A 133,066-nucleotide genomic window follows, 5' to 3' on the forward strand; every position below is an offset into this window, starting at 1 on the left:
TCTTCTCCTCTAATTTGAAGGTATTGGAAATCTGTAAGAACCTCAGGTTTTAATCTAGAAGTTCACAGATATGTAGAAATTGTTTCTGGGTATGCGGAAATGCCCATCAGTCTGAGAGGCAGAAACAACCTAAACCTGAGCAGACCATGTAAATTATTTTGCCCTCATATGCACACATAAACTGGGCTGGCTGCTGATGGCTAACTGTTCTTCCAAAATGTAAACACCAGAGAATCCAGTCTCTTTCTTGTTTGTATTCAAGCTGGTAGTTGAAGTATTCACCCAGAAAATAGGGGGTCAGAGCTTCCTGGCCCAGGGTTGCAGGGAGGTCTGCTTCCCAGCTGGATTCTCAGCCTGGCATTGCCTCCTGTGTGTCAGTACCCATGAGTTGGGCATGATGCTTTCTTTCGGCCTTGCTGGATGGTCTGGCTCGTGATGAAGCTCCATCCTACTGGAGTGCCTCCAGGGCAGCAGGGCCCTGAGCCTCACTCACCTTTCCTGCCCAATTCACGCCCATGTGTCAGGAGAGGGTCAGAACATGCAGCTTACAAAGTTTCTAGGGGCAGTCATCCTCTGCTTCTGGTTTGTGGAGGAGCACAGTGTACCCACTGATCTGGAGGGAAAGCAGGACCATGACTGCTGCTCAGAGACTTAATCCTGGCCTGTGCTGACTATGAAGGCCTCCTTAGGTTAAACAAGCCCTGGTTGAAAACCAGACACTTTGCTACCAGCTCCCTGCTGGTTGCATTCTGCAAGGAAGCAGGGACTGGGCTGTTTCTGCCCAAAGCTTTATTTGGGAGACTTGGGCTAGTGAAAAACTTGCAAGGCATCCTTGTGTTTTGTTGTGGCTGAGGACTGGGAACCAAATCGCCTTTCCTCAGCAGGTTTTGGGCAGCAGAGAGACTTACTGTATGTCCTGATGCTCTAAGTCCAAGAGGAACGTGGGGCAAGCAGGCTGACTTCAGCCTTGGCCATGGAGGTTAAAGCCGATGGATGTTTTACCTGTCATTTGTGTCTGAAGCCACCGTTGCTCGATGACCTCGGCGCAGGCAGTGTGAGGTGACGATGACGAAAGAACTCTCCGAGGAGGCGTAGGTGCGGCTCAGATGTGCCGGTTTCGGTGGTATCCAGGTTCTGCAGAGCCCTGGGGCTCCCTGGGGAGTTGGATGGCTGATGCCGGAAGACTCCTAGGGGATGAGGGGCGGCCGTTCCCGCCGTCAGCGCTAGGTGGCGATAACCCCCCGGCGAAGGCCGGTCGCGGAGCGACGAAGCCAGCGGGGGTGCGGAATCCGGGATGAAGGATGCGCCGCCAAGCCGTGGGGATGCGGCGGCCGGGGCAGCCCGCATCTCCTACGAGAAAAAAACCCAAAACCAAACAACCCAACTGACTGCCTCACTTCTACTCGATCAGATCAAACTTGAGTAAGTGAGGGGTTTAAATATTGCTTTTCCTTCACTCACCTCGGGCTAGAAGGCATCTGGTCTGGCACAGGCGACTGTAGCGAATACAATTAAAATTGATTGAGTGCAAATGTTTTAATTGTATGATGTTTTGTCATTGATAATCTCAATAAGATAATTAAATTAGGGATAATGGGAACATGTTTGGGGACATTTAGGACCCATTCAGACATAATGGGTTCAAAATGTCTCAGCAGAACCAAATCACAGGGGCTCATTGACAATGCTTCCCCTGTGTCCAGGGTGCCTAGAAGCCATACTGTGCCTACTGCTGGGTTTATGACACAGGAAAGGGGCTCCCCAATTCGTGTGGCATTACATGTGTGTGGGGATATCCACATGTGTCTGTACTTCCAGGGCAGCAGCCTCTCTTCCAGTTCCCTCAAAAATTCACTGAGGTTCAGCTGTGTTCCTCCCCATACCATTTCACTTACAGCCCCTCATCGCTGTTGGCCCCACCAAGTCATGACACTTTCTGTCCACACTGCCCCTTCCCTGGCTGTCCACAGCAGAGGGGAAGAGCTAGGTAGGGGCTGTTCTGGCAACCCATTTCTATCCCCTCATCTGAACATGACCTTTGGTGTGAAAAGATTGACACTTCTTTCACGTGCTCTCTCAGCTTTTATTTTCAGCTCCCATTTTTCAGGGAAGTTTTTTTGTTTTGGTTTGGGTTTGATTTGGTTTTCTTTTCTTAATTTTTAAATTGGCTGATGAATCTGTGTATTTAGTCATCTTCAGTGGACTTTTTTTCCCAGTACACACAAGGATCAAACCATTGTATCTTAATAATTTTATGGACAAGGTATTCCCATAGTTCCATGTGAGAAATCAACCATGAGTTCAGCTCTCTTCAATTATGACTGAAGGTAGGCAAAGAAAATGAGGGCATTAGGATATTGAGTCCCCTTTCTACGGATTTTCTATGATCTTATCAGAAATAATATTCTGGATCCTAGTAGCAAAATTTTGCATAATGTTTTTCTCCTGCAGCAGTTAATTTTGCAGCCCTCAGTTTCTTTTAAAAGCCCCTTTCTAGCCCCACAACGGCTGTAGTCCTGGACTTTCTGTTAGCCCAAACCCAAATCCTAGGGTGATTCACAAGCCAGGACACTAATCCACCGAGACAAATGACACTGCCAGTATGAGCTCTTAATTATTTTTTGAGATACTTTTTCAGGCACTTCAGCACTGTTGCTGGTAGTTTGTTCACTAGGAACCCTAGTCCTTTACTTTAATTGTCCATAGGCCAGTTCACCCCACTTCATGCCCTCCATCCCAAGCCTTCCCCATGTCTCAGATGAAGATCCTAACCTCAGCCCTTCCTTTCTTTGGTGCATTTCTTACATTCCATCCCTTCCCAGGCTGCAGCTGCAGGTTTTATCATTCTAGCATCCACCCATTCCCATGTCAGTTTATTTTGTAATCAATGAAAATATCTTCAAATATACTGGGACTTTTTTGTCCTAGGAAAGAGTAATGGAAGTTCAATGATTATCCAGTTTGGAGACATCTGTTTAAGCAGTCCCTTGCTAAGTAATGTTTTGGTGAAGGCCCTGCCTTTTCTCAAGCAGATCATTAGTTCAGATGCACTGCATTTTATGTAACAGTTAAGTTAAAATTTCATTAGAGTGGGGAGGAAGTGAATTAGCTAGCTAGTAAATATGGGGAGAATAATCCAAGCTTTCCCACATGTCCAGTGGAGCTTTTGGTGTGGCCTGAAGCATTCAGGGAGATGTGTGTGACCCAGTGTCAGTCAGCAGCTGGTGGCCCCTAGCATTGGCAATTCAGCAGTCTAGTTTCATCTCCTTTGGGTCAGCCATACATCTCAGTGACCTGTGAGGAGAAAACTAGATAGAAGTGCACCACATTAGCAGCTGAGGACAGAAAATCAATATAAAGTCCTAGTACACTGGCAGTCAAGTAACTGTCTAGAAATACAATATTTTCTCTTGGTGCTCCCTGGAAATGTTGATGTTTCAATAAACTCTGAGAGCAAACTATGAAAAAAATGGGGGAGAGAAGTTCTGGCCTAAAGCTTCAACAGACAAAAGTGGTGCTGTGATTTGAATGTATCTACTGTGATTTGAATTTATCTCATTATATAGTCTGATCTAAACATGATTTACATATCCAATCAAAAAATAGCATGACTTTCTGTCTAAATTAAGACTATACTCACTGGAGGTGAACACATAAAACCTGAGTTGCCTTCAGGAAACTCCTCAAACTTGTATGTTTTCCTTAGAGAACAATATGACTAATTGAATGGGGTCTAGTGTTCAAGAATTACATGTGCCCATAGATCATCAAAATCCATGACTTGCACTGGAATTTTTTTTCTTTTTCTCTTGTACCCTGTGCAGAAACCTTTAAGTCTTGGAACAAAAAATGGGACTTATTGATAGATCTATACCAAAGTATATTAGGACACAGAGCTGATCTCTACCCATGACACCGAACAAAATTTCAGGAAATTTCTTTGATCAGAAAGGCAGACCAGTCAAAATAGATCAAGAATTGGTGCTTGTATGCACAGGCAGTAGTGTTACTTCATTTTACTTTTAGGAATTGCTGTAACTTAGTCACAGAAGTGGCATTTGGGGCTCCCATGCAAACCCATTTGACACCAATAAGTTACTAATTCTCCCATTTTGCCTGAGTATTTGACTCAAGGCACCAGGGAAACACAAAGAAAACCCTAAAGGGAATGTTGTGCCGTAAACGTCCTATCAAAGTCACATGAATCAAACCTTAAACTAAACATGAAATTCCCATCCTGGCTAGCAGGCACTACCTGACTGTGAAATAATTGAGGGCTGGATTGCTGCTGCTCACCCAGCTGCTCAGTGGGACAAGCTGGTAGAGTAGTGCATCTCCCCATCCCAAAGCCTGCCTGAGCTGTAGCAGTAAAATTATAAAGAGCTGTGTCCAGACAGACCCCCATACATTGTGAAAGCTGTACTCATTTATCCCAGCTGAGTTTCTGTCCTTTTAAGTACACTTAGCAATCAGCATTTGTCCCTGTGGTACTTGCCTTTGTGGATGCCCACTAAACACAGTGACTGGTGTGGTAAAGAAAGTACCTGGTAGGCAAACATTGTATGTCTACTTTTCGTGCTACTTTGTGTTAACACTCTTGGAAGAGGGGAATCCAGTTGAGAGAACTCATGGAGAAACCTCCTCTCATGCCTTTAGGACTTCTCTTCCTCTCTTTCCCCCACAGAGGGCCAGTGAGGATCTGTGGCAGTCCTGCCCAGCTTGCAACAAATTTGAGGTGTATGGAGCCAGAAGTGAGCTCAGGCTGCAACATAGAGGAGTCTCCTCAGGGCCATGCAGTGGAATTGCCAGCAATGAAAGTTAGATTTGTAAGTTGGACTGAAGAGCTCATCCGGCATTTTGGAAAACCTGAGGCTCTGAGCCAGAGCGAGCCATTATGTGGGCCAGTCATGGAGAAGCAGAAAACGTTGTCTTCCAGTTTCTTCCCCCAGTGCTGACAACCTTCCCTAGGTATCTTGTGAGCCATTTTCCCCTCCTGCTGTTACACAAAGCATGAATGTGGAGAGCATGACCTGGGCTTGTGGAGCTCAGGGCAGAAGGAAGAATTGTGGTTTTGGGTGGAAGATGGGAAGCCCTGCAGATCTCTTCCCCACAGATTCCCTCATCTACTTCTACTCTTACTGGAAGAGCCTGGGAGAAAATTTAATATGAGGTAAACACATATTTTTGCCCTATCTGTGGGCTCCACTATGTTTTCTTGAAGATGAGCTGTTAATAGGCATGTGAGTTTATCCAAGAGCTTTTATCTGGTGCAGATAATCCCTTAGATTACTTCTTTCCTCTCCTTCTCCTCCTAGAAAGTATCTTTGAGACAAGTCCCTTTCCCTGCACTTATCCCAAATGTACACTTATGTTATTATGAAGACAATGTGCCTTGTGATTAACTTCTGCTTTTATGTTTTTCCTTTTCATTTTCTAATTTAGCTGATTAACCTCATACTTGTTTTATCTTCCCATTACCTGAAGGAGTTATGTATTCCTCTTGCAGAAAGTCAGTCAAGCATCAAGCCTGTCTACTGTGAGTTTCTCCCTGCATAAATATTTTATAATGAGCTGAAAATAGCACAACATCCAATAAAAAATTAGAAATTTAGGTTAGATTTATGTTTATCCCTTTAGGAAAAAAGTAACAGTCAAGGGAAGTTGAATGTTTAACCAAGTTTAGGATACTGAGTGAAACAGCTGTTGGTATTTAATACTGCTTTATTGACCTCTTTCACTCATTTATGCCTTTGGAAGCCAAATGACCTTCTTTTTCAGTGGAAATTTCTGGGCATGAAGTAATATTGTGGTGACTAAAATAGCTGCTGCTCACTTTTATCAGAGAACAGGAACAAAAAGGACTTAAATGTATGTGTAAAAAGCTCAGTGATGAACCCATTTACGAAACTTTATACAAGTGCTCTTCTTTTAGCCATGGCTTTTTAGAAGATGTGATTTTGAACTATATTTCAACAAAATATCTCATTTTCTGGGTACCATTCCCCTTTTAGAGATCCTTGCTTGTTTTCTAACATCTGTACCTTCCTTGCTTGCAGTGTTCTTCCTCCACAACTCACTCCCTTTTTTGTTAGACCCAGGGATTCTCTTCCCACTTCCCTCTTCCCTCTCTTCCCTCTTCAGGAGGACTGATTTTAACCAAGAAGGGTAGTAGCAGGAATGTAAGAGTGCCATCCTGACAGGGGAGGTCCTCTGCTGTCCGCCTACTGAGACTCTCAGTGACTGGGGCTGAGTGGGTGGCAAAGCAAAGAGATGAGGTTAAAACTGTATTTTTACTTGTATGTAGAAAAGAATAAATATGAGTCAAAGCAAAACTTTTCCATAGTCCTGAAGGATGTGTCATCAGAGATGGATGGGGTGGATTGCTTAGCAAGAACTCTTTGCAAAGAGTTCAGCGGATGCCTGGGCAACTGTTTTAGAGTAGACACAGCTCCTAGATAGTTAAAATTAACAGAAACATATCTCACTCTGTATGTATACACAAAAAGAGCAGCCCTTGTCTGGGAGAGCTTACAGTCCATGCCTAATTGATTGCCATGTGTTTTTCATTTAAACTCATTGTTAAAATGGAAGAAAGAGCAGTGACATCTTTAAAAAAATGTTTCAAAATATCTTGCATTGGTTTTGGACTCAGATATAATTGACTGGGGAGAGTGGTAGGCCCAAGCTGTCCTGTGCTAGCAGGGCTCCAGACAAGCCATATACATGATAGTCCTTTCTTACCCTCCTACAATATCCAGCTCCCACTGAAGTCAACAGCCACCTCATGAGGGGTCATTGCTTGGTATCTCCATATGTGATATCTGAACCAGATGGAAGCTGTAAAGTACAAGGCACAACCATTGTTCTTTTTGACACAGAAATGAGACTATCTAGGCCAATGGAAATCCTTTCTACCCACAAAAGTCCTAGTTTCCTATATTATGACCTATATCAATAATATTAAAACTCAAAGCTATACTGTTACACTGATGACTTTGTTCCATTGACTGTACAGCTCAGTCAGTACCTATAAAATTGCAGGATGCATTTAAAGTAATTCAATTAGATTTAATTGAATTAAAACTACTATTAAATTCTGCCAAAGGTAAGTCTGTATAATTTTTTTCTAATAACTCAAAAAGCTCAAGTCTGGATGAGTTTAAAATAATAATCCTGCAAGAGAATATGATTGAATAAGTAAGAACATACAAACATTTAGAAGTCCAAATAGATATGAAACTGAACTTTATATATCACATAAATCAGTCATTACAGAAATGGAAATCAATTAGGTGGGGTTTGCTCAACCTCATTTTTGCTCTGCTTTTAAGTATTTAAAGAAAGATTGATTTCGTGCCGTTTTAATTGGCTTAATCCAGCTAAGTGTGGAGGTTCCTGTGTTAACATTAAAAAAACAGTTTCTTATCCTCTGGCCATGGGCAAAGTCTTAGAGCTCTTTCCCAAAGTTGTAGCAATCGCTGACACTGAAGACCTTGTATTTCCTAGTATAGCATTTTAAGCAGCTGCTCTGCTACAGTTTTTTTAAGACTTCCAGATACCCTGAGCCAATCATTCAGTTTTCAGCCAACTCTTCCATTCCTTCCTTTCTGTCTCTCTGGTTGCAGACATGCAGTGGGCCAGTCAAACAATAGGAAAATGAATTAAGGGGATTTCAGCCCCGAGATCTTTTTCCATGGAGGCAAAAAGGCAATAAGGAGCCATTCCCTGTGGTGCTGGTGAGACTTCAAATTTTTAGCAACTGGTTGCTTTTGTCGCAAGCAGGGAACTGAACACACACTATTAAATACCAAAAAAGTGCCAGTCATTTCTGTTTTCCATTGTACAGCAGGAAGGATAAGTTGCTTTACATCTTCTGTAGCCAGTTATAGCTGTTAGGTACAGCTTGTATGTCTCTGATATAGCATGGGCATGCCCAGGTAACTGAGGGGCAGAGTGCTGATGGAAACAAGCTGGGAGTCAAATGATGGGGTGGGACTGCAGCCTCAGATGTAGCACTAGTTTTGTCTAGTAGCCTGTTTTGTCTTGTAGCCTGTCTCCTGGGTAGGTGTGCAAGATGTTTACCAGTAAAAGTTGTCTTCCAGCAATTACTCGTAACTGCAACATGAGGAGGTAGTCACTGGGAAACGAAGTAGGTTGTAGCTTTGCTTGGATGCTCATGGAAATAATTTGTTAAAAACTATGAAAGAAGAGAGCCTGAGAGACCTGATTCAAGAAACTTCTATTATACAGAATATATTTGCGTAGCCTTCGTCATTCTGCTGGCAACACAGTGTTTGTCTGGTCCTGCCCCTTTGTTGGCTGCACAGGGTCATGCATTGCTTCATCAGATCTTTTTCTTGTCAAACAAGAATAGTTTCCCCTGTAGATGGCTCTGTTTTCCCACACAATTTCGTGAGTGCTCCTGCTTTAGAAATACCACACAAGTGAGATTGAGCTATGTCTATATTTTCCTGTTCCAGTGGGTGTTGTGTTCAGAAAGCAGTCATTGGGATTGGACGCTCTTTAACATGCCGGGTCTGAAGACATCTACATTGTGAATAGTCAGTCACTTTCCAAAAAAATATTTCTTGGTGCTTGATTTAGGACTTATATTTAAGAGCAAAGGTTCAATGTGTGTGCCTAATAATTCCTGCTTGAGCTACTCTGGGCTGCAGCAGCTGGTGTCAAGTACTGTTCAGAAGGATGAGGGTCTGTCGAAATTTCTGTGCTGCATCTCCTAACCTGCCGTGGATTTTGCCACTACCTGTGGCATCTCCAGTGATATTAGGGTGCCTGGGGTTAGGCAACTGGAGTAAATCCAGAGTTTTCAGCTTTTTGTGTGTGGGGAAAAGAATATCTTTCTGTTTAAGAAAAAAAGAGAGGGAAAGTTTTCACTAATTTTCTTTCTAGCACCTGCAGACCAGAAGCTATTGGTGGAGGATGAACAGACGTTGTGACTGCTCACCTTTAGCAAAGCTTAAATATTTAGTGAAATGCTGGACAGAGGGATTGTAATGTTTAAATCTTGGTGTTCAAGAATAGAGCCTGAGCCCTAAACCAAATGTAATGATAGCAGTGAGACCTTTCTAGGGTGCAGAATGAATGCTGTCTAAATGCAGACAAGGGGTTATAATACCTGGTGTTAATTCCTCCTTAATGCCACTGTTGAACTACCTCAGAGAACACCTTTGTTTTGTACTGCTGTGTGCTGGTGGTAGAAATTATCCTACAGTGAAACTAGCAACCCACCTGAGCTCACCCAGCCTGCCTGCCTGCTAAAAATGAAACTGTGAACCAAAAAAAACTTTGGAAGAGATGAGAAAGCTCTGACAACTCTCAGGCTCCTGAACTGTCCATGGCATTTTGTCACTGATGATATACTGAGACATCCATTCAATCCTTGCACAAATTTCTATCCGTTTAGCAAATGCGATAACTCAGAGATACTGAAACTGGAGATTATCTCTTCTAGTTTCCATCAACAGCAGGAACTTGAGGTGGGAGTGCAGGGTGAGTTGCTCGTGCCGAGTGCTGGGACTTCCCGTCACAAGCTGCTGGCTGGGACTCACCTCTATGAAGAGGAAATGAAATCACCAACCTGCAGTCACTGGGAAGAAACTTGGCAGAAGGTGCTATAGGAAGGTCTAGTAAGGTCACCTGAAGTGCACTCTGGGCATCAACGTTGCAGAGGTGTGTGTGGGATGGATTTGACTACACTCTCAAAATAATTGTGAATGTAAAACCAGACCTGAGCTGGGGTACACCCTGAAGTATTGCCCCAAATACATAAACCATTTGAGGTTGAGCTCAGTCTCTCCTGTTTGCAAATACTGCTACCAACAAAGACCCTTCCTAGAGGCATTGTTTTCCTGATAAATCTGCACAAGTATAGAAAAGATAGATCATAGAAGGAACCTAGTTGTGTAAACAGTGCAAGACTTATTAAAGATTAAATTATTGTAAATTATACATTACTTTTAAATTATTACCTAGAGAGATCTAAATACCCAAGAACTTTTCAGAAAGGGCAAACAAAATGATTACAGGTTGGAAAGTATCTTATAGTAGGAGAGATTCCAGCTATTTAGTTTAGTAAAGAGACTAATGAGAAGCGACATGACAAAGGTATATAAAATAATGCGTGGCATAAAGAAGGTCAGCAGGTGCTCCTATTTATCCTGTCTTGTGAAAGAGACACAGGAGGATACCTAATTCAATTAAAAGGCAATAAATTTTAAAACGGTAAAGAAAATGCCCTTTTATGTCACATATAGTTAATCTGTGGAACTCACTGCCACAGTAAGTAAAGACTTTTAGTTGAATTCAAAAATCTATTAAGTAGCTAAAAAAAGACAGAATTGTCAAAAACATCCAAGTTCTATTTTCAGAAGTAATTTGGGATCATATGTACGAAGAAATGTAAGCACCATGCTGAGCTACTTGCTGGGTAATACATAGACCATCCTTATTGCAGGGGACAGACTGCCAAGTTTCGATCTTGCCTTTTTCAATTGAAGAATTAGGACTTTTTATTAAACCGAACATCCGAAGAAAGAAAATGTTCCCTTTTGGGGTACCAGCAAAGCTCTGGGGTGAGGTATGCTGTGGTGGGGCACAAATATTGCCTCAGTCAGAGGAGGGATTTGAGTTTAGGTCTGTAATATTTATACTATGTCTTTGGATTGCCACTCTGCTGATTGTAATCCCCCCGCTGCCATGGGAATTCTTTATTTCTTGGACAGCTTCATACTGCTGGTATGTATATAGGTGTGATCTGGGCATCTCACTCCTCTCATCCTCAAGGCCTCAGGGAGGGGGTCGTCAAGTACTTAATTTTTGAAGCCCAGATGAGCATAGGGATGTGGCAGACATCAAGCCAATATTGTAATGCTCCAGGATGTGTACATGAAACTGGGAAACCTGAAAATCAACCACAGGTACCCAGGGAAGGCAGGTAGGGACTGAACAGGGAGAGCAGTGTTTGGTTCTGTGTTTGTATTACATTTTTGCTATTTATAATTATGTTTTCAGTGTATCCTGGTTCTTCACTGGAAAGAATCATATATGCCTTCTCAAAATAAGATTTGAGCACTTACGTAGGCTTTTTAGAAAATGCTGTCTTAAATGATGCTTTCATTAGAATACCCATGTTATTCTAATGTAATAACGAGACAACTGAGGAATAGCAGGAAAAATGAGAATATGGGAGACAGCTTCCTCAGGACGGTTCTTGTTTTCTATGTCTGCTTTATGCAATGGAGATTGACTACCTTGGAGCCAAGTGGTTTCAGATCTAAATGGAAAATGTGTTTCCTGATTCATTCTCCTCTGACTCACTCAACAGTAGATGCACAACATAGGAAAGGAGATGTTCACACAAATTAAGTGTTGCAGGGAGGATTGGGAGTGTTGAGATAAATTTCTGGCTTTTGCAACTCTACAGAATTTCTAATATCTCCTTTCTTTTAATTTCTGCATGTTTAAAAAATGGATAGTCCTTTTGCTGTCTGACTTTGTCATGTTCATTCAGTGTACAAATGTCAGGAAACAACTTTCTATGTGAATGTAGTTCTGTAGTTAATACTGGAAATAGAAATAAGTGTAATTAAAAAGCATCTTGGGACTTCTATAGGAGCTGAAAGGATTTAGGTACTCAGAATTCAAAATTCTACTTAAAATGCTATTGGCATGTGAGTGATTAGCTAGAGATTTTTAGTGACTTTATCGTATATTATATTTAGTAATTCTGGACTCAGGATAGGGAAGGTCCTCATGGATCATGAGGTCCAGACTCCTGATATTTCAGGCAGTCACATCATATATTCCTCTTCATTTATCAGGCTGAGTTTTAAAACTAGTTAGGATTTTTGCTTCCCACCCCATTGTAGGAGTTGAGTCTCTTCCAGAATTTGGCTTTCTGGGTGCCTGAAAACTCTCTTGAAGCATGATGCAGAGGACAAATAATAGTGACAATTAATGACAGAGAAGATTACTTATGAATACTCATGTTGTAGTCCGTGAAAAGAGGAAATACAAGGAAATAGAGTTTAGGTTCACATGAGGTGATCCATTTCCAGCAGAGGAGGTAAAAGCAATATCCTGGGCAAAGCATCAGTGCAACTTCATAGGAAATACTGCACATGGCCCTAGACACTCGTGAGCACAGGAGGACAGGACAGATAGTGTACCCAGAAAAATAAAAACCTTCGGAGAGGGGACTGCAAGAGCAAAATTTACTGGGTCTAGCAAAAAGACATCTGTGAAGAGGCTATAATTACTGTCTGTGTACATGAGAGGAATGAAGACCAATGAGGAAAAATTGTTGTTTAGCCTAAAATAAAACGTTGGCGTGAGAACAGCCGACCATAAAAGAGTTTGGCTGGAAATTGGATATTGAAAGTTGGGGTGTTCTGGCATGGCTTTCCAATGGCAGCAGGGACAGCAGCAAACCTGTCTGCTCTCTAGATTGCTCTTGGTCACTCTCTGAAAGACTAAATTTGCAACATTCAACTATGACAGCATCAGTGATTCAGAAAATCTCTACTGACATAATTTCTAAAGTAAATGTATGTAAATTCCACTGCAACTTTACAAAGCTGGGTTTTATATACTAACCCAACAGATTCAACTTCCTCTCTTCTAGCATGTACTGTTCTGCTGTTACTACAGAGAGATTACTCTCCCTTCTTCGTCTCTGTCCTGCCAACCTAAAATACAAGAAACACTATTTATAAGACAGATTCACTGAATCCAAAACATCTGTGATGTGAACCTGGCTAGTTTGAACAGATATTTCTTGAGAATATGAATAATCAGGATAATTTTTTCCCTGTCTTTTGAGCTAATTTTTTTTCTAGTTTTGTTTGTATCCACCATCATTTCAACTCTGTTCATTTGAGTATGTTGAGATTAAATTCAGTTAAGAAAATAATTAGTGTATATAAGTTGATACATTCTGTGCTAGAGCTGGCTTCAATACAAAGGACATACCAGCCTAATTCTAGTTTATTTTCAGTACTTTGGTTCATAATGGAAATGACTGACATCTGGCAGTGCTGATGGGTACTCTAACAGTATATATTTCACCAATTATATTTTTAAGATAAGACTCTTTCTTATTAAGATAGCCTTCCCATATTATATGGAAAACTGCCCTTTGATCCAAGATATCTCTGTTTTTTTGGAGGCAAAGAAATGTGTATAGGATTTGAATGCAGCCAAAGGAAAAAAAAACCCCAAACCTGCTTCAATAAAGTTCTCTTCCTCTCATAGACTGGTGGCTTCTGTGATCCACAACATGCAGGTGACATGACCCAGGCTGTCACTACCCAATGGTACAGTGGGTCAGCTTAGGGAGAGGCGTGGAAAGACTGCCAAAAAGATTTCCACACCTCAGTGGGGTACAATGCTGAGTTCTGTGCCCTCATCACTAAAGCTTGGAAAGCATGCATGCAACAGGACAACAAATCTGAGGGACTTAAGTCCTGAGACAGATCCTTATTCCTGAGATGAAAGAGCTAAAACTTTTAACTTCTCCTTCACACAGACTTGAGTTCTGCAAGGATATGTCATAGAAACAGGTGTTTTCCTCTGCCAAAGGAGGAAAAGAACTACTTGAAGGGCAAGGAAGAAACAAAGTAAAGAGCACTAAACAATTCAGAACTTCTTTCCAAGAAGACCTCACCATAAACAGCATGCTGTCTCCATCTCTGTGGAGATCATATAGAGGGAACCAGACCCTTTCTTTTGCTTCTGACATCACTACAATGACATAAATGTAAGTGGTATAAATGGCCTTCTTTACATGGTCTGAATGTACTTACCAATTTTAGCATCAAAGTACAAAATGAGAAGAATAATATTTTCCTTACTCTTTCAGTACTCAAAATGCTAAATCCTTAAGGGAAAGGAGATTTACCAGGGATTTAGATAAGATCTGAGCATCTTCCCACAAAGTGAGGTAGGCAAATGGAATGGAGGGGTTTGGGCTCTTCAGGAGGGATAGAAGGAGCACATGAGGTAGAGGAGTTGCAGTGTCTGTAAGGGAGAGGTTTGACTGCACAGCCCTTAGTCATAGGGGTGATGTGAATGAGAGCCTCTGGGTGAGGATTAGAGACATGGTAGGCAAAGCAGGTATCATGGTGCCTATTATCTATTGCTCAGGCAAGATACTTGTTGAAGATGGGCACCTGACTAATAGGCATGAAGAAAAAGCAAGGATGTTCAATGCTTTTAATTGTCTCAGTCTCTAATAACACTGATAGACCTTGGGCTGCCTGGTCCCCTGAGCCAGAGGACCACGCGTGTGGAAGCAGTGACTTTCCTTTCATAGACAATGAAGTTGTAAGGGACCAGCGGTATCAGCTGAATGTTTACAAGTCCATGGGGTTTTGATGGGCTTCATCCTAGAGTAATGGAGTTAGTGGATGTTATGGCAGGAACCTTCTCAATCACCTACCAAAGTTCTTGGGAGTCTGGGAAGATTCCTGCTGACAGGAAGCTAGCCAGTGTTACTACAGTCTACACAAAGGGCATGAGGGAAGACCCAGGAAATTGCAGACTGTTAGTTTAACTTCAGTGCCTGAAAAATGATGGAGACAATCATACTGGGTGCTGCTGAAGGACATTTAAAGAAAAATGCAATCATCAGACACAGCTAACATCAGTTCACAAAGGGACAGTCTTGTTTAATTAACTTAATGTCCTTCTATGATTAGGTCACCTGCCTAGTGAATGAAAGGGCAGCAGTGGATGTAGTTTTTCTGGATTTTAATAAGTCTTTTTATACTGTCCCTCACAGTATCCTTCTGGGCAGCTTGTCCAGATGTTGTGCACGATGAACAGGTGGACAGTGCACTGGGTGAAGGACTGACTGGAGGGCAGAGCTCTCAAAGAGCTGAAATGACTGGGGCTATAAATGTCTGGCAACCAGTCACCAGGGTGTTGACTCTCTTGAGGGACAAGAGCCCTTGCAGAGGGATCTGGATAGGTTGGAGCATTGGCAAATCATCAGTGGCATGAACCTGTACAAGAACAATTCTGCATCTGAGGTGAAGTAACTCTGGATGAAGGTGCCTATTGGGAGAGGAGTGGCTGGAGAGCAACCCCACAGAAAGAGGACTGGGGTGCTGGCTGACAGGAGGCTCAGTAGGAGCAGCGTGTGCCCTGGCAGCCAGGAAAGCAAACCTCATCCTGGAGTGCATAAAATGTAACACAACCAGCTGGTCAAAAGAGGGGAATATCCCACTGTATTTAGCACTGGTGCAGCCTCACCTTGAGTATTGTGCGCAGTCCTAAGCCCCATCATTTTAAAAGGATGTGAAGGTCCCTGAATGCATTCAGAGAAGAGCACCAAAGATGTGAGAGGGCTGGAAGACATGCCCTGTGAAGAGTGGCTGAGGACAGGGTTTGTCTAGTTTGGTGAGAAGAAGACTGAGGGACAACCTCAGGGTCAAAGCTGCATCCATCAGGGAAGGTTTGGAGTTGATATGAGGAAACATATCTATTGAGAGGGTGCCAAACCCTGGAGCAGGCATCCTGGATAGAGTGTTAATGCCCCAAACCTGTCGGTGTTTAAGAGGCAGTTGGATGATGCCCTGAACTTGTGGTCAGGCAGTTGGACTAGGTAATTGGTGTATGTCCCATCTAGCTGAACTCTGCTCTCCCTCTCCTCTGCAAAAGGTTAGTGGCAAAAATGAGCTGTGGAAGTTTTACCATTTGGCTGAAGTGCATTTTGTATCCCATATAAACACAAAAAATTGGTGTGTTTAACAGAAGATCTATGCAGCTTGGTTTCAGTGGGGAAAGGGAGTATGACAGTGATAGCAGAAGTGGGCTATCTTTGCCATTTGGAAGAGTTGTTGCTTGCCTGGCTCTGCTTTGGGCATGGATCTGAATGTTCTAGATCTGAAAATGACCAACCTTTCTACCACACCACTGTAACCTCCACTTACTGGTTTTTCAAAGCCGGTGTTGTTTCTGTGGCAGTCCTTTGGCACCAGCCAGCCAAGCCCATGGCTCTGGTTACACTTTGGCTTTCCTCCAGGCTGTGGCTGCAGAAACCACCCCTTGTATCCCCCCAAAACTGAGTATGTGTCCCTGGTCCTCACTACGTGACCTCATGGAAATTATCCCTGGTCTGCAGAGAGGGAATAGCTAATAGGGGTGGTCCCTGGGCTGCAGAGTTGGTTTCTGCCATGGCTTAAGAGAAGAGGAATAGCACAAGGTTATTGGGAGCTGAATGGCAGAAGAGGCATGACGAATGCCCAGCAGCTGTACCTAGTGCATCAGTGTGTACTTCTAGGGAAAGGAGGAGATACTAAGAAGAATGGCATAGAATAGAATAGTATAGTTCAGGCAAAAGGGACCTGTAATGACCATCCAGTCCAACTACTTGACAGCTTCAGGGCTGACCTAAAATTACAGTTTTCAGTACATTGTCCTAAAGCCTCCTAAATTCTGTCAGGGTTGGGGCATTTCTTGTATAGCTTTTGTAGAAAATATATGACTGGCCTGGGTGGAATTACGTCTGCCAAGGTCTGTTGCTGTTCAGTGTCTGGTGAGTCTCGGGGTAGTTCGGTGACTGCCATCAGCATTGCTCAAATGAGACACATGATGGTTGGTGGACGAAGGTTGGAAATGGGTCATTTTGCACAGAGCAGTTGTGGGCTCTCCATAGGTCTCCATGTGGTCATGGTGGTCTGATCATATGGTTTGGTTTTCAGATGTACAGCTTGGGTGAAAAGACAGAGAAGAAGGCAAGGAAAAATCAAACAGAAGAATTTGGGATTTCGTATTTCTCGTGTATTCAGGAGAGAGGATGGATGCTTCTGCATTGTGACAGGATTCCAAAACTGAGTACAAGATTTTATGATCTGGTTTAAACTCAGAAAAGCAAAGCAAGCTAAGTCTCTGTGCATAAACCAGAAAGAATTTAGAAGGTTCAAAATATTCCCAGAAACGAGATTAAAACCAAACGAGGCTAGATGTTGATGCCAAAAAATGGATGTATTTTATTTAATAGTAAAAGAGGCGAAGAGAAGGGAAGAGAAAAGAAAGAAAGAAATGGAAAAAAGAAGTGTGTATGGGGGTGGGGGGACAGGGAGAGGTGACAGGGGTTAGGTGGAAGCAAATCACCCATCCGAGGGTCCCAACAAGGTCTCGTTGCTCCCCTCCATCTGGTCTGCTGGTGGTGAGGGTCTCCTGTCGCCGCCGTGGCCACGGCGCCACTCGCCACCACACCACACACCAGAGAGTGCAGAATCCCGTGGATTAATGTACGCTGTGGGCCAGGTGGGAATGGCCACGTGCCTCCTCTTGCAGGGGCTGGCTTGACACACTGTCCCTTGCAACACTGAGGCTCTGTTGCCTCATCTCTGGTGCAGGGTCTGGGGACCCCTTTGGGGGGCCCCTGTGATGGGCCATGTCACCCCTTCTGCTGTGGATGAGCTTCCCCCCCTGGGTGAGGGTCCCTCAGCTGGGCTCCTCTGCACAGGGGAGGATGGGCAGTCACTGCGCCTCTCACCAGAGGCGTTTCCAGCACGCACCCAAAGCCTCTCCTCCCTCCCCCCTTTGGTGCAGGGGGTCTGTGCCAGCCTGGCAGCTGATTGCCCTGGGGCTGTGGTCTCCACCTTGGAGGTGTTAAGCCGGTGCTCTGTGAATGTCCCCAGCCCTGAGTTGTTATCTTATCTTTGTCAGCGAGCAGTGTAAGGCCTCAGTCAGGGCCCCATTCAGGGTGCCATAGTCTCCTCTGCAGCTTTTGTAATACAGTTTTAAAAGTCCTCTAAGAAAATGTTTAAGTCATAAACTATAATATTTCAGTCTCTGATACAAGGTAAGAACTGTACCCTCAGGGCAATCCATCCCCAAATCACCCTCTGTGTTTATATGCTTGGTAGAAATTTAATCTAAATCCCTTAGATTGTATAGTGACACACTAAGGGCATTCTTAGTACCATCAGAATTTCTCATGGTGTGACTATTCTGAGGAGGCTGTAGGTATGCAAAAGTCATGTAAAGAAAGAAATAGGCACACTTAAAATTCCTAATATTTTAGAGAGGGGATGAAATGCTGTTCTCTCTTCCAGAGCTTTCCCAGAGCCCGTTTTCAGAGAAGGAATGGTGCCTCAAGAGGATGAGAGTAGAAAGAGTTCAGTCCTTCAGCTTGGGATGGAGCAGATTATCCGGAATGGTATGTTAAACTATGTTTACTCATAAGAGTGAGAACTACAGATCTACAGATATGCAGGAAAAAAGTGAGAAGTGGAAGTGCTCAAAAATGGGAATACGTGTCACTTTGCGATATAGTTTAGTGGGTTATGGGTTCAAGGGTTGGACTTGGAGGTCTTTTTCAAAACTAATAGTTCTAATTTTCCTCCATTGAAAATCTGTATGGAAAAACCCGCTTGAAAGAAATCAGACTATATTAATTTGCTTAGCTGTGCCTTTGATGCACATAGGTTTGGAGTTTGTTTGTATATACTTAACGGAGATGCAAAACATCTCCTTCACCATATGCCTTCTCAAGAATAAGGTGAAGGGTGTGATGGAGCTGAGGATACTGAGAACCCACTGGCACAGGAGCAGTGTGTCCCAGCAATAGGACTCCCATGAAGGCACAGCAGACTTACAGCTGCCCACAAAGAAAAAGTGCAGGCCTGCTTCCCTGACAGGGATTAGAGAAATCTTCCCTAATTTTCCAGCCCACACAGAGGTTTTCAGCCCACAAGTGTTCCCACCGACAGCCCTAAAGGCACCACAGACTGACAGAGAGAAATTACAATTCTGTAGTCTTTCGCCTTGTGATTTCTCTTTCCTTTTTCTTGCTGACTTGTTCTGACTGGGAAGATTTTTTCCCCATAGTTTTGAAAGGTGATATTTCTTCTTAAAGGATCATGAGAGCAAAGGGTCAAATCCTTGCCTTGTTTTTGTTTTCTCCTTTGTGTGTTGGATGCATTCACTGGCTCATGTTCCAGAGTTGTGATTGGCATCAAATCTGGCAGTGACAATTGTCTCTACTGATCTCTAGACTTCATTAAATTAGATAGTTAACATTCAGAAAAAGGCTTTGCTAGTTTCTGCCAAAGTGAATTTCCTTGATTTCCTCCTTAGGCTTTTTCCTCCCCTGCCTGGCCCTGTTGTGGTTTTCTGAGCTGACACAACACAGTAATGGCTTTTTGTGAGTTTCTTGCAGGTCACCTTCCAGCTCGGGGCTGGGGCAGAAGATTGAGGTAGGCAGGACTCAGGAGCATGCCCCAGCCCTGAGGGGCTGCACAGCCAGCTGAAGTAGCCCCTTGTCTTGCAAAGGGGTCAGGATGTACTACTAGCCTTTATTTTCAGTTTGACTCCTGCACCTGAAGTAAGAGAGGTTGTTTGCATCCTGCACTCCCTGGAAACCCTGCAGGTAACCACAGAGCATGGGTGGTTACTAATGCCTACCGTTAGTAGGGAGTGAGAGGCAAGGCTCATTTGCTCTGTGCAGACAGAAATTTACTGCTTTTGTGATAAAACGACTTTGTAAGAACCCATGATGGTAATTTTTCTTTAGCATTCCATTAAGTTTTCACTGATTTTAAGACTATCGTAATGCAACACTGAGGTCCTGGTAGGCAGTGGGTTTCCTTTGATGCAGACATGTGCTCTATTCATTCTGCTAACTCTCTAGAGCTGGTGATGATGTGGAGGCTTTCACTCTTGTCACCTCAAAGCAAGTTCATGCAGCTGACCCTCAGAAAAATAGTTTTAACCCTTTATAATTGTGTATGTCTCAGAAATCATGGAGAAGTAAGCACACAACTTCATTAAGAACCCAAGGTGTTATGCTACTCCTACTGAAGCATGTGGAAAGCCCATCAAAAGAAAACCACTCCTGACCTGGCATTCAAAACTCCTCCAGCAGAAAGGTTGCATGCACAGCATAAAGATTAGATATCCGTCCTGGGTCTCAGCCTAGTGTGAAGCAGAATAACAAGTAGTAAAATCACTTTTTGAAATATGTGCAAGGTTCATGGCATGCAATACTCTAACTAAAAAAATTCCGGTTTTGCTGATATGCTTTTTTGGATATTGATAATAAGTGATGAAAGTGCTTGCACACAGGGTAACAGCAGATATGGATCTTCCAGTCAGAAAATCTTCACATCCACCAAGATCTGCATCAATTTTCAAAGCTGTAGTTGTTCATGCTTATAATGGGGAGATTTTAAAGATTATTGATCAGTGTTTGATGCTAATTAGCATTTCTAAAAAGGTGTTTTTTCCTTACTAGCTGTCCTTTCTTGAACAGATCCACATGAAACCTTCCCACTCAGTAAGGTAAGCATCGAGACAGTACTTATCCTTCATCCCCATGGTTCACTGCATGAACTCTGCCATCCTGACCACTGTTTTTTGGCAGGCTTTTGTGGATTGTTTTTACTCACTCTTTGCTCACAAACTATAAGTGCGCAGCAGAGGCATACGCACACATTAACCGGGTAATGTAAGAATGGCCTCCAAATTATAGGTACTCTGTCTGGGTTGCCAAAATGTGGGTTGGTCTTTATATGCAGTTGGGCACCTAGGGTATGGCTGTGGTTTTTACAGAGTTTTGCTAGTAGCCTGTAATATGTTAGACAAAGATTACCTCTAGTGCAGTTGTGCTGGAGGGTCAAAATGTGTGTGAAACAGGAACTGAGAAACTGAATCAAGCTTTGTGATTATTTTAGTCTAATTTCATATGGAAATAAGGTTTCAGGCATCCCACTTATTTGGGTGTATGTGCATGTGTGTCTTCCTGCTCCCTGGGTGCTTCCTGGACCCACTGGCCCGGTCTGATAGTGAAGATGGATTATCTCTTGGTTAATTAATGAATGTAATTAATGGACATGGTGGGAGAGAAAGGAGGAACAGTACTGGTGCCTTCTCTTAGAAGAGAGACTTCAAAGTGAATGCAGTTCTTGCTAGAGGTGGGATAAGCCACCCTGGAGCATGGTGCCTTGGGAAACCACCCATCTGAGCTCCTGCTCATTCCACTGTTCCCATCCTCACATTCAGTGGCTGTGAACACCCATGGTGGTGGCTGGAGACTGGTTCTCATGCAGATTTGTTGATCTTATTACTATTGCCACAGGTTTCATGGGTGCATCTTCAATACTACTGCACATATACAACAAGGACAGATGTTATTTACTAAGTGTTTTGAGATCTGTATGTTTGATGCTTTTATTCTAGGACAGGGAAAAGGCACACTGAAACCAATTTGATTTCAAAAGAGAATGGTCTGGGTGATGCTGGTATCGAATTTAGTGACAGCAAGGCTGTGGTAAACATCTTCCTTCAAAAATATTGAACTCTGTTCTCAGGCTGGAAAGCAATGATGAGTGATGCTGTAGCAACATAATTCATTATATTCAACATAATTCATATATTCATTCTAACTGCTGAATTGTCGGTGCCAATGCAAGGTGAAGTTTCTAATTATAAAGACTTATTCTGGTGACTTTGGACTGTATTTCTTTGAACGTAAAATATGTGTGATATTTTTCTTTCTGTCAAAGAAATTGAAGGTGTCTCTTTACCTAAAAAGAAAAGAAAAAGTCCCCAGGAGAGTATCAGAGGATCAATTTTTCAGCATGGGATTATACAGTTTGGCTGTATAGGCTTAAGGCTTTTAATTTGCTTACACATAGATAGACTTACTTGAGCTCTATACATCACCAGATCAATGCAAATCTATTTAATAGAAACTTGGGTCAATATTAAAAGAATTCCATTAACCAGCAATAAGGACCCTGAAATAATATGATTACTATAGGCTTCCAAGCACACATAAAGAATCAAGGATTTTCTTCATACTAAGCTGAAACAATACTATTGTGGAAATCCCTCCTCTGCTCCCTGCCTCCTGAAAAGTAAGAATGAATAAGGATAGAAGAGGCTGTACAGATTTTTTAATGTCATTAATATTGTCTCTTTAGGTCAGCACCTCCGAGACATGCTAATAGTGAATGCTTCTGCAGCTTGTGGTAGAGAAAGTGTGATGGGCAGAAAAGGTTTGGGCAATTACTCCGGGGGAAGAAGAGCGAAATCAATGGATTCTGAAGGACACAAAGCAAATGTGATATTTCCAGAAGATAAAGTTGATTTTTTTTTTTTTTTAAATCTTTATTTTCGCCATGGTAAGTAAGGAAAAGAATAAATGTTCTCTTCCTATTGTTTTGAACAGCAAGTCCCATATTGCGGTCCTACTGAATTAACTTTTGAAGGATAAGTTTCCTATGACTGCAGGCCACAAATATGAAATCTGCAATGCAGAATATAATTCTGAGGCTCATAGTTTGGTAGTAGGAAATCAAGATTGGCCTGGAAAAAGTTACCACTTCGCCTGAATGGAGGCTACTGTCGGAAACCCCCACTGGTTTATTTTGTGTGACAGATTTCTCTTATAAGCAGCAAAGAGACTTAAAGAGGCCAAAAGGACATCTTCTAGTTAGATTAAGCCTGGGGATTTGCAAGCAAATTGCAAGCAGTGTGCATTAGCAGTCTAAACCAGAGACTTGGACGCCTAATTCTCCTTAACCAATCTTGGGCATCCCCTCTGCTGGGAAGAGCAAAATGAGAACTGGCAAAAAACAGATACTGGGAGGAAATGGATACAGTATCCTGGCCATCTGCATTGAACTGGCCACAAAATGGTGGTGTCTGACTGTCCAAGGTTTCTAGTAGAAACTCAAAATTAGAGGCCATGTAGAAAAAAATATAAAGTTTACAAGGTGCAGAATCAGGTAAAGAATTGTGCTTTAGGTCAGCATTCTGCAAGCATTTGTTGTAGCTTCTTTGTAATGAGTTAAAAAAGGATTTTGGGATGGCATTTGGGGAAGTATTGGAGGTAGATGTGCAGGTCTGAAAAGTGTAAAATCATGAGACTGGTTTGCAGAGATAGTCACCTCGTTCCAAAGGTGCTGAGCCAGCTGGGCAAGAGGGATTTGGAAGGTCTGGGATCCATGCTCAAAAGTTGTATTTGAGATAGGGCATCCATGAGTTAGGGAAGGATCAGGAGTGGAAACAGGGTAATTTGCACCTGGACCTTCTAGAGAAGGTTTTAAACCCTTCCATGCCAAGGCACAGAAGGCCACAGCCTCCACTTTCCCCTGTTTCCCAGGATCTCTGCCTCCCCCTGAGTATTTTACAGCTAGTAAACTTTCTCCTCAACTTCAAGTGCAAAGAGTTTTTCTCTCCCTCTTTTTTTTTTTTTTTAAGGAGAGTGTATAGAAATTAGATGCTGCCACCCAGGACACTATTGTTTTAAAATGCAGTCTATGAAACACAGTGCTGCCTCCCCAGGCTGTGCAAGAATGCCAAGGATAGTTCTAAATACCAAGATATTAACCATTTCCAGCAAAGTCAACACCATTCTCCATCAGGTTGCAGGTGTAGGCAAATGGTTCAGCAGAAGCTGAATCCTTCCTCCTGCTTGGCTTACTTGCTTGAAGGAACTTTATAGGGCAATAGCAGCCAAAAATCTCCTTTTTCCTAATATAAGGTTCTGCTTCCAGTAGGGCAACTCACTGGTAATTTTGTAGTTTTCCCTTTTCCAGCAAGCCCTGTCTAATATAGGCAAGACTTAGATAGATAGACTTCCCCAGGCTAATTTAGGCATTTTGTCTTCTTGCACTTTAATTTTCAGTCTATATTTTGCTACTTGGTCTGCATTTCTTTAAAGAGAAACCTACTACTTTAGCTTTGTCCCCAACCACTGCTTGCTCAGAGCATCTTGGACTTGACATTTAGAGATAAAATAACCTCCTTCATGTTAACCCTTTCATTTTTTAAAAAGTATTTGTGTTTTAAAGCATTTTCATCTGCTTTCTTCTCCTTACCTGCTATTTTGCAAAGTAAACTCCATAGAATGAAAATATTTAGTAAGTAGGTATTTTTCTTTTCTGTTTTTCAAACTAGCTGAACTTTGCTGTTCCAGAGAGACTTGGATGAGCCATATTTTATGTGGATTTAGGGAATAGGCTGTGTGAGGAGCAAAGTTGTGTTCCTAAGTAAAAATACTTTTCAATAGAAGTTTTAAGGATTGTGTATGTAACCTGTGAACAGCAGCTCATTCTTTTGAATTATAATATGGGATATTATGTCCTGAATGACATGACAGTCTTTGGGTTTCATGGCAAGTTATCGTCAGGCTGTGAGAAAGCATATTCTGGAGGTTTTTCACACTCCCCTAGCCCCACTGGTGCTGGGACTCAGGGTCTCCTCATGAGAAGTGCTAATGCAAAATGCATTGGCACTTGCTGGCGAGAGAGTTGGGCCTCTTGGTACGTGGGTTACTTGTCCCTTTTCAGCCCATGGGATACAGGTCAAACCTCTCATTACAGGAGGAAGGAAGGGCAATAATCTTGTGATTTAATGCTGCACAGCAATAGTATTGTTTTAAGCTATTTCTCTGTTGATTCCCCCATTTTCCACTTGTCAGAGTAGATACCTCTGTGGTCTCAAGATGGAAATTGCTGAATAAATAAAAGCTGGAAAGCTGGTCTCTGTGCAGCAGTAAAATCTTAGTATTGGAAATCGATGTCTATCAATAAGGTTAATTATTAAAATTTGAAAAGCATTTGGGCAGCAAGGACTGTCTAATATATTCAGGTCCTGGTGTTAGCTCACACTGAGAACGAAGGCTTTTCTCTTTCCCTTTAACATGTTACAAACAGTTAATTTAGCTGATTTAGCTATTCCTTTCATCCACAACTCCTAAGCTGTGCACCTTCAGCAGTCCTTTCACTGTGAGGGTCTGATATTTGTGTGCTTGTTTTTATAAATAAGGCTGCTTGCATTCAGATTCCTCAACATGGATCTAGAAAGCTCAGTGCATATCTTCATATACCTGTCCTTATTCTCCCCAACCTGTGTTCTCCTACTAAGCCATAACCTCCCAAACTCTGCTCTTGATGGCCTGTACTGCAGTAGTATCCTCAAACACCCTCCAAGACAGGGCAGATGTAAATAATTAATTATAATTTAGAGCCTAAGCTCTAAATGCAAGAGGGTAACATTGTTCCAAAGTGCGTAAGATAACACCTGCTGAATAATGCTGCTTTCACACAGTCTAATTCTTTACTGCTGTTCTCCAAGCATTAGCCTAAACAAGCCAGAGACATAAAGGCATTTTTGAAACTTTGCTGCCCAGCAAAGTCTCTGTCATTTTTCTCTGTTGCAGAAATCAGATTTGGAAACTTTTGCCTTCCAAATCGTAGCACTGCCTGTTTTATCTGAAGTAACCTTTAATGGAGCGCCCATTGATTCCTCAAGGACACTTCCTTATGTCAGCTATGTCTCATTGTTTGGGAATTTGTTCTGATAAACACTGCAAATGTTACTGTGTTAAATTTTATTCCTTTACTTGTAACTGTGTCCCTTTGGACCACCTACACCCTTTCCATGGAGCTCTGGAGGGCTGTGGAAGATGAACACCATTTTGTGAACACATTATTCCAGATGTACTCTGTACCCTCACAGGGTGAGAGCAGTGCAATACAGTTCTTTGGACATTTTCCTCCTGCTTTAAGTTTTCAGGCAGCTCTGGAAAGATAATTACCATTTTGACATCACCTATCTGGGAATGTTGATTACTTAAACACTGTTCTTGTTGACTTTACTCCCTTTAGCTGTTTTTGATCTAGACATGCTTTGCTTTTTGTTTGTGTGCTTGTCGCAGAGACAGGGTGTGTTTCTTTAGAATATGTATTTTCTCATTTATTAAAACCTCATATTGTGGCAAGAGACATATCTGGTAAAAAACCCAAAATATTTAAGAAAACAGGGTTGATAATGCATGGAAGTGATTCTTTATGGTATTAGGTATTCTGGGTTAATGGTTCTGGATTCTTCTTACCTGAGAAAATCAGAATTATCACCCTAAAATAGAATTTATAACCATGCATGAGATTATTTTGTAAAAGGAAATATTGTTTGGATTTCAAAGAAATGTCATGCAAGAATAGCAGAGTGAGAAAAGTAGCACAGCAAGTTGAAAGCCATGGTTTAAGATGCAGCTAGAGGGGTACAACTGCCTGCATGAGGCTTGTGTGGGGACACCTCTGCAGTGGGTTGAGAGGTAAAAGATTCTCTTGTTGCTATTGGAGCCAGCAATTTTTGCCATACTTGTTTTGGTTGGGTTTTTCCCCCCACTGAAAATAGATTACTGTTTCCCTCAAGTACTTTGTTAACACTGGAATAATAATCAGTATGTCTTTTATGTGACAGAGTACCTGTCTTAGCCATACAGACAATAAAGGGGCTAAGATGTGCTTGAGCTGAACATAAACACTGGAAAGGATAATGTTTTTCGTTAAGTGCTTAGTGCTTCTGGCTGAGCAGAGTGGATACCATGAGCCACTTGCAGAGATGTTCAAGGCCAACGCGTCTTTCATAAGCAGCTAAATTAAGCCTATAAATCTTGCATGAATGAAAGATATGCTCATGTTCACAGATGCAACAGGTGAAAGTCTATTAAAAAATAACAATGCATGTTTTAAATAGCCTGAGAAATTCAGTCTCCTCTATTCATTTTTCACTGCATTTATAATTGTTTTCTTCTCTTCGGCTTATCTGATGGGGAAGATCTGCTTGATTGCTGATGTCCCAATGCAGCTTCATCCTTACAGTCATTTGTCCACTATTATCAGCAGATGTAGCAGAGCTCTTGGTCCTCTGTGGGGCTGGTGTCTCCCAGGAACCTCAGGCAGCCCTCTGATACTCTTTTTCGTTTACAAACTGGCTTCGATAATGAGTTACCTGCTTGTGGAAAGCAGTGATTCTCTAGTAGGAAGATACCCCTACCTCTAACAATATTTTTGCATCAATTTAATCACAATGTTCAGTTCTCCCCCACCCATAATATTCTGCTAGATTTTCTGCATAAATTTTGGAATGAACTGAAGAGACGCCATAAGGGCAAAGCCTGCTCATGAGCATACTGATTTAAATCTAGGCCAATTTAATTGAAGCTAATCTTGTTCCAGACATGTCAAGAGCAGAACTGTGTTTTACTGATTTTTGGAGTCTGGAGTAAAAGAGCAATAGACTGCCTTTCTGTGGGCAAACTAATATGTACTGATAAAGTCTGCTAAAAAAAGGTAAACATTTATGGGGGTGGTTGATTTCTTATCACAATACTGGATACTGTAAGTTTATACTGGAAGGGTAAACCATTATGAGAATGGTTGAGAGCAGTAGTTGTTGGCTAATAAAGGGAGTCAAGTGAAAACTTCTGTAGGAAAACAAGAGCACTGACAGCATATAAGAAAGTGGCTGCATTTTTTGGCCACAGACAAAGCAGGGTCCAATGGATACACAGCCAGAATGAGCTGGTAGATCCCCATTTTCTTGAGAGGAACCATGACCACTGCATTTGAGCCAAATGTTCAGTGTTAGATCCTGTTGGAACAGAGCAAATGGGTAGATGTGTTTACCCAGCTGTGCCAGCATCCCCGCATTCTTCTCCTGGGGAATCGTTGTGTGAGGGCAGGTGCTTGGAACTGTTTCTTCAGCTCTGACCCAGAACAGGTGCAACCTCTGTCATGACTCTCCTGCTCTAGGGAGGCTGGTGATGATGTATTTCATGTGAGTCCAAACCTCAGTGCTGAGGTGGACTGGGAAAGAAAAACAAAACTCTTCCACTAAAAAATTCTTTTTCAGTGATAATCAGAGCAAGTTTTTTTCTTCTACCTTTCCCCAGTGCCAGCAATCTCTGTGCATAATCTCAGGTCTTCCTTTCTTAAATTTTTGTCACCCAGCCAATTTTTCACTCTAACTTTTTCACCTTTTGTAAAATTTCTCCCTTTTTGATTGCTGTCTCTTCTGCCTGGCAAGGCCTCCTCATCCTGCCTCTGCAGACGGACACAGACGTCACTGCACCACATACAGGTTGATGTGTCAGCTGGTCCTCTCCAAGGCATGTGTGGTGAGTGCAGTGGGTTCAACACTCTAAATAACTTTGTAGGTAAGAAGTTCAGGCTCCCAAGTTAAAAACTCCTTGAAGGGAGACTTTGGCATTTGCAAAGTGCTCCTGTTCTCTCACTGCACAGGCCAGCAACATCTCCTGCCCTTTTGCTGTTTCCATCAAAGCCATCACATTGTGAGCCTGTGTGCTGGTTGGTGGGTTGTGATTCCCTTGCAGTACCCACAGTTCTGTGCACACTTGGGCTCCTCCTGTGGCCATGATTTCTTCTCTGTTTGATGACACTTACCTGCCTTCACAGAGTTGCTGGATTTCTGTGTGGCTTATACTCACTCAGCTCCTCAAACCAGCTCCTGGGATATCTCACCAGCCCCGTATCAGCAAGATAATATGGTGGGAAAATGGTTTCCTACCTCGCTGCTAATTCCATCACCCTTCTCATTCCCTGTGGAGACAGTTAATATTAAATACTTGCCAGATTTTAAAGTGAGCTATTTTAGGGGGAAGGACCTCAACAGGTTGGAGAGATCGGCAGAGAAGAATAGTCCGAAATTCAACAAAGGCAAATGCATGGTCCTGCACCCGGGGAAAAGTAACCCCATGTACCAGCACAGGCTGGGGCTTAATCTTCTGGAAAGCAGCTCTGTGGAGAAGGGCTTGGTGGTCCCAGTCGACAACAAGATGTCCCTGAGCCAGCAGAGCCCTTGTGGCCAAGAAGAACAGTGGTATCCTAGCGTGCATGAGGAAGAGCATTGCCAGCAGGTCGAGGGAGGTGATCCTGCCCCTCACCCTCCTGGTGAGGCCACATCTGGAGTGCTGTGTCCAGTTCTGGGCTCCTGGGTACAACAGAGATGTGGGGCTCCTGGAGCAGGTCCAAGGGAGGGCAACAAGGATCACTGGGGGACTGGAGCATCTCTCTTATGACGAAAAGCTGAGCAAGTTTGGCTCGTTCAGCCTCGAGAAAAGATGACTGAGAGGTGCTCTCATAAATATCTATCAATATCTGAAGGAAGGGTGTCAAGAAGATGTTTCCAGGCTTTTCTCAGTGATGTCAAACACTAGGACAAGAGGCAATGGACAGAAACAGATGCACAGGAAGTTCCACCTGATGAGGAAGAACTTCTTTACTATGCAGTGACCATGCACTGTCACAGGTTGCCCAGAGAGGCTGTGGAGTCTCCTTCGCTGGAGATATTCAACAACCACCTAGACACAATCCTGTGCTATGTGCTCTAGGATGGCCCTGCTTGAGCAGGGAGGTCGGACCACATGACCCACTGTGGTCCCTTCCAACCTTATCTATTTTGTGATTGTGTGAGCCTTCATTTTCATTTTTATTTTTATTTTTTGCCACCTACTTTTCCAACATTAAGGTTTTCTAAGAAAAGCTCATGACTGTAAGATTAAGTAGCAGATATGCCCTTGTGTCTCCTTTCCACCACAGAAGGAGGCAAGGAGCCACAGGCCAGGCACAAAAAAAGTCTTTCTCCTCCTCTCCACCCTCCCTCCCTCCCTCCCCACACTTCTCTTGATCTGCTGGTGGCTCCTAAAAGGATTAATTAGAAAGATGTGAGCAGGGGTTGGAACGTCAAAAAACAATCGTCACTTTCATATCTGACCCCTATCACCAGCTGCAGAATTAACAAATTGAATGTCGTCAGCAAACAGGAGTTGCAGATGATATGAAGTTCATTACTAGCAGCACAGGGCTTGTTTTCAAAGCCCAGTTTAAACAACTCTTGCTGATTAAATTCCTTGCTGGGGCTCCTGCCAGACACATTTAGAAAATACGGATGTCTAACAACTCTGTCTTTCTCTGCCTGTCTTTTCTTTTTTTTCTGCCTTTTTTTTTCTTTTTTTTCTTTTTTTTTTTTCTTTTCTTAACATGTGCCAATTATTTGTCTCCTATCTGCAGGTACTGGCAAGTATCAGCGCTCTGGTCCCACTGTCTACAGCCTTATCCATTTGGCGCCTGCTCCAGCCCTCTCACATTACCAGCAGTGGGGTCTGTTTTCAGCTGTGAAAAGCTGTGAGCATGACTCCATTCTTCCCCTCCTCCCACTGCAGACTCTCTCCCCCCTTTCCTTCTTTCCCTCTCATCCTTCTGCTCCCAGGGCTCCCTTCAAGATCTGTGAAGCAAAAAAAAATCAAACCTTGGTAACCTGCTAGACAGTGGCACTGGGGATTTATGACCTCCTTTGAATTGTGTGGCTGTGGCTCCCCTGCATGAAGCACCCAGAGCAGCTAAAAGCCCACTGAGGCAGGTCGCATGACGGATCGTCTTCTGGGTGAGCTGGAATGGGATGGGGAGGCACGAGCTGTAAGCAAGCAGATGAGAGAGCCATGCGGATACAATTCAGAACTACTGTCTAAGCTTGTCTCTAGTTCAGGAGCTTGAACATTCCCCATACTGTTCTTCCCCTTCCTAAAACATCTTTTTGCCCTCTTTTATTTGATCATTTCATGTTTGTCTTGCTCATGTGATCATAATTTTTCTCCACCATTTCTCTAGGAAGTGAGGATGGAGGGATGGAGGAAGGGGGGATGGATGTCTGCTCCTTCTCACAGTAACTCCAGCACTTGGCAGGTTGGGTGGCTACCCATCTAGAAGAAGCTAGATCTCAGAGGTAGGTTGTTCCTGCAAGTTTGTGAAAGCAGGCAATCCCAAAGAGCAGAGACATCATCAGGGGTCTTCTCTGGAGAAGATGGCCAGCCCTCACTATAGAGAGGAAATATGAAGGTCCCAGCCCTGGGAAAACCTTGTCTAGGCACACACAGAATGAGGTACCCAGGAACCTGATTATGAGGCATGCATTTGTAACAAAACAGGCGGTGTTTGCTCTACTGATGCTCTCTTTTAAGCTGAATATCACAGCTAAAAATGTTGAGCCAAATTGGTAGAATTTTCAAAGATGCCCAGAAGATGACGTGGAAAATGACTGTCCTTTGGGGGCCACGTAGAACTAGGACCCTGCTGCTAAAGTATCTTCTTTTTGGCAAACCTGCTCAGAAGAAAAATACCATGGATTAACCAAGAAAAGTACTATTTAGCTATCCTTTTGACAGTGAAATTGTGGTATGAAGGATAAGAATACAACATAAACTTCAAATAATTTTGTAACATAATTGGGTCTTTTCAGTATCATTATTTTTCCCATGTGGGAGGTATTTTCTTTTCCCACCATGGCATTTTGGTCCCTGAAGGTATTGCAGAAGTTTATAAACACAGTCACAGAGATCTGCACATACTGCTAGGTGGCATTTTGGGTTAGGGGGTGCTTCATACAAGAAATAGACAAGTATGAAGTTTTTAAATAATTTTTTTGTTCTTTACCGGCCATCTCCCTCATGGTAGTATTGACAGTTACAGGATATAAAACTACATCTTTATCTACCCATTTTTTCTCATTTCCTCTCTCTGACCACCTTTGAGATAATGTTGCTATAGAAAATGACTGATTCAAAGCGGCATGTCTAATTTGCACATTCCTCATTCCTAGGCCTCTTGCATTTCCTACACTACATTCTACTGTTTCTGGTTTTGAAAAAGAAAAAGCAGCGTCCAAAATGAATTAATCGGGTTTGGCTTGTCTTTTCCTTTTTGTCTCCCCTTTTCTAATGTAATTGAATGCACTGAATTGTAAGAAAAATTACACTTCACCGATGTTTTTCACTTCCAATGCTCCTGCTGATATTATTTTTTTGCTTCTTCCTGTAAAAACCAGGGCATTTTGTACATAGCTGTCAGTGACCAGGTCTCATTTTGGCCTTGAAAACCATTACATACCTGCAAAGTATTCATCCAAAGTCCACATTTGAAGTTGACTGCTGTACACAGTTTGAATTCCTCATGTCCGTATGCTTGCACTGATTACTACTCAGCAACTGGGCACGCAAGTGCACAAAGCATCTCTAGCAAGCAGGAAGTTATTTTTGGAGGAGTTTGCCAGAGCATGAGTTTGCTGCACTGCTGAGCAACCAGCACGGAATATCTGTCCTACATGAGGAAAAATCCACTACTAATGCCGTGTTCTTGCCAAATAATTGCAGTATGAGCCTATGGAAAGTCTTGTTCTCAAATCCAGCTAAGCCTACAGGACAGTATACATCTGCAATACTGGCTGTCATTCTCAGCTGATTGGTGGACACTGACCCAATATTTTATGCCAGCATTCATTCAATTCCAGCAAAAGGAGAGGGCTAGCTAGGTGCAGGAAGCCCTGGATTAGAGAAGTCCCTGATGAAGTTCAGCTGGTAGAGTAGGGGTTGCAGAAACTTCCAGCAAGGGTTACCCCTGTATTGCGCAGATAGTCCCCTCAGCTCAGCCAAGCTGAATCTACAAGATCCAATGTCTTTCTAGTACCAAGTGCCTGGTTTTCATTCTTTCATCCATCCCATCGTTGTTTGGACGAAGCCTTTTTGTCGTGCCAACTCTAGTCTGTGGTGGTTTGCTGCACAAATCCTTGTTCTCTTGGGAGAGCCCATTTCAGTTGCTTTGAAAAGAGGCTCGGACAGATTTTCAAGCTACCTCACTCATGTTGGGGAGCAGCCCAAGTCTTTGGCTTGCTCTTGCTTTCCTGAAGCAGCTCACACACTCCTCCTGATACCCAGAACCTCCATGGATTAATTGATCTCCAGTCTATCAGAGGCTCTTTCAGCTATTGGTGAGGAAGAGATATTGCAATCACTCAGTGCCAAAGCAAGTTTTGGGCACCTTGAGGTCTCTGTTAAAGAACTTGCTTTGATGTGGCTTTTCTGGCTGCTGCTGGTTTGTTTGCATCTTGCTATTGAACACCTTGCTTGGTATCTCTATCACACCTTTTGCATCAAATACAATAGTGCTTAGGGTGCTTGTAAGCTATTTTCTTTGGAGAGGGGAAAGATGATGCAATTTAATTTGTGTTGGCCAAGCCCTACTGCCCTGAGGGAAAGAGGGATCAGTTGCTATGAGATTCTTGTTCATGGTGTGAAGCCCCTATGTGATAGTGGCTGGACAATATTCTTTCTTGAGGTATTACCTGAACCTGGCTAATCATATTTTTCTTGCCCTCTTGTCTTCCTTTGCTTTTGTTCCTTTCTGTTTCTCTGACATTTATTGCTTCCAACAAAACCCCAGCAATGTTGCTTCAGCCCTGAACCTCTGCTGTTGTCCGTTGCCACCAGAGCCCATGGAAGACATTTCCAGTCTCCCAGCAATCCAGCACAGTGAAGAACTAACTTCTGTCACTTTTCCAAATGCAGGCTGGGGGTTGCGCCCCACAGTTATGCTCAGATTTGTGCTCCAAGGTGTTATGCTGGAGGATAAGTCAGTACAAGTGATCTGGGTAGTCATGACACCTTGCCCCATTGGTGTTGGCAGTACTTTTCCAGTCCCGCAACAGAGCTCTAGCTGGGACGTCTGGGGCAAGGATTTCACATCTCATTTGGAGCTCATGTTAAAGGACCTCACATTAAAGAATAAGTTAATGAAAATCCTGCTCCTCCCCATTCCTCTAATCTGGTAAAGTCATAAAAAAATCTACTTGCAAGGAAGTGCGTTAAGCAGCCTTTGTGGGCTGTGACACAGAGCACAGTAAACCCCATGGCTGGGGCCCTGCAAGGACAGATCTTTATTGGGAGGGACACCACAGAAGTACCATCTTCTGTGTCCATACACAATACTGTAATAGGGTTAGCTCACAGTAAAAGTGTAATAATGCTATGTAATATAAATATTTGCCATTTTCTCTAAGGACTTCTCCCACAGGCGGTTTTCTTGCATCATTCAGTAATCTAAATTAAAATTACTCTGCCCATTATCCAGTTTTTAACAATTTCTGCCTGTATGCTTGTTCCCAAAGAGGTTTGTTGTGGGATGCCACTTCACCAGAGGACAGGTTAGGAATATATTATGTAACAATAGTGGTGATGCCTTTGTCTGTTGGGTGAGAAAGGGAAAAATGTGTAACCTGCTTGGAGTTCTTCTTCTTCTCTCTTTAAGTCTTCCACTATGCATTTTCTTACCAGACTACCATGTCTCCCACATTCCTCATCACTTGCTCTTGGAGATTACTGAGGAGACAAATATCCCTGTTTCCTTCATTTATCCCACAAACAGCACTTCTACTTGAAAGAGGAATATCGAGGTGGTTTTATTGACCAGTTTGCGTGTGCACCTTCTAAAGGGTCTGTGCTGGGGCTGTGCCTAATTATTGTAGAAACTTTCATAGCAGGTGGTGTTTATAATTGCAGAAAAACAGAGAGCACCACAGTGCCTAGGTCACCACCTGCCACTTCCATCCCTCCTATCTCTCCTCTCTCACCCTGAGCACACGAGCGTATTGCTGGATTATTTGTGCCCCTTTAATGAGTGCCCCTTTAACTCTCCGCAAAGCTTGCTGCAGTCAGCAAGAGATTTCAACGGTTTTCTTTTGGGACCAGTCCTGCTGTGACCTGAGTTTTGACCTAACTCAGCTAACTTAGCTGTAGAGGGTAAGAGTCTGTTTTTCTGAGAAGATTACTGGGGCCATCCTTGCTTTATGTCAAAGGTGGAAATGCTCCTTGTGATGTCCATGTGTTGAAATCCCAAACTCCTGTGGATCCCAGGCTGAGCCTTCTCTTTTGAAGGCTTAACCCAGACCAAAGCCATCCACACTACCATGCACAGAAATCAGTACGTGCTTCCTTCCATGCTCAGTACCACTATCCTTGATACTAGGCCTTGCTGTAGGTAGTTCCCCTTTACAGCTGCTTCCCCACATTTCCTCGTTTTCTCTGATATTTACCAACCAGAGAAGGTCCTTCTGGACCAAAAATACTCTTCTCCCTTTGGTTACCCATACTGACCAGTGCTACAGAGAACACGCTTTGCTGTAGTGTAACTGCAGGACAAGGAAAGGCTGGTTTGTGCCATCAGCCTTGTGTAAGGCACTCAAGCTCAAATGTAACTGATTAAAATGTGACAAGGCTTTTTTTTTTTTTTTAACCTTGTTTTCGCCCGTCTGCTGTCTCAGTCCTGGACAGTCTGTGTGCTCACCTCTGTGACTTGCAGGGATTTCAGTTCTGACCCTTCAATTGCAGTCATATGAACACCAGTCATCTGGGTGATTAAATGGAGTGTGTGATCCTCCGTTATCACGTACTATAAAATCCAGAAGTGGCAGATCACCTGGGCCCATGGCAGGGCCCAGAAACATTGCCTGGCAATGCTGTTGCTCTGTTGCAGGCTCTCAATTATTATACGGTTTGATTTCTCCATCTCAGTCTATTGCCTAACACTGACCTGGTGAGAGGCAGCTGCAAATGGCTATTTGCATCAAAAGCTCCCCGGTCACTCCAGATTAGAGCGACCACATCTTTTCCCAGCTAATGAATTGCTCCCATCTGTGAAATTACAGCTACTCACTTTTGTTTTGTTTAAATCAAAACTGCAGGGCTCATGTGGCAGGCTGTCTGCTGCCTCCAGGTATCCAGCTCTCAAGCCATGATGCCCAGTGAAAGGCGAGAGGGATCACTGCGGCTGTTGTTTTGTCACGGGCTGTTTGTCTGGACTTTGACAAGGAGCATACACAGAGCAGCTCTGGCCTTGCATGAACCATCCGAGCAGAGAGGGGAATGGCTTTAGGAACCTGCTGGAGACCTGGGTCTTGCTGGCCCATGATGAGTCAAGGGAGATGCTTTCTGTGTAATGCTCTCCGTGAGTCTGACCTATTGATTGTCAGGAGTCTCAATAAATTTAGATCACTGGTTTGTGTCTGCACTCCCTAAGCAGGGGTAGGACAATGATTAGCTGCAAAGATCAATAGGGAGGAGTCTTTTAATCGACCATGTAAAATGTATCCTTCATCACTGATGGTGTGTTAATTGGGATTTAATTCTTGAGGGGCATTCTCCTGTCCCTCCCAGTTTTCTCTCTCCTCTTGAAGCCCTTGTTGAGAAATCCAGGGTAGCTTCAAAGTTAGAAAGATGGAGAATCAAGGTTTTATTATTTTTTAATTGTTATTTCCACTGTATTCTGTCCATCTCCATCCTGAAATGTTCATCTGCAACTTTCTGAAAAAGTCCTCTTTCAGTGGCATTCACCAACACGAGTATATTTAGCATTCTGTTGAATGTTGATGTATTTCTCAGCCAAAGACTTGGTGCCTGACTACTTGCTGGCAGCCATCAGAGACACACAGGTCTCTGAGATGCTGCCAGATGCCCAGGGAGACAACAACCCATTGTCCCAGAAGCCTGGGACGTGGAGGGCACATGTATCCTGCAAAGAGCCTTCCAGCCATCCCCACAGTCTATCTGCCGACTCTTGAGGATGCATCTCTCCTTCACACTCTTAATTTTCACCTGCGGCTCAGATTTTGGACAAGGAAGGGGCAACAAACTCTTAGCCTACCCATGTGGCTTGGCCTCAGAGAGGTTTAGGGACAAGGCACCTTGATCAGTATGATAGCCTAAAGGACTAGTGTCTTTCCTTACTTCTTCAAGGAGTGCAGTGCTTTCCTCAAAACACAGAGGTCTGAAAAGAAGAGAGCTAACTTTCTTTTTCATAAGCATGTAAGATGCATGGTTTGCTGGTATTTCTTTTTACATTGTTTTTTTTTTTTTTTTGTGAATAGGTTAATTTCTTTTTAGGTAGATTTTTAGAGCAGTGGCTTATCCCAGCAATTAAACATCTAGTCCAGAGTCTTGTTGATTCTGTGCAATAGGAAAAACAAAACCAAATGTGAGAAGAGAAGAATATGGTATGAACTTTACCGTAGGTCCTACTATGCTGTAATAGCTATTTTACTATTTTGACCACTCCAGGAAAGTCTGTCGCTGTGTCAGCCTGCTCCTCATGAACAAATTCAGGAGTAGTGCCTGTCCTCACAGGTCTCACGCCCATAGCGAAAAGTCTTTCAATTCTTTAGTTTCCTTTGGTACTTTCCAGTTCAGCCTTGATGAAGCAAATCCTGTCACAGGCTGGAAGATGGAATCAGCAGCATCCCAGCTAAAAGCACTGGCATTTTTTCTTATTATAAATTCTTTAATCTCTTTTAACAGATGACCTCTCTAGGGCTATTGTATTACCTTACTGCTAGACTTCTGACAGGTCTTCTATTTAACTAAACCAATAAATATGTATATTTGCAACATATATTTCAGTTATCCAGAATAACTGTACAGGGTATTTGTTACTCAGTAACTAGCTTACAATTAATATTGAAAATTATTGCAAGATGTGATTGTATGGAGATACAAAATTCTTTGATACAACATCCATAAAATTTCTTTTTTTTAGTTAAGTTGAATAATTAGTAAATATTCATACACAGGTCCTGAATTCCTTCATGCTGCAAAATATTTTGGGGAATGGATGAGTAAAGCAAAGCAGCGAAAGGAGTCTGTCACCCCAAACACAGTCATCTTCCACGTCTTCAAGGAGGGCCTGTGGTGGGAACCAAACTCAGCTCTGTGCCCCATCCCCATGGTTAAGCCACCTTTCTTAGCAGCGTGTCCCTCCTTTTTCCTCTCCCCAGGCTTGTGAAACAGTGGGTTGCAGTTTGACAGTGCAGGGGACGGTGAGAGGAAAGACTGCACCAGTGGTCCCACTAGCAGTGCCAAATCTGTGTGAGGGACCAGAAGCTTAGGGTGAAACCTAAGTGTCTGCTGATTTCTGTCACAGAGCAGCTCTGTGTGAAGGCTTCTTGTTGTTGTCATTGTGACCTCTCATTTAAAGGGAGGCCTGGTGGTGAGTTCCTCAGACCTGTCTTTTTGCTGCACAGCTATTGCACGTCAGCCACCAGAGAGAAGTTTCTCTTCAATACCCTTTTCCTAAGGGAAGGGCTTGGGAGAGAGCAGTTGAGTTTTTTCTAGTGCTTTCTTCTGTGATGGGATTAAGCGGGACCTGCTCCTTTAAAAAGTGTCCCCTTCCCCATCATCCTCCCTCTTTCCAATTACAGCACTAATTTCAGTAATGGAGCATTAATGGAGTAATGGACTGCTGAAGCTGGCCTGAAGGAACTGTAGTGCTCAGCACAAATTGAGTAAATAAACCATATATTAGATTTCTAAACAATACTTTTAGTCTAGTCCCCAGGGAAAGAGAGTTGTCAAGACTTACTTAAGTCAACCCAGCAAACCGTATGCAAAAGATCCACCCATTCATACCCTGGAAAATGGCACCAGTGGCCTGAAGCATCAGCGAATCTCTCACATAAATCTCTCCTATCCTGACAAAGAGCTTTGTGTTGTTTCCTTCTCCCAATTTCTCTTCTTTGATTTATTTACCAATAAGCAGCTTTGTGCTTGTTTTCATTTGTGTCCTGCTAGAGAGCTGTCCATGTATGTTGATAGAGAATGACTTGCAATTTTAAGGAGAGTTATCACAGAGCCGTACAAAGTGATGGATGAGAGTAGTGCCCTAAACCATTTTCAGTCTGGGAAAGTCCTGATCATTTTTTTCTTCCAAAAGCAGCAGCCCTCTGTCAACATTTTTATTACTTTATTTTAAAAATAGGCTTTACACTACCTTAGCTAAATAAATAGGAATGAGTAATGAAGTAATGACTATCTGGATTTACCCCACTAGCACAAGGGTGACTAATTGTAATTTAGTTACCCTTGAATGTGTAGGTTGCAGTCGAGGTTTTCCTAGGCAGTGTGCAAGCAAGGTGAGAGCCAAACGCAGAAGGTGGGGACTTTGAAGCAAGACAAAGGCACAGAGTAGCAAAATGACCTTCCCATGTCACTCTCCAGGTCAGTGGGAGAATCAGGGTTAAATACGGGACTCAGATAAACACCATGTCTTCAGAAAAATTTTTGCATCTTGAAGGAATAATCATGAAAAGCCATAATGCCTACAGGGCAGCATCTTGTGGGTGTTCAACATCCCACAAGATGATTATTTACTTTCTGTGAGCTTCAGTGTGATCTAAGAGCAGTCTTTTGAGCTTTTGTGGCAGAAACGAGGAGGGGTTTTTCTGCTTTTATTTCCTCTCAACCCTCAGGCAGTCAAGAGAGAGTGAAGAGTTTAGCTCTAGTTTATAAGTTTATTCAGCTTTTTCTTTGCTAAGAATAGGATAAACAATGGAAGCTTAAGCTTGAATTTAAAGAGAGAAGATTGGTTTAGTCCTGTAATCAGACTGGAGATGGGGTCCGAACTGCAGCATTTTATCAGGGGCAGTTTTATGCAGACATCATTAATCTGTTTCAGATGTCTGACACTTAGAGCTTGGGTATGTTAAAATCACTCCCTCACTTAAACTCCGGATATAGCACGTGAAAGAATCAAAATCCACTGATGTACACCAGACCAAGATGATGTAGTGTCTCTCAGGGTATAACTCGGTGTCACTTGTGTTCTTTATTTTTTTATTGGGGGTAGTTTTGATCTGATAGGTATAAGAAAAAGCATGCACCCTGTGCTGGTAATAATAATCTAGCAAATTTAGGCATAAAATCCTGAATTATGCTTTTACAACTGACCAGGATAGGTAATTTGGGCATGCTCTGAGTATGCAGAGGAGCAGCATTTTTTTTTTCTGTGTGGGAGGATTAACGTGTTGCTGTATGAGTAATTTGTTAGGCACAAAACCAAGTAGGTCTCCAGGAGTGATGAGTTTATCACTGAATGCTCACACCCAGGAATATGGATTGAAGAGCTTGGAAGTTGTCTGTTCAACATTTGAAATGGTATGCAAATCTCACGTTTTAAGAAATAAGCTTAATAATGTTTCCATTGAACTCCTGAGCTTACTGTTTTCACAACATTAATGCTCTTGAATCCAATCAGACTGCTGAGCTCCTCCCTCAGTACCATCCTCTTTCAAGAGGAACAGCTCTAGCTTATCTAGCTTGACAAAATACTGAATCTGCAAACTTCAGATCCTTCTTTTACGAAGCCTGCATGTCTCTCCTTCCTCAGCATGAATTCCTGGAGAATGCTGTTAGTGCACAGCCCTTCATCCCTCCTTGATACATTTATTACTCCTCCCCTGCAATTCCTCCTATCTTTTTTCCTTGGCACTCCAAAGTTTGAGAACTCCATTTCCTTCTCCTAACTCTATCACTTCCACAACTGAGTCCAGCTACTTCTCTGCCACTCTTCATCACATCCCACCTCTTTCCACCCTAACCTGCAAGCCTTACTCTTGTGAGTCCCTGCCATGGATGCCACTTGATCCTGCCTTGGTTTTCTTCATTTCAACTCTTACCTCACATAATACACTGTTTGCAAACACTGTTTGAAGTTTTCTTCCACCAAAATTTCAAGCTGCTTCTTGAAAGCTTTCAGGCCTTAAAGCTGCACTGTACATGCAGAAGTACAACTTACACAACATACTTCTTCTCTGTAATGTTCTCAGGAGGAGCAAGGACCACCTTGATGGGAGTTTTCAGCAAACATGTGCTTAGCCTCAGACATCTGTCATGGAAACCTTGTCCTGAAGTTTTGCAAGACAGATGAAAATAAAATTTTGTGATGAAAAAAAGTCAGGGATCTTAAATAGCAGACTGTTACTTGGTGGTTAGTTCTTTGGCAATCGGAATGCACAGGGCTGCCAGCTTTTTGGCCTTGTGCATGGAAATCAGAGTATATGTATAACAGCCTGATTAAATGAATATGAATGAACTTTTTCAATGAAAGGGATTCCAGAAAAACTATCCTACCTACACCTATAAATCCTGAGCTATTAGATTGCTCCTCCATTTTCAAAACCTTTGTGATGTGGCTACACACACTAGTGAGATGACAAAACGATGACTGGAGATCCCAGCTTTTCTAGTCTATTTCCTATGGTCAGGAAGGGAAAGTAGTGGGGTTGTTAAGAAGAAACAGTTGTAGAGGATTTTTTTTTCACATGGCAATTTGTTAGGTGGACCTGATCTAGAGCTGTCTGACATAACTGGGATCTGAGAAAATACAGCCTTGTATTCCTTCCCTGTCAAGCACTGTTTGCCTTCAGATGGTGATTTGGAAGGTGTCTCTGTTATGTTTTCATTTTGCTTTGTGATATGGGACCTTTAGCAACTGCCAGGAAAAATATAGTTGTATCTTAAGGGTGACTGATGGGGTTTTTTGGTGTTTTCCTTGGTTTGTTTTGTTTTTTTCCAGAGAATTCCTAGGTATTTTGTGAAACTCCCTGGGTGCTATGGGACTTTTCCTTTCCACCACTCCATTGCTAAATATTTTTACAGACTTAATTCCTTTTAACTTATCTGAATTCTATTTCATATAATCCTTGTTTTCCTATTCAAAGCTGTGTTGTCATGTCATCTGCACTGAAATACTCCTGTTGTCAAAGACAAAAACAACTGCAATATCAAATAATTTTTTCTTCCTTCTGCTGAGAGTTTCTCTCCAGTGGAAAATGTAGGAAACATCTAAAAAATTTTTATGCAAGGTGAGTGGGGGTTTTTTTTGTGCTCTAGCATGTCTGGAAGAGAAGACCAGGAGTAAGATACTTAATATGCCTGATCTGGTGCAAATGCTGTCTTGCATTAGGGGAATAATCTTTCAGACACCTCTTGGGAGCTGTTCAGCTTGATCTCTTGGGTGGTTTGCATCATTCCTGTGAGGGAAGTTTGGATGGAAAAAAAAAGATGTTGCTTATAGATATCTGTGTGTATTCATCTTCACCCTTCTTCTACTCCCAAAACTGAAAATTTGGCTAGAAATAGATATTCCCTTGGAAGAAATCAATTGGAACACAAGAAACCTCCCACAAAAATTTCCAGTGAAACTTGAACAGGTTTGTAGTAAATCTAGCTTTACCACTGTGACTAGAAGAGTGCCTGAAGTTGTCTGCCTCTGAGCCTTACTCTGGCCTTAGATTTCTGTTGGGTTTATTTCACTTGTCCTGGCAGTAATTCAGGGTGCACGGGATATTTGTTTTTCCAAATAACATACCCAACATACCCAAGTAGATGGCCCATGTAAAAGGAGGAGGAAGAAAAGAGAGGGTATGGTTTCTAATCTGGGCCAGTATCTTCTCTGCCACCCTGGCCTGAGTGGTGGGCCCTATCAGGGGAACACCTTCCAAAGAGACACCCTGCATTAGTGCTGGCTGCCAACCTGAGAAAATGGTGCTGGCCAGCTCTGCCTGGTGCTCCCCCTGTTCCTCTGGTCCCTGCCAACAGGGCTGTTAAGACCAGGAAAAGCCATTGGGTGGGTGACAAGTGCCAAAGAATTTGCTGAATGTGTTGGGCTTGATAGCAGCTGCCCCTTGCCAATTGCATTCCTCTGCTGCAGGACGGATGACAGAATACATCCCAGACCTTCCTCCCAGCAGGAGATAAGCTCTGGAGCCCTCCACAGAGTGGAGCTGCGTGTGTCCTTTTCCCCACATGGTGTGAAATTGGTTTTTCTGGCCTAGTGGCTGTAGGCAGCTGGTAGAATTTTTCTTTTTATTTTTCATTATTGAAGAAATTTCGATAAGTTTGCATTTAGGCTTGGTTACCTGGTAGGTAGCAGAGACTTCTGGGGTTTAACTGGGTCTGGCTCCATCACTGAAGTATGGAACAGAAAACTGGGTTGTGGCAAATGGAAAGGAGGGCATTAAGGCACACAGTTCCACAAAAGGCGCAGTGCAGTTTTCCCCCACCCCAGATGGCTGCGTGGCACTGGGCCATGGTAGGTGCAAGCCCAGGAGGGGAAAGACGATGCTCAAGAATGTGCCGTTACCTATTTCCTCAGGTTTTCCCTCCTTGGCAGAGCTGCATGAGGACCGCAGACTTGGCAGGCGTAATGCAGAGCTGTCTTCCCCTGCAGCTCTCCAGGAACCTTCCCTGGCACTTTGCCGAGCTCTGGGCTCCAGGTGCTGTGGTGGGGAGAAGAGCTCTCCCAAAGAAACTTTGGGTGTATCTGTGCACTCCTGTGGAGTGCAATGCAAAGGTCCCCAAGTGACCCTTTACCACACTGGGAGATGAAAATAATTCATCCTCCTCTTACAAGCCCTGATTAGTCAGGCACGGCATTGCACCTGCAGAAACATCATTGCTTCCAGGACTGGAATGAAAGTCCCTGCACTATGTGGAGCCTCCAAATAGGTGGACACCTCTGCCTTGTGCTGCAGAGACTCTCTGACTATGCACAAATTGGGCAGGCTTGAGACCCAAAGTAAAGGCAGAGCAAGATCCTGCTGTTGTAACAACAGATTCTCGAGTTTCACAGAGATTTTGGGCATTTTGAATTTTTTTTTTGAAAATATCCCTAAACGTCTGCATGGAATAAGTTTCCAAAATAAAACAAGAAGGAACTTGAAAATCTTCCTCAGCTGCTGTTGTGCTTCCTTATGCAAAACCCATTTAAGCCCAAATCCCAAAAGAGAAACGGTACATGGAGTCTCATGGTATAGTCTTTGTGTATGGCTACCTCAGCCCCAAAAATAGTTTTTTAAATCATTGGACATCAGGAAATAAACTGTTCAGAGATGTTTAATTGTCACAGGTTTCATGGCAGTAAATATCTGGTTAGAGGATAGACAACCTATTCATGCCCCAGCTGAGGAAAATGGAGAAGTCAACCCATCATAATAAACACCAGAGTTTTCAAAAGTGCACACATCCCTGGCATTAAGAACCATTTCAGTCAATACTTTCTGTATATTAAACACCAAAAAAATTAACTGCAAGATGCAAACTTTCAAAAGTCAGTTCTCTTTTGTCCTAGTGTTTGCAATGGCTACAATTTCTGAAGGCACTGGCTCCCAGAAAACCCCATGCACTTTGATCCATCAGTAATGTCTATGAATTTCCATCTCCTTTTTGGAATCTGTAATGAATGAGGCTGTGTCTTTGCATTGAAAAAGGACAAGAAGGTCCCTCTTCCATTACGTTGCCTTTTCTTGTCCCTCCTGGGTGAAATGTAAGCCCCTGATTAAGAGCGCTCTTCAGTCACAGTGCATTTGCCTAAAATCCCTTCCGAAAATGACGCCTTTCATTCAGTATTGTTATTGAGTTTCTGCTATGATATATAAAGTATTTTCCATCCTTCTGCTCAGGCAACAGGGAGAAATTAACAGTTGGTGGAAGTTGTTTATTGTCAATGCTGTTTTCTGTGGCTTGGGACAGGGGAAGGAGCCAACAACACCAAAGATCTCAGAGGTAGTGCTATGGGAAGACAGTACAAGCTCTCACTTTTCTTGACCTTTCTCACTTTCTTTCCCCATTTCTTCTCCAGCTGCACTATCTAGCACATCTAACCTCTCCCTCTTCCATCAGTATTGCTTCTGGCTCTTGCCTTGCTTTTGAAAGTTCTTTGGGGACCTCTATTTCGCCCTGTGTATCTGTTGTGCTCTAATGTTGAATTGCTAACGCTCCCATGCACTGCCACAGATGCAGGGAGACCTCATGTTTCAGAACAGGACCGTACTCCCACCACACTTCTAACCAGAAGAGACAGGTGAGTTAGGTACTTTTAAATCTCATTTGCCAAGATTTTTCTTTCCCCATTGAGGATCCAGCCCAGAATTGATTTTTGAAGGAATTACACTGTTTTATGAAGCTGTCTTTTGTGGGTATCTGCGGACCATGATGGTGGACAAAAAGGGTTTTCTTGATTTATCACCCTTCTGCATCACACAAGTAGAAATGTCTGTGATTTTTTTTGTCATATATATCTTTTTATAGAGGTCCATGTGTTGATCACATGTTGAATATAATTTAGACGTTTGGATCTTTGCAGTCTGGAAGAAAAAGGCCAACACTTAGCTGGAAAAGCCAGGCACTTGGGAAGCAGGAATGGAAAGGCTTATAGGGAGGGGAGAGGAGGTAACTGAGGCAAGAGGGAGCCCTTGGAGAGTGGTCCTCAAACCGCGCCGTGTATTTGTCTTTGATGCTGGCAGAGCTGTACAGGCTCTACAGGAAGCTCTGCACTGCTGGAGGACTGCTTTCAGCTGAGACACTGGACCCAGGTCCTATTTTTCCTGGCTCTGGTGACTGTCCAGGAGGAAGTGAGAGATCCTATGACACTTTTTGGAAGAGAAGGACCTGATCCCAGTGCTGTGGATAAAGTTTCCTGTCTGGCAATAAAATACGTTCAGCTCTGCGGATGGTATTAACAGGTGCCAACATCAGGCTCTGCAAGCTGTTTGTTAAAGCTGCAATAGTCCTCAGCTGGTCTAAGTCAGGAGAGCTACTTAGATGGTGTCACTACAGGAATTTTTCCCTCTTCCTTTGCTTGGAAATTATTTCTTTCCTTTTTGGTTCTAAGGTAAATTTGGCAAAATAGAAAAAAATTAATTATATCATTGAAACCTGCTTTTTTACGAGTCATGATATGAATCTAGTTTGGTGCAAAATAAAGGTTATATACAAGCAGTTGAACATAGGCTGTCTAGTGACATACATTTCTAGAAAGGTAATGTAGAACACCTAGAGCTAAGAAAGTTTCTGGTGCACAAAGAAAAAAAGTCTTCCAGACTGACAGAAATAAATACTTTGAGAATCCAGTTACCAATGGCCATCCTTGAAAGAGGTATCGTGATAAAGGGGCGGGAAGGCGGGTCTGTGTCTGGGCAAGTTTATTTGTTGATTAGCATTTAAAGCATTTTGATACCTCAGGTGACGGTCAGCCCATTGTTGTGTTTTTCCTTTTTGCAATTAGCTATAGGCGTTTTGTATGGAGCACAAAACATGAATAGCATCTCTTGAAATTAATACTGAGGTGCGTGGAAAGGAAGAACAAGAGAAACAAGCAGAAACTTATTTAACAGGCTGGTTGCTGAACGGTAGCAACGTGGCTTGACTCAAAGCATTACTGCTTTTAGCACATGATTTATTGCTAATGCCCCTTCCCATGACTGGCCTTCAGCCTTTGATGTCAGTCAGCTCTGAATTAATTACTTCATAATGCAAAGTGAAAGTGCAGCAGGTTTGGTTTATTCCCAGTTGCTTCCTGAAGTTGTTATGTTAACTTGCCTCGTCAGTGTTTGCTCGCTCTCTTACCCTCCCGCAAAGCACCTTCTCATTTGTAAATCCAAAAAGCTGGCAGGGGTGTGTGCACCCGTTGTGTTGCCTTGTAATAAATGCAGCCTTTTAGCCAGGGCAAGCGAGACTGATGTAGGAATGCAGGAGATCATATCTTGGGGGGAAAATCAATATTAAGATGTACAATTGCTCCCATGGTATTGAAAGAATTAGTTGATCTACATGCCAAATGACAGCCCCCTTGATAACAGGGATTATGTGTCCTGTCTTTCCAGGCTGTGCTCCGTTGGGGCTGCTCTCTGGGTCCCTCAGGCAGACACAATCTAATTAGTACAACAAAGACCAGGTCGATTTAAAAAAAAGAAAGGCAGGGGCGAGGCGGGGGGGAGATGTCAGCGAGAAGCAGTCTCTGGAAAAAGTTGCAGAGGAGGAGCGGAAAATTGGGAATACAAGTTAACCGTCAGTTTGGCTCCACAGATGCTGGAAATTCAGACCCATCGGAGTATTACCAGACAAACCCCGAATTAGCAAGCGCTTACTGCCTTCAAAAGCACTCATTTAATCATGGCCTCGGAAAGGAGGGAGCTTAGAAAACGACGCAGTGTTGGGCTGAGCGGAAAGGTGGCGGCTTGGACCCACAGCTGCTTATCCACTGCAGACTCACAGACACCTGCTGCAAAAGCGGCTTGTGAAAAAAATGCTTAATTACAGAAAAACCCAACAACCCAGGAACAAACAAAGAATCTAACACTTCTCCCCTTTACTAAATTATGCTTATGTGTAGACGGTTTTTTGCTTTTTGGCTAAGGCTTGGGCAATTAATCTGTACTGCCCATGCTAAACACGAGGTGAATCATTTTCCAGACGACAAGGTGAGGTTTAAAGTGGCCTCTCTGAGTGGAGAACTGGTCTCCATCTGCCACAGTCACAGCAAGGCAGATGCACCCCACTGCCAACTGTGCACAGACAAGTGATTCTGAGACTCTGTAAGTTTCAGAGTTGTTTTAAACTTGGTGAGTAAGTGTCAGCAATCCACTCTGAACCCAGTATGCAGCCACCTTAGTTGGAATAAGTGCTGTGTTTTCCCTCCTGGGTGCAACTGTGATATTGGCTTTTTCAGGCGCTGTATCTGTTCTATTAGTGCATCCTATCAGCCCCTCAGCACAAAGATTCCCTGGCAGCTTTTGGTGAGAACCAACTGGATGGATGTGGAGTGAGTATGTCCTCAGTGGGCGTGAATTGACCTGGATTCAGAATAAATCCCCTCCTAAATGGTGATGGCACAGAAGAGAGATACTCATGCCTGACACTGGGCTTGCACATGACATTTTTTTGGTAACTTTTTGACAACAGGTGTTAGTACCTTAATATTTTCAGTCTTGGTTTGCTTTTAGACACACAGAGAGAGTCTTGATCTCTTCATAGAGTTCATGCAAGACAGACACCACAGCCCTGGCCTTTTGCAGTTCATTCCGAATCTTGTCTTACGGGTGGATCCTTGATTTATCCTGTCTTTTATGACCGTGCTCCTGAAGTTTAATTTAATTCATTACCAACACACCTGAAGTGCTTTGGTGGTTTGATCTAGGATTTTGACGCAGTTCTCCCTCCAAGGCAAATATTGCAATTGCTCAGCCATGCAAATGGGTGCAGGCGTCTTCAGGCTGTATAATCTGATATACTTAGGGGACTGGATGGCTGCAGGAAGGCTTGCTCACATCTGGAAGTTGCTTTTTTCCTAAGGATCATGAGCACAAGGAGTTCAGGCATTCTTGCACAGCTCCCCACTGACCCTTGAGTTCATGTCATCAGACCCAATCTTGTTGTCTTGGCAAATACTCACACAAATAAGAGCACTCTAACAATGGGATCTTTCTTTTCTTAGCCTCCTTCTCCCTCTGCTCTTGTCCCTTGCTGCCTCCCTCTCCTACACTGGAGATAGAAAATTTGGAGGCAGCGAGGATGAGATCATTGCTTTGCAAGGAGTGACAAGAAAACTGGCTGCATGATTTGGGGCTCTGCATAGCCTTTTCCCAGGGAGCAGATCTGATATTATTTCCCTATCCACAACTGCACAGAGACATCAGCACTTTGGAGACGGTGCTTGCCAGCTGCTTGGGGTAAGACTGTAGATAAGGCCCAGAGATGAGGAGCCATCAGAACACGAATGTCTAGCACAGACTTTGCATTCCTGGCTTTGCTGTATTTACTTACTTAAATCACCCAAGCTTATAAACCATAGTTAGCAAGGCATAGAGTCATTACCCATTCCAGGGAAAGGAGCAGCCTGAGTCATGTGGGGGATGCTGTGTGGGTCCACATTGCACTTTGCTTGAGCTAAGAATATATAAGATACATGAATTTATAAACAGCTTTTAGACTTGCACTACTCTTTAGTAAAAAGTTATACTGAAGCACTGGAACTGGGGGCTCCAGATTCCTATGGATTCCTGCATCAGTGCTGCTTCAAAGCCTCACTTCAGGCTTTGAAGCCTTGCTCCACACATACATTTGCTAGGATGTTCCCCTTCCAACACAGTACTTTTGTATTCACCTGGACCATCGGATAAAAGCCCACGTCACCACACCTGAGCTCTTGCCAGCTGGCAGGCTGACCGGGCTGCATGCTCATGGATGGCAGAGCAGCTCCAAAACAGCCAGGTGTCTCTTGTATTCATGTTATAGCTCATCCTTTAGCAGAGGTGCTGAGTATGTGCCCCCCTTGTTCCTCCAGTCACAGTTCTCACTAGAACTGCAGGAATTTCCTGCACTGACCGTCTGGACTCAGACATGTTTTTGCAAGTGTGTGCTCTTTGTTTTCACAGAAATAGAATAAAAAACAAACGAGAAGAAGGAAATTCAATAAAAATTACATTTGGTAGACCCAGAAAAAAAATCGATTTTTTTAAAGAAAGACTACCATTTAAAAGCCCAGATGCAGACATTCCTTACTATCCCACTCCCACTGAAAGTTAGAATTGAAATCACCTAGGACTCAGTTCCTCATGTGTGTGTAGTTTGTTTTCCTTTATTAAAATCAACAACAAGAAGTCTGTCAGGGATTTTCTCAAACATCTTGTACAATAATCTACACCAACTTTTTCACGATACACTTTCTAGTACTCTGCTAACGTTTTGGTTTCTAAGACATTGGAAGGTCTTGGGACCACTTTTTGTTTGATATTTTGCCTGTCATGGACAACACCTGCTTAGCTGGAAATTCAGTGTACTCTTGCCAAATAACAAGAACTCATGCTTTGTTATGGGGTGCTATGGCATTTATATCTCTTGGAGAGGCACCATCTTTTGCATAATCATCAGAGCAAAATGTGGGCTGCTACATATTCTAGTAAGCACTTGTATCAGCTGAGGGCAAAACATTTCACTTCACTCATTTCTCTTTCTATAAAATCTTGCACTTTGATGTGTGATGCTTTTTTCTGAAGGATTTTGCATCAACACACTGTAAGCTGCTTCTTTGCATGTTGCAAGTTTAATTCCTTGCTCTGGCAGACTGTAATTGTTGATACAAGCTGTAGTAAATTACCATGTTATTTAACAATTACTTACAATGCATTCCCTGATCATTTGGTGCCTTGGGATATTGTGCCTAATTTCAGGTTTAACAAAAACATATTGTGGTCATTATGTCATTATGCTATGAGAGTATAAAGAGCAAAATAGAGCAAATCAGATAAAGTTGAGTGAGACTTAGCTGTCTGCATGGGAATGTTAGGAACAGTGTCTCTCACCCTTGCAGGCCACAAAGATAATTTCATGACTACTAAGTAGCAGTTGGTTTAAAAAAAATCTATTAGGCAGTGTCTCCACTCTCAGGGGAAATGTCTATCAGCAAAACTGATTAGAGATAAGGGTAAGCAGATGTCAAAACAGAAGACCACCAAAGAACTGAGGTCCTGAAGGGAATGGGGAGAGATCCAGCAAGTATTAAATGTAGGGTGGATTGCTGTGCCATGACTGGGGGGCAATCCTGCCCTCCTTTCACCTCCAGGGAGAGTTTTTCTGGAAAAATATTGCATTCTTTATGTTATATGGGAGAAGTCTGAGTTTCACAATCGTTTTTCTGGGTGAATTTGTATGTGTGCATGTGGTTTGTTGTTTTGGCTTTTTTTCTTCCCGCAAATTGCTTTTTTAACCTTATGAGTGAATGAAAATTAGAAATGTTAGTGAGAACAAAGAACTGTGAGAGGATGTTCTGCAGAATTTCTTGCTTTTTCTGTATCCATGGAGGAGCCAAATTTAAATGATCTCTTTCTGTAGAAAGTACTTCTCCATAATACTTAGTTTTGTCACAGTTTTCACCTGAATTAACTCTCCAGTTATGGGGCTACATAAGGTTTAAAGAAAAGCCAGTAAAAAAGGTCTTATTGAAACTTCCATTGTGGGAGCAGATATGTGAATTTCAGTTGTTACTGAAAAAAAGGTGTAAGAAAATGTAGGCTTTTAGGAAGGAATTAATGAGAACATATCATTTTATAGGTCAAAAATAACTTTATATGTCAAATTATTTTCATGCATTGACATGAAATTTTTGATAGTATTTCACATCCACCCTACTTGTCCTTAACTTCATACATGTAAAATGTCAGGATTTGTGCTGGTCTTGCTTCCTTTGTCCTTCTCTGCCAGCCAGAGAGGACACAAATCACTGCTCTGCACTCTTTTTTCAGAGATATGCCCACATGCATTGAATGGGGCTTCAGGCAACCTTTGCTAGGTAATGGAAAAAACATTTCTACATCACCATGCAAGGCCTGTGGGAGAGTTTTTCATAGAATCACAGAATGGTTTGGGTTGGAAGGGACCTTGCAGATCACTTAGATCCAATCCCCGCTACCATGGGCAGGGACACCTTCTTCTAGACCAGGTGGCTCAGAGCCCCATTCAACCCGGCCTTTTACCACTCAGCTTTGCTTCTCCATCAAAGAGATGAGACTTTTATGTCAGCCTTCTCACTTCTAAGGCACTCAGGAATGCTCCTCTCAGTGAAGCTCTCAGCAAGACAGGCCCCCAGCCAAAAGCTGTCATTGCTTAGGGCTGGGTCCAGTCTTATTTGTATATATTTGAACATACTGAGCTTTTTATTTTCCTGTTATTAGAGCAGCTCATTTTCTGCTTGGGTCTCCCAGCTACCTGTGGGGTATTGTACTTGACACCTCCAAGGCCTCCAGCATGGGCGAGGCAGGCAGTGTCAGGGCTGGAGGAGAGCCTGTCAGATGCCAGGCTGCCCTTGATGCAGACACTGAACTGACGGCATGCTCTTGCTGAGATGGGACAAACTCTGTGCGTGCACAGGATCTGCTGGGATGCAAGCAGGGAGAAGGATGCATGTGGGGAAAACTGGAAGCAGGGGAGCCCTAGATTAAGAAGATGCTACATGATAAGCTAGTTGTGGGACTGATACTTCAGGGAGCTTTGCCCCTGTACCATTTGTAAATGACTTGTAGCTGCATCATTGTCCCCAGGCAGGAGGGGTTTTGCAGACTTGGCCTCCGTGCCTGGTTCCCTCCACTCCTCTTTGTGCCCAGCACTGAAGCAGGACTTTGTTATCTGATATGTGGGATGTTGGAGGAACTGGGACTTGTCTGGCAGTCCTGCTCCCCTCCCATGTGAACCTCTGCCTGCTTCCCATTAGCCGCTGCCTGCAGTGGGTGTGTTATCCTTACCCACCTGGCCTGGCACATGTCTGCCATCCTGTTCCTTCTGAAGAACACCAGGAAGATGAGCAACAGGCTGGGTAAGTCCCCACCAGCAGAGGTAACCATATATATGCAGCCTTTTCCCTTTAGCCTTATCATGAAAGGAGCTGGGAAAAGTTAGGCAAATCCCAGGTAGATGATCTGTGCACTTTGACAGCAGCTTCAAACCTTCCACAGGACTATCTGCCTTCTTTTGCTGAAAGAAAGGCTAAATATTATTTATCCTGAAGCACGTTTTTTCTCCTCTGCCAGTGCTTGCAACAAGTCAGGGCAAATTACAGAGGCTGCCCTTCCCAGGCCATTCTGTACCTCACTTCTGCAGTAGCCATGCCTGCATGGCACTTGTTTGATGTCTCAGGTATTTTTTGAACTGCTAACTTGGGTTTGTTCGACTTCTTGTTGTCTAAGATCTGGACCTGGGTTTCAGCATGCCTCTACCAGCCAGACTCCTCCTACCTTCCCATCTCCATGCTTCCAGAGCCATGCTGCCACAAGGGGAGATGTAACCTGTCTCCACAACCACTAGTAAGAAACTGGTTTTCAGAACACAAGTTATCCGTATCCCTCTGTGTCTGATACATAGGTGGGGAGAAGCTGTCCCATCCCCAAGTTGGTTCTTGGGTATTTCTGGCCCTTTGGAGGAAAAATGCCAACAAAAATAGTAGGGAAAAAATGTGCAAGCTAGAATTGGTTTTTTTCATTTGTTGATATTTTTCTACACAAAAATTCAGAGTTTCATCCCTGCTGCTGTTAGTACTAAAAGAGAAACTGATGAAAGCCAAAGTAGATTTGCTTCATCGGATACCATAATACATCATTCAAAAGGTGAGTTGCAAACAGTGGTTCTAATCTTATAACATTAACCTCTGCCACTCCTCCCCCCAAAATCCCAGCCACCTGGAAAAAAAATCTGTCTTCTTGTCAAATAAATGATTTTTTAATTCATTGATATATCCGGCAGTGAAATGGATTTCCTTTTTTACAAGGTATGACAATTTTTGCTATGAAATATTTCCATTACAGGAGAGTTTGATTGATTTGAGAAGGGTCCTAGGTAGCAACAGGCTGGTCAAGAATAAAGTTGCCTGAACATTTATGTAGAATGCTGTTTCTAAGTGGGCTAATGCTGTTCCTAATAAGATTGTGTAATGTTTGTAAAACAAGTGCAATATTATATCACTTTTATATCCCTCAATTTGGCAAATACTCATGTTTTCCACTCTTCCTTCTGGGAGGAGTCGTCTATATGACCTGAAAAACTTTTGTCTTTCTTAATGACTCAAGTTGAAAGCAAACAGTACTGGCACGTGCCAAATATTGATCTGATCCTGGAAGAGGCCGGCCAGCTGTGGGCTGCTCTCAGTGGAAGCTGTACATGGTTCAAACTGCTCTTTGATCAGGCATCATCGCTTCCTGTCTTATTTGTGAGCCAAAAATCAGAGATCTGCCCTCTGTGGGGAAAGTTGAACTGTGCCACTCTGCTCCTCTTTCCTGTGCTTTGTCCTGAACTCTTCCCTATGTATCTGGTCCTTCAGCAATTGCTGGATAACAAATCGGTTGCTTATTCTGACTTTTTTGTACAAGTGGAGAAAAATGCATTACTGAAGTGAGTGTCTCTGACAGATGCTGTACAGGATGCTTCACCCAGAGATATGACCTCTGTGCTGAGTTGTGAGGTATCCTTTCTTTTGAGCAATGCCCACTCTGGTGGAGCGCAGGCTCGGTGCAGCAGGATTGCTGGACAAGTCACCACAAAGACATGGCCTCAAAGACTCTCGGTGGAGAGTGCTGCTCACTTAGAAACATGAGAGGGTTTTCTTCTGTCTAGTGCTAGCACTAGGGAGCCAGGCATTCTCTCTCTGGTTTTGTCTAGAATGAATTGCTATGGCTTCTCCATCACCTGCGCAGTTGCCATAGTATTTTCAACTTGTCTCTAGAGGCAAGTCCCATGCAGAGCTGTTGCAGATCTTCAAGTCCAGTCCAAAATGTGGAATGGCAGTGGCATTTCTTGAGACACCCCATCATGTGTCCATGACACCCACATCAGTTTCACCATTTTGCCAAGGGAGACAGACCCACTGTGAGCAGGATTGATGCCTGGTCCCCAAACCAAACTCCCCTTCCCTGCCTGCTTGGCCTGGCTCAACAGGGCCTGGGAGACCCCAAACCAACCACCTCGTGGTGCCACTGGGACTCATCACCTCTGTGTTTTGGATGAACAGCCCTGTGTGCATGTAGCTCATGAGCGATGGGTGTGGTCATGTGGGCACAGCTGCGATGGCTCTGCCTCAGGCTCCTTGCTGCCGTGACCACAGGCTGGGACCAGCACCAGTATGGAATCACTGTTCTTAATTAGAGCTATTTTAGTGGAGACTGCACCTTCCATGGGAGAAATTATCAGGATTTGGGAAATGCCAGACAGAATCAACTGGAAAAACATGAATCTTTTTGTTGGCATTCCCACACCACGATTTTAATGTTTAAGTTTTTTCCCCTCACTCACAAAAAAAGACAGTTGATGCACAAAAAGCACAGCTTTAGCCCAAAATGGTCTGTTCTCTGTTGCAGTGGCTAAGTCCACTTTACACCCCCCAAGCTGCCCTAAAAGTGGTCTCTCTCTACAACACTGTGCTAAAAAGTTCTTCCTTTGTCTAGATTCTGCTGGTCACTGGCGCTCTTCCCCTCCCATCCCTTTTCCCATTGGCCCCTGTTATGTCACTCAACCTTGCCTCTGCCCCCTAGCCCTCAGACTATTGCTTTTGGATGCTCTGCCCGCCTTTGGGAGCTCTCGGGACAAAACCGGCGCAGGCGTTCGGTTTTGGGTTCTTCATGCCTCTGTTCCCTTCGGGCTGTTGCCATTAAACGCCTCGGAATTGCAGGCAGAGAGCCCCTCTCGCCTCTCTGTCTCCGGTTCGTGCACAGCCTGTGGGTGTGAGCGGCTGCTCGCCACCACCTGCGAAGCTGAGATCGTGAGCACGCGTGGGTGCTACGAGAGCGCTGCCTGAGCGTGTCCACGAGGGACCCTGTGGGATAAACGTGGCATCGATCCGCCGAAGCCCTCTTTCCATAGTTCGGGATTCGCTGTTATTTTTAAGAGAAACTGGCTTTCCTCCAAGCTCATACGCCAGAGGCTGAATGAGCTAAATTTAAATACCAAAGCATTTCAAATGGATATTTTACATTAACAGCAATCTCATTTATTTTAGTCTAGTGTTTTCACATAGTTTTTCAAAGTTAAGCTAAACCCACTGTATAAGAATGAGTGTTTCATTAATTTTTATAAGAGTTATAAGAAGCGTATGTTTTAAAGCTTCCTTTTGTAACATAGCGAAGTATACTGTAGACATATTTATTTACATAATGGCTGCATTAGAAGAAATTTTCATATGGAAAAATGCAGCCAGACCAAGTAATGGTTACCACAAAGTTAAAAAAAAAAAAAAAAAGATATGGGGTGGCAAGAAGCAGAAATAATTAAAAAGTGAAAGGAGTGGATGTGATGTTTTTTTTTTGAATACTCAAAGTGAGCACATTTCCACCCCTATCACAAAGCCAATGGAAGCACAGCATTCTACAGGAAACTTTCATGAGAAATCACAAAAAACTGTTCTGTGAAAGAATTGAAATATTTCACCTAGAAAACCAGGTCTTCATCTTAAAAAGGTGAGAAATGTTGGTTTTAACTTTATTATTCTGGTCTATTTGCTGTTCTTTTGTGTTCAGTTTTGGTTCAGGTTTCATTTTGTTACATGTAGCATGCACTGTGTATATAACATATGTAAATCAAGTGCTTTACTATGATATAGCAATAAATGAAAAGCACACAAATGTAAATGTTTTTACAATAGCAAAACAAGAATTGACACAAAATAATCATACCTCTTTTGATGAGAAAATTTGTGATATATCTTGGGTGGTGGCAAAAAAATGATTTTCCTGTAAGGAAAAAAACCCCGCCAGCATCTTATCAGCTCAAAGTTACCACAAAAATTATTGAAAAGGGTTACAGCCAATAAACTACATCAGCACATCATCTTACTAGAATCAAGTCAGCAGCTACTGTAACCTCCTTTTGTTTAAGGAAAAGTTTGAAAGGAGCCTCAAAATGTAATTTGTTTTTATAGGCTTTCAGAGCTTAGTAACTGTAAGCCTGACCTTAACAGGAATTTGAATTACCAGTTAAAATAATTTATAGAAGATGCACTAAAGAGGTTTTATATATATAAAAGACATATGTTTTCTTCTCTGCCTTGACTGAAGAGCTGTTGTTTTTGTAGGCATGTGTACTTACCTTTCGTGGGTAGTTTCATAATCTAAGCTTTTCAGCAAGAGGGTAGGTTTTTACATCAGGTATATATTTTGAGGAAAGCAGAAGTGTTTCACTTTATCTGAATACTAGAAGAATATCACCAAGATTTTGCTTTCAAAAAGCCTCTAGGATTGGAACTATTGTGTCCAAGACCAATTGGTCCTAATGTAGAACTGGAACCTGTTGTAAGCCATTAAACTGGAGCTAAACCCCAAATAATCTGGTGAGTATATCAGGAAAGCAGCAAAATTGGCATTGCCCCACTGTTCCAGGGATTTGTTTCGACGTTGGGTAACAACTCTCTTGACTTCTCCCTGCAGAAAGTTGTGTAATGTCCTGCTCAGTGAAGGCATGCATTCCTGGAAGAGCAGAGGTCCTGAGAATGTCAAAAGCTCTTGAAAACAGGTCCAGTTTCCACTTTGCCAGACGCTATGCCAAAGACTGCTCTGAGAGCTAATTTTGGATAATGAGCAATCAGCAAGGGCAGAACATCCTGTAAGTATCTACAGCTGAACACTCTTAAACAAGATTGGGATCACCCAGAGCTTTTCTCCTGGGTGTTAATATGATGATTAAAGTTTACAAGAGGCCCATGGTTTTATTTTTGTCTTGTCCCATCCAATGGCAGCTAGGCAGGAAATCTGCTTTAATGCATCGATGTTTTTGGTCACCTGTGTGCAGAATGCCTGACATGCTTGTGTAGAATAACTGCTATATAAATTTAGTCATGGTTGCTGTATAAATGGTGTTAGGCAAAAGTGTAGCAGGATACTCGAAAATGTAATTTGGATAAATATCCTTTTACTGGAACATCTGCTTTAGTCTGCCAGAGTGTCTTGAAGTACAAATCTTGTGTTGTATGTAAAATAGATACACTTACAGATGTTTGAAACATGCAAATGTGTGCTCTGTCACTGTAAGAAATACCTCCTCTGAGCTGGCAATGTCTGCTGACAGCACTGTATACTAGCAGATCCTGTTGTCTATTGTTATGCACGCTTTTTCCCACAAAAGTCAACATGAGACCTCCTACTTGCATGTTTTTGTGTAAATTTCTTTGTGAGTGTACAGAGAACTGCCAACATTTGGAGGGCGGCCTACTCAATCAAATATGTAGGGTTGTTTCTTCCGCTTTCTGCTTCTGTTCTTTCTCACCTTTGTATTTAAAAGACTGTCTTGAACAGATAGGATCTTAAGTGAGTCTTATCAAGGTCAGAGCTTGTTGCTCTGGCATAGATTTGAATACGAAACTTTGTAGATATCTGATTCCCAAACATCTTTGGAAGCCATGTTTACCACCAATAGCTTTCCTGTAATTGTGGTCAAATTTCTGCTTTCTTTGTTTCATTTCCATTTTTAGAAAATTCATCCAATTTAGTTAAATCAGAAGCTGATTTAATTTAATTTAATCTACATTTAATAGGGTTCTGCGAACAATTTTCTTTGTTTTTTGGATTATGGTTTTTGACTATTGAGTACAAAGCTGAGAACAACTTAAGTTTCATGAGGATGAATTTATATATTTCCATTTTTCTCTCTTAAAAATGCTTCAGACTTATTTTTTAAGAAATTAGTCACTTTTTTTCCTTTTTTCTTTTCTTTTTCAGCCAGAAGAACATGAAATCTCATGCCAATGGTAGTTTTTATCTCAGAGTAGTTAGAATGGTCACTGTCACCAACAGAAATGCAGGCATGCAGAGCAGTTGCCCCAGCTGCAGGGCTAGGACATGCTTAGGGAAAGTTTTCTCTAGTTGGGTCCCTTGACCATGTTCCATGGTGTACAAAGCACCTGAATTTTTTTGGAACTGGCATTCGCCTACATGTGGAATAGTTTGCCAGAGGTGTTTTTTGGTACCTCTCTCATTCACACTGTAACTCTTTCATACAGAGTGGAAAGCAACTTTAGAAACTACTGAAACATGATCTCCTACGTTGACCTATAATTTGGCAGTTTGAATTTAAACCTGTTAAATGTGCTCAAGTAACTTGATAGGTACCAACGGGCACTTTCTTTAAGACCCCTCTGGGACCTGAGGGGATAAATTCTTTGCCCACATTGCCTGGTTATAGGCAGGTGGGGGATGGCCAGCTCTGACTCATTTGTTCACCTGTAGGTGTGTATGTGCTGTTTGATATGTTCCCAGGGCACCACATCTGGGTTTCATTTGCTGGTCATTTGGCCTGGGTGTCCCATACCTTTATATAATATCTGCCAGCCTTGTGCCAATGTCCCAGTGATCATGGGACATGTCTGTTGGTTGCCTATACAGGGGCAATTGAGTTGAGCTACATCTGTCTCCTGAGTCTTGAAGAAAACTATCTTTAATGTTGACAATTAGGGCTCGATTAGCTCTTTTTCTTTCTCACCCTACCTAATCTTGAGCAATGCAACTAAAAAGTAGTTGTCTAAATTATTTTTACTAGCATATATGCATGCATAATATAAGCAAAAGGATGACGCTACATCTTTGTGGGACGGTTTCTGTGGGCAGAATTGCAAATAAGTAAGAAAACAGCATATTGGAAAGTATTTGTTATGCCATTTTCCCAATTAGGTTTAGAGTTGTAAATATGGAGGTCTTCTGTATTAACTGCTGAAATTCTTTGTGTAAACATAGATGGGTGTGGGGAAGAAAAAAACACAATCAAGAGACTTATCTTGGTAAACAGTTTCAATAGGTGTTCTAGAAGAACTGCTGAGACAGGCTTCATGCTCAGATCTGGGTTGAATCACCAGGATATGAATATATTCACTTGGGTGGGTGATACACTTGGGCCTGCCATTAAGCTCAGAGAGAACAGAAACAAAAGGAGAAGAAAGTTATTTGTTTATCACAGAAAAGGAAGCAAACATTTATGGGATGTCAGCTCAAATGCTGAACTTGCTTGATGATTGGATAGTAAGACTTCAGGGCAGGGACTGAGTTCCTCCAATTTTGTGCCTGCAGTGCCACTTAGTTCTCAAGTGATCTTAGTTTTATAGGCTATGTCCACTTCAAGAATATTGCAGAGTGAGATTTTTGAGTTTTTTCTTTTGCTGCTCACACTGAAGATGAAACTATGATGAGAGTCTGGTTTCCAGAATGGATTTACTTTTGATAAACTTCTGGTATCCATAAGCAGGATCTTGTCCACTGTGTTCAGTGTGGAGAAGGTCAACTCTCCATGTGGTACCCCTCTCTACATTTTCCTCAGTGGTGAGTCAGCTTAAGGGTTGACTCATAAATACATGGCAGGAAAGAATGAAAAAGACAGAGACCACTTTCCAGTGGTACCCAGTGACAGGACCAGAGGCGATGGGCATCCATTGAAACACAGGAGGCTCTGTCTGAACATCAGGAAACATTTTGGTCATCAGGTCAGTGAAGGTGACCAAGGACTGGCATGAATTTACCAGGGAGGTGGTAGAGTCTCCATCCTTGAAGATAGTCAAAATACAGCTGGATACAATCCTGGACAACTTGCTCTAGGTGACCCTGCTTCAGCTGCAGGGGCAGACCTGAGTGGTTCTGATTTTGAAATAGCTCAATTATCACAGATTCTGGATATATTAATCTCAAAAGTTCAGAAACATGCAGAAATCTCCTGCAATTCTTGAAGGTTCATTGCACCTTCTAAACTTGAGAGTGTGTTTGCTTTGCTGTGAAACACTTATTTAGCCCTTTTCTATGAACACACTTGTGGTTTGCAGCTCTGAATCATGAAGAATGTTCATATGTTTTTGGGTCCTTGTACAATAGCCACAAACACCGATAGTTATTAATGGTCTAGAATGGCATATAGTAAAAACATGAAAAGTGAACCCAGAGGGAAATCAACCATTAACTTCAGAAGCAGAAAAGCTTTTGAAGTTGGAAATTTGCTAGCTGTGGAAGCTTCATCAGCTCCTTTTTATTTACAGTTTGGTCTCCAAATGTGATGCTGGTAAAAGGACAGAACAGCTGGAAGAGAGTGATTTTCTTGCCAGGTCCATGGACCTCTGATTACAAACACATGACTGCATGACATACAAAAGTGACAGGGTTAGCAAGCATGTTATGCTGAAGGTATATCACCATTTGTAGAGTTCTGAGAGATGAAAACACAAATAATGAGCACTACAGCAAAATTTAAAAAGCCAGTCTTTGTAGCTTTTATTTGCACAGAAGAAAATAGCACATCACATTCTTCCTTGGTTTCCTAAATTTTTCTAATAGTGCAGATTAAAAGAGATGGTGCATGGGAGTCTGTGTGTATATGCACACAGTGGGTGTGTAGACAAATACAGATACATGTGCATATGATATAGATGTATGTGCATATGAACGTTCATATACCTGCACGTACTTCTATGTTACCAGTACATGCAGAAGGCTAGTCACACTCTCAAAGCAGTGCACAGGACTTGGCCCAAACTGTCCTGCATGTGTGAAAGAAATAGTTTATGATATATCAAAGAAATAAAGAAAAAAAGGCAAGCAGCCCATTAAGTGAAATCCCAGCAACTGTGGCAGGATTCATGCACTTCATTGCTAGGTAACCTGCATTGCTTTTCAGAATGTTCAGAGTTAATATTCATTAGCTAGCCATAATTTTTTAAATATATAAAGTCAAACCCCATACAATTTAGACTACATTATTTTCCTGCATACCTTTCAAAAAGCAAGCAAATAATAACAATAAAATAATAACTTGTTCTGTGACACAGTGAGAAATATCACGTTAGTGGTTTGTGTTGCATCAAGGTGTGCACTGAAGTACACAGTGTCTCCTGTCCAGCTGCCACACTTCCATACCAGCAAAAACCACACAGAAGTGTGTGGTTATAAAGACTGCACTGCAATATTTTTGCAACTGCTCTGCTGGACGGAATGATATGTATTTTTCAGTAATTTTATATGTCTGAAAGAATAACAGCCACTACAAATTTGCACACACTCCATTAATTATACATTTTGGATTTTGAAGGCAGATAAGTTACTGCTTGATTTTCACTCCAAATATTTTGCCATTCAGATACATTTCTCCCAAACATCATTATGTCATTTTCACTTTTATGTTACAGATTGATATTTGTAAATTCAACGGTATAGGAGTTAGATTTGGTGTTGAATTAGCCTAAAACTAAATTGGAATCACCTGTGCCCAAAGTTATTTCCAAAAACATAACACAGTTAATAAAGCTATTTTAATGAATTGGTGCTTAATTAAACAGTAATTTTAACAACAGCATGAAGTCCCTTTTTAGATGCTGTTTGGTTGAAGAACAAATGATATCAGAGAAGTTGCCTCTTCAGAGTATAAATAAATGTAGCAAAAGCAGAGGCCAATGGCAAAGAAAAAGGTCATCAGGAGTCTGTGAAATCAGATGTGGAAAATCCTACTTTTATCTCCCCCTGTTGTTAGTCACTGCTCTCCATCTTTCTACCTTCCCTGCACATTCAGCAAGTGCCAGATCAACATTATCCGAAGGATTTTTCCACTTACATCTATTCTAGCCGACAGGGATGACGACAGCCTGTTATCTGTTGCTGCAGATCCAAGGAGCCTCAGTCAGGGATCCTGCGGCGCTTGGGTTGATACGAAATGTAGAGACAGTCTCTTGGTCTGCCTCAGCGCAGCTGCAGCCTAAATACATGTCACGTATCTCACTCCCCAGGCAGCTGCAGAAAATGGATCATGCCAGTGCTCGCACACCCAGCACCCACCGTTGGCACCGATAGCGCCCTCAGCAGTGGGGTGCAATGGAGCACCTGCCCCAACAGACATTGATTTCTCAGTCCTAAATCAGCGCTGCTGGTACTCTGCTGCTGGTGTTACCTTTTAGCTAATATTTGAGTTAAACTACCAAATAAGTTTAGGCTGATTTACCAAATCAGTAGGCTGAATTTAGCATCAGTGGTACCTGGGAAGAATCGAGGTAAAATTATCCGTACCATTTGTTACATCTGATCCTAGATGCATGTTGCTAATGGATACGTGTATTTCCTTACTGGTATCCATACTGGTATTTCAAGGAAAATAACCATAACCACAAGATCTGCTGTTTGCTTGAGGGTTTTTCAGTTCTGGTGGTGCTTTCTGAGTTATTCCCATTTTTGAGTTTGTGGTTTATATTGCCACATCCTCAAAAAATGTATACAATAAGCAAAACACCCTCCCCTTGGAAGCCATTTATTTTCCTTCCATATGCACATCCCCATGCTTACTTATGCTTATATTTAACATAGATAGAGTAGGTAGGGAGATAGACGTGAGGAAGAATGTTGTGTTTTAAAGTCATTGGAGACAGCAAAGTTATGCTGCTCTCTTTAGTAATAACAAAACAGTGCTTATAACTCTTATCGAGCAGTCTGCGCAACGTCTACATCCTTTCACTAATTTCAACAAACCGTCCCAAGGAGTGGGAAGATTAGCTGTGGGGTTGTTTATTCTTGGTGGAGTTATGGACATGTTCTCCATGAGTGAGAGAGAGAAGGAAAATAAGATCTTGTTTGTATCTATCTGATCTGCTCTGAGTTCTTGCAGTGGGAGAGAACAATGCCAAGAGATTTAGGATGCAAGCAGATGTGGTGCTCTTCCTGATGGTGTTTTCATATTAGGGGACTTCACAGCCCTTTGTTCCCTGCAGCCAGAGAAATGGTGGGATGAGGAATGTTATGGCAACTGAACAACCACTTCTTTAAACATCCCACAAAACCCCACAGTGTCCTGTATTACGTGTGTGACAGTTAGTGCCTGTAGTAAATGCATGGACATTAATTGCATGATAGGCATTAATAGAAGAAAACCTGTTAGGATTCTTTTTTTTTTTTTTTGCTTTTAGGCTCAAAAATTTACAATTTCCTGTCTTTCAGAAATACTGATTTAGTCTTCAGAGCCTGAATGCTCATTGTGGAGTTTTCATCATGGCAGGAATAAAGGATATTGTACACAAGCATCAGGATAGTAGTTGATCTCTGTATCTTTTGTTTGATATGTGAACTGAGAAAACAGAATGAAAAAATTTTCAGGATTAGCTTTAACTTAAATTAAATGGAGATAATGTTCTTTGTGGGTTCTAATTTTCTCTTTCTCTGCTTTTATGTGTGTGTGGGTATGTGCACACATGCACAAACACAGGTTCTTCAGGTGATCTTTGCATAATTTTGGGGGGCATTATTTTATAATTGAAAGAGTGACTTGGAAACAAAATTTTGTTTTAAATGGAAACAATTTTTAAAAAAAACCCCTTAAAATTATTTTTGTAAAATATGTAATTCAGAAAATTTTTCAGCTATTTGGATCCATTTTTTTCTGATCTTATTAGCTAAATTCCACAGGGTTTTATGGATAATTTTGGTTAATGTATGGTTGCAAGTTTCAGTAACTCCATTTGTGTGAAAACTTTACTAAGACCCACCATGGGTAAGGATGATAAGGATGATAGGGAATTAACATCTGTCTTTTCCATGACAGATCTATAGACTAGTCAGTGAAGGATAACTGAATTCAGCTTTCAGGTCACAGGGGAGATGACACTACAAAAAGATATTGTAGACTATATATTGAGGGGACGCTGTTGGGAAGAAATCTCAAATTAGAAGTTAATAACAAAAAAATTAAAGAAAATGGCTTTTTTTGCTGCTAAACCTGCTTGCATAGATTTTCCCCTATGCACAACTTGGTTTTCCAGTTCTGCTTTAGGTGCACTACCCAGTAAATAAAACTCAGTGCAAACTTAGCCACAGCCCCATCAACCAAGTTGTGCCAGATTTTTGCCAGTGAGCCTGACCCCATGGAAACTCCACCTATACATGCACACTTGTATAAGTATTTGGTATTCGTGTCTGGAAGTTATAACAGAAACCTTTGCATTTCTTAGTCTTTTCCCTCTCTGGATTTTGCCAGCAAACAGCAGTAGGCTAGCAGCTCTACATGGAATCTCCTGGCCAGCAGCTCTCACCAGGAACAAGAGTCCAGGGCAGGAGCTTCAGAAAGGTTAGGAGTTATTTTAATTTTTTTTTCTTGTATTGCTGAGGGAGTTTGTCTCAGTCGTGTTTATCTGGTGTGGAAGAGGAAGCTTGCCGGCAGCATGATGCATGGGCGGCGAGTGCCGGCATGAGGTCATGGCGAAAGGGAACAGAGCCCGGCTGTGTCGCACGAGCTGGGGAGGGAGCTGATGTGGCGCAGGGCGGCCACTTTATCAATTAGGTAATGTCTGGGGGAGATTGGGGGGAATTTCATTACATTGTGTTGGGCCATGCTGCTGATGTGTTACCAAACATCTGCGAGGGACCCTGCAGTTTCTTGGGTAGTGTGGGCTCAAGTGGAATCTTTCTGCCATGACTGAGCAGAGGGAAGGGGAGGGAAAGGGGAAAAGTGATAACTTACCTCCAAAACAAACTCCAAGAGAGATTTGTCTTTGATGGACTTCCCATTGAGGTTTGGGGGAGATCCTGATCTGTGCATTGTGTGATGGAGATGGTGGGATGAAGTGTTCATATGTGCTCAGCTATCCCAGCCTGTTGCACATAGCCTTGCTGAGCAGCTATCTTTGGAAAGCCCACTAAGACCCTTTGTAAAGCCTTGAGGATTTTTTTCCCCCACTTTTACCTTTTGAGAAAGACCAAAAAGCCAAGAGATGTGTGAGAAAAAACATGGAAACAGTGGTGCCAGCCTTCCCTTTTAAAATGGAAAACTAGTGATTTGAAAAAAAACTTACCACTAAGGGCCAGCTCGACATTCTGATATCTCAGAGCCACCATAAATAAATGACCTACTTCTCCCAGTACTCCCATCAGGAAGGCCTGTAAGCAGTCCTCCACTCACTCACAAGACGACGTGTATCTCTCAGGGATGGTGCAGTCGCCATGAGCCGCCCCACTGACAGAAAGTGTCAGGTGTCCGCTCACTGAAGAGTGTGCCCTGTAGATATTTCTAACTTTGAAATCACAGCTGATTTTTCTAACCTAACCTCAGGGGAAGCAGCAGAGGTGTAGAGTTTACCCCCTGGTTCCCCATCCCAGTGAGCACTGAGATCGCCAGGCTCCCTGCCATATGTGTTGAGTCCCAGCAGTGTTAAACAGTGCTTCCCCAACATGTGCAAAGCAATGTGCTCCCACCCGAGAGGGTAGAAAATTGCTTAAGTTACCCATTTTGTTTCTGCTAGCACAAGGACGACACGTTTTCCCTCCCCCAGAGTGCCAGTGAGCACCCAGACAAGGGGGAGCAGTGTGCCTGGGAGCTACACAGGGGCTGGTCCTGCGCCTGCCGAAATTCAGCATAAATCAGGATTAGTGCTGTAGCATCTGGGGAGCTGCGCCAGCAGGGAGCTGACGCGAGAGGGAAATCAGGCCCCGTGGAGCAGGCTTCCCGAGTGACATGTTTATTCCTGCCAAGCTCCCATCTTTTATCCCCTAAACAGAGCAGCCTGGTAAGCCCCTCTAAGTCTCTGGTATGCTATACTGATATGGGAGCCCTGCTCTCACTCTGCTGGAAAGCAATGTGGTGGAAAGGGACCAGGACTACATTTTGGCATCATCAGCCAAGGCCTTCACTGCCCATTCAAGCACCTGGAGGTGTCCTGCCGTGGGGTCAGCTTTTTTTCAGACTCCAGACGCTGTCTGCAACCTGCTGATGGAGAGGGAAGGAAGCAGGGGAGGGCAATGGAAAACTGCTGATCGGGGGAAATGCAGCCCTCTTCGTCCTCCCTCCTCCCCTTCTCGCCTGGGAGCAATTGATTTAGGAGCTTTTCTTAAGTAAAATTTTCATCACGAAAGAGCTTTCTTCTGAGAGTAGCTGAGAAATTGTCTCGCCCCCTCTCTCTTATTTATGTACATATATGTGTACGTTTCTGTTTAGGAGGAAGTGCATTCCCTGACCCAGGTGGCAGGTACTCAGACTAAGGGGTTTATTCACTATCCTTGCCTGGAAAACAACACACAGTTGTTGGGCTTAAGGTGTCACAAAAAATGATCAAAGCATCATTGCCAATATCTGAAAATTTCTCATTATGGATTATAAGAAATAATAACCTTGACCTTTCCTTTGAGTCTGGAAGGAGTGCTTAGGAGACAACAAATAGGATTCCTAATGTTTTCAGCATTAGAATTTCAATAAAAATCAAGTAAATCCACAGGGTAACAGCTACCCTTAAAATCCATGGTATTACTGAGATAAGTTTTGGGTTTCTTCTGAATCCATGCTCATCTTTCTAGACTTTAAACACAGGATATAAGAGCTGTGTCCTGCTTCTTGCTCTTGTGCATGGACACCTGGGCAGGGCTATTCCGAAGGGCAAAGATGTTCCACCAAGATACTGAGGGACTCTACATCCTCTCCCATGGAGTGTTTTGTACGATCCAGGCCTCAATGCTCTGTGTTGCACCATGGTAATTAAAATATATTTCTAAAAATTCCTTAGGAAAAAAGTGTCTCCTGTTTGAAAAAGAAACAGGTCAAACTTATAAGTGAGTCCAATTCTACAGAATGTAAAAACAATCATATTTTCTTCAGTAATTGGGGAGGTCTTGCCACACATAGAAAATTAACCTTGATCACTTCTGGAGACTTTCAATATTCAAAATGGTAATAATGAGATACAGAGACCCTACCCTGAACTAGACATAGTAGAGCTTACAGGAGTTTTCATTAGAAAAATCCCCATATAGAACATTTGGTTGTTTTCTCTTTGGTCCCACAGGAAAATGAAGATAATTTAGACTGTGGTAAGTTCTTCTTTCCCTTACCTTCTTGTGGTTTTCCAGCATTAGTCTTGGAGACAAGAGTAAAAACATATGAAAACAATTTTTTCCCTATTTCATTTTATTTGTTAATTTTTTTTTCCTTGAAAGAAGTCTCAGGGTATTAATTCTGATTCCCTGAAGAGAAAACATTTTAACTGTTCAAAGAAGACATTAAAACTGGAAATGTTAGTTTCTTTGTTGAAACGTTATGTGAAAATTTTATGTAATTATCTGCTTTTCTAGATTTACAAAAAAAATCAAAGCAAAGACCTGCAGAAAGGCAAGAGTATCTTTAATTAATACCATGGAATGAACACCTTTCAAAATACCAAGTAATTTCAGAGCTTTTGGAAGATGACTTGTTTAACTGAACAAAGAGTATTTCCTGAAAGAATTCATTGTTGCTTAATGCCTGATTTGTAAGGAAAGCATGCTATTGAAAATGGCTTAACTCCAAGATTTATGTACAAAACACAGACAAAAAAAGTGCCACTTTGTCAGTAACTGCTATTTTAAGAAAAAGCAGTAGTACCTAGTTTATACAAATCATTCTGCCTTTGTAGATGATCATGTAAATGTATTCTACTTTTCGTAAGAGTTTAAAGGAAGATGAGATTTAGATATCTAACCTATAGCTTTCCTAGAAATGAACTATTTAACAGCTCTTTACTAATGCCTGGATATTAATACCAGGAGATATGAGGAACTATTGCCCCAAATGACAGTCAGGGATTTCCCAAAGCTTGGAGCCCTCCTTTCCCTTGTGTAGGACAGAATTAGTGGCAGTGGTGGTGTGACATCCCTGTATAGCCCTTTGACTGTAGCCTGTTGGGGTGAGCAAATGCAGGTTTGAAGTGCACTTAGTCACTACTTTGTGTGTATTTATTTAAAATGATACTCTTTTGTAAACTTTCTTGGCAGTAGAGTCATTATTTGAACTAATTTAGGAGATTAAACATAAAAGGACCGTGATACAGCAGTTCACTAATGAGAATCACTTTAGGGGAAGAGTCTGATCTTCTTTCATGATGAAGTATTAACTCCTTGGGATATCAGCTGCCAGAAAACAAACCAGAAGGGACTGCTGGGCTTCTCACCCAGCCAGATGTTGACTGAGACCCCAGGGACCAAGAGGACCGAAAAGAGACTTGTTAGAGGGAAGTAATAGCATTTGGGAATGGCAGTTCAGGAGATGGATGATGGTCTAAAAGGCTGCCTAAAAAACATCCAGGAGTAGATACATATACCTTTGGCATGGCTGCACAGGCAGGGAAATGATTTTTTTCCCAAAAAATTGTCCTCTTTCATATCAAATTAAAAATCAATATTAATGCCTGGATTCAAATACTACATTCAAAGTTTGGAATTAATGGAGGTTTCTAAAGTTGTACAGAGAAAAGAAATCATAAAGTAGAGAAATTTGGGGATTTGTACATTTTTTCGAGAGATCGGCCAAGAGTTCCTGTGTTTCACAATAAATTTGGTTCTATTTGAAATTTTCTTCTCTAAAAACTCTGTCAGTAGACCAGAATCAGTGATATTTTCCCTATCTCTGCCCTCCTGGAACCTAGGTTTCCTGAAGAACGTCTTCCACTTGCAGTACTCCCATGTTCCACTGCAAACTCTTATATTTGATCTTTCCTTGCAGACTACAGGAGCCATGTGGACTTGAGAAACACTGCTCACAATGATGAAGCTGAGTCACAGAAAGGTTTCCAGAATCTGGATCACAACTGACTGTGCTCTGGGCATAAGAACAACTTATACAGACATCTCAGAATAAATGTTTCTTCATCTTATTGCACAACATTCAATATGCATTTTGCATACACGGAAAGAAAGAAAATGATACAGAAGCAGCTGTAACAATAAAAAATTTCTTGTTATCTGCTGCAAGGGAAGAGCTTGCGCAAGCCCAAAAACGTTCCCATCACTGCTTTCTTGACATGATTGCTTCTGCTCCCAACCTGGTGCTGCTTTATTAGGAAGTAAATAGAGATTCCTCTGTGTCTGAGGACAGCTGTGAGCTAGAATTTACCAAAATGCCCTGCCAAACCCGTGTCCCACCTGACCCAGGAGGAGTTTCTGCTCCACATGTCTGCATCAATACCCATCACCTGTAGGAAATCTCCCATCCAAAGAGATGGGGAAGGCCCTCCCTGCATAAATGCTGGCCTGGAAGAAAACAAGGCTATAAGAAGCTTGTGGTGAGCAGCCTTTGTCTTAGCCTTTGCTGAGAACAGCTTTTGGTACTCTGTAGAGCTGGATAGCGAGGTATCTGGCACTTGCTATGCACAGGAAGTTGGTGTGGTGGGTCCATTTGACCCTTTTGGATAGGAGCAGCATGAGTGACAGCAGTAGGTTTGCTGGGCTCCTGCTTGCATGGGACACTGTGGTTTATTGTGTACACACCTGGTGTATGTTGTCCTTCTGTGCTGTTATCACAGCTGAACAGAAATTGTAACACCACTGTGTTACTATTCTTGGTGCAAATGCTAATGGCCACCTAAGTCTAGAAAAGTAAATAAGTTGTCCATGAAATGCTACATTCCGGCTGCACTCAGCAATGGGAAGCTGTCTTGCCTACAGCCCTCTAATTAGTGTGCTTATGAATACTCAGTTTAAGTTGGGCCTTTTTCAACCTTACTTCAGTCAAATTAAGTCTTCTTAAGTTATATTTTGTACAATGGAGGCCTGAAACTTCTGCTGATCCCTTGCAATCTGTGTGAAGCTTGCTGGTGGTAGATAGGACAAGTGTGAAGTTATTTATTTTCTGAGGTGGGGTTGTTTTTTTTTTTACCCTAAAAAAAAGCTAAATTTCAAGAAGAGGATAATATATTCCCTTCTTTCCAGAAATTCATGAAGTCTTTTGCCTTCCTGGCCATATCAGCCCCATGCCTTGAAATGCTTTTGCCTATTGGCTTGTGTGTGTGCACATACTCCTGCTGCAAATTTTTGTGTGTGCATATTTATATCTTGGTGGCTGTGTTGCCAAGGAGCTCTGAGAGAAAGCAGAGCTGAGATAACTTCTAATCCACCTTTCTGTGATAATGTGGCGCAAAGTGAAAAAAGCCAGGGGTCTTTCTCTGCTCTAGGTTTGGTAGACTGGGGCCTTTAACACGCACTTGAGACTTTGCTCTTTCTGTCTCAGGGTTAGTGCTTGGCAGGGGAGAAAGCAAGTATCTGGGTAAATGGAAACTGTAGGCCTTTGCTTGAGGGAGACTTAGAAACGGAATGAATGTTTCTGATTGGGTCTGGGCAGATGGCCACTGTCCTGTTATCTGTGCCTTCTATCAAAGTGCTCTGTTTAGTTTTCCTTGTCCATCCTTTTGGAAAAGGAGTCACAGAGTTGGAGGTGTGTGAGTCCTGCCTGGGCTGCTGTTGCTTTCCTGGTTAAGAAGAGGGATGGACATAAAATGATTACCATTCCTCAGTAGTTTTTCAAATGTGGAAGTCCCTGTCCTTAGTTTCTGTTCCCCTGGAGGATCTCTGGACTGTTTGCAGAGGCAGCAGGAATCCAAAACAGGCAATGACCTCCTGGTCCTTTCTTTCATCACAGAATTTTGTTGCTTTTACTCAAAGCAGAGCCCCAGTTTTCCTTATCTGGTAGAGTGTCCAGACTGTTGGACCATTCTGTAGTTGGGTGATGATCCTTTCTTCTTCTCAGAAACTCTTCTCTTGAGTTGAGACAGCCATGCTTGAGCTGCAATGCCTGATGTTTATCCAAAACCCTGCTAAAAGCAGGTTTGTTTTTGGAGTAGGCATTGTCTGAGGAAAGTGTTCTTCATAGCAGAATTCTTGACTTGGCTCCTGCCTTCATTACTTGTACATAACATAATGTGTGCTTCTTGGTAGCATGGACTTGCAGAGCTGATTTTGCTGATATTACCCTTGCGCAGCAAATAGAAAGAGACAGTTTGACAGAGAATCTTTGAGGGATAATTAATTTTTCATTTTGACAAGGGTTTCAATTAAGTGTGTTACCCTTCTTCATCTTCTGGATATCATGAATAATGGGCCAAATGTTCCCATGGTGTAACTGCATTAATGACCACAAATAAGATGTAAACACATGCGCCATCATTTGAAGTTTTGTCATCCATAGGCTTTTTAGGATGTTCAGTGCTTTTGCCTTTTCCATCTCCATTTGTTGTCTGGCTTGGCTTTTCGGAGTCTTATTAGACTATAAAGAGAGATCTAGAATATGGAATGCACACTTGGCTTCTCGCTTGTAGTGTTACTGATAGGATGATATGTTCTATAATTTAATGCTTTTGAATGGATGCATGCCAATGAAAAGGCAAGGCATTCATACTGGTCCGTTTATTCTCAATAAAAATAAAAAGCAAATAACAAACACAGGTGACAGTTTTGTTGTACAAGCTTAGGTTAAAAGACATCAGTGACTAATTCTGCCACTTTCTGACACTGGGGTGTTTGGTTTTACAGCCTTTCCTTTCCACTACCGTGATATTTGGGTTGTAATTTCTTACCCATGTAACATTTGCAACATATCAAGAATAGTAAAATAGGATCGTGGTTCTTGCACTAGCTAAGCTCAAGATGTAACTTATAAGAGGTCAGAGCTCTGTTATTGCTATTAGACTGCAAAGGGCATCCTCTGTGCTGACTCCAGGCTCCAGAAGGCCAGTGTGTCTTCTCTTTTTGCCTCCTGTTCCAAAATTGCTCTTCCCAGCTGCCACTCTTCCTGCCTGTGTGTCCATATCTGCTTCTGTATCTCCTTTCCTACTTGCTTTCCTCATTCATCTGAGCTTCATTTTCATGTCTCCTTCCTCTTCTCTGCTTATTCACCCCTTTGCAGCTTTGTCAGGCTGCTCTCATTCTTCTCTGCCAGAGCATTATCAAGGAAAGCAGAGGGCACAACACAGGCAGCTGCTGTCAGCTCTCCTGTCTGGCTCCACGGAGACCTCAGATAGACAAGAGAAAAGAATAATTGCAACAAGCATTTCACTTGGCCCTTTAGCCCTGGGATGCTCTGTGGAGACAGCCTAATCCAGTTGAACACAAGAACTGAGGGAGGTTGGAGCAAGGGACCATCAAGGATCTTTGCAGACAAGCTAATATGTTCCAGCTGAACATTTGTGAGCATTAATTTATTTTTGCAGAGGCTTTGAATATGGGCACAGGCAGAAAGCACATTCTTGATGAGATGACAAGCTACTTCCCAAATGCTAGGTCTCCACTCTCGAGCACAGGAGATTGCAGAGCTCTGCACATGGCTGAAAGACACCCCTTCATCAGCTCTCCATCACCAAATTATGAAGTTAAGGGAAGTCTTACCTGAGGTGAGTGCACTGAAATATTTCAGCATGGCAAGTGAGTCAAGATTGCTAACAAAGAGAGATTCCTGCTAGAAGGGCAGTCTGTGCACAACTCCTGATATAGCTTGTGGGAGAATAGGAGGAGAATTACTACCATTTTTGTTTTAATCCTCTCTGCTTCTTTGTGGTTTCAACAACAGCCCCTTCTCTATCATATTCACTCCTTGGTTCTTCTGCTTGTTTCTCTTTTTGAAGCACCTTTAAAACGTCTCAAAACCAATCCCTGTTTCAGACCTTCAGACACTAAGGCAAATGATGCAACAGCTTTGTGCCCCTTCACAAGACTATAGTGCTGCTTGCCTGAGCAATGTTGGGTTCCCTTCCTCCTGTGACTGGTGCACAGCTCTTGGGACATGACCAGCTCCTGCCTGGTCATCTCTGAGACCATGCCTGTCTTCCTAATCTCAGGTGAAGCTGTGGTGGTGGTGACTTGATTCCTACCTTGCTGGTACTTCAGATTCTCTTCTCAAGTCTGATACTCAAAATTGCCACTTCATGCTGCTCTGCCAGTTGATGTGCTCATAGGATGAGAGTGAATTTTTGTGGTGGATATTACAGAGTGATGAGAAAACGTGGTGTTATGGGTCACTTGAGCCAGGTTTTTTGCTAAGCATTATGTTGCCTTGGGGGTGCTATGAGGGGCTGGCAGAATCTTATCTTTCCACTTGGAAGTCTCACAAGCCCTCTCTCTGAAAAATGTATCCTTCTCAGGGGTTCCCATGGATAGCTAAAGTCATCATGACCTTTGTAGGGCTGTGAAACATATTGGTGTCACTCCACTATCCAAGTCAAGGTTACTGTGATACTTCAGGGTCAGATCTGGAATCAGGGTTCTCCCTTAGCATCTCTTTCTCCAAATGTGTTTGCTTTGGTCATGGTTTATGAGATGGATTCTAGACCACAAAAACTGTCTAAATGGAAATCTCTTGTGTTTTGTTATGGGCCTTTTTTACTGGATTGGTGTCTAAGCCTGCTCTGTACCTGTTCATCAGAGAATGCTTTTTCTTTAAATAATTATCCTCAGGATCCGACTTAAGTGAGTAGAAATAAATGTGTGCAGAGTCAGTAGGTGTTGTGAGAAGAGGAGCAGAGCCTGCAGAATTGCCATTGCTCCACTGTCTTCCTCCAGGCTCGTGTTCTGGTGATACAAAAAATAGAGATTAACTGAGTGTGCAAGGTGTTCAAACATTAGGAAAATCATAGTGAGAAAGCAGTTTTGGACTGTCATAATTGTATTATGAAGTGAATAAAATAAAACCTGCATGCTTGAGGAAAGTGCTTTAATGTGAAGTGATACCTGCCTTTAGCAGAGTGATTCTCAAGTCCGTTCAAGAAGACAAAATGCTCATATGTGGAAGAATAAAAATGTAGCATGTGTGCCTATAGAACAAGTTTTTGTTGCAGCTGAGTAGTTGTAATAGAGTATCATAAAGTAGAAAACAGAGAAAGTATTACATATTTCAGACCCAAATGGGAGAACAGTGCAATATTTATTAGAGGCCGGACACTGGATCTATTTAGAAAAAAAAAGAAAAGCTCTACTTGGAATTTGACATCTGCCTGGTAGCTGGATCCATTCCTGCTTTAACAGCCCACACAGAGTGACACTCTGCAAACACAACATTGTCACCTGAACAATTCACTCAACAGCTCGCTCTGCTGTCAATCACAGCAGACGTGTTTCTCTTCTTAAAAAAATTTTTTATACCCCCTCATTTTTTTTCTTTTGTCTCCAAGTCTTTGTTGATGTTGACAGCTCATCCTTTGGCCATCATTCATCCTGGCTACTGCAAACTTCGGAGAAAATAAAAACCCTGCTCCCCTAATCAGATTAGAGGGCTTGCAAATTGAATTCAGCCCCTCTCAGTGTCCCCTCAGCTGGCTGTCATTAGGAGCAAAGGCTGGCCCTTGGCAGAGGTCCAAACACCAGCTAACTGAATTTGAGATGCTGGAGTCTTGACAGGCCAACGAAGGTAATTGAAGAGCTGTGGGGATCTTGTAAAATTTCAGGCAGTAGGGATTACACTGGGGGGATCTTCAGGACCCATCAGTAAAAAGGGACAGACCACCGAAAAGCAGCTCTCCTCATTGTTAAGACTGACACAGATGAATAGAGGAAAAATACTGAAATGCAAAAATTAGGTTTTTGACTTACTGACTTCTTTGCCCCCTTCTCTGCCTCTGTCTTGACTGAATGCCCAAATCCAAACATCATTGACTGGTCATAGTTCAGAAATGTCTGGAGGCCTCAGCTATTCTGTAAACATGAGGAAATAGTAAATGCTGTGTTTGAATAACTTTAGTTCTTAAAATATTAAGAACAGAAAAGCAAGCATACAAACTAATGCTTAGATTTATTTTCTGAAGTATCTTATCCTGGAGGCCTGATAAGTCTTCACTCCATATAACTTTGCCTTTCAGTTCAAGTTGTCTTGCTTCAGCTGAGACCAGCTATTTCACAGCAGAACTCCACGTTGTCTCAGTCACTGATGTCTCTTCTACCATTAGAATTTGCTAAATATACCAAGGCAGAGGGGAAACTCTTTTTAGCCAGTGTTCCAGCACTTGTAAGTACTTGTCTCGGCAAAAATGTTTTGGATTTTATCCACATGTAGAAAGGTTCTGATGGGGAAAACATTAATGTTATGGTCTGTCAATACTTGTGGATTTGGGATTACTTTAGCAAATTGTTACATCAGAGGACAGGCACCACAGATCCCATAGATTTATCAGAGCAAGACTAACTTCAAAAGAGAATAACTGGACCTAACTGTGCTCCTTGAGGTGCAGTATGCAGACCATGGAAGAGAAGAATCCCACTGTAAAAATGTTAAGTCGTTTAAGAAGATCTAAACTAATGATGAAGCATATAGGTGGACCTGTCCTGGGCACAAGAAAGTAGCACAAGAAGTGCAGATGCCCTCCCTATCTGTGCACCTTCCCCTTTCAGAAGGAGCAAGCTGATCCCAGCAGCCTGTATCCTTGATCTCTTTAATATCGCAGTTACTGTATTGACTGTATCCTTGATTAGAAATCTTCACGTTCGTGGTTTTTAAAAGTCACACTCTTCCCTCTGCACCATCCCCCAAGAGAAAGATGTTTTGCCGAAGAAAACCACATTTCAAGGACTCCAGGCCTGACACACTCTCAGGACACTTCATCTGTTTCTCAACCCAAGCCCAGCTCTATGCCAGCTACATAATTTTAGCTGAGCTACTGGTGCATATTTGGTCTCTCACCATTTAACATTGTTATCAGCTGCCTCAGCCTCCCATCCATCATTCGAAGTACAGTTTAGGAAACCAGAATAACACAACATACATTACAGGCAGTCTTCAACTTCTGTAGACTTGCACAGCCCTAGGGATGGCAAAGGAGCTAATCTCATTTAAAAGCAAAAAATAAAATAAATTTCTAAGGTCTTGTTCTGTTCATGCAGTGTTATAAGTAGGACCAGAAGTGTAACCTGCTGCTGAAATTGTTGATCAAAGTCCAACTGCCCATAACTTCACCAGGTTATATCCCCTTTCAGTACTAAATGTTTGCTTTGGACTGGTTTAATATGATAATGGGGGATTTAAGACTTTAGCTCTTCTGATCATTTATGTGGAAGACCACATGATGCCATATGATATTCCCAGTGTGTGCTTCCTTGGGTCTTCCTGTGATTTATAAGAATTTGCCATTGTTCTTCTACTGATGGCTGCTGCATAGCTGGGCATAGTCTTTGTGCACTGAATGGGATCTGTGCAAGGTAACAGAACTGAACACACGGTATGTTCACCACCCATGGGCTGATTTAAGGGTCACAGGGTAGCCATGGTTTTGGCACTTCCCAACTTGTGAGTGCTTAACTCCATGACCTGCCTTTTATGTCTGTTCCTTTCTACTTTTCACTTTAGGATGTGGGGTAATCTTCTGTAGAGAGGGGATGAAAGGAGGAAAGAAACATGCAGGCTTATCAGTTGGAGAAGGTAACTCTAAAAACAACTGGAAGTGTGACATGTACTCTCTTTCAATAGGGAAAATGACTGGAATGTCTCCATCTATTGTAGAACATCTGAATTTTCTAGGGAAAAGTTATTACATTTTTATTATATTTTAAAATTTGAATTAATTATCTTTCTGAGTAATTAAAAACAAGTCCAGCTTGCCTTTTTTTTAGGGGGGGAGGTGGGGAAGGACAGGAATGGTGTGTATAACCGACTCTTTGCCATGAGTTTTGGGAGGAACATATTTAACGTGGTACATGCAGAAGCTGTACAACCTCCTTAGTTACTAGAAACCAACAAGGTACATTTTGGGGAACTTTTAATGACCTGAAGGGGCAGAGAAGTCAAGTCTTCATAGCTTAATCATCTGCCACCTAGAATTGCTGGGTTACATGAAAGCTGAATTCTGCTAAAAATTTGCAACACAGATGCAGAGGCCTCTACATAGTCCCAGGAACTCATTAATTCCTCTTCATTCTGATAGATCTGAAATCACTTCAGGATGATCACAAAGGCCTCAAATGAAGTTCAGGTGATCTCTTCTGTTGAATGACAGACATGCCCTTAAATTTACCAAGTTTGAAAGCCTGACATAAAACATTACACTGAATGTTTTTCAGTACTCAAATATGAGTATTTACTCCCAAATAGCAACATGAAATAACATCCCAGAGCTTATCCCTGTACTTGAATGCATTGAATTTTAAAAACCCAAAACACAGTTTTTAAATCCTCTCAGACTCCAATGAGAGACTCCTGGTAAACTAAATATGGGTAAAGGACCCTTTTGTCTTGTCCAGGCCAGAGTGTGTGACTTCAAACTATCAAATTGATGACCTCCGCACTCCTGATAACACTGCCTTCTGTACGTTATACTTTCCATCTAGATGGACATATGTAATTCATACTTCCTTAGAACAAGATATTTCAGTGACTACTAGGCTTTATGTAATAGGTTTCTGTATAACTGTAAAGTATTACTTGGGAAGATCAGTACTCACAGAATAGGGCAAAAGAGCATTTTTTCTTTTCCTAAACAGCAATATTTTTCTCTTCAAGCCTTCTCCTTCTACCTACATTTTGGTCTGCAAAGAGCCCTTTGCATGATAGGAAACTCTATCCACCCAATCCATTACTACAGAAAAACCTTTGGAAACTGTTGGTCAGCAGTGGCCAAAGTTGAAAAGGGTGCACCTTATGTAAAGAAACTCCAAGAAGATTATGACTTGACTACGTTTGCAGTGCCCCTATGGAGCAGGGCCTCAGTTAAGCAGAATGGGTATGTGGTACCTAGCAGCTGCCTCTTCCTCTACATATGACAATTGTCATATGTATACATCAACTGGTGTATATTCAGCTTGCTTTTTATCCTTGGTCTGGTTGTGATGTGTGAGGTCTCTAGCTCAGGTGAGGTGAGTGAAGAGGGTGTGGGGATCTTTGTGCTTCTGACTCTGATTGTGAAGTTTGTTATTGTCCTAGAGTGCTTCTTTTTCTATAAGATGTACTCCAAAAGGAGACTTGTCAGGAATCTGCCATGAAACCACTTTAGCAAAAGCCTCCCTAAAGAAGAAAACAAAAGTCCCTTCAAGAGCTGTCCTTGTTTTCTAACCTCTCTAAGTTTGCATCTTCTGCCTGCATTTTTCGTCTTCTAAAACTTGACAGATACCTCCTCTTGCTATACTACTTTTCTAATAGGCAGCCTCTCCAAAGTGGCCTTGTGTGTGTTGGCTGTACAGCTGAGAGTGAGGCCTCACTTTGTGTAATGGTTTAATTATAATGTCAATGTGGATTCATTAGCATGACAGCTGTCACTGTAAATGGGTGAGCAGGGAGGCTTTTGGACCTCCTGGGGTCAGGGTAATTGATGTAGTGAACAGAATACTGTATTCACTGAACAATGGGATGGGCTTCCATTCTGACCCGGGAAGGGCAATCAGTGTAAGCGGGGAATCGATAGCAGCTGAATTTTCATCCATGATCAGATTGATTCAACCATGTTAACCTTCATGTGCAGATTATATTCTGCTGGAGCCCGGGTGACTCTAGCACACCCTGAAGAAGGACAGGCAAATGCTGATGCTTTCATTTTTAATATAAATCTTGAACAGACACAAGAGCAGCTGCAGTTTTGCTCCACCACTCTGATCAGAGGAAAAGGGGATCTGCTTGAACATCTGGAGGCAGTTTTTTATGTTTGTTTTGCCATCGCTTCCCCAGTTCTTACTCTTCTTGACATTTATTCCACAGTTTGTCTTCCTTTGCCAACTATGCCTTTGGAAAATGAGCGGTACTATGCTATTAGCTAACAGCACAGTATTGCTCATTTTCCTTAAAGGAACTTGCCCCATGGAGTAGCACCATATTTGTGCTGCCTTTATGGGAGTCCTGGTAAAGGTTTGTGATATTTGATATCTACTACAGGTTTGTTTCTTGGCAGGTCCATCACAGATCTTCTGTTGCTATTTCTCCAAATGGAGTTTACCTCATGCTGACGACTGATTTCTGAAATATTTTCTCATCTAATTTTTTTGGTTCTTTTCAGTGTTACTTGTGCAGTTGACCAAACATATAAACAAAAGAAATATTGCTGGGGAGTACAAGAGTTAAGAAAAATAAGGTGTTAGTGTACAATCTGTAGGTGTCTTCTGTAATCTTTGTAAGGTAACCTGCATACTAAATTCATTCCTCTAAACATTGAGCTAGGTAAAAATAAGTTGAAGCAAAGAAATTGAGTAAATTATACTTAAAGGTGGCATTGACATCACTGTTTTGAGGTATCTTTTATTTCTTCCTTGACAGGGTAAAAAGTGCTCACTAATTCTTTTGCTGATGACAGAGAGAAGTGTGTAGAGACTTTCTTCTGTTTGTCTTACAAAATTAAAAAACATCCAGTTTCCCATGAAAATAGAATATTCTTGTTTGAATTCATACTGAATAATAAAAGTTAGAAGATGCATGGCAAGACTTTTAAACTGCTGACAGCCTCCTTTGTCCTCTGCAACCATGGCTCTTTTTGTAGCAGAGAAGCTGTGTGCATTTTGGGGAAAAGCACACTCTAGTACCTGTGATTCAGCTCTGCACCAGCTCTGCTTATAGTCAAACTTGAGTTTTGGTCTCCTAAGGCTGATCCTTCCACATAAGCCTGATGTTGGGAGAAACCTGCCCTTTGCTGGTCCCTGCCTCCTCCAGTGCTCTGGCACTTGGGAGACTCAGATGTGTTCCAAGGCAGCTCCGAGGATGTGTCTGGAAATACAGAACACACATGTTGGGTGTAGGAGAACAGTCTACAGGGAGAGAGGGAGTACAGATACTTGGGGAAACAAATGGACAATTAACACCAGTGATGGGAAGATCTGGCTGAAGTAGAAACTCTGATGCCAGCAAAGCAGAGTACAACAGGACTTTCTAACGCTTAATGCACATTAAAGTGCACAGTGAGATGAGCAGGGAAGTGTGTGGGCTAGGGTGTGCTGAATGACCACTGTGTCACAGGCTCTTGTCTCACTCTTAAGGTTACTGCAACTACCAACAACCCCAATGCCCTTGCTCCTGAAGAAACATCACTCAGCTCCCTTAGTGAGGATCACATACTCCAGGCTACAAAGCCAGGGGGGAGAGATTTGGTTTCAGGGGCTTCGGTAGAGCCCTTCCAGGAGATTGCTTCTGAACACATCTGAGAACAGGAATTGCATGAGGAATAGTATACTTAAATAAACATTTTTTCCTCTCTAACACCCCAGTATAATCCTAATTTTGTATCTCTGGCATCTTCAGGCTATCTTTTCAGTTTCTAAGTATGAAGAAGCTCAAATATCACTGGATGCTAAGACCTATTATGCAGCCCTTTATTTGCCATCTTTGTCACCATGGGCAGAGATCTTTCTGCTCTGCAGGCACTGAAGGAGTTTTGATTAGGAGTTACTGACATTTGGAGAGAGGACAGCACAATTCATACTCCCCATAGCCCAGCAGACAAAGGTGGGATTGCTGAATACCACACTTTCCCTTTCTACCTGTCACACTATTCCTGTTTAGCTGTACATGAAAGTGCAACTCTTTATAACAGAAGAAAGGCTGTACAAATAATTTCCAAAATTGGGTTGGTTGTTGCTTGACAAAAGTCACTGAGAAGGGTCAAAAACTCCCAAAGCTTCTCCTGCCTTGGGCTGCTTAACTTTTCAGGAGATGAGAGGGAAAATAGATTGTCTGAGATGACCAAGTATTGAAATGGGAGTACTATATCTGGAATGACTGTCTCAGTCCAGACCTTCTGGTAGGCTGCCCTGGTTCAGAATTTTGGGGGTGTTTCACTGTGTTTATGTTAACATTGTCTTCAGCTGTTTATTATGGTGGCTTTCTAGGCATATATAGCATTGGTAAATGCCTTTTTTTGGTTGGAAATGTATCAGTAGAAGCAGATTTCAGAAAAATTAAATTCATGGACAAGAAAATAGATACCTTCAGTAGCAAGCAAAGTTATGTGAGAGATTCTAAATTTGAACCAAAAATTGACAAATATGTTTTCCAAAGACTAGGAAGAAGTGACATTGCAGTTAGTTTGTTTTAGAATAAGGGAAAGCTCTGCAATAAATGAAGATCCCCAAGCACACACAGGGGCTGGAGATGTTTAGAGTTAACCTGCTGGTTAGGGGGCAGTTTTTAAAATCCTCTGTTGAAAGGAAGCAACTTCCATGATTAAACTGGACTTGTATAATTCATCAAAAGGGCATTCTCTGTGTCCTTTCCACCAAATGTATCAACCTACTTCGATTTAACACCGCACATTGGAAACGCATGTTTAAGATCTATACAGTGGATATCAACCTGTACCTGGTTAAAATGTAAAAAAAATATTATTAATACTGATAAAGGATAGAGAAAGGAGAAAGTAGGGAGAAGGCACAATCATATTGACTCCTGAGGAGGCTTGTGTACGCACACACACATGGTGTCGCCTCTGTTGGTTGCATAAGTGCTTTTAAAATAATGAAATTACTTCCATCAGAAGGAGGAGAGAGATTCTTGCATGATATGGCTTTTGGGGAGGAGGGAGGGGGAGTAGGAAGGTTTGCTTTTGTGATTTAAAAATATCTATAGCTGTATTTATACCAGCCAGGGAAGTTGTGTTGCCAAGTCTTTTAAAGCTTACAGAGGAAACGCAACACAAAGCAAGAAAAATATCTGTGGAAGTACTTTAGAATGAGCTCCAGAGGGGAAAAAAAAAAGAAAGAAATTTCCAAATGCTGCATACTGTGTGGTCTTTAGACAACTACTTTGAGGGAAGGAAGAAGAAAGGCTGTATAAAATGCAAATGTACATACATATGCCTCCTGGCAAACTGGCCTGAAGGCTGTGACCAAAAGCAAGAGGCTTTTGAACTTTTCATTTTGTTTGTCTCTGAAAAGAAGGAAGAGGCCCTACTGCAATAATCATCTTCCTAAGTTTCTATTCTGAATAGCATCAGAATTAAAGAGAGAGTGTACAGCAGGAGGAGATGTTTCATTTGGAGGAGGAAGGGAGACCCCTCCTGTGAAGTATTTCCGATTTGATTAGTGTTGGCTGAGGTAGGTACTAGGAAATCAGGGGACATGTGCAGTGGGTTTGGTGTCAAATGGCTCAGCCAGAGCCATCATATAAGTAGAGGTCATAGAAGCAGCCCACACTTGCACTGGGGAGGGCATTAGTCTGGAAAGTGGGGGGGCCCACACAGCCAGATAAGAACTCATACACTCTGTGTGACAGGGACTGTGCACCATGACAGGAGGTAGTCCTTCCAACAGCCCTTCTGCCTTTTCCCTTCTCCATCAAACCATGATTCATAACCACTTTCATCTGCTATTTTTGGTACCAGTCCAGGGAATAGTCTGGCTATGGATGAGCAGTACTGTATTTCTCTGGGTACCTGTGATAGTAGTTGAACGTTTTTGAGAACAACCACCCTCTCAACCAGTCAAGAACAACTGGGCAAGTGAAACTTCTGTGCTTCCTTACTAGAACATTTTTTCCTCCCCGATGGAATAAGGTACCATTTCTATATAACTAGATGTGCGTGCAAAGTATTTTGTAGTCTCCTGAGAAACTGCAGCAGAAAAAAGATTTCTTTAATGACGCATGCTTGTATAGAATTTACACTTCAGAAAAGAAACAATATCAAGGGAGTTTTCCCTCAGCTTATAACTGTTTATGGACTAGCACCTCTCCTCTCCTACTCCCTAGCTAGTCATAAGAAATAGAGCCTGCCACAGCTGACAGCAAAAGCAGCTGCTGCATGTCTGCAGTGCTCACATTTGGCTCCTGCTGTGCAGGGTTCTGCCATGCTGCCAGTGTGTTGGAAAGGTTAATGTGAGCCTCAGAAGCATGCCTAGGAAACCAGTCCCATGGACTGACCACCTTGCTCTGACTGCTTCAGTGTTTGAACACCAAGTGGAATGTATAGCTGCGATCCCTTTGTTTCTTGACAGAAGCTGTAAAGTCAATGTAGTACATGACTTTTTGTCTGCATGAAGGGTCTAGGAAAACGTGTTTCCAGTGGTAAGATGGCCCATTTATTTGTCTATGAGGAATAGGCAGATTAAGGAGAAATTCTAATTTAAAAATGCATGTTATTCAAGTAACTACTGAACAGTGCAAAGAATAAACTGACTTTCTTTTTTATTCAGACCTCTTCTGGCAATGTGACTTATGTAAGGGATTGATGCAACAACAAAATCTATGTTACATCACTATGTTTCAGTCTTCCTGGCCAAGGATGATGACATACACAAACATATATAACCTTACTCAGCGCTGTCGTAGACTCTCTGTTAAAAATAAAGCTAAGACCTTCTTTCCTAAAGTCTCTCATTCTTCCTTAAGACTCCTGTTTTCATTTCCCTCTTTCTCCTGTGACTATTAGGCATTCTCCCTGAAATCCTGGGGACTGTCAAGAGAAACGATGACATGTCTTCTCTTGCAAGTAGACCAGAAGTCTGCAGTGGCAGAGTCAGAACTGATTGCCTATCTTATCTCAAGTCGCTGGTCTCTAATTCAGGCTTTGGCAAATATCTACTAGTCCTGTTTTTTTTCTGGAGCTACAGGTTAGTGTTTAATGTATTACTTTTCTGGGACTTTGCCTATCAAGAATGAGAAAAAAAAGCTTTTGCCTTTTTTGATACCATCTGGGAAGGGACTCAAATCAAAATTTCAAGTCCAGAGAGCCCAGAAGGTGAGAGGGTGAAGGACTGAGGACCTGGTTTTCCGCCGCCCCTGAAGGATGACAGGCCACGATTTATCAAATAGTAGATAAACTTCAAATCAAACAGAATTATGTCAAATTGACTTGAGAGATTCACTTTGTCCTTGACCAGTGGTGATTATTTTAAAATGTGTTTATTGAAGTGAGATCCTTGCCAAGAAGGAACCATAATAAAAGGAAAGTCTTCCTTTGTCATTAACCAAGTTTCCTTCATCACTGTGTTATGAAAGAGGTTTCAGAACAGTCCAGTATCAATACCTACCTATCCTCTGTGACCCATAAGCCACCCCGAAGGGTGACAGACAAATAGTGTCTCTCTGCATGACAGAATACCACCTTACCTGAGACATCCAGGCAGTTTAATTCAGCATTGCATCTTTTCTATGCCACTGGATGAGCAAGTTGCTGTTAAACTTGCAAGAGAACTAAGTATAGCTTGCATGGTCTCATTTTCAGAAATTCATGGCTGTGAATTTAGACTTCTTGTTGTGGTCACAGTCTGTCTGTTTAGAGAAAATGGTGTGACCATACAGCTTTTTTGATAGCATCTACCCGAACCATAGAAGTTGATATGAAACAACAGGCTGTATGGTTGTCTGCAAACCCATTGCATGAACCCATGGGCTACAAGGCTAAATTTGACTCAGTGCATCTTGGTATCTACTTCTTACTCAGAAGGAGCAATCTGTCTTCAGAAAAAGATGGGGAGGGGAACTGCTGGTTGAGGGTAGAATAACTTTGCATACTAGGAGGTGATCACAGATATTTCCTGCTGCTGGTCCTAGATTATTTCCTTATGTGGTAGTTCAAAGATGCCATGGAAATGGTAAACTAGCATGAGCAGCCTGGTTAGCGTGATGAGCAAACTTCGCTGTGCATGTGGGTAGAAAGAATGCTTTAACATTTCTGGGTGATGAATCTCGGACATGTGCATCCATGCTGTTATATTCAGCATAGTGTTACAGCAGCTTGCTCTGTCCTACCTTGCAGGACACCAGTCCATGCACCAGTCCATCTCCCATACATACCGAAGTCAAATTATTCAGTGGAGTTTTTTTTTCTGAGAGAGGCATAATGACACTAATCTGCTGTCTCCACATTATTGCACTCAGGCATGGTCATGAAGCCTAGGATAGAATATTTTCTGTTGAAAGGGATCTCCAGTGATCCCTAGGTGTAGTAAAACTGCCTGATCACTTCAGGACTGACTAAAAGTTGAAGCACATGGCATGATATTAACATCATGCTAATTGGTTTTTTTTGGTGGTAGTACGCTCCCTAAAAGAAGTTCCATCACAGAATGAAAAATATCGTGTTACAAAATTTGAATAGAAAATTTCTGCAATGCAGTTATACTTTTAGATAAACAAGGCTCCACCCTGTGTTAGTGTATCATTGTAGGGCAGGAGCACTTTTGAAGTCTGTCTCCCACACGTCCCCACTTAACATGCTTTGGTTTGTGTTGTGAGGCAGTCCTGGAGGTCACAAACCTTGTTTCTTCTTTGTGGATGGAAAGCAGAGGATGTGTGACCAATGTGCTCCAGCTAATGGGTTCTAAGCCTGGGGGAAGTGGGTGAGTCCCAGGCTGAAGCACCCCTTCAGTCAAGTGCAGTACGCAGCTGGGTTCTCTCCACCATCTGCTTTGCTCTGCAGGTCCCCTCCTACTGCAGCAGAACTGCATGCTATGGCATACCTACCTTTTTCCTAAGACTTTAACCTGTGGCACATGTTATTTTCACTTGCTTCCTTTTTATTGCTTCAGTAATTTCATGGAGTATTGAAACTTGACTACCTCAATCCATGGGTTGTTCTTGGTTGGTTGGTTTAAGCTTTCAGTGGCTTCTGAGGTTTGCCTGCTATGTCTCTACCGTACTTTTACCAGAAACTGGACATCATCTACAGCTTGTTTTGGAGGCTGATCAATCTGCTGCTCATGCCACGTTCCAAACACCTCAATAGTTGCTTCTATATTGTAATATGTGTTAATCAGTCAAGTCTGGTCTCCGTATCTAGCATAACACTTTTGTCTGCAGGCCTATCACGTGCCCAACTGCACAGGAAACTTGCTCAAGGCAAAATCTCTGGTCAGACAAAGCCACCAAGCAACTTAATGGTATATTATCTGCTGATTTTTTTTTTCTTTTTTTATTCCATATAGGAAAAGAAAGGCCTGGTGGCTCTTACAAAGAACCTGGTTTTGTAACATTAATACTACCCATTTTGTGGCTTCTGAACAATTCTGTACTGTGGTCTCAATTAAAAACCTCTTCTGTTTATAATAATGTGTAACACCAGATCTGTTGCTGTGTTTGCATCATTATTTGAATTATTGTGATTCTACCATGTTGCTCTCTAATTCAGCATTGGTATATACATAATGGGTGGGATTTTCTGTAGGGACTGCTATTACTCTAAGCCTTTTCCTGTTGAAGCTTGTGTAGTCTTAAATCTGCTCGTAATAAAATGGATGAGTCTCACTTCTGATGATGAGGAGTTTTACCAACAGTCGTCACTTCCTCAAAATCTTTCTTGTTATTGAGTCATCCTGTTCTCAGCCCCAGATAAAGTAGGGCCGGTCTTCTATGAAATACTGACCTACTTCATAGCTACCACCTGTGTGTGCTGCTGTGGTACGAATAATGAACACTTCACATGTACGTAGTTCTAGCTGTTTTGTTTTAAGCCAACAAGCCAAAGCCTATAACATTTGGCTTGAACTCTTTTTTACCAGTGCTGGCGTATGTGCAATATTTTACAAGCATGCTACTAATCAACTTGCCCTCTGATTTATGTTTCATTATCGAGAGAGCTGAAACTGTTTAGATAATTCACGGGCAAGATACTGATGCTTTCTGTTAGTGAAATTTAAAAAAAAAGTAAGATCTATCAGCATGTAATATGACCATAAAATTAAGCACAGCCACAGCATCCCAAACCATACCGATTGAATCATTGCAAAAATGCATTTGAAACCAGGCTTTCGCTTCCAATTCTTGCAGTACATCAGGGGTTTCAACCGCTCCCTGGTAACAATAGCCTTGGCTCCTGGCAAACTTGGTGGGAAGGAAGAGAGGAAGCCTTTGCATTTTCAGCGTTGAGACAAAAGAAACACGACTTCTTGTAAGTGGAATTAGCCCTGAGCATCTTGAGGTGGATTTTGCCTGGATTCTCTTGCTAATATAGCACACCATTCTTACCGCACACTGCCATGTGACTGCTGTGCAAAGCACTTTCCACCATGACACCTAATTTTGTGGTTTATGATAGCACCTTACTAAGCTCAGAGAGGCAACAACTTGTGCCTGCAGCACAGCAGCAAATTTCTTGGCCTTTAGAGTGAGCCAAAGCTAATGGGTGCTTTGGACAAGCTGTCCCTGGAGCAGGATGATCAGTGGCTGCTTGTGGCTTGTGGCTGCTTGTGGCTGCTCTGCTCAGCCACTGACGACAGACGCCCGTCAGTCAAATGTACTGCAGATAACGTGCTGTGGATGCCAGCTTTGTCCCCCTCCTGAGCCAGCAGTGCCCCAGAGGCCAGGTGTATGGTGTCTCCCAGCCTTGTCCACTGTGGCACGGCCATGAGGAAAGGCTGCCAAGGCCTACTGTGAGCTGGGGCATTTCCCTTCTCCTTCCATGCCAACTTGTTTGGGTAGTCCCATTCATACTGAAACTGTTGCTCTTACTGTCAGAATCCTCAACTGACCTTGTTACCTTTACAATGACCTTATTGGTCAGACATCACACTGTGCTTACCAAAGGACCTAACCTAGTTAGTGTTTTGGAGTACTAGTCTCGGTCCAGCCCATAATGATTAAAGGAGAATTTATGTTTTCAGGCCAAGACCTTGAGAAATAAGATTTTAGTAGCAGAGTGACACAAGCCATCCTCATTGTACTTTCCCTCTTCAAAAAAACCCCAAACTCTGCAATTTGCTCTTTTCTGTTTACCAGAATATGTGAATGGCTCTTTATGGTCTCAACTGTCATCTTAAAGATGCTAATACAGTAGTTATTCAAAGAATTTCACTGGTTCATTCATTAAAATTAAGGATTTTTTTGGATGGAGTACAGAAAAGCCAAAGTTTTTCTTGGATGCTGAATTTTCAGTAAGTGACTGAAAACCAGCTGATGTTTGTTAGGCTACATTAAGCACTTAAATGAGCTTGGATTGGAGAACATGGTGCATGGACCATGCATGGAAAGAAGACCATTCTTTTTGCAGCATCATGTCAAGGTGTGTGCACCATTTTAGTGCCTTATGTCAGTTTTGACAACTGCTCTCCAAAGTCTCACAAGTTAAATAATCAAGAATAACTCCAAATGCACACTGCTCTGAGGAAAAATTATTTTAGAAATTGCTCTGATCAAGAAATACCAGAGCATGTAATACAGTCAAGAGATGAAGAAAGGGCAATGCCCACCACGTGCTTAAATAAGTCAGAGGAGGATAAGCAACCCAACCTACCTGATGTGGTTTGAGGTGAAGATCCAGAAGAGTGCTTGATTTTGGACCTGAGTGTGGAGGAGCACCTGATATCTAGCACTTTGCTATCCAGCTTGGCTGTGGGAGACAAAACCACAGCTTTTGAAGGTCAAGGTGCAAGGGTCAACAAGTTACAGCCTGTTTCTTCTCACGGCGGAGTCAATTACTGTGCTGTGGGTGATGTGGTATACTCCTCATCCAGCACAATGAAAATTCAGGCTGCTACAGCAACACAGGTCATAGTTCCAGGTACTGCACTTGCAGCTAGCTGAGGTCTGCAGATTTCTAGCCCAAAACACATAGCTCCTTCCATTGCTTGGCCCATTATGATCCTTCTGACTTTACCAGCCCCTGCAGTCCCTTTGGTGAGTGTGTTTGTATTTTCCTTCTGTTTTCTCTCAGCTAAAAATGACTTCAAAATATTTTGGCACTTTCTCCTCTATGGTGAGAATTTGGCCGGGCTCTCTCTGGAATAACTATCAGCCACTTGCAAAAGAGCCCAACCTCTCTGAGCCTGCCTGTGAGCCAAAGCTTTTATCAGGGAAAGTTTAATTCTCTTTAGCTCAGCTATGACTCTATTTCTGTCTTGTTGCCTCTTTTTGGGTTAGATGGTGTGATTTAGGACTGACGCCTGGGAAGGTCATGGTGAAGGCATCTTCCCTGAGGGAGGTGGGCAAGGGACAGCCTGGGTTTTCTTCCTCTTCACACGCTGAGAGAACGTGCTGGAGAAATACAGCTAGGAGTTTGAAAGGGGAGAGGGGTACCTTCACCTCTGTGCTCCCAGCTATTGAGGAGGATGACTGCCATTCTGTTGGGGCTGTGTGGGCATCTGCCCCTTTTTCCCCAGACTTTGGCTCCCCCATCCCCAAAGCTCATCTTCAAAGTCTTTTGTCCAGTTACACCGAGAAAACCGTAAATCTGTACCCTTGTTTAGTGTGGCATGTACTCTGCCTCTAATCCAATTTCCCTTCTGTTTGTTCTCTGTACAGCCTCATTTGGCCTGACAGCTATTTAATAAACCTATTTGCTTTTCTTTGACATGAGGCAGAAGTGGTGGGTGTTGAAGAGCCATAAGGCCCTAGTGGACAATGAAACCCTTTCCCACTCAACACTCTTCCAGCCTAGCACAGATAAATTGTGTAGAACTGGGAAATTAACCCTTCCTATCCTAAAAAAACAACAACAACAACAACAAAAAAAAGCCAACAACAAAAACATTTAAAAAATGAAAGGAAGTAAAAAGAGCACAGCATTCACAGGCCGGTCCACAATTGATCCAAGTTCATTTCTTACTCCTAAATGGGAATGCCTCTCTGTGTCTGCTGATGAAGATCCACAAGGTTGTAAGACGTTTGAAGATGATTACTTATGCACCTTTGTCTTTGTCACCTATAAGAAAGCAAAAAATTCAGAGACACTGGCATTTATTAAAAATAAAAAATCCTGCCTAAGGTATTCAGGAACAACTTAATCTGAGAAGTTGAGAGAAACTAGACTGTTAATTTACATACCACAAAGATGTTTTACAAAATGTCCAGCCTAGAGACCTTTCCATTTGGTTTCCATGTATTGTTTCTGTGTTCACCTTTCTCTGTACACTCCTCTCTCAAACTAATGTTGACTGTGGAGCACTGCATCAGGTATCTTTTACACAGACTCCATTTTAATGCACATCCTCTTATGGCTCAGATGGAAAACACACAGACTCTGCAGGCATGAAGATAATAAAAGATCAGTATTTACATATATAGCTGCATATGGGAATGAGAAAGATTTTTCTTTTGATGAACTTAAAATAGAAAATAAACTTACCAAAACTTTTAGCTTCCTAGCACTCTGCAAATTAACAAAGAGACTTTCTTTATCTCTTTTAATGATCTGGCATATATACATATATGTAGGAATCAAATGCCCACCACCTACATTCCAGGGTAACGGAAAAAGACAAAAGTGAATTTTGAGTCTGCTTTTCTTTTGGATCTGGAATATTATGTAGACTTAGTGATAACAGAATGACAGATTAAGCAAGTAGACTATTTCCTGCCAATTATTCCAGCTATTTAGTACTGGGTAATTGTTTCTTAAGTGGGCTTCTGTATTGCTGCCTGTAGACTTTCATTTTGGAGCAGAACCTTACTGAACTAGATGCTGTATAGAGACACAGTGAAAAGAGGTCTTTCCCAAAGAAGCAATACAGAACATCTACAAGGAGCCATTCATCTGACAACCCAACCTAAACCTGATACGTGTTGTAGTCTCAAGGTCATAAGAAACCTCAGTGATGCATGGACTGAGTTATCCTTCTCGTAATTTTGTTTCTTATATATTTCTGATAGGCAGTAAGCAAATTAAATATCACTTCCCCATATCTTTCAACTAACACAGCAGGTCTTTTGGTTTTTTTGACCTTTCCTTCAAAGCCACATTTTCTATGATGCATAGATATGTGTTCAAAGCAGCACTGTTCTTCTTCAGTGGCATTGTCCCCAAATCTTTAAAAAACTATTCTCAGTCATTGGAAGGATTTGAAAAGATACCTGAGAAGTATTCACTTACAAATACACAACTACAACTACTCCAGTATACCATTTTTCTTTGAAGTTCCTGGCTTGCTTCATTTTTGCTGCAAAGGAGGAAGGTCAGCACCAGCAGGAAGAGGTAGTGCTACTCCCTGATGTCATGTGGGAGCTATATCAGCTGTGGCAGCACCTATCCACAGTGAAAGGCCAAGTGGCAAGCTGAAATATGTTAGAGAAAAGACTTGCTGGCAGATTGATGGAGAACTCTGACATATTTCTGTAAACCATAATACAAAGGGAGTTAATCAAGATCAGGAGGAGTGTCTGTCTTCTTGAGAAGTCATTTCCCACCTCAATTAGCTGGCAGTTTAGGCAAACATAGGCAGTGGTTAGCCCCCGTCAGTCTGAGTGATGCTTTCTTGAGCAGCTCTTATAGTCCTGCCTTCACTGAGTCTGTGACAATGCCTCTGGCCGCTGGCAGACTTTGTCAGCAGAGCCAATAAATCTTTATTGGCAGGCTTAGCTTCATGTTTGGCTCAACTAATGCCCCCTCTTAAAGCAGAGAGGAAGAGGAGGAAATATCTAGGCTCAGCATGCACAATGTCTATTAGAGGGCTGGCAGGGATTTAATTTCTTTGTTATATTGATTGTCACATTTCACGAGAGAGCCTGTGTATGTCTCTGTTGCTGGACTGGTCTCTTTTGGGATGTGTTTTTTCTCTCTCGCTGTTTATGTGCTTGTTTGGTGTTTCCTCTTCTGGAGTGACAAATGTCCTAATTCTGCAGTGTGGTCTACGTGAGCTCTTTGAAGAAAAGCAGTATCTTGTACAAAATGATGACAAAAAATCCCCAAGACTAGTCATCAAGAGGGAAAAAGGAGCCTTCAGGCTTGTAAGCCTAAACAAAGGCAGGCCATAAACATGTGGTAGAAAGGGATTATTTAACCTTTTTACTGTAGTCTCTGATATTATCCAGTATAGGTTACAGCCCTTTTGTTTTTCACTCTCTGGATTTGGCAGACCTCTGCTCCCAATCTTCAGTAATGTGTTTTTTCCACTGTCTGTTCTCCAATTTTTGGTGTCCCTTAGCATAATGAAATTCTGTGAATTTTCCTTCTTGCCCAACAAATGCCCTGTTACTGCTTTGGATCACACTGGAGGCTCTTTATAGTAGCATGAAAGCTCTCAGGAGTGACATTCGATACACTGACAAATTAAATATTAAGTCTCCAGGTCTAGTTTCCTAGTCTCCTATCTTGCAAAGAGTAAATTGAACTTTTTTTTTTTCTTACTTTGGGTCACCCTTTGATGTTCCAGATTTTAGAGCAAAATCATATTTTTCCTTTCTTGTCCATTCCTAATGAGAATTCTTCTAGCTGTGCTAGGTGAATATTCTGGGTGAATGTTGCAGGAGCACATAAAGATTGAACTGGGTGCCAGCAGCAGGCACTTAGACTCCTCCACTGACTCACCAAAGTAGAAGGGTGGCCTGAATGGCTCTTACCACCCTAGGTAAACTGAGCTGCTTTAATAGTCCCAGGTCTAATTCAGGCAGCTATCACAAGTAACTTATGCAACTACTTTTTTTTGGTAGACAGCCATCTAATTAGGAACTACAGAATGTGGTATGAACTCAGTCAAAAGCTTCCTCTTTCCTACACCCTATATTTTGAGCTATTTCATTATCAGGAATAAGACAGGAATTAGTAAAATCTCCCTGGTAGAAAACTAGCTTGTATGAAAATAAGGGTTTATTCTGGAGAAGGGGTTTGCAGACCTATTGCAGGAGAAGCAGGTGCTGACCTCTTATCTCTGTGTCATTGGGAAATGCTGCACGAGGATAACATCCAAGTATTGCAAGGAACAAGTGTTTTGCAAATGGGAGTGCAGAAAACCACTGCTGTGGCAGTACATTTGTCTGTGTGACACGGATGGCTCTCCAAGGGATGTCCTCATGCATGTGTGTGGCTCTTTTGGGTATCTGGGAGTAAAGGGGCAAAACCCCAGAAAACCTCTTCTGTCCTGCACTCGGTGCTTTTTTGGTTGCAGACCCTGAGACAAGAATGCTGTCTTCTGGTGTTGGACCCTTCTGAATGATGATTAATACTTCAGTGCTGAGCCCTCTTGGTAGTATCAAGGATGTTCACCAGTGCTCCTGTAGCTGCTGGTAGACAAAGGGGTCATGGAGGTGGTCTTGCAGTGAACAATTCAGCCATACTGGTGCCTCGTTAATTGCTGCTGCTAAATAGGATTGAGGGCCCAGGAGTTTGCATTCTTGGCTCTTCTGTTCTTTGCACCAGGGTGCTCAGGAGCCACTGCACTGCAATTACTGGTGTCACCAAAATAAAAATTTCCCTGAGAGAGAATCAAGCCATAAGATTATTTTTTCTTAGTGAATTCTTGATTGTTAGGTCAGGGAATATTCCTCACCCCTAGTGCTGGGGTGGTACTTAGCAGATGGAGCACGTTCCTTCATGTGATCCTCCACCTGAAGGAAGACACCAAAAAAACCCCGAACTATTTCTCCCTGCATGGAAGAGCAGCTCCCTGCCAATGAGATTAAAATATCACTGGCACTAGACATTAGTCTAAAGCATATTTGTGTTCTGACAGCAAAATATTCCCCTCTTGCCCTTTCTTCTCTCTTAGCTACTCCTTGTTCCAGCCTCAGCGCCTCGTTACTGCTGGGAGCATGGCTGCCCCAACTGAGCCACCTCTGTGTCATCCCATTCCACCTCTGCCCTCTTTTTGGCAGGTCTTGTCACTAATTAGAAGTGTTACTACTTTGCAAAGGAGCGGCAAGGGACTGCGAGGCATTTGGCACGGCACAGGGTGAAGCTGCCAGGGCCCTGGTGAGTGTCAGCCATGGAGGATGCTGGCAGCTCCCTGACGCACTTGTGTGGATGGAAGAAGCCCTATTTTGGGTGTGCAAGGCCATGTGGAAACCACACAAATTCTAAATAAGCCCCTTTTCCTCTCCCTTTGTGGGCTAGAGGGAGGTGAACTGTGGCTGCCTTGTGCCTGGTGCTGCATGAACCAGGTGTGAACGTATTTTGGGGACAGCCTCTGCACATCAACAGGACAAAATTGTCACAATAGCTTGCAGGAGAATCTTGTCTGAGAGGCTTTTGATTTGTGTTAGCAAGAGGTTGGAGATGTCAATGCCTTCATGAAACAGAAAAGATGGCAGCACACGGACATCTTCACAATGCAGGCCTCAGACTCCAGAGATAGTTTGAGCTGGGAATGAAGGTTTTGAAATCCTTTTTTCCCCTTCAGCCATTTCCTCTTTAACATGTTGACCCCAAAACACTGGCAGTGCTCGAAACGGTTGGCACATCAGCGCTCAAACACAACACTCTCTATTATTTCAAATTTATGCCTTAGAGCGGCAAAGATTCAGCTAAGCCTTTGAAGCATCACGTAGCATTTTTCTCAAATCTCTTTCTTCTGTTGGGAGTCTCTTTGGTGGGAGGCAATAACAAAAAATATTCACTTGAGTGTCTAGAGGGGCTGATGCAATGTTGCAGTTGTCAGAGTTCCTCTATGCTGTAAAACTGCCCACTCGATGCATCACCACAGTCCTTCAGAACACCAGATTTATAGTGATTGTGTATGTTATGTCCTAATAGTGTTATCCCAAGGGGAGTGTTAAACAAAAGTTCATGCAAGTAACTTGAGATGGCTCTTGTCATCATCAGAAGTTGGGGGTAAAATGTTTTAACCTGCAAGTGTAAGCCTGCAGTCCTGGAAAGCAGAGACCAGGATAATGCTTGGGTATGCTTCTAAAAATTGCAAGGAGGGGGTCAAACATTCAGAGCAAGTTTGAAAGATGAAGATACAACAATCTCAGACATCATCTTAAGCCCCCCTATGGAGTATCCCACTGTTATCTGCCCTGAATGCTAACCTCCGACACCGCATATTTGCATTTCCCACTGTATCTGGAGAAGCATCCTGGAGAGCAAGGGATGAGGCTGCTTTGTCCTGGAGCTGTTTCCCAGGGAAGTGATGCCGTCCTGCTCTGTCTCACTCTTATTTTGGTGCATGACCCAAAAAGAGTCACTTGAAATGTGGCAAAAGGTGAATTCTGTAAGAACCCCTTTCCTCTGAGAGGGTTGAAAAAGTTTTACCGCTTGGTTTAACCAAGGCTTTTGCTATCAGCTGGCAGAACTTGCAGCCTTTTCCTGCCTGGCAGTTGCAGACAGGGAATTGCTGATAGCCTGTCTGAAATCTGTCTCTTGCTCTGAGTTGACTCCAGAGCTACCTTGTCTGGAGCAGTTATAAGCTCTGGGAGATTTATGTATTTAAAAAGGGGTGGGGGTGGGAAGAAAAAAGTCTGGCCTAACCTCGGAGTCCTATGGGACTGCAAGAGGAAGCAAACTGGAACCCATTTTCCTATTTCTTTCTTGACCTTATCCGAGAACAGCCAGCCTATCTGTAAGTGGCAACTGTGGAAAATGTGCTCTGGCCACTTGGTGTGCAAGATAGGCAAGACTCCTAAAAAATCTTCTCCGCAGCTTATCACCTTTCTGCTGGCTCCACTGCAAACTAGTGCCCCGGTGCAGAAGGAAACTGGCTGTCTGTAAGGCTGGACAGGGCCTCATCAACAACTGATAAGCTCCCCTGTGAACATTCAGGCTCTTTAGGGTTTACTGTCCTTTCAAATACCACAGAAGCTCTAGCTGGGCAGATTCATACACATACACATGTACATCAGTGCAACTGGTATTTAACGTCATGCATCTGGTTCTCTCTCACTCTTTTTGCTGTTTCAGGGATGCTGCTCCTATATAATTTGGATGTAAGTGCAGTAGGCCTGTGTAGCATGTTTTATAAAGTTGGATAGAGGCATTTAAAGATAATTCTCCTAGCAGTTCCCTGGTCATAGTGCAAAACTGTGAAAATTCATCTTGCCATTAAAATAATAGTAGGAATAGAAGAATTGAGGGGGTTCCCACTGTGATTTTGGGACAGAAGATGTCCACAAAAAAATGTATGCCTGGAGGTTGTTCAGAAGGCCTAGCTTATTTTAAACTGGGCCAGGGAAAGTGTGAGAAGTCATTGTTCAAGTTTCATTTTCTGCTATGATTTCAGTTAAAAGCAGAGAAGTAGCACTACAAAGCACTCCTCTTCTGCAAAACAAGCCTGCCCAATTTGGGGAAAGCGGTTTTACTAAAAGCAATTAAAATATGCTGCTACATGAAAGAAGCACAAGGGTGCAAGGAGACAGTAAAAATGGATCCCACATGCTGAAGATCTGCTTTATATTTTGAAAAGCAATTCTCTAAGAGAAGGCTTGATTTGGTCATGCTGAAGCTTGAAGTGAGGTAAACAGCAGCTCTGTTGCTTTGACAGCACTTTAAATTCCCAATCTTTGGAGCTAACACTTTCAAACCGAGGTTTGCATCACACTAAAGGCTTGCACAAATGGAGACACTTAGTGGACAAGTTATGGTTCATATACATGACCACTGTGGCTATACAAAACTGCAGCAGACTGGAGCAAGGTGGGCAAGAGGGATGGATGTCTCTGGGGGAGTCTGCTGAAAGCACTTTGACTTGATTGCTTTTAAACATGGTTAATACACAACGGATCTAATCTTACCAAAGCCCAGAGCCTCAGGGTTTCTCTCTGCCACTTGGCTAGGGAATTGTTTAGATCAATGTAACCTATAAATCTGAATAGCTAACAATTAAACCAACTCAGTTCAATAAACAAGTAAACAAAGCCACAGTAAAACACATCCATTCCCCATAGGGCATTTTCAATGTTAGCTTGCCATTGCAACTGCAAAGCATCAGACCTCAGAAGCCTGATGCATTCAGATCCAGAAAATTCTAGCTGGGATAACCAGGTGCATGACTTCGTGCTGAAATAAGAGTATTTCTGTGCTTGAGAGACTGTAAACACTGTGCATGATTAGTTGTTAATGAACAGAACAGAAACATGGAAAAAGGGAAGAGAAGATCATTAGGTGAGGTGGAAACTCTCTTGGGGAAAGTTTAGTCTCAAAGACAACAGTCTGCACACCAAGAACAACACTATAAAGGAAAAGGACAAGGAATTGCTAGTTAGGGCTGGTATTGCAATGCCAACACTTCTTGTACGGCTCTGGTAAGTAAAGCACATGTTGATCCTGTCCTGGATTTTTGTTTTTGTTTTAAATCCACCAGCAAAAGTGATTGAAATATAAATGGCCATGTACTTATCCAATAGGACACGTACTAAATAAGCTGGAGGAAACACACTGTAATCACTGGATAAAATGGATCTGAAGCTGTACCATTAGGGCAAAACTGCTGTTACTGTCCCCCAGAAACCCTTGCTATTAGAAAGACAGTGAAATTAAAATTAAAATTGTCCATGCTTCCACTGTAACAGAATCTAACAAATTTTTAAATATATGTGTGTGTGTGTATACATATATATATATATATATATAAGTAAATGGAATGCCAGCACAAGAAATAAGGAGATTTAAGAAGGAATAGGAAGCTTAAGCTGCAGGGAATGGATGTATCTGTCTGTACTATGCACAAAAGGACTATAATGTATTTTTATCACAAATTAGGTTAGTCAGTCTTAACAGGTGATCTTTTCAGACTTCTAGAAAGAGTTTGACTGCTCTGGCTGTATAAAGAGGTAGAATAATAGCTGTAGCTATGTGGGCACGTTGGGTTTTTTATATGTTGGGGTCTTTTTTACATTACACAAGATGTCTGTAACTTTCAGGGTCTACAGGTGCTCCTGTGTCATATTAATGTAAAATAATGTCACGCTGAACATCTTTATTTTACGTGGGGCTTTATAGGTTTAATTCAGAAAAAGGCTTGGCATCCTAGCATGCATTCATTCCTCCAGATGACAAAATTAGTCATACAGTGACATCAGTGATGGGACAAATATAAATTGAATGAGGGTAGAACAAGAAATCCCTTTTAATGCCATGTTAAATAATCACCATACATAAATTATCTAGCTGCCAAAGGATCAAAAGTTTGTCCTTGTCTCGATGATTTCAATGGTGCATTTGTTTTCCTTGGTCGCCACAAAAACTACCTGACAGAATCTGTTACCCGTTGTAATTACCTGGTGGTGGGAGCTTGGGTTCAACCCTTTCAAACTTACATTTAGTAGGACTCTCACCAGAAACCTCTGGGAAAACACTGGGAGAAAGACAGTCTGTGTTTGAGGTCTGTACAGTTGGCTTGCTGTTGCAGTGCTCTGTAATGCATAGTCTTGGTGGATACTCACTGGCAAGCACCGTTTCCTAAAAATGTGTGGTCCCTCCATCCTCTTGGGACATGGGAAAATCTCTCTTGACAAACCTCCCATGGTCTCAGCCCTCCTGAGTGGGGGAGATGCTCACCCTACAATGCACACCATACACACCGCATGGGTACATGGTCATGCTGTGGGGCAACACAGACAGGAAAAGGGGTTTGGATTCTCACTGCCATAGTTGTATGTCCCTCCCTGCAAGACTTAATCTGATAATTATCGTCATGTGCAATTCTTCAGCAACTGTTTTGCTGGTTTTAATGGTAGAGGAATTATGTGGTGTTTTTCAAGTCATCTTTTTCTCTTTCTCCCTATCACGAAAACCTCCATCTTTGCATCTCTGCTCTTTTTTCTCCTATTCATTCTCTACCTGGCATCTCTGTGGTCTACTTCATGTAGAACAATAAAGTAGGAAAGGCAATTTAGGCTGCCAGGAAGCTTTGAGATCGCTTGTTAATACACCTATTTAGAGCTTGCAGATGTAGGGAAGCATACTGCTATTCAATATAAATAGATACATCTGACTCGCTCTCAGAGACAGCCCCATCAAATCAATTCCTGTGAAGATTTTTAGGGGCAGTGAATTTTAAGAGCCAAGGGCCTTGGCTATGGATGTTTTGGGTGAGCCTGGAAAGCAGGCTGAACTGTTGTGTTTGGTCCAGCTGGTGGGAGGAAAGCTGTCCCTCTAGTGATCCACTGCCCCACAGTGAGAACAGTGCTCTCTGAACTAAAGAAATAAAGGATGAAAAAGTGAAGTTCAGCATTGCCAATTCCCCCTTCCCCATTCATCCTTCCCCCAGCTGGGCAACAGCATGTGAAGAAATTGTGAATTTGTCCTCAGGCTACCAAACTACTCCACTTCTCCCTTTGGACCAGTTACAACGTTTATGAAGGCTGTAGTTTTATAGAAGAAAACTGTCCTGCTTCCTTAATGAGAATGATCACTGTGTCTGCTGCTTTTTAAGAATACAATAACTTATTATGTTAAGCCTGTAGGATGTTTTTTTGGCTGGGGAGATGTTGCATACTGCAGACATCTGACTGGTTTCTGTGGTGTCCTGCCTGGTGTCAGGAATGATGGGGATCTGCTGTTTTGGAGAGAAAAGAACTGCTGAAACCGGATGGATATGTCAGCATAGAAACCCTGTAAAGCAGGGCTTTAACCAGAGTCCACTGAGCAGTCCCACTGGTTTTAATCACACTCAGAGAACTTTATCTAATGTCCTTTGAAGCAGATGACTCTTCCTACTTAAATGAATTCATGCATAGCTGTATTTGTGTGAGACTAACACAGGCCTGCATGATATAAAGTGAAGCAAAAAGTCATAGACATCTCCATTACCCCTCAAAAGCAGACATGGTAATAGGAATTAGTAACTCTAATATCTAAACTGTACTAGGAGCAGAGTTTATTCTTTGCTCTGTGTCTGCACAGCCCCTTCTGCGATGAGTGTCAGCCCCAAAGGGCAGGCATATGTGACAGTGCTCTGCCAGGGGTGTCAGGACTGTAAGAAACAAGAACTAAGGGTCTGTGTTCTACTCTTCTTCCATTGCCTCTCTGTTTTCCCCCCCGCCATGACAGGAGGAACTCAAAGGCTTTGATTGTGGGGTATATTCCACTTTCGTTGTTACGGGAATGTGATTACATGTGGGAGTATTTAAGGTTGTTTGGTGTCACTGGTTCATTTCTCCAAACAAAATGTGGAATCCTTGAAAGAGCAGGACAAAATGTTGGAGGAATTCAAAGAAGACAAGTGACCCTCAGCTTGCTGTCTCTTGGCAGACCTTTTCCCTGGGGTACAAGAGGTCATTGCAGTATTTTGCTGCTGCTTGGCTCTGCTTTAGCATACTCTGTGTTTTTCTTATGTAGAGTAATGCCAGTGCGAGATAATGGTTCATTTTTCAGTGTTTTACCATACACAGACTCCAGCCAAAACCAGTCTGGTAATGGACAGAGGGAAAGTGATTGGTCAAGGTGCATGGTGAAGCAAATTTTTTGGCATCATTGCTTTCAAGAAGTTTGTGTTTTCACAGAGCTGGAGGGCATGATCTTAGGAGTGCTGCATCATTGTCCTGACAGAGCATGGGCAGATGACCCCTGCTTACTGGCCCAGCCTCACTGGGGTGAAGGTATCTGTTCATCAAAGATGGGTTGGGCTACCTGTAGCTGTCCTGCACTGCAGTCCCTACAGTGACTTGCTCCTCCCTAAAGAACCTATGGCTCTTGGAAAGAAGATGCAGGGTAGGAATAGGACATCTGTGGAGATGCAGAGCAAGTCAGTGACCTCATGCACAGGGTAAGTGACCAAATGTAGAGCATAATTAGAGATTTAGGAAAGTCCAACATTTTACTCCAGCTGCTGCCACTCTCATGCCATGGTCCTGTGAGAGGCTCAGCTGTTTCCTCCCTCTTTCCATCCTTCCTCTCTTTTATTGGCTCATTCAGAGCAAGAGGTGAGAACCAGAGAAAACAAGTCTTGACCTTACCAGTGCTAATAATAACAGAAATGATAGGTCAGGCCAGCTGGCACCCTATGGGATTTCAGGTAAGTGTGAAGCCTTTGTATATAGGAGTTGGACGGGGAGAGGCATCCTCCCTGAGGATATGTCTTTTTAAAATACCTGGTGCTAGAAGGAATGTGGTGTGCTCTGAAGGCAACATGCTTTGGCTGTTCTGAAACATTTTTATGAGGCCTGGGATAAATCAGCTCTGGAAAGTATGAGTTAGCAGTAATCAGAAGAGGGAGGGAGTTTTATCCAGGATGTGGGAATGCAGTCTTACTAATGCAGCTATAATGTGCCAAAGGAGATTTCTGTGGGTCCTGCAGTGGTGGTGCTTTTCTCTCTCTGCAGAGGAAAGGCAGCATGTGGCCCTGGCATCATCCGGGCTTGAAAGTCTGGAGCTGCCCATGCCTGGCAGCTGCCCCATTGAGGAGGAGGGCTCCCTGGCTTGGGTGGGAGACTGTGGGGCTGATGCACTGGACTCACTGGGTTCATTGCTGGAAGAGTCAATGGGGGCAGTAGCAAATGTCAGACAGGAGTGAAGGGGAAGGAAGGTCAGCAGGGGGAAAGGAGTGGTGGCAGTTGTCCAGATGCCAACTATAAAACCAGCTGAATTCACATGAATCCCCAAATTGTTTTGTTCTTAGTATATTGTGCAAATACTCAAAATATAATGATGCTGTCTTGGCTCTGTTGGAATACTGAGTGTCAGGGATGAAAATTTTGGGGTCTACAAGGAACTTTGATTTATGTTTTTGAAGATTTATGGGTGCTGCCCAGCCAAGAAAAACCCACACCCTATTTGGGGCACCTTGTCCCTCTTGTGTCATGGAATATGCATTGGTTGCAGTGTTAGGAGAGCATGGCTGATGATGAGGGTGCTTGCTGCAGAGGGGAGAGACCTCTCTGGTGGTGTCTGCACTAGCATCTCTTATGTCTGATGTGCCAAGTTTTACTGAGAGAGCAAGAGCTGCCTTTTATAGAGTAGTTCAGGCCTTGATGCCAGGGACTGCAGTCTTGCTTACCCATCCCCATTGCTCATGGAGGGATCCAGCAACAACTGCTGGTCCTTGGGCTTCCACTTCCTTGGGCTTCCTCCTCCTCCAAATTTCTCACTGAAGTTTACCCTCAAACTGCCAGTTCTAGTGCTTGGAGTTTGAGTGTTCTGGGTCATCCTGTACTACAAAGCCCTGAAAGTGAATGGATCCTGAAATGTACACACCTAGGAAATGTAAAAGAGCTCCAGCTGCAAGTCTGATACCCAACTGAAGGCCCCCATCTGCATTTGTAGCCAGCCATGCTGAAATGCAGCTCGGACCCCTAAAAAAACAGTGTGATCACGTACCCAGGGAGCTATCAGGGAAAGCAAGCTGTGACAGTAATGTTTGGAAAATGCTCTGGGATGAAAGACATGCTGCAGATTAGGTATCTAATCAATCTATGTTTCTACACTGAGGCCATCATCTCAGGCCCCATTTTTTCACAAGCTAAAAGATCAGTAGATGCTTCAGGTAAATCCCTAGCCTCTTTGCTATAACTCTATGGATTTTAATTTTTTTTCCTTTCTTGTTAGTGGCAAGAAAAAACACATTAAGTCTATGTACATGATGCTGAACCAGATTCCTGGTGAGATAAACCCCCGTGGTTGCAGTGATGTGGGCCAGCTGAGGATTTGGTCTGCCATTTAGCAAGTTTTTATGTGAAAGTATTATTTGGAAACGTCCTTTGATATTTCCCCTGGTGCTGAGCACATTTCATAGCAGGAGTTATCTGAAGATTACAGCTGAAGTCAGGATTTTTGTGCAATGCTTACAGCTGTCCTGTTTCTTGCACAGTATAAAATGCATCTGCATCCTTTTAGGTTTGGAGCAAAGTAGGCTTTATTGGAAAACAGTGTCCATGCCGGAGCGGAAGCCACTGGGGACAAGGAGATTTCTGCTTGTGTAACAATTTTGACATGTCAAAATTACAACTCTATCAGTTTTGGCGAGCATGACTCTGACTGGCGGTGACTGGAAGTGGAACAGGATAACTGTAAGGAAAAGGCCTGGAACCCAAAAAAATACAGGCAGGGGTGACAGGCAGCCATATGGGATGGGGCAGGATGGGGACATGGACACACTCCCTGCCAGCATGTGGGATTTAAGAGGAAGAAGAGTTGATAAGTTGGCTGTGGCCCCACCAGTCAGGGCTGCCAGTGTCAAAATGAATGGCAAAATAAATATTTCGGTATGTGCACGTGTCTCCTTGGCCTGGAAAAAGCCCACAGGGGATTTACATTTGGAGTGAAGTTAATACAATTTTTTTGAGCATACAAACTCTGGAGCACAAAAAACATCTTCAGGTATAAGCACAGTTGCATTTACTCAGTAGCCATCTCTCATGTAAAATGACTGAGGGATAAAGGTGAGTGACTGGTTCAAGTCATGCAACATCACCTTATTCCTTTCAAAGTCCTCTGGGTTTAGTTCCTTTGGCTTTAAAATAGCACATTTTAAGATCTTCTTGCTAAAGACCCATAAATTACTTAAGCAAGGTCACATGAATGTGGTTCTTTGCATGTTAAAGCGGTTGCAAAATAGGCATCTTCAGACCATAAATATGTGAGTTTAGGCTCATCTTGTCTGAATCTTAGACCACACAAGACCTCGGACACTCTGTAAAACTACCAATATTTACATATTAAATAGACAGTCAGTAGCCACAAAGAGTAAGCGGGATAACTTAAACCAGTGAACCAAACATCAGGCTCAGTCAAAATAAAGAATGAATTTCTACAAGGCTCTGTTAGGGAAATATTAGAGGACAGGAACAGATCTTAGATCAAAGCTGATGTCCTCCTCTTCTGGAATTATAAAGTTTATTGCTAAAAGAAGTTTTGTAAGGTATTTATCACACTACCTTCTGCATGCCAGCATTACACATTGCTAACAAAGTCTACGAGATGGACTAAACCTTGAAGGAGTTGTAAGTAAATGAGGAATTTTAATTGAATGTGGACTTTTCTTGTTTGATTCAGTGGCAGCTCATATTTGACCTGGCAGTTTGACATCTTTATCTGTGAGTTGAAGTAAAACCATAATCTGGAGATAAGGCAAAGACTACCTGAATGGTAAAATCGGGATGACTAAGCAGTGATATAAACTGGTCTGAATGACTTGGTAAGTATAGCCCTGTGAAACAAGCTGGTACAGTTAAAACACCAGTTTGTATACCTTAGAACAAAAAATACAGCCCTCATCTATAAGAAAAGAGGCTGAATTCTTAAAACCAAGAGGCTATACCGGCTATATTGGGCAGAAGAAAAGCAGGGGATTGCACCATAGTACTCCAGTTCTCTTTGCAGTAATGTTTACACGAATAAAGAGGTTACTGAGCTCTGAGTTTGTCCGTGGCTGGAACTGGTGAGAATGATGCTGGAATACTGCAGTTTCAGCAAGTTCTGCTTGTGGGGTGTATACCAAGAGAGTACAGAAACAGCTATAAAACAGAACCAAAGGATGGAGAGAAATCACTTAGAGCTTCTTATGCATGTTCACCCTCCATAAATGTCCTCCAGAGAGGCATCTTCACTGGAAGAGAAGGCTGAACACCAAAGAACTTTACAGTCCACTGAAGCAAAACATAACCTGAATTTGTGGCTAGAAGCTGAAGCTGGACAAATTAAGCTGAAAATAACACACATTTTTATTACAGTGAGTCTAATCACTTGAATACACTAGTGGGGGGAGGGTGGATTCTCTGGCTCCTAAAGTCTTTACATCCAGACGGATGCCTTTCTGGAGATAGTCTTTAGCAAAACACAATTTATTGGACTTGATGCAAAGGTAACTTGGTGAAATGTAATGACCTGTGATATATAGCAAGTCAGACTGCATAACAGAGTGGCCCCTCCTAGCTTGGAGCATTACAAATCTATGAACACTTAAACCTTAGGAAATTATGACAGCAAGCTGTAATATTTTTCTCTGCTGAGATTTCTCCAAAGCTCCTAAATAAATCTTTATATACAAACCAGCACTGATTTTTTTTTTTTTATCTTGTTTTTGGAAGAATGGTTTATAAGATTTTCTTTTTCTTTTTTAAGTACAGTTAGGAGGCTCTAGCACTAAACCTTTCCAAGAATAGGGAGATTTCTTATGTTGTACCTGAGGCTTCACCAAGCTATGTAACTTCATTCTGTTAGGCTTTTCAAAACATTTCCCATAGCAATTTGCACTTTCCGCATACCCTGATACCAGCTTTAACTCTACCACTCTGTTGGCTGCCCATCCCCTGCTCCAAAATTTATACAAAATATAAGGTTTTGACAAAGCAGGCTGACACAAGAACCCTATTCTCATGAGAGGGAGCTGTTAATCTACACACTTCTCACAACAGGAGCTGGGCTCAGGAATTGCCTTTTCTGTGCTTTACCTCCTCATTTGAAGGGGATAGTTCTGCATTATCAGGAGAGCTGTCTCAGAAGCAGCACTTTACGCAACCTCTCCTTGGAAGATTCTGTGGGGAAGAAGGGATGCTGGGTGTAACTTAAAAAGAAGGTATTTGAGTCCCTTGTTGAGGAAGCAAGTGCTTAACTTTAAACAGGTGCTGAAGTCCATCAATGTAAAATAAATAAATGATCTGTGGAAACATTGCAGCATATACTTAAACATAGCCCTGTGCTGCCAGTTCTAATGAGTTACAGCTTCAGTCTACGGAAGCACTTGAGGAGCTGTGTAATCCGAAGTGCAGGAGAAGTCCCTTCACTTTAATGGGATGGTTTGTGTACTCAAAGCCATCCTCCTCCTAAGTGCAGAACTGGAATAAAGTGCTCTGAAAAGCAAAAAGAAGCAAATTGGGGGAGTGTGGTGAGCACACACCACTTAATTTGTTAGTGTTTATTAGTCACAGCAAATAGATCCACAGGTCTTGGGAAGGATGGAGGGGTATGAGGTTTTCAGGTGTGATTTTCTTTGGGGAAGGTTGGGGGTGTTTTTAGAAGAGGGGAAAAAAAGAGAAAACCAACTCAAATTTAAACAGTTCACAGCAGTTCAAGAGTAAATAAAAACCTAAATCTTAACCTGGTGGAAACTAAAAGGAGCTTGCCTGAGATGTTCAATGATTTAACTCTAAGCAGGGAACGAGCTGTCTCCTAACTCCTTAGGCAATGGATTGATGGTTGGTTGGTTTGTTGCTTAAGAGGCAACTGTTGTTGATTCAATTCTTGTAATTCTTCCCTTGTTTCTCCCCTCTCAACCCTATACTTAATGCAATTATTTAAAAAGAAAAAAAAAAGTAAAAGAAAGTTTGGCTTTGTTTTCTTTACTTTTTTTTTTCTTTTTTTTTTTTCAGACATTATTACTCCTAACAGTGCCTTAACATAATCTCACAGCTGACTGAACACTACCCTCTGACCTTTCTTTCCTTGGGGACAAACTCAGGTTTAATTGACGTTTGTGTCTGTGAGCTCTGCTGAGGAGAGATTAGCAGTGGCTTAGCTAATTAGTATTTAAATGTTCACTAATGTTCCAGTGGATTTGTCAATTACAGTCTTATTAAAAATTGATACAAAGATTTCAATTTTTGGAAAAAAATCAACAATGTCAGAGCTGATTCAATTTCTCCAGAGGACTAAAGAAAAAATTAAATCTGCTATTATGATCTTTTCAGTCATACAAGAAGACAAGGAAAATATTTCTTATTGTAAATGGCCCATATGTTTCTCAACATGCAAATATGTTCAATTCTTGTTGCTGGGTTGAAAAATTTGAGGATGCACAAGCTCTCATTAGGACAATTTGGAAATATTCACACTCTAATTAAATGTGTTGATGTTCTCTCCCAACAAAGCCTTTGCCGTTTGAAATACTAGAAGAATCTTCCAGACAAATTTAACACGTGACATTGGAATAGCTCCACTGGTAATACAGGATATCAATCCCTTTAGAGTTGCCCATGGTGTACATGATACACATTTCACCCAGTGTACTCAGTGTGATCTGTAACAGTTTTTAGCCAAAGAGTTTCAATTTCAAATTAAATCCACAGTTTATACAGTAAATGATGAAGGCAGCTTCTGGCTGTGGAAAATCTTTAAATGATCAAAATAGGGGCACCTTGTTATAAGTTGAAAGCTTTGTTCTGACCTGGTGAATGAGGGAAGATAACATAATATAGTAACTTGCTTAGAACCAAACTTCTTTTAACCCCTTTCCACTAAAGTATTTCAGCACACAGAGCAAGTATGCAAATATATTAGATTTGGATCAAAGTTTGAAATTTGGTGCCCTAAAGACAGTCTTTAAAGAGATTTCAGAAGCCATCTATATAACCTAAATACACTTGACTTTTTTTTTTTCCCAAAGATGCTAAGGTATTACAACAACCCAGCAGGTTTGGTGCGTTAGGAGTTTCAGCCACTTAGGGGTTGCACACCTTCTGCAAATGAAGCTAGTTTATTTGGAAATGTAACTAAATGTAACTGTGGATTTTGGTACTCAGGAAATATAAGGAAATGTTTTCATGTGCATTAAATATTCAAGAATACTGGTGTGATGGGGAAGCCCAAGTTCATTGACCTTCCAAGACAGCTCTAATTTGAGCTGCAAGAATGTGTGATTCTTTTGGGGTAGGGTTTTTCTGCTGATGATTTTAAAAGGAATTAACCTATATTAGCACAAAATGACTTTTTTCCCTGTCTAATGAACAACTAAGAAAAAATGCTTTGGATTGAACTAGTGATGAGAGTGTTCTTAGGTTTACCTAAAACAAAGTACATTTCATTTCCAGGTGCTTTATTTAAACTTGAGAAGAGGTTGTCCAAAGTTTAAGAACAACACACATACTTTTAGTTCTCTTTTTTCTAAAGCACTTAGAAACTAATACCAATCTCAGAATTGTTGTAATTTACCCAGCTACTTTTCTTCTGGTATTTTTCCTTGATGAACTCTTTTTCTGAGAACCTGTGTCTCTTTTGGAAAGGGGCTGTAAATTCATAACTGCCTACATGATTTCCAGTCATCCCTACCACCCCCAAGTCTGATGCCACGGTGCAGACACATCAACTCATTTGTGTCCTAAGGGTCAGTAGGTAGTTTTCTGGTGAATCTGGTTGGAGATCTTATTAGAATAGAGGTGTTTTCACTGAATATATTAGGAGAAATTCTTGGACTACAACAAAGGAAGTAGGAATCACATGAGCTCCTCTTCTCACATCTAAGCAGTGGCATTATCTCCTTCCATCTCTTCTCCCACCCACCACCATTTGGGTATCCTCTTCCCCCACTCTTCTTTACCCCTATCTCATGGCCTCCTTCAGGAAGGACAGCATGCTCAGGCACAGGGGATGCATCAGCAGGGGTGTCAGTAGCACGTGGTGGGGTGCAGACCTGGGCAGACCCAACCCTGCATTACTAAAACTCTCTGTGGTCCCTGACTGAGAAGATACTAGGCTCTGTCCTTCCTAAAACATCCCCTTGCAACCCAAAAGCCATTAGTTACAGTTATCAGGGAAAGAGTTTTGGTGCTGAGTTTGAGATATTAAATTGGAGACATGGGGTGAGCAAATTCACCTCTGCATCCTACAGGGCTGTCTGGCATCAAAAGGTCCCAGCCCTTCTGCTGGAAAATGGATGTCTGAGGTAGTCCCAGGACATTGCCCTGCCTCCCCAGAGCCCTGATACTGTGGGTGTTAGAAAAAAGCCTTGATAGGGGGAAACATAAACAGATAAAGACATCTGGGGACTGTAGCCAGCAACTGTGTTCTGGCACCAAGAGCCAAACCGCAGCCTTGACACTGTGAGGAAGATACTTGCTGGAGTCACTGCTCACCAGGAGGAATCCAAGGGGGCAAGAATCTCCAGTCTCCACCACTTGCTGGAGGATGGGAGCAGGGGTGAGGGGCAGTGGCATCACTTAGCAGCCCGACCAGATTTTGGGGAGGGAGAGGACACCAACACCGGGTTGTGGCTCCAATCAGTCATCAAAGGGACATGACCCATTCCCAAATTCACATGCTACTTCCTGGTACTGTGAGTACCCGGGAAGAGATCACTGCTACCACATCCCGGCAGTATCTGTGGGGTTGGTGGGATGTCACATTGCACCCAGAGCCAGCTGCTGGCAGGGGAAAGTTGGCAGGATGGAGCAAGGGATCCTGACCCCCTGCCAGAAACCCATCTCAGCTTATCAAGGCACCATATGGTAAGGCAAATATGGCGTCAGTTGTTGGGGGGAAACTCCGTGTGGCCAAAATGGAAATAAATAGAAATAGAACAATTTCCTGTAGTAAACTGACACCCCTTGAGAACAGGTAAGAACGAAGGAACCAGACTGACTTTGGTTTGTTACTCGTTTTATAAACGCATTTGCTGACAGTAGCAGGGTATGTAATGTCTGTCTCTACTTGATTGGCATATCTGTTCTGCTCATTGCCTTATGAAATAATACATACTCATTTTAATTCCTTTCATCTTGACTTTTTTTAAATTGAGGGACCAACATGGTCTTGCTGAAAATACAGGATACAGCCATTTTTGTTAAAATTGTATGTTGAGGGAAATGAACAATAAAAGTAGTATCCCAGTTGTTAAAAGCCAGATAGCTTTTATACTGTTTTGTCATCTTCATTCCCCAGAATATTTGTAGTACAGGGAGAGTCAGCCCACTTCCTGGCTTCTTGCATAATGTAATGTGTTGCCCCTAAAGCTTTGTTGATAAGAGATGATTGGCCAGGGCTCATAGCAGTCCTCCAAGAAATGGGTCACTTTATCCCAAGATTGGGCAGGAGGGGGATGACAGCTGCATGAAGCAGCTCATCTGCACTTCCAGAGGAAATGCATAAAGCCAAATTTTTAACTAAGGAATAAAAACAGTAAGTATCCATGTAGCCTAAATCTGAAATAATAAAATACTGGACTCCAAGAAGAAAATACCGTAAGAATCTATTGAATTAAGTGCCAAACTGTGTGTAGTATTGACTTGCTAATTTAACTGACAGTTTTAAATGACCTGCCCAATCCTTTTTAACAGCTGAAAGTTTTGCTTTTTGGTTCTAACAGGACATGGGAAACATATTGTCCAGGTCAATCTGCTTCTGTCAGCTGTCAGGTAACACATGCAATCAAAAAATAAGCATTATCTTGGTCCATGGAATTAAAGGGAAAGGGTGGAAAGACAAAACAGTCCTTCCTGCCTTTCAGTGAAACATAATGTATATGTTTAATCATCTTCTTTTAGATACAAAAGCAAGCACATTTTGTTTTGAGAAGTCAGGGGGAAAGGAGAAAGCAGATAAGCTAAGGAAAGGATAACTGACAGATAGGCATCACCATCATCTTCATTTTTGAACAAATAAGAATTTTAATTTATATTGAAGCAAACCTGAAGTCACTTCTATTCACTGAAAGCCCAGACTAAAGTACACTGAAGTTGTAAACTCCCCTTCAATGAAATTGGCTCTCAGTTGAAGCAGGCTTCTTATTTGAAATGAAAGTTATAAAATCGTCCTGAAATAGAAACTTGACCAGGGAGATTTGGGTGCACTGAAATGTGTGAGCAGCCCAGCAGTGGGCTCCTGTGTATGGAAGGTGGGCAGCCCCATCCCTGACACACAGCTGCCTGTGCACGTGGACTCCAAGTGCAGGGTGCTGCATGGAAACAGCCTCGGCCAACTGCAACCAGATGGTGAGGGGATGAAAGCTCATAAAGGATGCCAGTATTTTAGATAATTTCACAGAGGGTTTCTGCTTGGCTGAAGGCGCAAGGAAACTCTCTTGCTTGGTGTTTTGCACAGCCAAGTGTTAAATCACTTTATATCAGAGCTGAACCTCAACCTCATCGCCGTTAATCTTCTTGATTGGTTAAGTCTTTTTGCTTTCTGTCAGAAAATCTGAAATCTGAGTGTCAACGATCAGCACATGAAGCCTTTCCAGCAGTGCCCCCCCTTTTCCACCCCTTGTCCCCTGCTGCTCAAGGGAGAGAGCGCTCACTGTTTGCCAACTGTACAGCCAGCCTGAGCTGCAGGTATATCCTTCTAATACTCAGACTTCCTTGTGTATTTAAAAGTATCAGCTCTGAGAATCTGGCATCCTTGTTAAATGAGAACAGTGCTATGAGGAGAAATCAATCTTAAATCACAAAAGGTCAAATGCAATTCCAGCTTCCATTTGTAAGTCACTGACAGTATTTACCTTTTCACCAAAAGCAAAATCCTGTTCTTTCATGAACAGGACCTGGTTTGGGCTCCTAGGTGAATAGCTGCCCTTGGCATTAAGAGCTATCCTCCCTAGACTGTGGAGTCACTGCTGCAACCATCCTAGGAGCTGTACTGTGGGTGAAAGTCTCCTCCCTGCCCACCATGCACTGGCTAACGCTTCACTCATCCTCAAGGCAATCCATGCAGGGCACCCAGATTTCCTCCCAGAGAACATAACCATAGCAAACATCTGCCTGTGTTGTGGGTCTTGCTTCCTAACTGCAGAGGAAGTGATATTCAATGAATTACAAATATGTTTTCTTCTTATGTGAGAATTCATACCTTCTTGTCCATCAAACCTCTTAGCCAGCCCATTTGTGACTTAAGCATGATGTCTGACTGGTACCTTAGTCACAGGGTATTATTTCAGTTTTCTAATTGAATCATGAAAAGATTTATCAAATGAATTAAGAATAATGAAAAAAAAGGCAGGGTGATGCATGAACAGGCAAATGAATATGGACATTAGGAAGATTAATAGGCATGTCGCAACTACTCATATCAACAAAACTTCGGTGGTGTAAACAGACCATTAGCAAATAAAAGCAGGATGCTAAAAAGGTTAAAGAGGGCAGCCACTCAGAAATCAAATGAATGTTTGGAAGCAAGGTTTTCCAACCTGGCCAAACAGGCTGTGGAAAAGAAGCATCTACTCCCTGCATACAGCAAGACTCTCTGGGACCATTCTTGTGATGTGCAGATGTGTGAGATTCACTGAATGCAGAAATTCATCTCGTGATCACTGCCTAGTGACGATCCTAGTTTGAACCACAGTCACTTCACTGGGTGCCTCGGTGAATAAGGCTGCCAGAAAACTTGCTCGCACAGTGTGCGCACAGCATGTGCCACTGTGGACCCTTTCTTGCAGCTTGTCCCCTCGGATCTGACAGAATCACAGCAGAGATTTTGCAGAGAAGCTTCACCCGAATTTGGAAGGTATGCTTCTGGTTAAAGCCGGGCTATTTCATGCAGAGGATAATGTTTGCACTGAATGTCAATGTGCATTTTGGTTTGGTCAGGATAATGCCTAGCCAGTGACCTTATTCAGCCCCAATTAGCTGATAACTGCCAGCCAGTCGCATTCCTCATTGTTAGGAGTGAACAAGGCAATCATGGGAGAAAGGTAGCAATAATAGGAACAGCTAATTAGACTGTGAGTGGTGCACGAGGCAAAGAAAGGAGGAAGAGGGATGTGAGAGTTCCTAGATGGTCTGGCTGCCAGCTGAAGATGAAGTAAGGATCTGGAGCCCAGGACATAAGCGTAAGGCTCAGATCAAGGTTCAAGTCCCTCAGCTTTTACAGCCTTCTCTCCCAAGCCCTTTGAGCACATCTATGTCTTGCAGCACAGCACCCTTGCAGCTCAGCTCAGATAGGCACAACAGACCGTGACACACAGGTGCCAGCTTTAGTCCCAGAAGGACAGTGGACTGGTGATTGCAGTGCCCTTCCTGACCCCACTGCTCCATTCCTGGAGAAGGCACTGGTACTTTGCCAGCAACAGCCCAGTCTTCTTACACTAGTTCCCTTTTCCCTGAGCAGTGGTGGATTCCAAGGACTACAGGGAGATATGGACCTCAGGTATTTTAGGGAGATAATAGGAAAGTGGCATGTTTTGTGGGAGCCCGTTCTAGCACCTTCAAGCAATCATAGAATCATTGGAAAAAGCTTTCAGATCACAGAGTGCAGCTGCTGACGTAGCACTGCCACTAAACCACGTCTCTATGTGCCAGAGTTCCCTTGAGGACTTTGTGCCCACAGGAGTTTAGTATCAGGAGCACTGATACTCATCAGATTGGAAAAACCTTCTTTCTGAAATACCCTTTTAGAGGTATTTTTCTCTATTAGGATTTTCTCTATAGGATCTGTAGAAGAGCAAAGCATCATTTGGAGAACCTGAGGAAATTCTTCATATACTGCCAAGATTTCCAGATGAGGGGAAATATTTTCCTTTAATCCTATTGCCACATTCAGGCCTTATACTTCCTGCACAGTCACTCCAATTCCAGTTTGTTGTATGTCACTTGGGAGAAAAATGCATACTTATTCCAGCTTATTTGTGCCTACAAAAATACCCAATCACAGTAGAATAATCCTACTGAAACCACGAGGTTGCCAACATTTCCTTACCTGCAGACTTTTTTGTGTGCCTGCAGAAAAGTCATTAACATGGCATTTTTAAAAAGTGTTTGCTGTGGGCTATACCCTGCTTTCACTAATCCTCCTAAAAATCCGGCAATTTCTATTAAAGTCACTAGAGCTGACCTGGACTTGCATATCGTTTGAATAATGAAATCTGACCCTCTGCATCTATAGGAAATGTGGTTTTCCATGTTCTGCTTCAGGGGAACCATGTTTCCTGAATTGGATGGTGGGTATTCCAGACAATTATTGATTAGAGCAGGTACAAATCAGTGCATCATAAGAGGGTGGGGATCCAGCCTAGAAAGCCCTGATGGTTTGAATTGCAGGGAGGCAGGGAATTTATGTAAGCCTGCAGAGGCAGTCGTTGGAGGGGATCCCTGATTTTAGCAGAGAACTTGGGGCATTACTGTGAGACAGATACAATAAAGTGTAAGTTGTTAGGCAGAGAAGATAAAGCACCACTTAAGGGAACCACTGACAGATGGGAGTGTGGCTCTGCAGCTCTGAGCAGGGAGAGGCTTGGGTGCTTGCCCCTTCTGCTGCTGAACCTCCTCACAATGCCTGGAGAATAAAAGCCTCATGGCATAATGGTGGTGGTGATGACAAGGGTAATAAGGCTCATGATAATAAGGACAAGCAGGGTTTCCATTTCCATTACCAGAGCAATCGATTGGAGCTTAAGGTTTTTTTCTGCTTTTTTTTTTCTGTCATCTAAAGCAAGTTCTGTAAGGGCTGCAAGATAAAACCCTGAAAAAGGCCTTTAAAAAGGTCTTTGGGAGCAGTGTGGAATTTTAAAATCTAATCTGTAATTTAAAGAATGAAAACTAATATAATTGGTGTACAGTCTGTTTCCATTAGGAGAAAGATACTGCTGGGTTCTTTCCTCTCAACATAGGCTGGATTAACCATACAGGTGAACTTTTTTTTTTTTTTTTTGTAGTTCCCCTCTCTAGGGCGTTTGCAGAGTAACGGATGCAGCTTTTGGCCCATTATACATACACATATTTTGCTCGCCAGGATGGAGATAAAAGCAGCTGGTTCAACAGAGGTAGTTTTAAAACTACAATAATCTCAAAGCTGCCTACATGCTTGAGAGGTGGTGGCACCTTGCTGCTCCCAAGAGATATAGGCTGCAGCACTGGGTGGCCCCTTGGCACAGAGGGGTGGTGTGATGCCCCTGAATCCCCACTGCACTCCTTTGCCAACACCTGCCACAACTGACCACTGCAAACAGATAAATCAGCCTGGGCTGGCCTCAGCTGGAGTCTGTGCCAGCAAAGTGAGGTAGGGACTGCGAGGGGAAGGGGTGCTGCATGATGCCTGGGGCCATGGAAGCAGACAGGGGTTATCCTGGAGGGGCTGCTGGCAGGGGAGGTGGCGTGAGATGGGGGTGGGGGAATAACCTGGCTTCTGCTCAAGGTAAAACCACCTCTTTCCTTACCAGGAGCTTGGAGCCAAGGCTGAAACTGAAGTGCTAAAGAAATAATCCTTGCCCAGAGCAGTTGGCTTTGTTTCAGGATTGAAACTGGGAGTCAAAGATGTTTTTATGTCAAGACTTGCTTGAAATCTCTCACTGTGGTCCATTTATTTCAGTCTGTGGCTGCTGGGGATGCATTTCAGATGGGTAATGATATTTGGGAGCTTGAGGACAAACTTCACTTCCTAATCAAAATGTCTCCTCTGTGCTCTGCTGTCTGTTGCTCATGGCTGTGAGATGCCTCAGATGATGCTTGCATACATTGCGATGTTCTGAGTGTCACACAACAAGCAGTTGTAAGCTGTATCTTGTGGGAGTTTGTTAAGGATGCAGTTTGCTATTTCTTCTCAAAAACATGACATACAGACATACATGGCCATCAGTCAGGTGTCCATGCAGACAGCATTCTATCTGGAGGAGAAAATCAGTAACTATTACGTATTTTAACTCCCTCACACCATCAGCTTACCAGATTGTATCTGGAACAGTAAACCTCAAGTAGATGAAATAAAGGAGAAGGAGCAAATTATTTGCTAAGTAAGTATCACATTAAAATAAGTATCTTAAGTTAAAGTCTGTAGTTCAAGCAGGACTGGGCAGATGTAATAAATATTTGGTCGCATGGGATGTTTCCACGGCACTGAGAAAAGAGAGTGCTTAGCAGATGAGAGAGAAAAGCCAAGAGCAAAGAAGGATACAGTAGCAATCTTGCACAGAAAAATAGAAATTTTGTCCCTAAAAAAAAAGATCTGACATGAAACTGGAACCCTTTCTTCCATTAAAATCCAATTACATAGTCATTCCTCCATCAGTTGGATGTCCCTGGAAATCTCAAGCTGCAGCATTTTATTGAAACCATTTATGCACGTCAACAATATGTTTTTTGCAGTGCTCATTACACCCCCACTTTTGCAACATGTTATTTTTTCCCCCTCTATGAAATCGTGACTTAATGCAAAGTAATGGCATGTCAAAGGCAAATTTACAGCCCCCGTCTTGAATGCTATGCTGAGTCTCCTGTCATGCGTGGAATGTAATTACCATTAAGGCTGAAAAATGAGGGAGATGAACAGTAGTGGCAGTTTTTCTCAAGTTTACATAAACACTGGCTGCAAGAAGAGGGCAGGAACATTAAAATCAAAGAGTTCCTGTCACATCAGTGCTTTAAATCTCTAAGCGGCTCCTTGAAAATCATCTGGCCTCGGTGAACACAAACAACCGATAAAAGCTTCAGTTAAGGTCTGCTCTTATCTGCTAATTTCAGCGCAGTCTTGCCCTTTACCCACTGTCCCTAGGAAAGTAGCAATTTTGGCACTTTCTCTTGGCTTGCTAAACTCTCTGCCATGGCAATAATATTAACTAGCTGGAAAAGAGGTAAAGATGGGGTTGAAGGTGTTTGAAGAGGAAATCCCTGTATCACTCACTGAGGAGTCATGGGGAAACACTCTGTGTACTTTACCCATGTATCCTTACAGTTAAAGACTGAGTGATGGAGAGTACCACTCCTCTCATTCCTGCGGCTGGGTGCAGAGCAAGCCCTAAGCCTGACCCAAAATCTCACAGAAATGTGGGCAGCATCTCTCTCCCACCAGTTCCCGCTGAATCTGCAGGGTTTGTCTCCTACTGGCAGTGCCAGGAACCAGGAATGCCTTGGGAAGAAGGAAGTGGCAAAGGTGTTTTAAGCCTTTCCCCCCCCCGCCAGTTGTGGGGATAGTTCTTTCCCTGACTTGTGCCGAGTTAACAGCCAAAACACAAGCCCGCAGGTTTCAGGTTTCATTAGAGACCTGAAGCTCTCATCAGGTTTGCCAGAGGATGTTTCAAAGGTAACTTTTCTGCATGAAACTGGGCAGATTTATTGTCTCTGTGGTTTTATTGAACGTTTTTGGCTTCTGTTTTCTCTTTTTGGTTTTTTTCATGTGAAACCCGATGGCTTAAGGCAGGATTTGTTTTGTGGCTTTGATGGATTGGAGTCTCCTCATCCTGCCGCTCTTAATGGAGCAGAGCTGTAAAGCACTTCAGGTTCAAAAAATTTGGTGCTTGTAGGAAACACAAGTTGCTCATGTCTCTGTCTCCTGGATTTTCTGTGTTGCTCTCCTTCTTCTTCCTCTGAGACTGGCTCTGAGCATTGTGCTGGAGTCACCGGCAAGCAGCCACCCAAGCAAACTTGGCCTGTGTCTTAGCATGGCCCTTTTGCTCCTCTACTCCTCTTTGGCTTCTCCCCATACCCAGCAAGGATGGGAGCAGTGCTGTGGAGATGCCCCTGTCAGAGTCCCATCATGCTGCAATGGAGAGGAAGAGAGAAGGAAGCAGGCAGGAAAAAGACAGAAAAAGGGACACCCCACTGGCAGTCTGTGTACCAAAGCTCAATAATGTCTTCATGAAAAAGGCAAAATGCTGGTCTTCTTCCTGGCAGCCTTTTCCTGCTGCCATTGCAGTCACCGGCCCCAGCACTTCTGAGCTGCTATAAAAATGGTCCTCTTGAGTCCAAATGGGCTCTTCTCATCTTCCAAACTGTGGACTGTGTGGAAATTGTAAACAGCTGCAAGTGGTTTACCTAACAGCAACAGAGAAGTGACAAGAAAAACAAGGAATAGGAAAGTCTAAGGCAATCCCACTTGTAGGTTTTGAGACTGGTACTGATTTGCCACAAAATAATCATGTGTTTTCAATAAATATCTTATTTTTCATTAAACCATTGCTTTTTGTGGCAAACATTTTTCTTGGCAAAAACTTCTTACCACCAGTGCCTTGCTCAGCATTTGCTTCTGAGCTGACAGAAATTCGTAAGCTCCAAATATTCTGGGGAGAAAAGAGGGTTTCACCCCTCAAATTTTTCAGGTTGAAGGTTCTAGGTGAAGCCTAGATATATATCACCTTATAATGCATCTAAGTCTTCAAATCACAGAATCATAGAATTGATGAAGTTGGAAAAAATCTTTAAGATCATCAAGTTCAGGTGTGAACATAACATTGCCCACCATGTTCACCATTAAACAAATATTTACATGCTCTATGAAGAATTTAGATCTCCAGATGGGCTAGAAACTCATGCTTTCAGAAGTCATCGCCACAAAGCACAGGTTGAGTGCTGTGGCTCATTGCTTATAATAAAAATACTTTTAAGCCCATAATTACTGAATCTTTTGGGATCTATCCCATGGTATTCAGCAGCTGCAAGGAGAGCAGGTCTGGGGATGGTCACCAGGCTGAGATAAGAGGAGCCCAGGTCATTAAAGGAGCCCATGGTGGTAAAGCCAGTCCACAGCCAAGCCAGGATGTCTAGTCCAGGGGTCAGGGATGGGGATATATGAGATTGAGCGCTGGAGATATAGCTCAGGCAGAGACTGGGGTAGAAGCCTGAGCCTCAGTGTAGATCGGGAGGGAAGAGACCTGCAGGGGCTTCTCATGGCCAGACTCCTAGGATGAAGCAGTCCATCCAGGGCCCTGACACGGATACACTCGCCCTTTAAAGTTGTGGACAGGTGTTTGCAGTCCTAAACCTTGGAGAGTACTCTCAGTACTATAAATCATTCAGGTATTAATGTTCCTCAGTGATAGGAATCAATATCAACAACTTCAACGTTCATTGCTGGTGCTCAGGCAGCAGGACTTCATCTAACCTTAACCCCAGTCAGGTCGGGGGGAAACACAATCCATTAAATATTAACTTAATGACATAGTTGGAATAAATGTATAAATGTAAACACCACAGCACTCAAGTAGAGTTGAAAACACCCCAAGGGGCAAGTATCCTTCTGTACAAGTGTGAAAAAAATTGGGTCCTTCAGAAATGGTGAGAATGTTCTTGAGAGTACAATCCTTTTTGCAGTGTCACACGACTATGATGGACTTTTATCAAACCACTGTGGTGATAAAAGCCCAGAATTGAGAAAATCAAATGGAAAAACTAAAAGTGGGAGGAGGGTGTTAGTAAAGTCTAATGTGTAATGTGCTATGTATTCGTTTTTAAGCAGGTTCTATATGTGACCACGGTAAGGAAATACGACAAGATTCCTTCTCTAATATTTCACATCCTTGCTGGTGGTCTTATTTATTCATGCTGTGTTTTTCTGAATAAAAGCACTGGGGATGGGCAAGAAGAGGTGGGAAAAGCAGAGAGAAAAAAGCAGAGACCATGCTGGAAAAAGAAAAACCCCTCTGAGTATTCATCCTTTACAGAGCACATTCTGTATTTCATTCCACGTGTGAAAACAAAATGCAGTTCTTCTGTTCCCCAAAGTACCAGTGGACAAAATGGGTTTGACTTCTTTAAACGTAATGGAGTGGGATCATTTGGGGTTTGGGGTTTTTTTTCTATTTCACTGAATTTTCCACTTTGCTAGTACCCAGATTAATTTATCCTGTATTGTAGACAATTTGTCCGTTCTGTTTTGTTCATTTTATAAATCTTTGACCCTTGATCTGTTTTGATACGTTTAAAGGGATATGATTTAGCAGCTAAAGAAGGTTTTAGTTTAATTAACAGCTATATAAAAAGTTTTGTACTTTCCTAGCACAAGAGTGGCAGGACTTGGACCACTGCTTCCTGGTTAGTCCCACCAGCCAGAGTGCAACACATACAGCAGGATGCATTTCACCAGCTAGCTAAGCAGAAAGGGATAAGCTCCAATCTAAGAGGAAATCATCATGCCGGGAATTACTTTTACGATTTTAAGGATAGCAGATGAGACAATTTGTATGTAGTATTTCTTCAGTTAGGGTCTGCAGCTTTGATCAGACACAGAGAATGAGTCCCAAAAGACATTTTACACTTTCTTGTGTTTCTCTGAGTGAATTCTCTCCTGCCATGTTAGGCTCTTTCTGGATAGCTCCTTGAAAAGGTTTGAGTGATGGAGCTTTATTGGTGTATGTATTCAGAGGAAGAAATTTAGGAATTACTTCAACACAACTAAAAGGAAAATCTCTTTATGAAATTCTAGAGATGGTTGCATATTCATTGTTTTAATAACCAGAGGTGGTACCTTGTTGCTTGTCTGAACAAATTAACCTAAAAACTTGTAATTTCTTCCATTTATATTTGCTGGTGTGTTAAAAGATAATGTCTCTTCCTGTGAAGATTGTCAAACTAGTGCAGTTCAGACACTGAATAGCAAACCTTGACAAAGGACTTCATGTTAACTGAGAGAGATAATATTTTGGAAATAAAGGCAACAACACAACAGATTGTTAGACTTTTTTTCAAGAACAGATATTTTGAGGAACATTTTAAATTGCCATCAAAACTAAACTGGGTTGGTTTTTTTTCCATATTTGCTTCTTATTTATTTATTTATTTATCTGTATGACATTTTAAAGAAAGGACATCGAAGAATAGAGTGGTCTATAATACCACCTATAGATAAAACCACAGAACAGCCCTTCTGCTGCTCTGTGACCCTGCTTCAGCCCAGGCTATTGTCCAGAATGTGAAATGCCATGTCACATGCATGAGACCATTTGTGGCACAGGCCACCCAGCTGCAGCATTTTTTTTTTTTTCCACATACCCTTTTTATAATTATTGTTCTTAATTTGGGTATAACATTGCACAGGTAAGTTACTTCATCACTCACAAACAACTGGAAGTTGTTATTAAAAGATCCAAGTATACATTATTTATGATCTAAGGTTGAGTGAAATGTAAATTATACAGAAACTTAGAGAAGATTACCTCTCTCCCTAAAAGCAGTTTGCACAAATGCCTGTATGTCAGTTTTTCAGGAGGTCGTCCTTAGCTCACCATTTAGAGACATAAGTGCAGCTCTTTTAGAAGAAAGAAACAAAATCAGATTTTTTTTTTGTTTCAGGGACAAGTGTCCTCAATTAACACTGACAGCTATTTAATTTCATTTAAAATAGGTTGGTTTAAAATACGATTCTTATCTCGCCACCGCAGGATGGACTAAGTCTCTCTTTTAGAGCCACCCAGCAGTGGGGATTAAGGGAACTCGGTTACATTTCTTTCTACAGAAACCTGAGCTCCATTAGCAAAATATAGATTTGAGCAGATATGGACCCAGCATCTGGCCCCTTAGAAATAAGATAAAACTGTGAGGAGGAAATTAGAGAAGATCCAAAGCCCATTTAAATCAATAGGGAGGCTCCATAACCTTCAGCAGATTTTGGATCCCACTCTCAGAGAACAGAAGTACTTGTTGACCATAAAGAAAGAAATCATTATCAGTTCATTAAGGCCTTGATTTGTTTTTCTCTAAAATCTCTTATTTCTTTCTCTAGCAGTAACTGGCTCTCTTAAAGAAAATGGGCAGCCAGCTATGCCATGGTGGAGTGGAGTATATATTGTCCCTTACTAAGAGGGTTGTTCCTAATCTTCTAATGTATTGATCCCACCTCAAATGCTGCTTAAATTGTAATTAAGCAATGTGCTGGTTTATGTGCTGGTCTAGACTTTGTAGAGTAATAAAACCAACTACTGTAAAGTTTTGAAAATGTCTCCACAGTAGCAGATACGGATGTGCAGTGCTTTGGTCAGTTTGGTTTTGTGAGCTTCTCATTTCTCATACAGGTTCTTTTTCTTCTTTTCAAAAATGACTGATCCTTTTGGCAGAGACTTTTTGTTAAAACACAAAAAAAATCCTGAGGAAGCATAGGAAGGCAAGAATTAGAAATACCTCTCTTATCCAGCTCTAGACAGGCCTTCAAAAAGTTTGAACTTACTGAAGTGAGAAGAACTGATGCTGAACTGGTTGCTACGAAGGTGTCATGTATCATATTGGGTTATATAAACTCATTGTTTGGAGTGATTATAAAATAGTTTCTTATCTCTGGGGTTGTTTAACTTGAAGCACACGGCTTGAGGGCACAGCTACTAAATCATATTTGCTGAGCCATGATCAGCCAGAAGAAATACCCAGATCCCAGGATGGTTATTGCATGTGATGGCTTCGCAACAGCCTCCTAAAACTCCAGGAAAGCTGTGAGGAGCACAGTCTCCATATCTACCAAGATGTGGGGTCTACTGGTAACAGTTCCAGCAGGCAATATTGCCACCACTGGGTGGTCTCAATCCAGATCACAGCTTACTATTTGAGTAGTCCAGTTCTAGGTGTCAGTCTAGAGGCTGTTTTCTCTATCACCAATGAAGATACAGAAGAGGAGTTGCAGTACTGCTCTAGATAAGTGAACATGGTGAAGCTCTCTGTCAGCACTCACAAATAGCATCTACATGGCATTTAAAATCAGTACCTAGCATCCCTCTACCAGCTGTGGAGCTACACTTGTATACAAAGATATGCCTCCCTGCCTAGGAGAGCATATCTGGGGTAAGGAATGCATTAAGGGCTCTCAGGTGCTTATGGCTTCACTCTAGGTACCCTTGGGCAGGTCTTGACCTTGCTACAACCAACTGGGAAGAGTAAAGAAGTTGTGATATACCTATTTCCTGGTTAGCAAGCGAGGGGACTGATTTGCTCTTGTCCGTCTGGAGGTCCTAGGGTTGAGAAACATCTGCATTGTCTGTGGGGTTAATGGTGCCAAAGAGGGAAGGGCCATGAAAAGCTACCACTTGCTTGTTGGATCTTGCAGTGGTGAATGAGAGGAGACCCCTGAAATAACAGGGAAGGGGGTGTCAGTGTAGCACTAAAAATTCCATCAAATATCTAACTTTTCTGTGAACAGTCATCTACTTCCACGTTGATGCTTCTTGTATGCAACTGACAGCTGTACCCACAGCCCATCTCCCAGGACAGCTGTACACAGGTAACCCTTCCTTGATATGCCATTTTTTTCAGGTTGGTGCTATGTTGGTTCTCCCTTACTAAAATTGTCCTTTTATCACCCAAGGTGCTTGCAAGCAGTGATGTTACAGCTTCTACAGCTGTGGTTAACAGGCTGGCTGGTGCTCCTGAGAAATACCTGTTAAAACTCAGGTTGATGCTGTATGTTTTAACATAGTTCTGTTTAATTAATGGGAGACTGAGTTTAGCACAGAGGTTTAGGAAAAAAATGTCATTAACTGGAAAAATAATCAATTAGAATTTTTATTGTATTACAGTGATAAAATCATGTACTGTGTGAGGTGTCTCTGCTTTCTAGTCAAAGTGTTGGTCTCCTCCAACTACTCATCTCCCATATTCCTTCTTTGTACATTTTTTAGGATACATTTTTGGGTGAAAGAAATGCTTCTGAGGATAGTCTTAAGAACAGATTACTCTTGGGGTTTGATCTGATTTTCTTAGTTGTTAAGTCTTAGTATAAAACTTTTAAAACATTAAACTATTATTGGGGTTATATTATTTCTAAACAAGAATTGAAAGAGACAGTAACAAACACAAACTCTAGAATACTGAATTGATATACCATAGAATTACCCTATGTCCCTGGTTTATAAGATGACATTTTTTTCTTACAATCCCTTTTATACCTGTTTTTCAAATATTTACTAATTATTAATGTAGGCAGTAGGACACTACCAACAGGCTTTCAAGTTGAAAACAGCATCATGTTGAAACAGATAGATGGGGATAAAGAAATGGGAAAAATATGTTGGTGAATAAGGGGTATAAAAGATTTTTACTTTTATTTTTTCATTTCCATAAGTACTGCTACAGTGAACCAGACCAAAAGATCCATACAAGCCAATACTCTGTTAGTTTTTTTCCTATAAGCTGGCTGGACAAATAGAGAGGAATCCCCTTTCTGGCATATTTTTCCAGCTTGAAAACATTAGTGATAGAAGGACCACTATTTCTTGAATACGCACTGGGGGATGGATTTATCCTCTACAGGTTTGCCTAATTCTTCTCTGAATCTCGTTTTATGCTCCTGGCCTTCACAGCCTTCTGTGGCAATAAGTCCCAGAATTTAACTATTTGAATGAAAAAGTACTTCCCTTCTTTTAGGATTGCTACAGGGTAATTTCATCAGCTGCACCTTCAAGTGTTTTAGGAGAAGAAAATACCACCATCTCCCTAGTTTTTTTGCTGTGACATCCACCATTTTTAGGCACAGTTACTCTTGAATATTATTTAAAATTCCTACTTTACTGAAGAAAACATTTCTTGATGCTTCTATGATGAGTTATTTTGTAGGACTTAGTTTTACCTATATGTGCTGAAAGTCAAATTTAACTACACTCTTCTTCCATTACAATCTGTCTGGATTGTCCTCAATAACGTTGTTACTTCAGCCATTTTTCAGTTGATGTTGTGCTCTTTTACCTAAGACCTGTTTTGAAATTTATTTTTATATTAACGTTTTGCACTTGTGAAAAATAAGACAATTGTGTCATGGAGATGGTGTCTTTTACCTTTGGACACTACTTGATAACCATGAGAGGTCTGATTCCATAAGGCTGGAGGTTAAACTGTTGTAGATCATAGCATCAAATAAAGTATCTCCCAGAGCCTCATTTTTGGGTGAGGAGAGGGTGGGGAAGAACTAATGAAATTTAGTTTTTTGCACTTAAAAGGTGAGATATCTTAGCTACCTCAATGCAAATTGTTCCACTTGTCCCTTACTTGTGTCCCAACATGAGTAATATTGAATGAACACTTATTTTTCTGTGAGGCAGTGACACATTCAGGGGGTATGTGGTGAGTTGTAGCTGAAGTGAAGTTTTTTCAATAGCTCATTTGCACCAGTTGTCATGTGGTAGAGAGACTCGAATAACCCTGTAGTGTGGGGTTTCAAGGTGAACCAAGCTCTGCCTGTCTGAACTCCCTTTGCTAGCCCTGCCCTAGGGCTCCCTCCAGCTGCTCCAGTGCCACCTCCAAAGCTGGGTATGGCCCAAGTTAACTCACAGCTGTTAGCACTAGATCATGCTAAACCCCTTCCATCAGATCTTTCCAGCATGTGTGCATCAGGGAGCCCCATGGTGGGCCTGGGCATGTGGGGCGTGGCTTAGTGGTGGACTTGGCAGTGCTAGGCTAATGGCTGGACTCGAGCACCTCAGAGGTCTTTTCTAACCTAAATTGTTCTCAGATTCTATGGAATAAGTGGTTTTGTACTTCAATGAACTGCTTCACCTTTTCCTACATGGAGATGTTCAGGAGGTCTTAAGGGTCTTAAACATATCATAACAGGAAATGGGGGACTGGCTTTTCCAATGTCACGGCAGTTTGTGCTAGTGGAAGATGGGGGCCAAAAGAAACAAAGAGAAAACTAAATAAAATCCGTTACAGTACTCCAAAAATAAATTATTTTAATGGTACTCAGCACTATGTTCAGGAATAATTCATTGCTCCTTAATATGAAATAGTCAAATTTTCATTAGCTCCTTTCATTAAAAAAAATGCTAACTTTTAGGAAATTTGTGTAAAGATTCATATGCGAAGAGTCTATTCACTACTTTTACACCATTTTGAAAGGCTCTAAACAGAAGAATCCACTCACAACCGAGTTTCAGTTTGCAGTTATCAGGAGTGAGGGGTGTTTGTTGCGAACATTGACATTGGTTTTCTTGGAGTATTAGTTAAGGGGATGGGTGTTTGTTTAGGGTTTTTGTGCAAACTGTTGTTTGGCTACAACTGGAACAAATGCATTATCTGAGTTAGACTGGTAACTAAGGAAATGTTAGAATTTCTTGAATATTGGAAAGAAGCTTTTTTACAAGACAGAGCACAAACATGAAAGGTATCCAGAACTGCTTAGAAACTTCTGACAGACCTATTCTATGGCCAAGAGAGGTTGGAAAGGCTAGGAGACTTCCAGCTTGTTAGAAAGGGAGCATCCTGATAGTCCAGTGCAAGAAAAAATTAGATGGGAGTTCTGTGTGTCCTGGACTCCTAATGAGTCTGCTTATCTTTAGCTAAAGATAATTCCATCTTCTCCTGATTTAGCATGAGAGGCTGGTTGATGGGAACATAATCTTCTGCTTTCCAGTCATCCTGTCCTAGAGTTCAAGTACCCCAGTGCTTCCAAGTTCTTTGACACTTCTCCAGAGCATCACTCTCATTCTTCAAGATCCTTCCCTACTCCCAAACTGTTCCCACACAGAGTTTTCTGTTCCTTCCTCAACAGCACTATGACATTTCACCACCATCTACCCCAAAGTCTCCCCTTTCCTCACCTTATCCATTTCATATTGTGGCAGCCTTTGAATAAAACTGTTGGTAGCACAGCGTTTGGTGAGCTCTCCTAGGCTCACCCTCTGTCTCCCACTGTGATTATAGCTGATGAACCAGGTTTTCAAATATTCACTCCCAGCTGTCTGCAACGGGAGCTGTTAGATGTTGAAATATTCCTATCACCTAGTCCAAATGGAACCCTATTGTAATGAACAAAGGAAAATGGTGTGAATTTCCTCCTAACAGACAAGAGATTATGAGTTTGGGTGTGCATACTCGTGAACATCTGGTAAAATGCTATTTGGTGATGAAAGCTTCCTTCACATGGTCAAGTCCTGACAATATCACATGCTGTTTAGTCTAAACTTTTATTTCAGCAAGTCCTACACTTTTGCTTTCAGTGACCTTTTACATCAGTCAGAGGCCATGCCACACACACTGTGATTTCCACTCTGAATGGGGAGGCTGCGGTTGAAAATTGCAGGTTGGAAACTCTACCACCCCAATACTCGGTCCCCGTTGTTGCAGCTAAGCTTCTTATTGCAAAATAATTATTGTTATGTCGACACACCGAGCACTGGGATGATGACCTCTGCAATATCAAGACTGCTGTTTTCATGAGACTCATTTCAATAGACATTTACAAGTGACCTTGAACTGCAGCAAAGATACCCTGCTGTTCTTTTGTGGTTTAGATGGCCTACACGGCACAGGCATGATGCTGAAATAGATTCCTTCCGCAACAATCTCTAGGAAACCTTGACTGTTGGCTGTGTTCTAATGATGGGACTAAACCTAATGATGGGACCTAAACTGTTATCAAAGCTGTGTTGCCATTTTGCCTTATATCATTTTCTGTGTGTGAAAGAGAAGAGGGTGATGGGGGGAAATACTGTGCTATCTATACTCTGGTGTTTTTGTTATAACTGTTATCTGGAATTGTGGTACATGGAGAGTTTTCATTACAGATGTAGGAACTCTAGGACAGGAGGACAGCATCTCTGTCTTTGCATTTGTGTTTCTGATGACTTGATGCAACAGGAGATTTTACAACTGTGGCTATGGCCAAGTTACCTGTATTACTCAATCCATGCTGTTGGAACATTATCCAGACGTGCAGGAATAGGATGCAAGTAACCAGTTCTTTCAGAGATGGGTAGGAGATTACCACTGACTCCCCTGACAGCATCAGAAACCTAAGAGAAACTATTATTTTTTATTTGAAAAGTTGAAGGGCCAAAACATAACACCTGATCCAAGGCTTTGTAATGGCTATCTAGGACAGGATTTGGAATAAAGACTTTGATCTGAATGCAAACTTGATGTAGGACAGTGCCTTCTAGCATTCTTCAAGTCTGCCCTTTTCTTAGCAATTAATGAGAACATGTAGGGACAGATGTCATGGCTGAACATGGAGCCTGTTGCTTAGGTTTTCAAAGACTTTTTGCTCAGAAGGAATAGGTACACAAGGTATGACACTTTGTGACTTCTCTTTTACACGCCTTCTTTTTTTAAAGAGTTTTCTGACATATATTGCTAATACACCTATTGATAAAGTTCTGCAGGAAAGTTTCCTGCAAGTCTGTGCTAATGTGAGTGTGGAGAAAGGTGTTGAAGAGAAAGTCTTCCCCTATATAGACAAAGTCTAGACCACAGATGGTTGAAAAGCCATCATTTAAATGAAAATGGGGCCTACTGCAGATGCACTCAGTGACAGGGAAGCTGTTTTGCTGCTGAAGTGCTAAAACAGAGAACCTGTGCTTTCAAGCGTGAAAACAAGGATGTTTTGTTACCTCCCATGTCACGAGTGGAAGATGCCTGAGGTGAGTATTTGCCTGCTCTATTCCTTTTATTCCAGACCAGACAATCATCCGCAGTGGAACTAGAGAAAGTAGCAGGAGAAAGATTGTATAGTCTGTTATATGGCAGCCCTTAATATATATGCTTGTAGCAAGTTTGAAAAAGTCGTCTTTTACCTTGAACCCCCAGGAACTGAAAGACTAAGGTGACATTTTCTCCTGAGGTATTACAAGAAAGCAGGACTAGAGTAGTCTTATCCACACTGGTAGGCTATTAAAACAGCAGTACAAAATTATTTTCAACTGTTCTAAAGAAGTAATAAGAAAGCTGTAGTGGGGGGGGTGGGGAGGTGGATTTTTGAAGGTTTTTTTAGTATAATAAAAACTTTTATTAAAAAAGTTTCTACCTCAGCCACAGATTTAAAATTGGGTTGGATCTATGACAGTGCTTTGCTTGTCTGGGCTCTTCCTTTTGCTGGCTTCTCCCACCTGTTTGTGGAATGCTGTCTCTCACTTACTTGGAGAGTCTCACTGAAGAGGGACTCATATCCTAAGCAGAAAATTTTTTTAAATGTCAGCTCTTGAAAGAAAATTTGAAAATAACATTACTAGTGCCGTGTAAAGCCTTTGTAATTTAGTAATGACTTTTATGAGAAAGCTGATGTTTCACATTCTGTACTGATTAATACATGTTCTTAGCATATCTCAATGACCTTTCAAAGGCTGGAATTTCGTAGATCTTCAATAATTGCATAGTTCTTGTCCAGCCAGTTGAACTTCTGCAGAATTAATTTATTTGGAGGTTGAAACATTCTATCTGTATCCCTCCCACTTGCTTATGCTTCCATGCGCTAAGGTGGACAGAAAAATATCAGTGCTGTGTCTAAAACTAAGCTTTCTGGTTGTCCACATTCTACTGAGCAGAAGATTAAGATATATAGGTGTGTGCAAATGTACCTGTGTAGAACGCATTTAATTGAAGGATGTTGGATGAGAGGAGCAGAGCAGTTGATAATCACTACTTTTCCCAATAGAGTTCAAACAGAGATTTTTCGTAGAATTCATCGCTTGGAATTTTTTTTCTTCTTGCTGTTAACGTCACAGAATCGGGTCTTGTTCACTCTTTACCTCCAAGACATGTTGAAGTCCTCCTGAGACCATCATGTCTGAAACCAGACCAAGAGAGTCCTCACTTGGCTGAAAACTCCTGTTTCCCTTGGATACGTATGCTCAGTGGGGTAGAAAGTCTGTTGAAGTTGCACAATGCCCATTTTTTTCAAGTCAGGCTCTGAGGATGCTCATAGACATACAGTGATTTCCAAGCAGTCTTCCCTCAAAATCAGAAGGCTGTGCCTTTCTACTCCTGAACCATTTTACTAAAATTAAAAGCATCAGAAAGAATAGGGTAAAAGCCCAACCAACAAAATTGAAGTCTTTCTTCCTTCTTTTGCAGAGTTGTCATGCCTCAATTGTAAATTAGAATTTTAGGACTTTAGTGGGGAACAGAGCATTTGGCTGCCTCATTTCATCCTAAAGCAGAAATAGCATAATAGAGCAAAGAAAAGAACAGGAACTACTGCCCAGAAAACTGCCAGTTTTCTCCTGTCTTTGCAGCCAAGCCCTTGGGCCCCTTTCATCTCAGCCCCTGCTATAATTGTAACACCTGCTCTGGAGTTACACGGAGGGCTGAGCCGATAAAGGTGGTGGTTTGCAGACCTGAGCACACTGGAGTGCCTGAGCTTTTTGGAAGGCCCTGCTTTCCCTGGCCCAAATCCAATACACCACTTAGACATCTGCTTAACTTTAAGCATGTGAGTATCCCCTTTGAAGTCCTATGTATATTGTTTTGCTGGACTGAGGTCAATGAGCTCAGTACCTTGCAGGATTGAGCTCCTGAATGTCAGATTTGATTAAATGCTCCCCTTTTCTTCCCCCCTCCTTCTCTCCTACCATGAAAGCCCGACCAGACCTAAAACAGCCTCAGAAAAAAAAAAAAAAAAAAAAAAAAGAGAAAAAAAGAAAAAAAAATAAAAGAAAAGGCAGGCAGCTGTTGGGAAGTGAGCCTGGCTCAGCTGTGGTAGCTTGGTTTTAAACTGTTGCAGATCCAACCAGAATAAAAGCAGTGCAAAAAATCCGATTGGAGATCTGGTTAAAAATTAAACCATCTACACTTTCCTAAGGGAGCTGGAGAATCTCAGCTAGAAGTGAGTGTATATTGATTGTGATAGTGCTGCCTTTTTCTCCTTAAACTCTTGGTGCTCTTGCTTCACGGGTATGACTGTCTGTTTTATCTAAGTGCGCCTTGTTAATTGTCCTCCTGTTTCTGTTTTTTTTCCCCGTGGCTCCAAAACACACTCTCCACAAGTGGAAAGGACCGTGCTCTCTCTCCCCCAGTCTGTTCCTTGTCAATTCGCATCAGTTTAAGGTCAGGAAAGCTAACGGGGAACAAGGCACTGCAGCATTTGAACTCAACCTTGCCTTCCCAAGGAACAAACTGACAATTAGTACAGGGATCAGCATCAAAAAAGAGCAACCCAGCGTGAAGCCTGTCTAATTAGTCATATGAACGGAGGGCTTCCCCTCCACTTCCTCAGGAACACATGCCTGTCAGATCTGATACAAAGAGACTTCTCTCCCTAACATAATACTGAAATTAGGTTGAGAACAGGTAGCCCTGCTTGTTTAAGCAACAGGAGGCTTAGCTGCAGGATCAACTTGCACACCCGTATCCACAGTTGCAGCGTGCTTATGACCATGTGCTTTGCAAGTGATTGCAGGATGTTTCCTTCCTTGCAAAACACAGAGGAAAAAAGAAAAAGAGTTGGTCATGTTGCTAATCTTCTCGATTTAATAACACTTCTTGTTTAGATGGAAAACGAGCAAGGGGAAAAATTAGAGATGAAAGCTGAATGACAGTCTCCTAATCTCAGAGAATTGTGCTGGTTGAGAGACTTCATGTGTCTGACTTCTTTTTTTTTTTCTTTATGAACCAAACATGCCTTGATCCCCTACAATCTGAAAGACAAAATAAGTATAACTTAAAACTTGGATTACTGCTAATTTTGCTGTTGTATTTGGATAGTGGCTAACCGCTTGAAATTAAGATCCTGTTGCATTCACTCTGTGATGAAGGCGACAACCCAAGCTCATGCAGTCTAACAGCTTGTCTATACAGAGACACACAGAAAAAAAAGAACAAGTGAAATGAACTAAAAGTGTATCTTTTATGATTAATTATTTAAATTCCTAAGTCAAACTCCTAACTCAGGGTTTAAAAGTCCTTCATCTTATTCTGTGATTCTGTTGAATTTACTTTGTAAGTGAAGCAAATAGCATGAAATAAAACCTGCTTTTACCATATCCTGAAACTTTTCTGATGTGGGCTGCAGAATGTATTTGGCATGCTAGCAATTCTGAATTTTCATTTTGCTCTTGAACATAAGGTATGTTTTATAATGCCATGGCTTATTTCTGGAAAGAGAAAGGAATAAACTACTTGGACATATAGAACTTTTGCATAGAGGTGAAGGAACATCTGCATAGGTGCTACGTGCATATAGTAAGGAAAGAAGAAACACACTCCGACCACTGCCGTCGTTTAGGCAGCGCATCTGCTGGGTTTTTATGATGGTGACATGTTGCACTTTCTCCCTTTCCCTCTCCTTTCCCTCTCCTTTCCCTCTCCTTTCCCTCTCCTTTCCCTCTCCTTTCCCTCTCCTTTCCCTCTCCTTTCCCTCTCCTTTCCCTCTCCTTTCCCTCTCCTTTCCCTCTCCTTTCCCTCTCCTTTCCCTCTCCTTCTCTCTCTCTCTTTCTCTCTCTCTTTCTCTCTCTCTCTCTTTCTCTCTCTCTTTCTCCCATTTCTCCAAAGTACTTTACGCCTCAGTTTCACTGATACATCTGTCCTTTCAGACAAACTCTCTGTTCCTTCTGTAGGGGCTGCCAAACAGCTATCAGAGAAGTTTGCTCCCACAAGGTACATAAGGCTGCTTGTTTCTGACAGGAGACTGTCAGCTGCCTGTCCAGGTTTGGATTCCTGGCATGGCAGGAGAGCAACAGTACCAGTCCAAGCATCTGTATTCAGGTTGCTCCTTTGTTTATATACCAGAAAAGGAACACAGATGTTTTCTATTTCATATAATGCTGGGCTGATTCTTGGGAAGACATGCATATGCTTCCTACCATGCATTTACCTTCTGGTACTTCAGGGGACAGAGCTGAAACAATTTATGTAGTTCTTCCTTTCCTATCAATCATGATCCTACGCTTATTTGCAAAGAACTTGAGCTGGCCCACTGGAAAGCATGATAGAAGGCCTTTTCATCATTAGTTGTGGTTATTAATGCAGCAGCATGGACAACCCTAGCTTGAGCTAAGTGTGGGCTCATGAGGAGCACCACTGTGCCTAAGCAGAAATGCCCAGGACCTGAGATTCTGTAACTCAGTTCCTTATTTCCTCATGTACCAGGGGGTGTGTGTGTTGATTCCTCTGATACACCTAGTGATTCAGAAGCAATGCCACATGCCTGCCAGTGAAGCTGCATCTCTCCAGTATTCAGAAAAGTACTCTATGCTTCGTTCATGCAGATGCTCCATGTATTAATTAACTGAAATCAGATACTTGTTGCTTTTAGCAGCTTGTATTTGAATAGACACTTGGTGGCACACTTTCTCTGAAGAGTGCTGTGGGAACACGTAGCTGTTTTGCTAGAGACCCTTTTTGTTGTCTTCCCTTGTCCTTGGCATAGTGTGTTTGTACAGGCTGCCAGCCTTGTCTTCTGGCTTTTGCAGCTTACCTGGAGAGGATGAGCAGATGCTTTTACAAAACAAACAAACAAAACATTTCCCCACAGACCCTTTTCCACTTCCCCAGAAAGAGAAGAATATTCACAGATACAGATTTCTGCAAGTTTTGATGACCACTTGTGTGGTTCCAGCTCAGCTGAATTTCACTGTATTCTGTGGGTGGTAGAAACACAAAGTCCTGCTCTCATGTATTTCCTGGGCATTCCTTCCTGCTCCTGCATTGCTGCTTTCTAGAGGGTACAATACTCTTCAATATTCACATATACTCAGCAAAACACCTACGTTTGCTTTAGCTGGCCTTGGTGCTACATATTTCTGTTACACTCACACATAAGGAAGAATCTCACTGTATTAAAAAAGAAAAGGTATTTGTACAAGTAGTAAGAAGGTAAGTGATTTGTGATCTTTCCTCATAAAAATATTCATGGCTCATAAATAGTATTTACCCCGCTGCCCCTGTTATACAAATACTTGCCTAATGCTATTGCTCAGCCATAAAGCTTACTTTTGCTTTCAGCAGAGTTCAGTGGCATGAGCTGGCTAATACAGGTATCATCTCTCTGTGAATATGCATTACTGGATCATTAAAAGTAGAATTGTGTGTACATTGCCCTGAAATTTTACAATTTTACACGATGAAGGCACAGGTGCCTTCCTGTGCTTGGTGAAATATTGGTCAAAATGTGGAAAAATTGTAGGCAGTACCCAATGTCTGTTGAACTTACAGCTCTAATTATCTTTCCTTCATGCTGGTTCTAGTAGCTGGTACCTCAGTGATGCAATGGACTGCACAGCACTTGGCATGGGGGCCACTAATGAACCAGCAGTAAAGAACTTTGCCAAAATCCACTGCCATTAGAGCACAAATGTAGAGAAATGGCCACATTGTCAAGTGTTTTGTATATTTAGCCATGAACAAAAACAGTGGGATAGTAGTACAATACATGTCAAAGATGTCTGTCATATGATGAACTGGTAACTAGTTCCCTGGTGTTTTATCTGCAGTTCCCCCAGCCCTGCAAGTAGTATTTTAATTAACAGGATAGTTGTCCAAAGCAGTCTTTACTTATCTACTCCTTACTTAGTGTATTATGACATTTGCTGCTCTTCAAAGCTCTGCAGAGCACTGAGGACTTCTGCGAGGAGGACAAGAAACAACAGATTTGGTTCCCAAATGCTTTAAAGCTTCATTTAAAACCAGTGAATGAGTAAAGGCTTCCCATTGCTCACATGGGAAGGTTTCAGATGATATAATAGTGTCTTTTTCATCCCTTACAGCTCTGGTTCGGGTCTGTTAGCCATTTCGGCAGTGTCCCTCTGAGGGAACATTAGCGATTCCTGCTGCTGTTGACTCACAAAAGGCTCCACTTCCTTGACACACCACAGTGACTGCAAAGAAAGCCCTTCTCCATGTGAGCCATGCAGCAGCTCAGCCTGGTTCTTGTTATGTTCCTCTCCATACCACTATACTCTGCATAGATGCAGTACCCACCCAAATGGGGTCACGTCTGCTGCTGACGATCTGCTGACATATTAGATAACTTATATGGGTTTCTTCACTGCTGCCAAGGGCAAAATATTCCCACATATACCGTTTTTGGTTGGCTTGTTTGTGTTGTTTTTTTTTTTTAAACCAGATGCTGGTCAAGTTGCAAAAGCAGGGAAA

The 133,066-nt window shown here is 42.2% G+C and overlaps 1 long non-coding RNA gene across 3 annotated transcripts; it reads left to right on the forward strand.

Moving 5' to 3' along the window:
- The first annotated feature begins 18,091 nt into the window (after window positions 1-18,091).
- On the forward strand, window positions 18,092-85,574 carry LOC116442354. 3 transcript variants are annotated; one of them, XR_004239527.1, is made up of 5 exons: window positions 18,092-18,190; window positions 20,267-20,313; window positions 56,179-56,353; window positions 63,702-63,817; window positions 68,213-85,574. It is a non-coding gene; the product is annotated as an uncharacterized LOC116442354 (long non-coding RNA). The 3 variants fall into 3 exon arrangements; XR_004239526.1 differs by lacking the exons at window positions 18,092-18,190; window positions 20,267-20,313 and having other exon boundaries at window positions 54,255-56,353; XR_004239530.1 differs by lacking the exons at window positions 18,092-18,190; window positions 20,267-20,313 and having other exon boundaries at window positions 54,255-56,353; window positions 63,728-63,817.
- The last annotated feature ends 47,492 nt before the right edge of the window (window positions 85,575-133,066 follow it).

This window comes from Corvus moneduloides, chromosome 1, assembly GCF_009650955.1.
Source record: "Corvus moneduloides isolate bCorMon1 chromosome 1, bCorMon1.pri, whole genome shotgun sequence".
NCBI classification, from domain to species: Eukaryota; Metazoa; Chordata; class Aves; order Passeriformes; family Corvidae; genus Corvus; species Corvus moneduloides.